This window comes from Aulonocara sp. 'chitande type north' Nkhata Bay, linkage group LG14, assembly GCF_057382095.1.
Source record: "Aulonocara sp. 'chitande type north' Nkhata Bay isolate Kocher_YH1m ecotype deep benthic linkage group LG14, A_spYH_male_GT1.1, whole genome shotgun sequence".
In the NCBI taxonomy this organism is placed as follows: Eukaryota; Metazoa; Chordata; class Actinopteri; order Cichliformes; family Cichlidae; genus Aulonocara; species Aulonocara sp. 'chitande type north' Nkhata Bay.
Window position 1 is genome coordinate 23798680 of NC_141357.1, and position 144179 is coordinate 23942858.

The following is a 144179-nucleotide window of genomic DNA, read 5'->3' on the forward strand; positions in this document are numbered from 1 at the left end:
GAGCGGGTGCATTCGGCCTCCTCGGCTGTAATTGGTCCAGCCCAGAGTCGATCATGACCAATTGGCCAATCCAACACCTTTCATTATATATACCCTTCCTAAAAAAAAATAAAAAAAATAAAAAATCCATCGGCCCATAAAAACAAAAAATCGCCAGCGGCCCACCGGGCAAATGCCCGGTATGCCCGATGGCCAGTCCAGCTATGCCTGGCACAATAACAACTAGTAAACAAATTAATTAAATAAATGAAAACGACTGTCACTAAATAAAAAAAAAAAGAAAGTCAGTTAAACATTCATCATTCTAAACTAACACATGATTTAAACAAGAGAGATTATAAAAGTAAGCACACTAAATGAAGTGCATTGGGACATAGTGTCAAAGCAGTGTGTGAAAAATGAAGGACATTCTTGGTATTTAGTAAAAGAAATTGGGGTAAGTATCAGTTAGGGTCTGCAAAGCGAGGCTTGTTTTGCGGCCACATGACCTGGGAATCTTGCAGTTATTGAGTTGTTTGTCAACTCGTCTTTATACCAAAGTACCAAGGAGTCAAATGTGAGGCCATCTGTCTGACAGCTGAAGCGTGTCTGATATTGTGTCATGCAACAGGATCTCAAGCACAGCAGCAGGTCTACAACAGAAATGCTGAAAAAGAAAAGAATCAAGGTGAATCTCAACCCTGAATGAAACGCTGTCACTGGTCCTTAAAAGAGCTGTACATGAATAAATCCTTGCAAATCTCAATGAACTGAATAGAACAGAGTGTGCCAGAATTTCTTCAAAATGATGTGAGCAACTCCTTAGCGTGATGCTAAAGAGGCTTTTGCAAGCTATTGAATCATTGTTTCTCTCCTTCTATATTTTTTTGGGGGTTTTTTCTTAAATAAATAATGACATTGTATATGTCATCTTTTGTTATTCATCTGAGTATATATATATATATATATATATATATATATATATATATATATATATATATATTTTTTTTTAATAGTCCCACTAGGACCAGTTTTCTGTTATGTGCTGATTTAGAAAACCTTAAAATCAAGAGGATGTGCTTTTGTTTTGCACATGAAAAAAAACAAGTAGTAAAACAATAGTTGAACTGTGACAGAAGATGATGGAATGACTGAAAGAAAGAAGATCACTGAGGACAATATACACAAGTGATTGAAAAATGTAAAAAGGCTTTGTTTTTAGTGAGAAAGTTCTTCAGGCTGAAGCTCAAACTGTTGCTTACTTGTGTTGTGTTAGTCATTGCTTTGTGTCTAGGGGGAAAAGACCAAGATTCTGTATTGTTTCTTATCTCTGACCTTTCATCGTCAGTGCTGCTGCAAACACATTTTTCTGCTCTTGCTCTTGACGAAGGCGGTCGCACTTTTCTCCTCTCCTCCTCCTCCTCTCCCTTAGCTTCCCTGCTTAGCCTCTTATGTCCCTGTCTAGTCTCGTGTTTTTTGTATTACTTTTCCCTGGAACATTCTCTCACAGTCTGTTCTCTAAAACCTAAAAGAGGAATTATGGATTGGATCAACTGGTCCCTAAATGCAATTGACACCCCTTTCTCAACGAGAAGTTTGGGCTTGGGTGAGCCTGAGTGCTGAAGATATCTACCTATTCGGAACCATGGTAACAGGGTTCTGGCTGATCGGAGCTGGCTTGGCCCTGACTTATCAGAGAATTAAGAAAGCGGAACCGGCTGTTCAAACCCCCACAAGGCTGCCCGCTGGGATTGGAACGATGGGAGAGGCGTGAGTTTCTCAAAATGGGCTCATTGAAAGCAGCATGGTTAAGACCTTGGAGACGCTTACAGCTGCCGTGAATACTCAGAATAACACCTCTGTACGTATATTGGTTTACATCAAGGAGAGGCCTGCTCAAAATAACACCTTTGAGTGAAAGTTGGATTACATCGTAGAACAGCTCACTGCAGTCGTGAGTTCTCAGAATCGGCTATCTGAGCAAAAGAATGACAACACCACAGAACGGAAGTTTGATACCATCATGGGGAAGCTCGTGGTTCTCCAAGGGGAGATTGAGAGACCAGTGTCGGAGTGTTAAAGAACAGCTTTGAAATTCTCATGAGTTGTTGCAAAAGAAAAATTACCATGGCACAACACAGAAGTGCTACCTCGTCAGGCCAGGACTCTGCAGTCTATTTACACCTACAGGCCAGTGGACACTCTCTCAATGATGAGGATGTACACATCCTGGACAGGGAAGAACGCTGGTTTGAACGCGGAGTCAAGGAGGCCATTTACATAAAAAGCGAAAGACCATCTCTGAATCGAGGAGGGGGCCTAAGGGTACATCTTTTGCCATCTTACAATGCTGTGATTGCAGCCATTCCCCAACTCTCTGTGAATGGTACTCATGGCCATTGATCAGTGGTTGTTGATCCATAGTCATGAGAATCTGCATAATTAAGATTAAGGAACTGACCTCCCAGCCCATTGTTCCTTCAGTGTGCTGGTTTCAGTCATTATGCAAATGTACTTTTTATAAGATCGGGGAAACCTGCAGTCAGCTGAGGCTGAAGAAGTCACTTGGATGAGTGACGAAACGTTTCTCCTACTGAAAACGCTACAACCAGATGAACAGAATCAACTTTTGGAGTTAGTAACATAAATACAAATTACAGCATGTTTTTTTTCTCCATTTGTGGGAGCATTACCTTAATTTGTGTTATGCTTATATAATAACAACAGTCTTGAATTTTGAAATCAACACACAAACTGATTTTTTTTGTCAGCTGGAAGAGTTGGGATTAAATCATTTTCAGTGCCTCAATTATGCTTTGCTTTTTATTAATAACAACAACAACAACAACAATCTTTATTTATAGAGCACATTAAAAGCCAGGGGCATGCCAAAGTGCTTTACATGAAACAATAAAACAATAAAATGATTTACACTAAAACATCAGAATCATATAGGTGTGGGATTATGTTCACAGGTAAAAACCACTAATAGGAACAGTCAATAGCACACAGCTGTAGCAAAGAGAACTGTACCATCATACACAGTGATAGAGGACATAGGCAACGCAACAATAAAATAATAAAATAATTAAGACTATAACGTCGGAGTCATATAAGTGTGAGATTATGTTCACAGGTAAAAAAAACCACTAATAAGAATAAACTATAGCACAGAGCTATAGCAGAGTAAAGCTGTAAAGCTGAACCATCAAACACAGTGATGGAAAACATTGACAGCACAGAACAACGCAAAACAACCAGACACATTAGAACATTAGAACAACACACTAGAAGCAAGGCGAGAATTTAACTGGTAGAAAAAGCAAGTTCAAACAGATATGTTTTAAGCCGTGATTTAAAAGATTGAATAGAATCAGACGCCCGGATGCCAATCGGGAGACTGTTCCACAGCTCAGGTGCAGCTAGAGCGAACGCTCGATCACCTCTAGACTTCAAGCGAGATCTGGGCTGAACCAACAATGACTGTGAGGAAGATCTTAAGGCCCTCGTAGGAAGATATGAATTTAAGAGTTCCTTAAGATAACTTGGCCCTGTGTTATTAGTAATTTTAAAAGTAAACAACAGAATTTTAAATTGAATACGAAATTTCACAGGCAACCAGTGCAGATCAGCAAGGACGGGAGTGATGTGAGCAAACTTCCTAGTTTTAGTTAGAATGCGTGCAGCGGCATTCTGGACTGTCTGTAATCTATGTAAAAGGGTAGAGTGGAGACCATAATAAAGTGAATTACAGTAATCTAGTCGTGACGTAACAAAGGCATGGATAAGCTTTTCCAAGTCATTGTGCGGGATGTAATGTTTGGCCCTGGAAATAAGGCGAAGTTGGTAGAAACTAGATCTGACGACAGCAGATACTTGTTTGTCAAGTTTAAATGAGCTGTCAAGTAGCACACCCAGATTCCTAACAGTGTCAGGGAAGGAACTAGTGAGAAAACCAAAAGCATCATGAAGTTTGGCACGAAGAGCGTCACTGCCAAAGATCATAATTTCAGTTTTCTTATCGTTAAGGATAAGAAAATTTGCCAGAAGCCATTGCTTGACCTCACACATGCACTCTCGAAAGTTACTCACGGACATAGCTAGATCATCATTCAGCTCAAAATAGATCTGGATGTCATCGGCATAATAGTGAAAGGCAATGTGGTATTTCTCCAAAATGACACTTAAAGGAAGCATATACGGTGAGAACAGGGTAGGGCCTAGCACAGATCCCTGGGGAACACCACAGCAAACAGGTACAGCGGAGGAGGAGGAGGTAGCCAAGTGAACCGAAGAGAGCCGATCGGAGAGGTAAGATTTAAACCAATCCAAGGCAGTGCCCTTGATGCCTACAGTGTGCTCTAGTCTCGCCAATAGTATGTTATGGTCAACCATGTCAAATGCCGATGAAAGATCCAATAGCACTAGGACAGATGGGCGTCCATTGTCAGCCATTAGTAAAAGGTCGTTAAAAACTCGAAGCAGTGCTGATTCAGTGCTATGGTGTTGTTTAAAGGCCGATTGATATTTATCATTAATGTTATTCTCATCCAGGTAGGTCTGAAGTTGAAGCAGAACTACCTTCTCAAGAATTTTAGCCACAAAGGGAAGTTTGGAAATCGGCCTATAATTGGCATAATCATGCCAATTAAGTGCTATAAAGTTATATAGTGTAGCATTAAGTGGACACAGCCCTGAAAATAAAGACATGAGACTATGCTTGCCTGGGAAAATATAGATAAGAGGGAACCATTTTCTGTGGAGTTACTGGAATGCTGTTGTTTAGACTATAATGAGAGATCTTCTGTAATAAAACTGTCAGGGGTTCGTCACCATTTTGAGATCCGCGGCAACGTGTCTTGCAGGACGCATCTCCCTTCTAGAAGTATTGTAAAAGAGAAATAAAGTGTTAAATGGTCTACTGAGCAGTGTTTTGTCTTCCATCGGATGCTTCTGAGGAATCAAAAGAACTCAGTAAAGTGATGATATTAACTCATTCACTGCCATTGACGTCTATAGCCGTCAATTGCAGTGAATGAGTCAATGGGTTTAACTCATTCACTGCCAATGGCTGGCAGTGAATGAGTTAACAAACGGGGAAAAAAATCGGTAAATTTCTCGATATCTTTGCATGCACGGTAATATTAATTAGCAGATAATTTTTTCACTCTGGGTTTTGCTACCAGTCTATGTGCTTCACTGCTGTAACACCTCTGCTGCGACACTGGTGGATATTGTTCTTTCGATAATATTCCGACTTACTCAAGACCCACTGTCACAGCCATGTCGATATCAGCACAGGTGGATGTATTTCAGTGTGGACAATGTACAGTGACATCTGTGGATAAGTAACACCTTAACACCATGTTAACTGAAGGAAAAGGTACATATAAACATATATTATATGGTTTGATAATTGTGTTTTCAAATTGAAGTTATTTAAAAAAGAAACTCATTAAATATTCTTTACAAAACAAACAAACAGAATCAAGTTTTAAGAGAAAAGGAATCTTTTATTTTCTATACATGTGCCTCATGTCAGAGCTGCTCAGGGAATATTTACACCATTGGAGGTTTTTCCCTTAATTCCTGAACTTCCTTATGCAAGGCTGTTAAATGCAAAGAGGAATAATCCATAAGTGAAATAGGATAAATAAGTATTAAACCAACATGGCTTAGTTTCTTCTGTCACTTTCACCTTTGCGCTCTTCTCGGTTGCATTCAGAAACAAGGATGTGGGGATTCAAACTCTCCACCAGATCCAGAGAAGCTTCACAGTTCAACCTAATAATTTTTTCCAGTTACACAAATGGTTCAAGATATCACTTCTTCTCTATGACGTGTGGCTCCAACAGTTTCTTCATGTGCAGCTCCTCCACCAGCTTATCCACACAGACCTTAAACAGAGGTTCAGGTTCCTGAAGGACAAGAATATAAAGACAACTAAACATGTTGGTCTCATGTGTAGGCCTTTCTTTTAATTTATTACTGCAACATAGATGAATAACTTAAAAATGTCAAAAAATGCTTCAAATGTAGCTTAAGAGAGATTTATCAAAAGATGTATCTCATGACCTTTAAATGTTACAGCTCATTTTAATATAAAACAAAGAATAACATTGTCAGCTTTCATCTCACATGGTCCTGGAAGCAACACTGTGGTTTTAATAGGAAAAACTAAGGGTTCAAATCCATCAGTAAAGAGGCCTGTGGATAAATAGGAAACAGTCTTCCTCCTGCAGGGTTTCCCTTTTCTCACAACCTTTTTCTGTAAATGTAATGTCACATACCGACACATAACTCACTCTAGACACACCAACTTAAACTTAAATGACTCATTACTTTGTGCTCCAGCTGCCGCTGTTTCTCCACAGCCTCCTCCAGACTTAGACCAGCCCACTCTACCACTTCTTCTGGGATCTCAAACTGCTGCTCACAGAGAAAAAAGTGGGAGTATTATTTATTTATTTATTTTTTCCTTTGATGACTTTACTCACCGGGTCCTCGGTTGACTCAGACATATTGGACATACCTTGTATTTCTCGTAAACTTTTTCTCGTTTAATGGGGTCATTAGGGTAAAGCTCTGTGTTTTTGCGTGCTAAACGAAGCAGCATTGCCCTCTTCAGGTCCATCCCCAGTTTGGAGTTGAGGTCCTCCTTTGGTGTCTACAACCAGTCATTAGTTAGAGACACATGGAAAACACAATAAGAAAAAGTTCGTGTTGAACCGGAGTAGTTTTCTCTTACTTTGAGGATATAATAGTCGAAGCCGTAAGCAGCATCGATGAGGTCCAGAGTGCGAGCTGTGACTGGGATGGTGAACATGTGGTCAAGGATCTCGCTGTAAAGTTCTCTCTTGAACACTTGTGGTTTCCAAGTTTTCCTCAGACGAGTGGACATCTAAACAAAGACAGTTTAGACAACTTTTAAACTATTTCAAAACACACACACGAAAAAATACATTTGAGTAAGTAAAACGAGCACTTTTTAAATTTTCTCAGGTTAAATAATAAATATATCACATAATATCACATGAGGTGGTTCACCACAAGTATTCTCATTGGCAATAGTCAAATATATCACTGAAAATAATCAGCTGCTTCTCCAATGAGTCTGTCATTATCAAATGACCTGTAGCTCCACTCTATTAAACTACTACTGCAAGACAGCAGCAGTCAGAGTTCATCCCACAGCTCGTGGAGAAAAACAAACTCCTCACAGACTTGCTCTTAAAGAAGAAATAGTGGTTCTGATCAAGACAAAAGCCTCGTGTGACCTGAAAGAGGAGCTGGCACATAAATCTGTCTCGGTATGATTCAAATAAGGAATTATTATCGTCATTATTATTATCATTATTTGTAAGGAGATGTTTCCTCTTTTGGTTCAGGTGGCGTTCTACTACAGAACTATGGTGAAGAGGCGCCTCACCTATTTTTCACATCATCTCTCACCTGTCAAACAGAGATATATGTGCAGGTGGAGGAGGTGGTTTGTAGGCTCACACGGGCCTGTGAGCGATTTAGTGATTTCCTTTTGAGGCAGAATTTTGAACTTTTTTCAGTTGTTTACACTTTCCCCAACCTTGCTTGGATCTGCTGGTTGTTGTATTTGTGGTGCTCCAAACCCATGTTGCCAACAAGGAAGCTGCAGAGTGTCCTCTATTGGACAAACTACAAAACATCAGCACTCATAATATAGCTGAAGGACATTTCTCCCATCATCTTTACTTTTCTGACTTTCATTTATCAGCTGTTATAAATCCTGATACTGATCATGTAGAATTTTTCTCTCAGATTAATAGATATAAACGCTGAACTTTCACAGCCAATAATACAGCAGGTGATGTTCTTCTTTAGCAATACAGCGCTTTGCCATTTTTACTAAGCAGCAGTAAAGCTTTTCATTTTCACCCAATTCATATTTTCAAGATCACTTTACTTTTGTGAATGGTTCTCTGTAAAGACACAATGGCTTGATGCAAATCAAATGGAGCAAACTCAGGAATACAACTTCTAATGCTCTGTTCTTCAGAAGCTGCCCCCTGCTTTCATACAAGCATTTTATATAATATTCTTATAGGAAATTATCAAAAGAGGAAATCAAAAGAACACAACAGCAACACGAAAAAGACAAAAAAAACCCTATTCTTCTACAGACTAACTTTGTCATTGTTGGCATATCTGTAGCCCGATATCCAGCCCTCTCCTCCCCACAGGCCGTCCTGGGACTCTGGAGGGTAGTAGATTGGGACTGGGACATCCTGCACCCGTTCCTTCAGCCCCGTGTTGGGGTTGGCTCGGTACTGGACTCCTAGAGACCTCCAGTGGACAGGTGTGGGTTCCTTCTGTTCAAGTGACTTGAGGTAGTGCTTCGGGAGACGAGCATAGATGCCCTGTTTCATTTTAAGGGCCTCCCACACTTTAGGGGAGTACTTCAGAAGAGGCATTTTTGCTTTTGACAGTCAAATCTGCAACACAGAGGGATGAAAGAACAAAACTTAGTGTTGCTTGTATTGACCAATCAAAAAAAAATCAACAGTGTTCCAGTGTTTGCAGGTGTTACAGCTTTAATACATACAGAAAATATTCTGGTGCAGAAATAAAAGAGGAAAAACTTCCTGATTTTTCTGTGACAGGTTGCATTCTTAAAACAATGAAGCGAGAACTGCGATGAAGACTCAGAAAGTATTTTTTTTTCAGTTCCCAGAAATGCCTTATGTAATTACAAGCTGAACATTTTTCTGAATCGTTTATTTCTTTTGATAAATAACTACTGGGATACAGAAACAGAATAAGTTTGATGATATTAGCTGATCGTTAACCAATGCAGGCCAACAACACAGGTACACACCGGCTTATTTAATGAAACAAGCCCTCCATAAGTGTCTGTACCAGCACCATTAAAAGGTCTCACCGCGTAATTAGAAAAAGCAACGTCGTCAAACAACAATGGAGATTTTAATCCACGTTTTCTCAACATCAAGCCAGCAAGGGCATCGTGAATCCTCCGCTACTGGCCGCAACTTCCGCGAAGAGCAAACAGCGTCACATATGATTGGCCGAGAGAAGACGTCACTCTGTCGCTTTTTCCGGGCAAACCGGATGTGCACCCACGGGCAGAAAATAAAAATGTACTTTAGACCAGAACAAACGAAAGACGCGTTCTTGTAAAATACTCAACATATATATAAACGTGTTATGTTTGTGTTTCTTTCATCTTTTTGCATCAAAAGCTTCCTTTAAGAATCTAAGCGCTGTGTTTTGTTCATTATTCGGTAGAAGTATTCTTAAAATCCTTCATTACTTATAAGCAGCATTACACTTAATAAATGTACAAGAAATCTGTTTTTTAAACCCTAACGTCAAGGTGTTTTTGTCTTTTAGTCAGTTAATCAGACTTCATTGCACACTTAGCGTGCAGATAAATAGAATGAATTACTGGAGGGAGAAGCTTAAAGAAGAAAAGAAATCCTTAAAGAGAACCTAAATCAGTAGTAGAAGAGATTCAACAAGAGACGATAATCTCTCCATGGCAGGGATTGTAGTTCATTGAACTCTGCAGGAAGTTTACTTAAAAAGAAATAAATATATATAAACAATCTTTTTTTTTTTTACATATATGTGTTTTAACAGTTGCAGATGTGTCTATCTGTCACAAGACGGAGTGGAGACGGTGTACAGGTAGGGCTTTGTTTGTGAAACCCTTCTGTTTAAAGTGCTCATGGTTTGGAGGACCATTACCATCTCCTGCATTGAAGAGTTCAGATATTATTTTGATACTGATATATAAGAGTCCGTAAACGTGAACTTTTATTTTGGAGAGCAATGACGAAGGTTGACAGGAAGTGGCACAATGCGTTTTTAAGTGTTTATACAACACAAATCATTAATCGCTCAATTAATCATCATTTCAAAACTGTTCTTCGCCGTTACGCCCGAAAGGTGGAATTGAACCACTCTGCCGCTAAGCAGCTACAGGTTTGAAGCCTGCACCCCGGACCACCGAGGCTCATCCGGGCACTTACTGACATCCTCTTTACGCGTATAAATACCCCATACCTTTAATACTCATCTGACTCACGGTGCTACATACAGTGACTGTTTTAAGCGTGCTTTAATCAAAGATAGGTCACAAAAACGACCGTCTACTGTAAGACAGATAATCTAATCTTTCTTGTGCGAATAAATCACTGAAGAAAACACATGTAATCAAGTCTGCGCTGTTATGCAAAGCAGACGTGCTTTGATTGGCTGTCTGAAAATATAAAGGAGGAGACACACGGATTTCTCAAAGGTAAGCTGCATCATCACCGCTACAACAGAATCCAAACAGCCGACCGCTGATTATGGCTGTATTGCCTTTGGGTGTGTTGTGCTGAATAGAAATATTATTATATAGCATTCAAATTATAAATAAAAGACTAAAAATGAGAAATGCATAAAGCCTATTGATCAGATGATGTAAAGCGGTTTTAACAGCTGTAAACGGTTTCTAGAGGCATCTCAGGCACATCTCACACATAGCTGAACTCACCTCCTGCTCTTCTCTTCTTGCTTCATGGGACTTTGACTTAAACACAAGATATTTTTCAAGATCACAAAGATGTTTAGCAGGGATAAGAAGGACTCACATGGTTTACACTTACAGGAAATTTACCCATAAATGTTTGTTATTGTATTTTAGATTAACTCCAACTTTTCCACACAGTATCAAACTCGTGTAATGTTGCAAATATAGCATTTCACGATGAGTTATAGCTGTAGCCAAATTTTAATCGTAGAATGATATTTGGAGTGAACAATCTGGAGCAGTGAATCATTTTTATTACTTCTTACTCCTGTTTTAAAAAAAAACAGAACATATTAGAATGAAGATTTGTTTTATTGTACAACTTGGAAACACTAACAGAGTTTTCAGGCACAAGTATGGCGACATAGGGGATTACAAAAAAAATCGAAACCATTTTACTACACACTGCATAAAATTTCTTGGAGTAGCACCACAAAACTCGAGACTGATATTGAGCTTATTCGGGTCATTTTATTTCCTCACATTTCACCATCTTCCCCTCTCCGTCATGAAATGAATGTGATGATTAATTTCTTTCCTCCGTGGTTATTCTTTGGTTATTGTCAGAGAAAAGTGTTCTCAATGATCAAAGTCTGAGGCTCTTCCTTTGTTTCTCCACTCGGTGGCGCCAGGAGGCTCTGGATCGCCTCCTCTGGAGGAGAACAGCACATACTCCTGGCACAGGCCTTTCCGCAGGAAAGACTGCACGCCAGGGGAGGTGGTGGTGAGGGGTCCTCTCTGTGGATAACAGGAGAAGCTCCGTCCTCGCTGCCTAACGAGGTGGAATCAAACTCTGGTTGAACAGTGCAGCAGCTCACACCTGCACTTCGCAGCACTTTAGTGACTCCAGACATCATTTCAGCACACCTGCATACATGTGAAATGAACCTGCATCAATAAAATGTCGCATTTTGAATTTAGACAGATCATATTTATGATAGCCACTCAGCAGTGACAGTTAAAGTGAGACTGGTGGTCACATTTTGACCACCATGTTATTATTCTTTGACTCTATTAGAGTAACCTTGCATTATGCAAAGTTAGAAAAGGATCCTTATTTAACATAGAATGGAAATAGAATGCTAGAATAAAAACGTTTAGTTAGATATGTGCACAACAGCTCCTCTTTAAGTACATTCCCAACTAAATACTCAGTGCTGACTGTCAGAACACCACCGAAGAACAGAAACCTATTCGTCTCACCTGTGTGCTGGAAATCCCGTGTAGCAGTGCAGATGAACAGAGGCCACAATGAGGGATTCAGTTAACTGCCAGACGTGGAGGTCGTGCACAGCCTGCACTCCAGGCAAGCATGCAATCCTCCGCCCAAGATCAGTAACGCAAATATGTGGTGGTGTGGCCTGTTGTAGCAGCAGCCCATACCTGTACAACTACAGAGGGAAGCAAGAGTGAAAACAGAGGCCTGTACTACGAAACACACTTTGGAAGTGCCAGAAAGTGATTGGCAGCATTTGAAGTGTTGTCAGAGAATATGGAAAAGGGAAATAGCTGCAAACCTATAATATTATTATATATATCATATATAACCTTATTGTAAATCCTGTGGACTGCCCTCTATCAAAATATATATACATACATGTATATATATTCATACATATACATGGATATGGCACATAAAGAAAATGGATACAAATGTCAATAATAGACATTCAGTCAGACTTTTGCACAGAGAACCAGGATGGTCTAAAGTTTGTTTTTGTTTATTTGTGTTTGTTTTTTCACAAAAAAAGCACCTAAAGTGGAGTTTTTTCTGATGAAAAGCAGTAAAGAAAAATCAGTAAAAATGAAAATCAATAAAGACTCTTAGATACAAATGTAGTTTTTTTCCCCTGTTGGCTGCAACCAATTTTATTGTTCTATAAACCAGAATATCTGACTCTCAAACAGAGCAACTATTTGCGTCTGCTGACCTTATATCGAATTTATTAAGCCTACATTTGAATTATGTTTTTATATCTATTCCTGACTTGCTTGCAGACATTTAAACCACCAATTTAATGTGAAAAACTGTATTTTACACATTAATTTATTCAAATACTTGATTTTAATCCACCAGAATCTCTTGTCCATAACTGCATTATTTCCTTCCTGACTTCAAATTGGCTAAAACTTACTAATGCACTAAGTCTATACCTGTCTTACTTACCAAAGTGCTTAAAGCACAAGCATATTCTAACTGTACTTTTAATAATAAACTACTGTACACTGCTTTTCCTCTCACACACTCTCATAGTGTGGATTTACAGTTGTGTTGTTTTCAGTCCGCATTACGTGTTTAACCTCTTCATAGTTTTCCTGCAATATAATTTTATTTGTAAAATCAGTTGCTCTGCTGCCAGTTAACTAAGTAGATTATAGAAAGATACTCTGCTTGAGATGAACTCATCTGTCATGCCAGCTCTGTTCTAGGATGCCCTCTGGACCCAGTGGAGGTGGTGAGTGACAGGAGAATGGCGGCTAAGCTGTCATCCCTGTTGGACAACGTCTCCCACCCCATGCAGCAGACTGTGACAACACTGAGCAGCTCCTTCAGTGGGAGACTGCGGCACCCACGGTGTGGGACGGAGAGATTTCGCAGGTCTTTCCTCCCCACTGCTGTCAGACTCCACAACAAAGACTTTAACTGAACAAACACACACATCCACACATGTGCAATAACACTAAGTGCAATAATCTTTTCTGGCATCGTTGTATTTTTACTCAGTTGTATATAGCATTCGTATTCTATTTTTATCTTATTGTATATTTTTATTCTATTTTATTCTACTGTATATAGTATATTATTTTATTCTATTCTGTACAGCTGTGTACTGTATTTATTCTTATTGTATTCTAATTTTTGCCTCATAACTTTTGCACTGTCCACTTCCTGCTGTGACAAAACAAATTTCCCACGTGTGGGACTAATAAAGGTTATCTTATCTTATCTTATCTATTCTGGATGCAGACTAGAGGCCTGTCTCCAGACCTTTCAAATGATTACAACTTTAAGTGTGTAGTTTAGCATGACATAAACACACAGAGCGTGACCTGCGGTGCAGAGGTGGCAATCAGCGTAATGACAGCCAGCAGAGAGAGGCCAGGATCCAGGTAAACCAGGAGGCAGCAGGCACCAGAGCTGTCGATGACCTCCGGGAGGATCAGTAGCATCACCAGACTGTTGATCAGGCCCAGAAGAGACGTAAAAACTCCCTGAGTGACAAAGATCAATGACAGGAGTCTGATGGGCCAGCGGTTGGTTGGAACCGGATTCTCAGTATGAGGTAATGACTTGCAGACGTCAGAGGTTTTAGACGCATTTTGACTCTCTGAAATAAGAGAAAAGAGCAAAACACATGCTTTGAAACTGTTGTTTGGGCTAAAACACAGGAACCTGAACAGAAAAAAAGTGGACAGTCTACAGAGCTGAAGTGTTACCATGATGTCCCGTGCAGGTGTTGTGTTCAGGATTCTCTGTGAAATCACTCTGACCCTTACAAGCCTTCGAATCTTCAGCACTGCTCGCTACTTTAAATCCAGGCGGGTGAACTTCTGGCTGTTGTTGCTGACTTTGGGCGTCAGTGTCAGGGATGCTGGAGGTTACCGGATTGCAGAGGACGAGCGCCTTGCTGTGGAGCATATCGTGCATAGCAGACTCAACTTTTGATACACTCGTGTCTTCGAATTCCTCTTGGCCCATGGATTGCTCCTCAGCCAGGACTGTGGGAGTGGAACACAGGAATGAAAAGCAAACATGGACACCATTTGATCTTCCTTACAGCTGAATATACACTGCATAGCTACATTAGAGTACATAGCTAATAATCCATTCCCAACGTCTACGTGCACTTGGCCTAATCTAGCCATTAAAAAAAAGCTTTCTACTCTTCTATAAATTGATAATTATTTTTGAAAATCAACTATTGTGGCAGCCTTACCAAGATGTTACAAATACAACTAATTCTAGCAACCAAGGGTGCACCAATATATCTCTTTATCTGCTGAAGTAAAGTGAAATGTGTTGTAATCTACTGTGTCATTTGTAAGCAGCCACATTTAGTGTGAATGGGAACTTAGCCATGTCCAACCCCTTATTTCTTCATCATTTTAAGCCAATACATGCTGGCTGTAGCTTTATGTTTATTATACCGTCTAATCATTTCATTCCTCTTGTGTGATTCTCATTCTAGAAGTCTACTGAAGTATCTTTGCATGATTCACAGATCAAAATAATCTTTATTCCTCTTATATTGAAACTTGGCAGCAGCTCAGTTCATCTTCTGCATGAAACAAGCTGTTTTAGCTCTTTAATGCTTTAATACCTTTAAATCAGCAGCAAGTGGGCAGGGCGTCTGTGCTTGCAGCAGAGTACAGATATTAATATGTATGTGAGTGTAAAATATATAAGAAAAGAATATAAGGAAAAACAAGAGTGACTAAAAAAACAGATCTCAGGTCTGCGGTTTGAAGCTGTAAATCTGCAGGATTGGATCAATGCTTACCATCCCTGATGGTACAATGAGCCGAAGAGTTGTGTGCAGGTAAATAAATTAGCCCTTTACCTTCTTTCATTATTTTTTTGTGTGTTACCTTTTTGGTTAACTAGTAGGTGAGATCCAGTCTCTTCCTCGCCCACCCCGGTCTTCTTATGTCGCAGAAGATCACAGCTCAGCCCGAACACAAGCATCTTATAGAGCGTGCTGACTACTCCAACCACCACAAGCAGCTGGGGTTGATGCACTGGGTGTGGCTTCAGGAAAAAGTGGATAATTTCCATGGAGTATGAAATACACAAGGAGACCAGTAGGAGGGTAGAAATGAAAACCCTCACAACCTGAACCCTGCTGTTGTGGTAAGACAGACCGCAGTTTAGAGCTGCAGGGGAAATCTTTGGGGAGAAGGGCTGATGAGGGTTGACCACTGATGGTGTCTCATGGTTAGGCTGAGCAGTGACTGTCTGGCTACCAGCTGGAGGTTCAATGGAGGAAGCATGTGGAGAAGTAGAGGGCTCCAAAGCGGAGAGCGATGTTTTAATTGTGCTTGCAGTCTGAGGAAGAGGAAGAGCCAGGTGCATGAGGATGAAGAGCGTGTGGAAACCATCCACCAGGGTGATGAGAGACTTACACAGCTGACTGATGGCGATCTCGCACATCAGCAGCAGAATGGTCACTCCCAGCATGGACCAGTGTAACACCCGCATTCCTGCAATTAAGAGTACAGAAACATTCAAAACACTCAGAATCTGAGACCCCACTGTTTGCACTGAGGTCTAACATGAAGGGCGACAGTCACATAACACATGAACAGGTGACTATAACCACATGTTCTGGCATAATAATAAATAATAAGTGATGACCATTTATAGCTCAATCTAAGTGGAGATGTTTGTTGAAAAAACAGCATGTTAGCACTAACACCTGATACCAGCTACCAAGCACGGTGGTGGGAGTGTAAGGATTTGGATTTGTTTTGCAGCCACAGGGCCTGTGCACCTTGCAGCCATGCAACATGAACTCTTCTGTATGCAAAAATATCTTACAGTCAAATCTGAGGCCATCTGTCCGACAGCTAAAGCTCGGCTGAAATGGGATCATGCAACGGGACAGTGATCCTAAGCTAAGCAGGAAATCTACAACAGAATGCCAAAAGAGCCAAGGTGTTGTAATGACCAGGTCAAAGTCAGAACCTCATCTGACTGAAAGGCTGTGGTAAGACTTTCAAGGGAGCCCACAAATCTCAGCGAACTGAAGCAAATAATGTGAGAGGATAAAGTCACAGGGATGAGATGTATGTACTTTCTCACAGGCCTAGATAGAGTCTTTTGAAAAACTTCTTTCTTAACAACATGTATGCAAACCATTTATGCATCCAATGGTTGAATGTGTTATTATTTTAAAGTCAAGAAAAAAAGGAGTGAGAGAGTGAAATTCATAAAAAAAAATAATAACTTCAATAACTATTGAAATCCATCCATTCACTGATTTTCTCAACTGCTGATCCAGTTGAGGGCCATGGGAGAGCTGGAGCATATTTTTCAGCTATCATAGAGCAACAGGCAGGTTACACCCTGGAGAGTTCATCATCCACCGCAGGAGCTACAAACGGGTCAAATGTTTCACAAAAATGAACATTTCAGAGTTAAGAGCTGAATTCTATCCCTGAAGTCAGATTAAGTTTTGTCCTTGCCTGAAGAAACAAACTCAAAGAGCTACACTTTGTGTTGTGATGTTGCAAAAGCATCTGTTACACTCAAGGTCAGGATGTCAGCTGCATGAGCCCATACAATTCACACAATTCACCACATGCCTCTGTGCCGTCTGGTGCACTCATGACTTCTCAGCATACGCGCACTGATGATTGAATAAGTAGAACTCTTATACATGAAATGAAGCATTGCACCTTTTGAGGGCTTTTTGTTTGGTACTTTAAAAGTCATTTAAAGCCTTTTATTACTCTCACGATTAAAATCTTGAGCTAAAGACGACTTTTTTTTTTTTTATAATTGCAGCAGTCTTGGTTTCAGAGAAACAACTTTTCAAACAAGAACACGTTTCAATCATGAAACCTACGACCAACTTTCCACAGCATGTCATATATTCTTAAGTTCATTTACCCCAGAAAAGTGGATGTCCCTCAGCCGGCACTAAAAGGTAAGTTGGACTCCTGGATGTGATCCGTGCAGCTGAAGCTGAAAAGTGTCATTCATGGTGCTCACCATCTCTCACTCTCTCTGTCCCACCACACTCCTCCTCTGCTGTAATCACAGTCATGTGAGCAGGGGAGGGTGTGGGTGGGATCATCCCTCGTTGGTGGGAGAAAATACGTTGAAAATACGTTCACACGGCCCACCCACTCTTCAGATACCCTCCAAGCAGATCAAGTGAAGCTTATTTGCACTAATTAAACCCTGATTGTGTTGTCAGGATTATATAATGCCATCATGAGGTGAGACCTTCTCAGCTCTGCCTTAAACTATTTAGGATACTGGCATCCAGTCAATATTATAGCTCCATTACCAATGGACTTGCTGCCTTCAGCTGGCCTGTCTAAATATAGTGGGAATCAGGGTATAACACTCTATTATAATTTGGAATAAACTAAATACTAAACACTCTCTAAGCCCCCTACTGGTAATAAAATGTTCATTCAGATATTCATTCAAGTATTTGCAGTATATGTACTGATTATTTCATCGTCTATTTCTTGAAATATTTATCAAAGGAGGCAGAAATATCATATTTACTGGGATTCGCATATTCTTATATTTATTCTATATATTCATACATACGATCTACAGCACATTTGTGGGGAGAAACGTTCATGCTTCGATGTCAAATCTAAGCTCATGTGAGGCTGTATGTTTGCCAGCTCAGTTTGTGTCAATGGGCCAAAATTTGATGAGTGAATTCCTAATGCTTTGTTCCACAGGCAGAAGGGTCAACAAAAAGTCAATGTTCAGATCACACATAAGAGTTTTCTCCATAAGAAGGCGAGTACTTTAGTGTATTTGCAGTAATTTAAGTTTAATCAAGAATCGTTTTAAAATCTTTCCTTTTTAAAAAAAAAAATTCCTTAGCCCCTGTGAGCTCGGTGGATGTGCTGCACCCTCTCTGTCCCCCTCTCATGATCCTACTATGACGCTGCAGTCCCATCGGCCCCTGCTCCTTAGTGTCAGCGTGAGGGGGGTTGTTTCAGTCCACTGGACTGTGGATCAACAGGCCAGATAGGGGCTGACACCACAGATAAATCCCTACTGTTTCACCAGCATGCCAGCACATTCCTGAGGCACAGCTAAACCCAAGGAAAGACCCAGCAAGGAAGCATTTGATCACTTGTCGCTGTCCCGAAACAGAAAGAGGGAGCCATAAAGTTTGAAATATGGCCTGTTATACCAATTTCCCCCACCTCTGTTTTTTTTTTATTCTGGGACTGTGAATCAAAGCTTAAAATCTTTACACTGACCCTGCAGCCCCGCTAGAGGTTTTATCTCTTCCAGCAATCTAAAAATAAAACTCTGACACATATTTGTATATAATTGCTTAAACATCAAAGAGTCATCAAGCAACCCCAAAGGACATGCCGTTCTTTAAAACACCTGTGCCTGTCTGGGTCTAAATGATTAATTATTCATTTCTGGTTGAGTTCATGTTAGTGGTGGGGAAACATGGTTAGGTTGTATTTTTTCTTCTTCACAGAGGGTTGGCATCCTACTTAAGAAAGGATAAGGCACCCTTGTTAACTATCTCACATTAACAGTTAATCGAGATCACATTAGTCATTTTAAATATGCTCAATAGCATTTCTGCACTCTGTGACTTTCTTTTGGCCCTCCTTCTCGGGCCTGTTGCCTGAGAAAATCCAAGGCTGTCCCATAAGTCTTTTGATTTTTCGAGATAGTTGTACATAACTAAATGTGATGGCTAAAAAGACAACAACAAAAAAAGCCACCTTTAGCCTATGTGCAGCAATTACATGCTCACTAAATAAAATAGTCTGGATGGCAACTAAAATGCTTCAGTTGGGAATGTTAAAGGAAATGTTTTAGTATTAGATCCAGTTCAGCTAGTTTTGGTTTAGCTTTAGCTCAAAGCTCACAACAAACTCCATAGATGCCAGCTAAAACAATAAGCTTGTTCAAACATACAGATTCAAGAATTAATACATTTCAGTGGTGAACTTGGTATAATTATCAGATCAAACTGCATCTTATTTATTGATGAAAAATAAATATTTAGGTATCATTGGTATCATAGCGAGTACAATATGTTGTTTTTAGAGGTGTTTAGGTGATATCTGAGAGTTCATTGGATATAATACAAATACTGTGCTAGTATAAACATATATCCATGAAAACTACATCCAGCTTTTTCTGAGGTGGTCTTGACCAAAGAAATTCCTCTCATCTGCCAACTTAGACTAAATAAACAAATCAAATCCTGGATGGATGCCAACAGGAGGAAACCAAAAACGGAGATGCACTCTTGAAATCACACTTCATTTTAATATTGATTAAAGAAAGGGGAAGCTCACTGATCTGGCCCACTTAATATTAAAGTGAGCCATATGAGGCCCTCGATGTAAAAAGAATTTGACAACAAGACTAAGCACAGTAAGAATCCAAATAACACAGATGAGCTCTGTGTGATAGACAAATTTTGATCAAAGAATTACATAAAGAATTTTAACATCACGACCCTACGATATATAGCTGACACTCAGAAAATTATTCATGCTTTTATTTCCTCTTAGTTCGATTTCGGTAAAGGCCTTGTATGTCAGAAAAAAAGTCATAGCTTCCAAGTGAGCAGCTGCTGTCTCAAGAATTTAGCTCTGTTTAATCCAGCGTCCCTGTGTGCACATGAAAAGCAATTTCCTTTGAATCGTTCTTCACTAGAAGAAAATCTGTGTCCAGTTAATATTTATTAAACCACATACCTGGTCCTGCTCCTTGCTGTGGGCAGTTATCAGCTTTTTCTACTTGAGGAAATTAAACGTCGGTGGAGAGATTCAAGAAAACTTCACACTGATGAACTTTTCAGCCATCTGCCCCGAGGTCCACAATCACATGCCTCGTACCAGCGTGGAGATAAACAAGCCTCAGGTGCTTTTCGAGCCATATGATAAGTCACAAAAGAAGAAAACGCAGGAGGCCAACAGAACATTAGGAATGTTTTATTTCAACGAGAATTTCCCCACGGATGCAACAAAACCAAAACTCTGTGCAGCAACAGTGTCACACAGTTTGTGTCCCGAGATGTAAGAGTCCAGACTGAGAAGAAAATCCTCCAAATCTACACCGAACGTGATTACACTACACTGACTGCAGGGCAGGTTTGGGTGGGTGATTACAGGCACTGATGACAGGAAGGACGTTTTGTGGCATCACAGATAACTGTTGCAATCGGTGAACACAGAAGAAAACTGAAGATTGAATGAATGTAGGCCTGTGGTTCCAAACTTGAGGGCTAACATTAAAATATATTTCTTTTCTTCTTAAATAATCGAGTAGTTTGGTGTCTGGCCTCTGGAAAATGACATAATTAAAAATGAATTAATAATAACAAACCAGCTGAGTGGTCAGAGCATCGCCCCTTACAGCAGTTGAAGTAAAGGAAAGATCACAGTTTCTGTTTACAACTGTAAAAGTTTACAAACATGAAAAACAAAAAAATAGTGATTCAAAATGCAAAGATGAGCCATTTCTGGTACTTTCTTCAGCATTTCAGGATTCATAATGTAACTTTGAAAACAAAAAACAAAGAAACTCTGTGACATTTACTTGAAACTTGCACCACTTTGGGGCCTCTTCTCAATTTTCTCTCATTCTTATATAATTGGGCGGGGTGGATTTGTGTGGTCAAGAATTTGTATAGTAAAACATACAGAGCAGAGCTCCCATCGTTCTCCACACCTTCACTCCAGGACAGCCTACTACACCCTAGAGGGATGAGTCGGTTCACACTGGGGAATAGTTTCAGGAGAGGGAAGTGTTTCTCCTGGAATCTCTGTGGTGTTCTAATAATAACGCCATGACTTCTTTTTGTTTTATACTTAATTTCAAAGGCATGAAATAGAAATGACCATAGGACAGGAGGGAGAGAGAAACAAGGATCTTAAGGAACAAAAGAAGGTAGCTAAAACATGCTTTTCTCCTTTTTCTGAAGCCAACTTTAAATTTAAAGGCTGTGAAACCCTGGTGCAGAGAAATGGGACACTTGTTTATTTTCCATCAGCCTGCTATGAAATTTGACTGACGATAAATCCAAACGAGTCCCCTGGTGCCAGTTGGTAAATGCTAGGAAACAGCCTCATTATTCACAAAATGAAACATGCAAATATTTAGCAAAGAATAAAAATAAATGAATAAATGTTGAACAGGTGGACAGAGTATAAAGATTTTCACACTTATTGATGTCTTCATGGAGTTTTTGTAATGCTACTTTTAGCAACTTCCTTATTGACAATCGGTCACCACAGCAGGCAGCACGTTTGATTTGATAGATTTATTTATGTAGGTGCCAGGTGCACTTCTTGACATCACCACAGAGGGATTTGTATCTCCTCCCCAAGATCCTTCTCCATTGTGAAGCGAATGAATAAACCACTGCAGTATTGAGCCACCAGAAATACAACGATAAAGTCAGCTTTCAAAAAACACCTTAATTTCAAATCTTTTCTTACGATTGAGATAATATGTGAAGACCTGAAACTAACAGTATACTCTCATTACATCAGCCAAACATGTCCTATAAAGAGTAAAATGCATGGATGTGTCAGTGCGTTTGGTCACACAGTATTTTAGTCCTGGTCAAGTTCTTAACATGGGGATCTTTGCTCAATAAGTTGCTATGGTCTACTGTAAAATTGTCTTATCTGAAAACAAATAAATTAAGCATCCAAAGCAAAAAGCAGAGGACTGTCTTAAGATCTTTCATTTTTGGAGCGTCTTCAGGTTGGGTATCACTGGTCTAAAGTGACTCAAATGTAGAGATGTCTCATGTATAAGTCCGATTTCTGTTAGTTGGAGCAAAAGGTGTGTGTGTGTTGGTGGTTGTTAATCAGAATTTGAGAACAGCCTGACAAGCTTGAAAAGTGTGCATGCAACTTGAAACTATGTGTAAAAAACAAAAACAAAAACCACATTAATGACACAGCATCCGACGTTCAAGTAACATCGTTATCAGTGACAGGCTTTGGTTTAACGTGCCTGCGAGGAGCCGCTCAGCAGTGCAGAAAACAAGCCAAAAAGAACAAAAGAGCAACAGCACATTTCTTTCCTTTCAGAGGAGCCGTAATCATGTCAGTGCTGCTTGCTGCACTTCTTAACACCATTTTAATTGCCGTTACTGCAACATATTGAGCCTGGTCTGTTATTACATTATTTGTAACCCAAAACTTCATCCAAATCATTCTTGCTGTCATTCATGCATTCGTGTGCAGCTCCAAGTGGAGTATTTTCCATTGAAACATACATTCAGTCATATTATTAGTTATTACATGCATTTATTTGAGGAACAAATTTTGCCATACATAACTTTGTGATTACCAGCACAGTTTAATTAAGTTAACAAATTATTCTTTAAAAAAAAGAAAAATCTAAAATTAAAGCATTACAAACAGTGGGAGCAAACTATCGTTTGGGTGTAGAAGAGCAGGAAGGTTGAATGCTGCTCCGTCGGCAGGAAAAGAAATCCAACCTGCCGGTATCTGCTTCAGGGAGGAATTATCAAAGTAGAGATACCGTCTAACTGCCCTGCTCTGAAAAACTATGGTCAGGAGTTGGATTTTTACAGACATCAGCACGTGATTCTGCTCAGACTGTGATCTCCTTTGGGCCTGTGGGGAAACAGCCATCACTGCCCCCTTGTGGCCACAGATTCACACAGCAGCGCAGCTTTAAAATATGTTGCCTCTTATGCCCACCGCTTCTTTGTTTTGCTGTTACCGTTTCTAATCATTCAATCTTATTTACCCTTCCTCTCATTTTAATTAGAGCCCCTCCCCCCTCAAAAAACAAAAGAAAAACTAAATATTTCCCCTAGTGTGATATGATATATACATCAAAAACTTTAAAGCAAACCCCTAATCAGAAGAAAGGAAAGGAAAATGGGGGGGGTGGGGGTCAAATAAATCAGAGGGCTCATAAAATAAATATAAAGTAATTGATTTCTCAAAACAGCCAAACAAAAAACCTGGACACCTGCCCCCTTAGGAAAAAAATCAAAACAACACTGAATCTGAAGTGGTGAGACTGAAGGCAACATGATGAGGAGCGAGAACATAGGGGAGAGATGGCACGAAGTGCCAGTGGAAGACTGAGGGACCGGAGGAAAAGAGCGGGGAGATGACGACTGAGACCAGGCTGTTTTTCCTTACACTTTCACACAACAAAGATCAATCGAATAAAGCAATCACTGAGCTGCAGAGAATCAAAGGAAAAACTGATTTTTGCCCCGTATCGCCCAGAAATAAATCAACCAAAATCAGACGTATACATTTCTGATATTCACTAAAGTTTTCTTTTCTTTTCAGCGGGGAACAAATCACCGACTCGGTGAACTCTAAAAAGCATTTTTATTGTAGCAGAAGCGAGCGGGAGACGGCTGCAGCTCCTCCGCGTCAGATCTGAAAGGTCTGAGCGGTGGTGGGAACGCCGATTCCTGAGGGGCCAAAGTGAGTACAGGAGGAGAAAACAAACAGGAGAGGTCACTTTGGCAGAAGTCCCTTAGAGTTTAAAGGAGGGAGTGGGAGACACGCACACAGAAAATGTTGACACTTAAACAGACACGTTAACAACTTCAGCTTCTGTGGATATAAAAGCCTTAAAGAGCGACCTACTCCAACCTCAAGTGTTTAAGCCAGCAGGTCTGATGGGCAGGGTCTACCACTGTTCTTTTGTCTTCTGTCACTTCACATCATCTGTTATTGTCTTTGTGTATGTATGTTACAAAAAATCCTTTTAATTACTATGTTTTTTTTTTAATCATTGTGGAGACCTACAGAAGAGCGCAAGGAGCTGTGAGGAAGGTCCGTCTTTGGTTAGTGTTTCATCCTCTCTCTTTTGTCCCCACACTTCTCTTCATGTAAAGATTGCGGCTGACAAAATGTAGTGACAACAGGTTGAACTTTATTTCTCTCCCCCTCATTTCGCATATTCAATGTGCATGTGTGTTTCAGTGGTTGGGTGTAGTGTGGATGTGGAGGGTCTCCTTATGTCACAACTGAGCTCCACAGGCAAATCTTGCCCTTCAAGTCTTTTCCATTATTTGTTTGTATCTTCCTGTACAGAGCTGCGAGTTTAACACTGGGTCTTCTGTCCTTTATGAGAATGCTGTGTTGGAGGTTATGACAAAAACTTGAAGGGCAACCAGTCACGTAGCAAAGCCAGACAACTTATGCTGTTTTCACCTGTCCCGACAGTCCCTGTGGAAGCAGGAGAGAGGAGATAAACGTTTTAGAAACTGAACTTTGATCCGAACCACGTTTAAATATTTCATTAACCACACCATGAAGCTGTATTCATGTACACACCAGAAAATGGTCCATTTCACAATCATTTGCACTACAGAATATACTCTTTGTGGTTCAGTGGAGGAAATGTGAGCAAGATATACTTGTATATAAATCCACTTGGCCTTCACATATCAGCACAATCCAGCACCCCACACACACACACACACACTCTTATTACCAGTGAGCTGGCAGGCTAATGTCCGACTACAGAGCTGCCCCTCTGTTACATAAGTGTTTGAAAAGCTGCAGAGCATGTATGAAAACATCTTAACACTTCTCTTTGATACAAGCATTGCAACTAGTATGTATCATTTGTTTCTAGGCTACATGGATGATGACATTTAACACCTATTGTTTGCCCTATATAAGATCTGATTTATGACTGGATGTTATTGGTCATATGAGATTTAAGATTGTGCTGTTTCATTGTCTGATGAAGAGCAGACACTTGTGTTTTGCATCATTAATGTCATTATCTGCACATTTGGTCATTTTATTGCGTTTTAAGTTGTGAGAAATAAACTGTAAACTGAAATATTAAAAGAGCAGAAGCAGAAAACACAAAGTGCCTTTTCTGTCATTTTCGTGCTGTTTTTCTACCAGAAGGAGAATGTGCATAGAACGTGCTACATATTAGCACCAGCTTAACACTTTCCAGAAGCAGGTTCTGTAGCATTTTCTGCAAAGGGTTCTCACGTTATGGTTGGTCTTCATCAGTTGCATACTTTAGAGAATAAGGCTCGAACAAGTACACAAATATTTGTTTTCTAGCCACTAGAGCCGGATGAAGTCTCATGAAGGGCAGCTTTGAAATCCGGCCAATCAGAACTGACTGGGCTCTTTAGGTTTAAAGTAACTGAGGCTGACATGAGGGGCTGTTAGAGGGCAGGCAGAGACTCGTGTTTATTTGCTGATTAGCACAAACAGGAATTATGTTTTTTTTATAAGTTATAATGCAACAAAGTAGTATTGCTTCAAGCACACTCTGCAGCAGATTAATAGTGTGATAAATGCTCTATACCTCACGGTGCATCTCTCCCAGTCTCCAAACTGGCTTCCAGCAGCAGTTCCTCCAGGTCCTGTCCACAGCTGACACTCACTACACGAGTGACACATAAGAGACTTTAAAACAACCTTTCCACAACAACAACAACAAAAAAAAAAATCTACTGAATGCGACCTGATTTAAAAAACATGACATCAGTGTTCACACATTCTCACCGTGCTCCATCACACAGCTGCCAGGCTTGGGGCTTTCAGTGTCGAGAAGATGGAGGGAGAACTCAGGTTTCAGGCCATTGGGCAGAGCAGCACCGAGCACCTCCCCTTCTAGAGCCTCAGCAAAACTCTCTCCCTCGTCTGCAGAGCTCTCGTCAGCCGATTCCTCCCTTTCAACCGGTGGATTTATTTGAGTGATGGCTTCAGGCCAAGATGAGGTGGGGTTAGGACTTTGTGTTGCATCTCCTGTTTGAGGATTTGACTCCTGTGCTCCACCCTGAGTGACAGCTGGTGCCTGCAGATCAGTGTGGACAGAGGGGAAAGACTCTGCTTCCTGTTCATGTGCCTCTGGTTGTTGCTTTGGCCTTGGCTCCTCTTGGTTTGGCTGTTCTGTCTCTGCTAAACTGAGTTTTTCATTTTCTGGTAAGCTGACTAATATTTCCTGCTTCTCTTTCTGTAGAAGCGTCTCCTGTGTTTGGTGTGGTAAGCAGGCCTCCTCTGCCGCAGTTACTACATCATTTGGTAGCTGTTGCAGTCCAGATGTTAACAGTTCCTGCTGTGTAGGTAAACTAGTCTGGGGTGGATTCAGTTCCTCTGACTGTTCACGCTCTCGGGGTATCACCTGCCAATCATTTCCTACAGGACCTTTCGCCTCCTCTTCCTTTTTGTTTCCTTCTACACAAAGAGGCTCAGGTTGGGGGCTTTTAGGGCTCTCTGTTACCTGGTCTGATGAGGAATTTAAAGGCGGAGCTGGTGACTGTAGACTTGGATCTGTGTTTTCAGTTGTAGACTGTGGCTCTAGTTTGCAGGTCTGTGGAGTATTTAGTGCTAAAGGACTCTGCTCTGTCATTTTAGAGTCTGTCAAAAGAGCAGGTGAGTTCTCCTTCATTTCCTCCTGTGTCAGTTGGGTTTGTGTAGGTGTCTGAATTGTACACAGGGGTTGTGTCTGCTGTGTTGTGTCTGCAGGAGTCTTTGAGGGCTCTTTAGACTGGCTGGGAACAGCAGGCACACTTAACTGGAGCTGATGCTGTTCAGGGGGGCTCTCCACCCGGGTCACCATGAAAATCTTATGACCCCTCCCAGGGCTTGAGACGGATATGCAACGTCCAGGAGATGGAGGTGTGCCCGGAGGAGCTGTAGATTCTGTGACGGTGACAGAAATTACGCTTGACCCTTTGGACGGTGAGGCTGAGGATGTATGTGAGGCACTGAGTTGAGACTGTGCAACCCCTGGATGGGTATGAGTAGCAGTCTGGTTTGAGAGAGTGGAGGAGTTTGAAGTGGAAGATTTTGTTACCACCTCGCTTTCCTCCTCGTCCTCAGTGTCAGAGTCAGACTCCAGATGAGTCTGGGGAACATCTGAGTCAGAGCTCGCTCCTGACTGCCTGCTTGTCTGCGTTTCATTTCCTGCCGTTTCATTGTCTTTATCCTCTACGTCACCTCTCTCCTCTGATGCTGATTCATGCTCCTCCTCTTCCTCCTCCTCTTCTTGCTCTTGCTCTGTGGCAATTTCAGCCATAGAGGCAGACTGCTTCATCTTCTGCTCATTATCCTCTTTTTCTTTAGCAAGGATGAAATTCCTCTTACAACCATTCTGGATCTCAGCCAGCAGGGCACGCTGTGTCTCAATAAAGCTCTTTACCTAAGAGACAAAAAAATCAAAAAATACAAAAAACACATTTCTAATATGCAAAACAGTCACTGTAACAGGGCCTTACTTCTTTCATTTGTTTTAGCAAGAAGTATGTTCTTTCACAACACAATCTTTTTTTTTTTTTTTTTAAAGGATGGCATCGTGCTGGCATAACAGATGGAGAAGATCATAAGTACCTCTCCCCAGAAAAAAGACGATTGTACTTTTGTTGGGGATTAACTAACAACTGAGATCTGTTGCCTATTGGGTATTTATCAGAGCAGTGCACATATCATATCATAATATCAGCATGGCTCATCAATTTCTTTTACAGTTTTTGGACAGGAGAAGCATTTGGCACCGTCCAACAAGCCACACTAAGCTATACCTAAACTGTAAATACCTGTATTAGGTTTTGGTCTTCTCACTGGAATTGCTGAAAATGAGTCATTTTATATACACTGAAAACATCACCTCCTCTCCTTATGAAGTTAAGGGGGCTTCGAAATCCAGGGAAAATATTGGCAAAGTACAAAGGCACCTAATTTCAACCCAACAAACACATTTGTACACAGCTGAAATGGGATAATGCTGCAGAAATATTTGGACTATGTTCAACCATCTCCTTCCTGTCCTCTCTACCCTTTACCATTTCTTATTCACATACTCACAGTTTCTTTCTTGGGCTCCCGGTCAAGGTCGAGACGCAGCAGAGAGGTGTTAACCTTCAGGGCAAGAGACAGGGCCATGAGGCCACCTGTTTTAATCTCATTCTCTCGAAGGTCCAGGCGCAGCAGTCTGGGGCTCTCAGCAATGAATTCGGCCACAGCCACAGCTCCTAGAGCACACAACAACAGGAGGCCAGTCAAAAATGCCAAAATCCAACACACACGCACACACCAGAAAAAACTACAGCTGAGGAACAAATACATCATTTCCTACCTTCACAGGACAGCTTGGTGGAAGCAAGGCCCAGCCTGAGCACAGAGCGGTTGGCGATCAGCCCGTCTTTCAGCTTGTGGACTCCTTCGTTACCCACCGAATTATGGCCGAGGTTCAGAGTCTCCAGACTCTGTGTGCATGGCTGAGAGGAACAATATTTAAATTACAAGTGGAAATAATAATGAATAACATAATCACAGTGTTTTGCTGTGTTTTTTAACAGTACAGGAATAAGTACAGAAGTACAGTACAGAATGTCTATTCTTATTTAATACACTTAATGTACAGAATTCACCTGCTTGCTGCATACATGCTACATACATGCACATTCACATAATGTACATAATATATAATGTTCTTCCTCTCTCCCCCCTTTTGCACAAGTTTAGGAGCGTGTCAGGTTACATTTCACAGTGTGTTATACTTGTATAACTACGCATGTGATGAATAAAGAACCTTGAACTTGAATAAGCTTTGTACATCTAGTGTAATTTTAGAAATGTCAAAAAATAAGCAACGTTGTACTTTATGCAGGATTCAATGCCTACATGAAGTGTTTACAGAAAGTCATTCTCTTTAAGTATCATTGAGATTTGTTTTAAAGGTCTCATCCCCAAGTAGGCAGTTTTGATATTACTTACTATTTACTCATCCATTAAGAGTATTTATTAAGATCATTCCTGTTAGCTAGTGCTAAAACGTCAAATGCCCATTTAAATGAGTGAGCACCAAGCCATGCTGCTTTTACATTTTTGGGCAACATTATCATTTCATAACATTTTAGCAGCCAAGTAAACTGTGGTCAAATCCAGGGCTGTGAATGATTAGCCAAAACAATCAAAGGTTCTTTTTTATCTGTGAGAATTGAAATTTTAGGACATTTTGTTTGAACAAAACAAACAAACAAAAACAAAAACCAACAGACACATTTATTGGAAAAATCTCAGAAATACTGGTTTAAGTAATCGAAAGGCAAAGACCACCACAGGTTATAAAAATAAGTGAATCCCTCTTATAATTATTAACATGTGTGGTTTAAGCATAGTTATCTGCCACATTAGGTTTGATGATAAATTTTTAACCCATTTTACATTATTGCATTTCCTTTTCATGTAGCTTAAAGTAAATCCTGTTTTTATCTAAAAAAGTTTGCTTACAATAACAATTTGTTGAAAAGTTGTATCACAATGCAATCACACTGAACCTAAGAATCAAATAAAACCGATGGCTTTATGTACAAGATACAGGTATGGGTCTATGTAACAAATACAGTAACTGTGATATATACAAATCAGGGCCATTGCACCTCCTGTGGGCCCAAGTTCCAAAATTCCAGGCTTCAGAAAATGTAGCCAGTTGGCCAATGACACCACTGGTGCAAGAAGCTTTAAACAGAGCTGCACACTCTACTGTATGCAATGGAAAACAGCACTTGTCTCCAATAAGATATCCTTATTTTGGACTTATCAAACAGTGTCATGTAATGCAAGTTGCCTTTTTGTCCACATAACAAACACGTCCACTTTAAAGACCATTAACATTGAACCTCAGTTTGATAAAGCATGAAACCTGGATGTTGTCATTCTGATGCTGCCAGTTACGTGGGTCCAGAAGGAAGCGTCTCTATGGCTACGGTAGCTTTTATGTATCACATGATGGGAGCTGGCTATTAAAATGAAATTCAAAAACTACATCATAGGTTAAAAATGACAAACAGTGAAGCGTAACTGCAGCCCTGCCCATAATGAACATAACTACACCAAGTCAACAAAATTAACCAAATCTCATTAATCACCATCAATAAACTGGAAGTAATGAGATCAACAAATGTACTGCAGTGGATTCATGCAGTCATTTATGTTATGTTAGTTTTTTCTTTTTTAATATACCCAATGGTTTGCAACAAGACCTCTGACCACTACATACAAACAGAAAAAAGGCAGTTATCTGTCCTTGACAAGGCTGAAGATGGAATGACTCATCAGAGTCTGTAGTACTAACACAATAAAAAGATGGAAGGAAAGGACACTGAGAGGAACAGATAATGACATTCAATCCCTCAATGACAGATGTGCGACTTCAGCAATGGATTATCTGTAACTAACCACTATGAATTTATTCCAGGTTGAACTGGAAATGGCACGACCAGGACATGAGATCACATTATTCACTTAGTGAAATACGTCAACACAAAATGTCAGGTGTATTAATGACAAGTTTATGCGGAAATGTCCAGTCAAATCAGACGTCATAGCACCTGTTTGCACAGCACACTAACACACCAGCTACACACCTGTCTAAAGTAATTGAACAGCAGTTTCCAAAAGGATATGCAAGTATGAATGCCCATGAGGAAAATAAACAGAGTTCTAAGTCTTATTTGTCCAGACATTAAGGAGTGTGAAACATAGCCTGTGCAACCTGAGGAGAAACTGGAAACCCCCAACCTTGCTACGTCTGCTTCAAGCAGGGTCCTGGATGTGACTCACCATTATTCCAGTAAAGATGACATGCTTTATGGGTAAAATGTATTACAATAATTAAATTACAGTCATAAACATTGACTGAGGTAGAATTAAAATGTGCACATGTGCAGGAAAGTGAGCCCTAGCTGGGGGTGGAATATCCTAGCAGGATATTAAGAAACGAAGAAATAAATAGCAGACTTCTATTCGGATCACTTATCTGACAGAGTTTAAAAAAAAAAAAAAAAATTGCCTTCCAGGTGCTTTTTTCTTTTCTTCTTTTTCTAAGTTTACACACATAGGCTGTTAAAACCTTCAATCAATGTGCCTGACTTCACTGTGACCAAGTGTGTGTATCTGTTTGTGTGTGTATACCAGTGCAGCAGCAAGGTAGCCCATGCCATTATGCGTGAGCTGGTTGTTCCATAGCACCAACGTGACGAGGCCTTTCCTCTGTTCTTTTAGTCCCTCACACACATAGGCCAGACCTGCACAGAAACACACACAGACCGAGTTCTGATGAGCATCTAGAAGATTACTGTAATGTTGATGAAGTGCAGTGGAAAAAACTTTAGCAACTGTAAACTGTAAAGCCCATATTAATATCCCTATGCATTGTCACAACTTCTATTGATATAAAGAAGACACATTTGAGGATTTTTAGGACCCCTTTAATGTCACTTTAAATGAAATCTAAAAGTGAACATGCAACAGAAATACAAAGTATATTTCTTCTGCATAAATACATTTGCTTTAGCTTAAAACGAACAGTAAGGAAAATGGTTAAGTAAAAAACAAGCCAAAAAAAAAAACCCCCACACCATTTAGCCAGAAAATGAAATCGGCAGCATCAACATGGTATGATTTTTAATTTGAGAAGTAGATAAAAATGAAATGGTTGTGAAAAATAATATTCCAGTGTTTCCTCAATCTGTGGGCCAGTGCCAGGACAAAGTAACAGGAATTATTATTAACAGTAAACAGTAATAACAACATATTATTATTATTATCACTACTACTACTATTGTTGTTCCTATTGTTAATATTATAATTCCTTTTTTTTTCTAAAGACAGAAGTGACAACATATCTAATTAGCCTATTGTTACCATTAACCACTAAGATACATGTAATTATTGCCTTGAAGGCCTGAAGTGTTAGTCAGACTACAAGGGAAAAATAGAGTTCATTATGTTATGACTAACGAGTGGTTCAGCTAATATCTGCCCCCTTAAGTTATTATTATAGTAGACTTAATCATCAATCGCTGTATGTACACCAACTGCAACAACAGTGATTCAGTGCTCCCCAAAATACTGCAGTCTTAAAGTATGCAGTAGCATTATGGTGCCTAAATGTGTAGCAGGAGTAAAAATAACATTTTTGCACAGTGCTGTAACTAAAACATTTCAAGTAACTGAAGATCCTTAGGCCACCCTGTGTGTGAGACCATGTACTTCTTATAGCTTTCATGGCAAGGTTTTTCCTTAATAAAATCAATCTCGCCAGCCACTAAAGCCATTTTGTCTTATCCGAAAGGACACTCACCAGGATTGTTTCTTTAAGTGGAGTTTCATTTAATTTTCATTTAATCAGGCTAAAATCAGTATATGTATGTTAAAGCTCGCAGCTGCCTTAATATGAAGATACTTCTGTTCAATACCTAATGTTATTTTACTGGTTTGTGTATTAGCTTTCACTTGTTTGCACTGCTTTAATTTTGTATTATTTAGCATTTTGTGTTTGCCTGCTTTTGGTTTTACTGCTCGTTATACAAATTTTTAATATCTGAATATGATCTACTTCTTTTATGTTGCCCCTTTGCTGAGACTGAAGGATTTTTAAAAAAGTTTCAGTGAAACAATATTATGGTACATAGAGCAAACAAATCTAACAACAAATACCACCCCGATGAAACAAAACTGTAAATAAATAAATAAATAATGATGGTACTTGTTACTGTGTCAGAGCACTATTACTGCTTCTTACCAGAGTCCAGGATGTGATTATTACGTAGGTCCAGGATCTGAATGTTGTAGTTAAACTTGAGCAAATTGCCAAGTTGGGCTGAGTCCTGCAGGCCATTGAGCTTGTTGTCAGCAAGGTACAACTCCCGGAGGTTCATATTCATCTTCAGAGCTGTAGCTGTATCAGTGAGATGAAAAACAAAAGAAAAGTGAGGGAAGAAAAGGTGAAGAGGTTAAAGAAAACGGTAAAAGGAATAATAATTTTATGTTTAATCAGATAAAAAGCTTCTCTGAAGGTGAAATAAAGCTCCACTTGCTATTGTACATCCTCTGTCACGCCCTAGTACTTTGGCTGACTTACCCAATAACATGAGTGGTCTGCCAGAGAGGCCAGCGTTCTCCAGATGGAGGACTGCCAGGCTGCCACTGATCCTGAGCGCTCGTGCTACAAAGGGAGCCGAGTGGTCCAGTAGGGGAGTGTTACGGGCATCAAGATACTGCAGAGAGCTCGTCTGAGGGGGAAACACCAACAGAGGTGCAAATTATTGGCTATACAACATAAACATCCCCAAGCCCAAAACAATCCACATTACTGTGATGAAAACAATCACAGCATGCCTCTTGGAATGAAATAAAATCCTAGTGCAAAGGCCAAGCAGGATAAATATGTAAGTGACTGAGTAAAACAGCCAAAACACACAGAAACATGCAAACTTTTAGTGGAACTGCTTTGATTTTAATTGAAGCCAACATAAAGGCAATGAGAAGTAGTGTTGTTATTTATGTAACCCGAGGCAGATCTCAGGGATTGAAGGACATGCACTTGCCGAAGCATTTGTTAATTCGATTCCATTTACTTCATTGAAATGAGTTATGAGTTTTCATTGATAATGTTCAAGCTGTGCAGCATTGCTTCATAAATCAGACGGTCATTGCTCGGAGACAGGGAATGCCTTTTGGTCCAAGCACTGATCAAATGCCAAAGAAGTTTCCCACACATAGTTTTGATTACAGTAAGACCGTTGTACACAGTTACCACATAATCACTGACTGTGATTAAGAATGTGGTGTTTTTCCCTCTAGGATTAAATTAATGACCCAAATGGAAAATAAAAACAAATGAGTAGGCCACAATAATAATAAAGAGTGCAAAGTAATTTGTTACTCTGCAGACAGTTTGCATACAGAACAGATCCACAGAAGATAGCCCTCCACTCTGTGATGAGCCACCTGGAGCAGCAGCAACGCTACATCCGAATGCTCTTAGTGGATTACAGCTCAGCTTTTAATACAATCATTCTGGATATTCTCATCACAAAACTGGTCACTCTTGGCCTCCTCCCTCTCACGTGTGCCTGGATAAAGGACTTTCTCACTAACTGGCCCCAGACTGTAAGACTCGGCCCTCATCTCTCCTCCACTCGCATGCTGGGCACTGGCTCCCACAGGGCTGTGTGCTGAGCCCCCTCCTGTATTGCCTCTGGACCCAGGACTGCAGTTCGACCCACAACAGAAACCTCATCATCAAGTTTGTTGATGACACCACGGCAGTTGGACTCATCTCAAAGGGAGACGAGGCAGCCTACAGAGAGGAAGTCCTGAAGTTGGCAGCATGGTGTTCAGAGAACAACCTGGCAGTGATCACCAAGAAAACCAGAGGTCACTGTCGACTTCAGGAGGCACAGCACTGACTTAGCTCCCCTATACATCAAAGGTGAGTGTGGGGGGGGTCCACACCTTACGGTTTTCAGAGTCCTCATCTCCACTGACATCTCCTGAACAGACAACATCACAGCGGCTGTCAAGAAGGCATCAGCTGCACTTCCTGATGGTCCTCGGGAAGTACAAACTGGACTCCAACCTGCTGCTGACCTACCGCTCGTCCATTGAGAGTCTGCTGACATACTGCATCACAGTATGATACGGTAGCTGCACTAAGGTGAATAGAGTGAGGTTTCAGAGTGTAGTCAAGGCAGCACAGAAGATCACAGGATGCCCTCTCCCCTCCCTGATGGACATTTATTTCTCACGCTTCCTCAGCAGAGCAACAAACATCATCAAGGGCAGTTCCCACCCTGGTTTTGACCTGTTCAACCTGGTTCCCTCAGGGAAGCGCTACAGGTGCATAAGCACAAAGACTATCAGACTCAAGAATACTTTCTTCCCAAAACTCCTTCAACTCACACATGCACTGACAACACAGTTCCACCACCCAATCCAAGGACTTCCCTCTATACACAGACTACATAACTACCATTACCAATACTTAATTTTTGTGCAATACCCCAGACTGTAAATATATCACACTATTTTTCCCCCCGATTCGTATATTTTATATTTTTGAATACTGCTCATATGTATACAGTGCTGCAGAACCCCCCTTTCTTTTCCCACATGTCTGCACTGAGTGGGAGATGCTCAGTATCTTATTGTACATGTGCACAGTGACAATAAATTGCATTCTATTCTATCCTATTAGTGCTGTTCACCGCAGTACACCGAGCCAACCTAACACACAAAAATCTCTGCTTTTTCATAAAAGTTTGAATAGTTTGGGAGGTTTTTTTGGGTTATGAGTCACACTTACGACAAAAAACAAACCAACAAACAAACGAAAGAACAGTAACCAGTAACTCCACATAGTTTGCTTTGATTAAACAACAGCTGTTCACATCAATGTGTTTTCTCTCATGTGCTGCTGTCGTCCTTATATATCAGTGTGTTTAGCCGTTAGTGATTTGAATTCTTAATAGTAATAAGTGATGACTGACGTCAAAGGGTGACTTATGTTTGCAGCAGCACTGACGATGAAAGGTCAGAGATAAGAAACAATACAGAATCTTGGTCTTTTCCCCCTAGACACAAAGCAATGACTAACACAACACAAGTAAGCAACAGTTTGAGCTTCAGCCTGAAGAGCTTTCTCACTAAAAACAAAGCCTTTTTACATTTTTCAATCACTTGTGTAAATTGTCTTCAGTGACTTTTCTGAGGACAGATCTTATTTCTTTCAGTCATTCCATCATCTTCTGTCACAGTTCAACTATTGTTTTACTACTTGTTTTTTTCATGTGCAAAACAAAAGCACATCCTCTTGATTTTAAGGTTTTCTAAATCAGCACATAACAGAAAACTGGTCCTAGTGGGACTATTAGAAGGAAAAAAAAAACGCTAAGGAGTTGCTCACATCATTGTAAAGAAATTCTGGCACACTCTGTTCTATTCAGTTCATTGAGATTTGCAAGGATTTATTCATGTACAGCTCTTTTAAGGACCAGTGACAGCGTTTCATTCAGGGTTGACATTCACCTTGATTCTTTTCTTTTTCAGCATTTCTGTTGTAGACCTGCTGCTGTGCTTGAGATCCTGTTGCATGACACAATATCAGACACGCTTCAGCTGTCAGACAGATGGCCTCACATTTGACTCCTTGGTACTTTGGTATAAAGACGAGTTGACAAACAACTCAATAACTGCAAGATTCCCAGGTCATGTGGCCGTAAAACAAGCCTCGCTTTGCAGACCCTAACTGATACTTACCCCAATTTCTTTTACTAAATACCAAGAATGTCCTTCATTTTTCACACACTGCTTTGACACTATGTCCCAATGCACTTCATTTAGTGTGCTTACTTTTATAATCTCTCTTTTTTAAATCATGTGTTATTTTAGAATGATGAATGTTTAACTGACTTTCTTTTTTTAAATTTAGTGACAGTCGTTTTCATTTATTTAACTTTAAATTTGTTTACTAGTTGTTATTGTGCCAGGTTAGCTCCTACTATTGCAGTTTGCATTACTAAGAGCCTGATGACCACTTTTTCCTGAAGGGTAGCTGTATGGGCAGAAACAACCCTCCTGGTCTTTCAAGGGTTAAGAGTTCAACTCTGCTCAACACCATGACCTTTGCACACTGTAGTTGTTGGTGTATGGGAGGATGATCTCTCACCTTTCGCATCATGTGAGCTGCGGCCTGCCATCCTCGTGTGCCAATGTGCTTGTTGAAGGAGATGTTGAGATGTGTGGCCGACTCATAGTACTCTATCATGTCAAAGAGAGCTGAGGCACCCTGAGGGGGAGGAAGAGGGAGAGAATAGGAGAAACATTAACCAACAGATTAAAATCTAACAACTTAAAGAACTCTCACAGTTGGTCCATAGTGTTACAACGCTGGAAGAGATGTTGTAATGCAGCTTGGAGCAGTTGTAGTTGCCAGGGTAACAATCCCTCAAGGCAGGTGAGAAGTGCTGAGGTGTTTCCAAAGGGCCTCAGGTGTATGTAGAGATACTACAGCTCGAAGGACAAGTTCATATGCTTGTGCAACTGTTTACTGTTGTAAAGCAAAATATTACGATTCAGTAGTATTCAAAATACCTGAGAACTGACTCTTTTTTTCAGATTAGGGCTCCAACGTGTAGTAAAAGAACCACTAAGTCTGAGTCCCATTAAAATGCACTAAAATGATACACTGCGAAACGAGAGCCACTGGACCACTGATTTTGCACTTAAAACCATCTGACAGCTTGCAGAGTTCACAATGATTGGATCTGTCAGACAAGGTTCAGTCCACAAATTCTGACAACTTGCAATTCACCTATGCATGGTACAATCAATGTTCCCTCTAATGTTTCATGTGTCTGAGCGAACACGCAAACTCCCTGAGCGGACCCTTGGACCACTGTGAGCAACAGTAGACGTGTGCACTGTGGTCACGCCAGCACTGAATCCATCCAAGTTACATGGTTAATTAAAATAATCAAATTACAGCATTTACATTTATGTTAGACTACTTACAATGAAAATTTAAAAAAAGAAATCTTGTTCATGACCTGTGTAGTATGTTAACACTACTGGAAGTAAAAATAACTTAAACTCCAATTTTGAAAACACAAGAATATATATATAAAGCTCTGACTTGCATTATGAGTATGAGCCTGTGGTCTGGGAGAGAGTCCTGTAACTCTGTCTGCAAAATACAGTATATAATGATTGTTGGGCAATTAAATATATAGTTACTTCTTCAAAAAAGTAACTGAGTTATGCAAACAACAAAGTTTTTTGCAGCTGTTTACCTAAAAATGCAGCCAAGGCGTTTTTTTTAAATAAACAGTTAAAACTATTTTAAGAATAATCAGCTGTTCTGCATCAAATCTGATGCCACACAAATCATTTGTGCCACTCCAAAAAATAATTTCTGTCCACTATGAGATAAAGGAGAACAACAGCCTGATACCTGCAGGCCTGACGACAGGAGATGTATCACTCCTGTAACACCTGTAACATTCAGTAGTCGCATCATTGTTCTGGCAGACGCAACAAAACTATTGACAACACTACACACTAACTACGCAAGATTTGCGCTAAATGTGGCAAATCTCTCACATCTCAAAACACCGCCACAACTCCTAAAACTTCCCCCCTTCCTAAACAACTAAATGCCATGTTACCATATAATTTTTTGATTGGTCGACATGGTACATTTTTCCACCAATAGGAAAGGGCAGGCTTTTTTGGTCTTGTCTTTGCTCACAGGCAGAGAGTGTTTTCGAGCGCTTTCCTTATAAAACGCCGTTTTTACTGTTTCTTCCCGCAGTAAATATAAACAACGATAGCATTCAGGAAGAAAACCAAACATTGCATATATTTTATCATAACTCCGGTTTTACGTGGCCTATCAACACAATTTAAAAACAGGTATAAAGTCCACACTTTTCCCGTCAATTGTTCCGTCTGTCCTGCTCACATCTCCAATGGTTGTACACGTTGTCCTTAACGTGGCTTCACTCCACATCAGCCACGCCGCTTTGCTAGCTAAAACAATTTAATTTCAATTCAGGTTAGATTTTTTTTTTTGTGCGCAACGCAGATTTTCTGTGCACAGAGACCGTGCCAGCAGTGCGCAATTGCGCACGCGAGCAGCTTAGAGAGAACATTGGGTACAATCATCACCTTCACAGGCTTCCTAAATAAAACCAGCCTCACCAACAGCTGTCATCACTGGTGACATGGTCATGCACTGTGAAATCATCCCTAACAGTGAGACTGTGAATAATGAGCTCGATTTTAACTCCCTGAGCTGTCAGAGTTTGTGTTTGGGGTGAGTACCTGAACTGTGGTTAAACTACTGTTCTTCTACACCCAGCACACTTAAACACTGAGGATTTTGGCACTGACCTCTCATTCTACTTAGCGGATTTGGCTTCCTGCAACTTTACCCTTTTAAACAACACGAAGTTCATGTAGAAGAGTCACTGTTTTGACACATTGGAGGAGGTCTGGTGCACTTTGTGATCACACATGAAACTGTGAAAAAGAAGCTGAAAAGGTTCACGCTTTGAATGGAACTGTGTAAAGGCTCTTTTGGTTGAAAAGTAAAGTACAAAATGCTTGATTAACTTGACGTCCATCAAGCAACATCATCATGTTGTTTCTGAAATATTCCAGAGTACTGCAAAAACCAAAGTGCTGTGTGATTGTAAGACTCCAAATGTGCGTGGTAAGAATCAGAGGCAGGACTAAAATTAAATATCAGGTGATCAAGGATGACATAAGTGCACTCATGATCAGTGTTTTAATCTGGCTTTAATAATGATGTCAGAGGGGCAACTCAGTATATCAGTAATTCCTGAAAAACTACATAAAGATGATGGCACCGTAGTGAGGATGGATGTCTGGTTCTTTTGCTTTTCCTATTTTCCAAATATAACTCATAGCTGAGCATATCAGCTTGCTGCTGCAACACTAGATCTCATGACTGGATTCTGTGTTTCTCATCTGTTTCAATGGAAAAAATAAATAAATAAACATACAATAATATCGAAATAAATAAATAAACTGACCCCACAACTGATCAACCAACTGCAGGAGGTGATCCAGATTAAATGTGAGATTATCCTTTTCTGATGCTGATAAAAACTAACAAAGTCAGACAGGCTACTGCATAGTATCTCCTAACCTTTCCACTTTGCATTCGTTTATACTGGAAGACATTACCGAGTATACAGCAATGTGTGTTTATCTACAGGGTGGAGGAAGATGAGTCATTCAGTCCAATAAAAGCCATCCTGTAACTCTGCTTCCCGTGCTTGCGCCTTCACAGGCTTCTTAAAACATCTCTTTCTAACCATTTTTCTCCTTTCATCTTCCCATTTCATTCCCAACAAGACGCCACTGCTGCACAGTTGAGTCAAGTACGAGCCAAATCAAGCCATCTACTGTATACCTCTCACACCCACTCAAAAATGAACCCATCCTCTTCCCGAGTCGATTTATTTTCTATGCCAGCTTCCTCTAATCCCAGCTCATCTGGCAACACTACTTCAGTATTTTCTCCTTTCAGAGCTTCATTTCATCTCAGCCCAAGGCGAGACACTTGCCTGAGACTGAAAAACTGCTCTCTGGTGACTCAGTCGATGACTCATTCTGCCACTTTATTCACATTTCTGGGGTAATGTTGCATGTTGGGTGAAATTAAAAAAAAGAAACAAAAAACAACAACAACAAAAACCATCACTCTACACTGTTACTTAATTATATATATTTTTTAGATTGTATGGTTTTTTGGACTGAAATAAAATGACACATAATGTCTCTCCAATTTAATTAGTAGAAGAACTTGTGAGATGGAATGCGGTGATACAATTTTTGCGGTATCGATGCTCCGGAGCTGATAATGCACTCTTTAAGCCCTACACAAAACATCTGCCAATATTTGCGCAGAAGCCCTTCAGCACTGGTAGAAAAATGTTATCCATTTGGTTGTCTGGATATGTTTATCTAGTGCATGAAAACTGATCCATGGCTCACTGCATTTACACCTGGTATTAAAATGTATTTTTTCCATCTGGACTGTGCGAACATTGTGACTGGATCACAATAGGCAAATTAGTTAGAGCCGGCAGACTTGTTACTGGTTAACTGAAGCAGGTCCGTAAATGGATGTATAAACTTTTGTTAGGTTTGAAACTGTGACACAAGACCCACTGGTGGGGTCAGTGCCATTACAGGTAGGGCATGGATGACCAGGGGAAACTATGAAGTGAAACTACTTTGAATGAATGGGATTTTTGTTGGAGACTTCCCCAACAAAAATCCCATTCATTCAAACAAGAATTTGCTGGTGCTTTTATGGTGACCTCTATTTATCTAAAAATAACTTTTGTTATCTGTGGTCTATAAATATTCTGGCATGTATGTTTTTTTACTCTGAAGAGGTACTTTTACAAACACCAGGAAAGAACCACTGTTTACATCTGCTGAGATCACTACTCATCTGTCCTTCACATGCATAGTCTCTAAATCAGGGGTCAACGGCAACGAAATGCAGTTTTTATCCATCCAGAAGTGCTTTAGCAATTATATTAATATTATGTTAATTGTATACTGATTGAAGAAATATAATGCAATTTGGTCCTCGAAATTACTTTTTTTTCTTAGAGAGATTTTGTTTGTTGTTGAGTGCAATGTTAAAATAAGTTCTTTAAAACCAAAAAATTATTTAATATGAAGGTAATATGAGCAGAGAGTACAAATATGTTGAGCTATTGGCTGTGTTAGTTCAGTGAGAGAGTTCTTCATAAAGAAAACATTTTTCACTAGAAGTCAAAAACTAATGGGTACACTTATGTCTGCATTTTTATTTTGTGCACAAAATTATAGCAGAAGTCCTGCCACGTGTCTGGCCAGAAATAAAGTTTGTTTGTTTATTTGGTAGTTCAATGAAAGGCTTCAGTTAGTTAAGAGTGAGAAAAAAATGCATTCACATTTGCAGTTTGGTTTTCACATACAATATTTGAAATAAAAACAAACAAACAAACAAACAAAACACTACATTTTAGGAAATACTGGTAGGTTTTTTTCTTGTTTGTTTGTACTACTTGAACACTGAAGTCGCCTTCCAATCAGATAACAGTGCCTGCAGGGGCTCACAGCTCACTTAGGTTTGAGACCCTTGCTCTAAATAATAACATAAAACACTGATGCATATTTTAATATTTAAAGACATCGAGTTACTTTGTCTTTAAGGTCACTGAAGAAAATATTTCGGCATTATTAACTAACCATGATTAAATAAAGTGAAAGCTGCCCAGAACCATCAGGTTTCCAAGACCTCAAGGACTGCAAGTTAACAGACTCTGCAAACGTGCCATTAACAGCAGGTGACAGGGAGCTAAATTAATTCTGCAGTTAAAGAGTGAAAGTACTGACACAGTTTTGACAGACAGGAATTACGTAATGAGCAGTAATTAAACTTTCTGGTCCAAAGCAAACTTCTTCCTGTATGACTCTGGCAACAGAGTATGTGTGTTCTGGAGGGTGTGTGACAGGAAGTGGTCAGTGTCCATGTGTTCCACACTACGACACTGTCTATCTGTGCATGTCTGCAGCCCAAACATTTTAATGGTGTTTACACAAGTAGACATCTGGGGTAATCAGAAAACTCGTGACCACATACTTCATGTCCTGCTAGTCCTGTAATCGTGGAAAAGTTAATGAGAGTGTAACTGAAAGCATGAATCAAACATGAAAGAAGATGAGAAAAGGGGGAGAAGCAGATATTTAAAGCATCTTACATCTTCATCCAGGTTGGTTTGCTCCAGGTCCACCAATTTAAACTGGACCCTCTTCAAAATCTCTTCCAGAGACTCGCATGCCTTGTAGTCCAGCTTTTCACCTAAAATATATCCACATACACTTGATCAATTAACCATTCAGCCATGCAGTATTAGATGCTGTTTATAAATTAAAGTTAGAAAAACTGCAATTACTATTTTCCACATGTTACACTGTTAATTGTACTGTATCGTTTGTGACTGTTGTAGTGGGGGTTTTGTTTTTTTGGTCTGGTACTTACCTTTTAAATCTAAGCACTCATTTCGTTGTGTCAGGTCTTTCAGTTCCTACAGAAACAAAAACAAGTAGTGTCAGGAAGGGTTTCCCCATTGAAGCAATCTTTTCTTTTCACATGTTCAAGCCTTCACGTGATTCAGCAGGCAGTTCACGAAATGGTAGATATCACATAAATCAAGACAAACAATTGCTGCTAAAAAAAAACATTAGCTCCAGGCTCCCTTAGAGTATTTATCTTCTGGTTTTGTTTTAGGATGCACTGAAAGGGAATGCTCAGTCACCCCCAATGATGACAATTTTGGCTGTATGGGATAGTGTGTTACAGAAAGTGTTACAGTTAATACAAAGTCTTGCAACATGGATGGGAACTGAGTCCCAAAGTAAAAACCTAAAGGCATGTAAAAGTGAAACTAAACTCTAAACCCAAATGCTTCATTTGGAAACTACAAATCACTGAGAAACTGACACATACACCCACAAAATGTAGAAACAAGCAATATTTCCTGTATCAGTGCCAGTTAGCGGCCTGTTTGAGGGCACAAGACGATCATGAGTTTGTCTGTGTGAGTTGGTAGAAACGTTTGTATTCACAGTTAACCGGCCCCAGCATCAAATGATCTTTTAAAACCAAACATGCTAGTGACTTAACGGTGAAAACTTTTACCTCTTGTGCCAGTAGAAGACCTAACCACCCACAGAAACATTAAAAACATACAGGGTGCTGCCCTCAACACTATGTACAGGTAAATCCCCCCTCTCCGGTTGACTGCCCAACCAATTCAGCATGAACTTCATAACCCCGGCCCTCCTGTCTCACTGTCATTACTAATGTGTATTGCTGAAGGTGATCACACTGGTTTATTTGTATACGGAATTCATTGCCTAACATATAAATTATGAGTTCCCTAACACACACACACAAATATCACATGACAATTGCTCAAAATATTGCACTATTAATACAAGCAGCAGGAAATGCAGTGAAATTAAATAATGCTGGAGAGCTGAGAGTCACTGAGCTGTGACATAAAAGTAAATGTACTGATAAACGTCACATTATCATTAGTTTTAATATCTTTTAGCACCCATAAGATGTTGACTATATAAACACAGACAGGCAAACATTTCTGGCAGTTTAACAGCAAGCACATTTTCACTAACAATTAACATGAGAACCTGTCAGAGAGTGTGATTTCAGCAGTGCAAATTCCTTTCAGGCAGAATTGCCAGAACCAAAAATAGTGCATGACGCAGAGTGTGCCTCTGCGCGAGTGGTTGCATGGGTGGGAAGACTATATCACGCCATGTTTCAGTTTAACATCTTGTTCGTTAAATGCTTTTACTCTTGCTTTACAGTCCCCACAAGTAATCTATTCCGTAGTTCACACAGTCATCTAGTATAAGGATTTTCTGCCCAATATCAAGACAGATATATAGCATCCAAGTACTCATAGCCAAAAGACCGAGGTGATGTATGACAAAATCCTCCACTTTTTTCTATTAAATGTGACTGTTACAAGGTCCTTTTTTGTGTAGTACACACTGGCAACATCATTCCACAAAAACAATCAAATAAACAGTAATACGTGTCAGTCAAGTTTTGCCAATTAAAGTAAGGACAAACAATTAAACTGAACATTTAGCATGTAGTCTAACAGTGAAGAATTGATTTTAATGACTAATCTTAACACAATTTCTCTTCACTGAGGTTAAATGTATGTTTAAAGATATACTAACATTTTATTAGTTTATGTAAGGTGTCCATTATTTGCACCTTGCAACTATTTTAATTAACCACAGAGAGTAGTCTATAAACTTATTAAATTATAAAAGAAATTACCCATATATGCCCCATCATGTGATATTTTCAGAGTTTATATCACTCCAGTTTACAGTTATATGGTCAGAAAGATGATGTGATACCAAAGTGGCCGGATCCATTCCCTGATTTGGGATAAAGCTGCTTCCACAGCGCATGCAGATGTACAAGCGGTGCAGAACATTTTGCAAAGAATTTCCTGGAGTTCTTGTGGATTGTGAGATCCTCATTTCAGACACCTATGCATACATAAGAAGCAAGCGTGCATGCTGGCTACATGTAAGACACTGTGCTCTTCAAGGAACTGCAGCAGCAGAAATGTGACACAAGGCTACCAAGTATCCAGGTTTCAACACTGTGGTCAGAGTTAATGCAGTAACAGGCATTCAGCATATAGCTGCTTAATGGTAAACTCCCCCCCAAAAAAAAGAAACCCCTCAAATCTACACAAACAACTAGCCAGAAAAGTGCCACGTGTACTTAAACTTAATAAAGAAAGCCTTAAGAGTGAATGAGGAAAAACAGTAAACGGTTATTCATCTCTTGCTAACTCCCTCCTCTTACTGGCCAAACATCTGGTATGTTTATGGGCGGCTAAGGGTGACTAAGCAGAAATGAGAAGGGTAGAAGTGGACTAACAGCAGTGGAGAAGTACAGTGGGAGGGCAGACATGAGCAATCAAAATACGAGTGAGGGAAGGAGGGAGATGAGGCACTTCTGTGATGACGAGACATCCCCGTACTGTCAACCAGTCAGCCAGTGGAAATGTACCCAGACTAAAAGACTAAGTGGAGCTCACAGAGGCAGCTTAGCACATTGACGTGCAGTTCCACAAGTAACTGTAATGTTAGCCTGGCCTCTTTCAGCTGACCAGACATGTGATGAGCCCCTTGAATCACAAATGTGTTTCCATCTTGAGACCAACTTTCCTTCAACTTCATCACTCTCACAAACCAGCAGGTACAAATGTGCAAATAGTTGAGAGGCCCACTGAAGGGTTTACAGTTTATGTTCTACAGTAACTGAACAAACAGAAGTAAGTGCTAATTCACTGCTGCTGCCAACTCCCATCTCCTGTTAGCCTGATAATAAAGGAGTTGGCTTGGTGATGAGATGCTCCTACAGAAATAAAAACCGGGAGACAGCTACTCACATGTTAATAATATAAACACAGTTCTAAAGTATTACAATTATCAGACCAACTATTAAACTATTCCACTGATGACTGGGGCATTTATCTAAACAGAAGAAAGTCAATATAAGAGACAGGCCATTACTTGTACAAACAATTATCCCTTCTGACGCATTTGCATGAGAAATACTGAACTGTCACTTATTGGTAGAAAACATTTTAGAACAGTAGTATAAGTTTTCCTCCTGTAATACAATAGAAACAATTAAATGCACGGCTTTCTCTCTTGATGCAGGACAATTCAACCTCACCTCATTACTCATTAAATTACACCAAAATAATATATACTTAAAGTGTAAAGATCCTTAAGTATAACAAATATGTGTCCTTTTTTCAATATCAGGTTTCCAGCATAATCATCATTAATACTGATTTACCAACGTAAAGCTATGAGTTTCTTCTTAACAAAGAGGTTTGTAAAAAATGTATTTTCTTTTTGATTTTTTCTGCATGCGTGTGTACTAACTCACATACAAAGGCACAAGGTTGGCAAACTATAAAAACTAACAGCCTCGAGGCTTCCCCACTGGATCTGAAGAACTGCTTATATTAGAGGGATTATGAGACACATGACTGAGCAGGCTAACCCACAGGAGAAGGCCAAAAAACACCCGCGTGCCTGACGGGAGTAACAACCACTCTTACGGAAAAACCCTGTATCTACAGGATACCATCACAGCGCTTGTCCAAAGTCATGCAATGAAGGATCACACCATGCCCTCAAACCACATTAACAGGCCTTTGAAGTGTTTTCATGACAAAAACAAAAACCTTCAGGATGTAATTTTTGGAAAAAAAATTTGTTTGACCTCACAAAAGGATTTTTGGGTGCCGTCCAAATGTTTAACTGTTGGATGTTTGTCCACCTCTTGGTTGTTGAGTGGAGCCCAGAGCTGCCATAATTTGAACAGTTTCAGTTGTTGTATAGTATACATGTCCTGTATCCTTCGTATTGAACAATCATTTGGCTAATGGTTTCACAGTGTTTCTCAAAGAATTAGTTCCAAGGGAAACCTGAGCTGGGTCAGCAACTGACCTTTCAAAATAAGAGTACTGGGATTGTTCATTATATCTGGATGGTTTGGTTCTCTTTCATAAACAATGAAAAGAAAAATCAACACTGCAGCTTGACAAGGCAAAATGCATAAAAAAATTAATATTGTATACCAAGGCAATAGCTAAAAATAATAGTGATTAAAAGTTTCATAAATCTGTGAATAAAAATATCATACATTAAACTAAAGTTCTCGACATCTAAGCTTTAAATAAGACAAAATACCTGAGCAGCTTGAATTAAAGATGATATGAAAAACAAGGATAACAGAAGTAAGGAAAAAATGTATACAAACCCCCCAAAATTCACATTATCAGTATTAAAAATAAACAAACAATAAAAACAACAATTCTGATTGAATCTATGCTTTGTTGTACATGACACCAACAGGATTTTGTATTTTTGGGTGGGTTTCTTTTAGGTGGCAACAACTTTTTTTTCTCCACATATTTATGCAGAGACCTTTCATGGTTAGCACTAACATTGAACCATTGGTCATAAAGCAATTACCATCTAAAAGCAGCAATATCTACAGTAACAGTGAGAGGGAGGATTGGCCACATTAAACTGAGCTTAAAAAGGACGGAGAAAGCAGCGGGTCTGTGGTTGCAATGGTTTTGTTGCGTGCCAAGACATTTAGGACCAAGGTCCACAGGAGGCCAATATGGTTGTTATTAACAATAAATAAATAAATAAATGAATATAACAAAATAAAACATTCATTATGTTATTATGTGCAGTTGAAAACCGGAAGAATTATTAAGTGTTTTTCCTCCTCTAGGTAAATTAACATTTGTGGGAAGCTCATCCTGTTTTTTGCCCACAACACATTATATGGATCAAAATAATGAGCCAAGACAATTTGTTGCTGCTTAAAATGAGACACCAGTTCATACCCACAGTGTTTGTATTTAACGTTTCAGTTAAAAATATTGCTCTTGTTTCTTCATACTAAACTGGATTGTTAGCTAGTAATATTAAGTATTAAAACCACCTCTATGAAAAATGAATAGATACACAGCTAAATAAGCAGAGAGCTTGAAAGTTCCTAATGTTGCATAGACAGTAGACCGCATCTGGTTAGCTGATACACTGCAACTATATCTTTATGTAGAGACACCATAGTAAACAAAGGACCTGCGTCACACACAGGTTAGTCACATTGCCGTTATCCCTATGGGCATAGGCTCAGTCGGTTACAACACTCTCAGTCGATCTACTGAAATCGACTGAGACTGAAATGGGGATGTTCAACCTCTAAGCCCTAAAAGTCTCAAGGTGGACAGGGCTTTGTAATTTATCACCCTTCCTGTGGCATTATTTTTATAACTTTGTCACTAAAAAATAACTTTTTTTCCCCCAACAACAGACAAAAATCCAAAGCTTGTGCAATACAGTCTTTAAAACAAACAAACAAACAAAAAAAAGACTTTATCACTAGTGGGCTGGCAACATCACTGACTTAATCTGTCAGTTGTGTGTCAACTGTGTGTTTGTATTATGTTGAGCCTTACCTGTATCTGTTTCAGCACTTTGGGTATAGGTTTACAGTTGAGTTTTTGACAGGCTTGTTTATAGGATGAGAGGATCTCCTCCACCGTCACATTCTGAGCTGCAAAACAGAATACAGTCAAAAAGGTTAGGGTCGCTTTTATTGGTATGTTTCTTCATACATAGTTCTTGAAAATGAAAACTCACTGCACTGAATGTGGCTCATGTTTGTGGGGCGAAAAAAAAAAAAAAAAAAAAAAAAAAAAAAAAAAAAAAGATTCTCCAGACATAGTGTCAGCATTTATATTAGAAGGCTTAAAAAAAAGTCCAACATTGAATTTCATGCACACAGCTTTCTGGGCAAAAATGCCTTTTTGATGTCATAGGAGATTGGCCAGACTGCTTTGTTGAGTTGAGAGGAATGTCACAGTGACTCAAATAACAACTTGTTACAAGCACGGTATGCAGAAAAGTATCTCTGAATGCACAACATATCAAAGAAAAACTGCGCTACAGCTGCAGAAGACCTCACTGGCGACCTAGCTAAGATTCTGCTTTGTATTAATTAACAATTCAGGCTGCTGCTGGTGGCAGTAGCAAAGGAACATTGTTTAAATTCAACAGTCTGAGTTAGAGCAGGGCGATATGGCCAAAAATATTTATCACGATATATATTTGAAAATTTGCGATAACGATATAACTGACAATATAATTGATGCGAGACAAAATACAACTCCACAACATTACTAGCGCAAAAAGACAACCTTCCATTTATTTTCACTTAAACAAGAAGCTGGTTTTTATGTACATTAAAGCTTTATAAAAATGTAACAGTGCAAATGCAAATTCCTTGCTAAAAGTTTAACCAAAAGGCATTTCCAGTAGAAATGGGCTGACATATCCTGAGCATAACCATGTATAATATCCACTGAAGTTAAAAAGAGGTGCTTTGCAACATTAAACTGCAGTGTGCAGTACGTATTTTTCAGACCATAAGGTGCACAGGATTATAAGGCACATTAAGCGAAACAAAGCAGTCAGATAAATCAAACTTTATTAAACTCATTCTTCTTGCTTCCTCCACTTCTGTACCATTGATTCATTAATGTTGAATTCTCTGGCAGCTGCTCTATTCCCATGTTGTTGCAGTATATTAATAACCAACCTCGTATTGTGGATGGATTATCTCAGTTGTTCTCCTGACTGAAGTTTGGTCCGTTTACAGCATCCTGCCATGCAATTGCATTTGTCTCTAACCATGAAGAACCTTCACGTTAACTTTTATAAGTGGAAAAGTGTTAGTGTTCGTCCTCCAGCTTCACTGTTTATGTTATGCTAACATAGCTGTGTAGCTAGCGATCACGTAGCACATAATTATATACCAGCTAGCCCAACTTCAGTAACCCTACAAACGTCACTGCTGTTTAGTTTCCTGTCTTCATTTATGTTGGAAGTGATAGCAGAGCTGTACGTTTGAATTTTTTCAGAAATCTCTCAGTCAGAACATGCTATATCATGCTTACTAGCGAAACTAGCGAGCTAACTTCCGCTAGCTTCTTGCTAACTTCTAACTCCGTTAAATGTAATACATTTTGTTTTCATGGATGCCTGGAAGTTAAACTTCAGTTACACCTGGTAAGGCAGCAATGCTGATCGTTTTATTAAAGATGAAAGAATTTAGACAGTTTTTAACTCTCAGTGATGCTGCAGTGTTCGTTTGACCTGAATTATACGGAGTTTAGGACCCAGATTACTCCCAGATTTAAGAGCATCTTAGTCCGACAAATAGGACAAATACGACAATAACGACGGCCGCTTGCATGTTCTGCAAAAAAATGTGCTTTGTCGTGTATCTGACGGACAAACACCAAACCAATTCCACATCACTGAAGTTGCACCATTTTTACAACCCAATTCTGGTTCATTTGTTTCACTCAACAATCGGCCATGTGCGTATGAAAACAAAGGCACTGCGCATGCGCGTTTTACTCATATTCTATCGCGATATTTCATTTTCCTATCGTTGCCTAACATTATGGCCCAGCCCTAGTCTTTTTTCTTTTTTTTTCTTCTTTTTTTTTTTTTCTCTCACCTTGAGCCAAAAAGGGTGTAGTTTGTGGGTGTGATCACCCGTGTGTACACCTGTGAGCATGGACGCGTCTGTTTTTTGTTTTTTAAAAGGTTCCTTCATGTAATGATCTGCTAGAGGGTGTGGGGGGGCCACAGCCCCGTCCTCCAGGGCATGAAGCAGGTATGGAGGGCCCAGCCCTAGTCTGAGTTTTGTTGCTGACCATGTCATTCATTTCTAATCATAGTGTACCCATCTTCTAATATTTGCTTTCACCAGGATAATGCACCATGTTACAAAGTTCAAACCATCTCAAACTCTTGTCTTGAAAATGGCAACGTTGTGCTCAAATGACCTCTGCAGACCCCATTTCTCAGTCCAATAGAGCACCTTTGAAATGTGGTTGAATGGGAGATTCACATCATGGATTTGCAGATGACAAATTTGCAGCAAGTGTAATGCTTTCATGTCAATCTGGAACAAAATCTTTGTGGAATGTTTTTAGCCTCCTTTTGATCTATGCCACAAGAATTAACCCAGTACTAGCAAGCTGTAACTACTGGTCAGTAAGTGCAAAACACTAACAAATGGCTGAATCTGCTTTGATCCATCAGAACAACTCAAGACTTTCCATGACTCAAAAAAAATGAACATAATAAAGTCTAAGACACGGAGACTTAGAAAATATTCTTTTTTCATGTGAGCTGTTAGTGTTTCTGCCTTAGGGAGCACTCTCTTGAAAGAGAGAATCAGAGATTGCAACCCCTTTAAGTACTCCCCTACTTAAGTCAGCAAAAAGGAGGTATTGTTCTTGGTCTGCGTGTGGGTCAGCCACCGTTGCCATCCTAGACGGTTGTGGGGGCTAACTCCAGTCAGATGACTGGGCAGCATTCAAACCCGCTGTTCCGCCTGAGAGACTCAGCAGAGAAATGAAGTGAAGCACTTATGCGCCAAAAAAAAAAAAAAAAAAGACAGAAGAATACAGAAAATTACTAATAGAACGTGAGATGAAAAACAGAGTGTATAGAAGGAGGTTTGAAAGATCACAACAGTAAATTACATTGGCAGAAAAACAATGACATCCATTCTCTTTCCAACCAGTGTATCTACCCTGCAGAAAGCAAAGCTGTAACACACTGGCTGTTCTGTCTGTCTCTGTGTGTGTTATTGACTTTTGCTGCCGTCAGCATTTTGATTTGTCTTGCCAAGGTGAGAACTTGTCCACTTCACTGTTGGCTCCATTTCTAATCTCCTTCATCTCACACAATGTCCCCCATCACTTTAACTTACACCCTCTCAAATGTATTAATCACACCTGACGGAAAGGCTTCAAGCACCAGGAGTATTTAACAATAGAAACCTATTAGCTACAGTCCCACACGCCAACACAAATCCCTAGCCTAATGAGGACACACACATGATCTTTCTCTTCATATTTAGCTAAAACACAAAGCCAAAAACACAAAGCAAAGATGAAATCCAGCACAAAGAGTCTTCAGCCATCGCCACAGTGATTTGACTTTAGAAACATGAAGCAGTAGAAACGAACTGCTCATCACTCTCTTTGTTACCTGTTAAAGATCAGAGTCCAGATGCTGCGCTGAGGTTGGCATTCATTCAGCTTTAACATCACTCTGGGTTCTTGGCTAGCTTAGTGTTAACATGCTGTCTATGTAGGTGTAAGTATAAACTGGTTGTTTCTGTCCTCAATATAGTTTGCACTTTATCACTGTGCCCTTTTGTGTAAAAAAAATAAAACTAATGTCCATATGGACGATGTGGGCTGTGCCACTATTTACCTTCTCCAACACATACAGAAATCAGCTGATTGTCATGTAAGTGGAACCGATAAACAGGATTGATAGGCAAGCAGACTAACAATTCCAAGGAATTGAACTACTGGGAACTGTGAAAGGCCAGTGACAGGTGACGTGAGATTTGTGTAATTTTAATGCAGAATTACTTGCACAACATTTCCAATAGGACACATTAATCAGTTTGTTTGTCATCCAAGAGCTATTATAATTTTCAGACTACTTAGTATTTATATTTTTAGATATTATTTTACACATCTCATAATTATATTTACTGGGTATATGAACTGTCTTTTCAGCAGTATTTCAGCATCCATTCTATATACTTTTAGCACCTGCAACTTGAATGCAAAAGCAGACATACAATCCAATCCAAATGACAGAAGTTGAATTGTCAGTGCGTTATTATTTTTAGTAATTCCTAAGTAAATCAAATGGCGTAATTATAAATAACTTGCGTCAAAGATGCAATGAAAGTAGTGTAAGTAGTTAAATGATTCTTGGTCCACTAAAGCACAAATCTGCTCAAGTACTCTGTGTCAGACGATAAAAAATAAATAAAAAAAAAACCAAACAAAAAAAACATAAATCACGTAAATTGTTAACATTATTTTGTTTTATAATCATCGGCCACTGGCAAACGGTTGAACGATTAACCATAAAGGTCAAAAACTAGCAATTTCTTTGACTATGTAGTCTCTTCAGTCACGTTAAAAGAAAACAAACAAAAAAAAAAAAGAAGTAAACAACAAAAAGCTGAACTGCCAGTGTTCACCAGCATTATCACAAGTCATGTAGCTATGGATGCACATGATTCGCCGACTAAACAATTGAAGCTTATTAAGTTATCCTGGTTATCCTAGCTGGTTACAATAAACATTATTTTACTCCGATTTACAACAGCTGTTAACTCTGGAGTTATGTGGGAACCTTCATTAGCTTTGGTTCCAGCCTGGACAGCTCATGAAGAACTGCAGCCCCAACAGACAATAGCCCCTTCTTTGTTGGACTCTCAGGGGTCCAACAAATATGAATCACTGTTGAAGCAGCAAGGAAAAGAGCCCTCATCTGGCTTCAGAAGTGCAAGTTTGTTGACAAGTTGGCCGTCTTAAATGTTGGCCTTTAAGATGGGGGTGGGAGCTTCAGTCCTGCTGAAGTCATGTGCCCTCAAAAAAAGAATTAATTCTAATTACTGCTGTAAAATATAGCCACCAACCACACTCTCCACTAGACTGCTGTTAAAAACTGACTAGAGCCCATGACTGGATGAGGATGCCCTTTCATTACAGTCCTGTCTTCACTTCAGTCATAATAGTACTCCATCTAAATTTTGATACTTCTGTAAAGCTGTATCTGGATATTCGACGAATCTATTTTTCATCTCATTCAACATTTTTTACTTAAATTTAGCAATTATTTTATTTCAGCTCAAAACATTCAGTTATCAGCATTCACACTGCAGTTTCTTCAGAAAATGCATTTTCTAGTTTACATTTGTGCTTCACCTACGGAAAGTATCTGGATCTGAATTTGTTAAGTCCTCCTGGATGTCACTTCCACCACTGTGTAAGAAAGCAGTCTTGTAAAGTTCTACAGTACATTATGTGCACTCCAATGAACACTGTGTCCTTGGAAAAGAGTTATTGTGCAGAGTCGCAGTGGAGCAAGTGTGTGTAAACATTTCCTGAGGGAAGGTGGGGTCTGAGGGTAGAGAGGGTCTCATGCTCACTACATAGTATTTTTACACATTCATTAGAGACAGAGAAGGGATGAGAGAGATTGAGATATTTTAGCACTAGTGTACAAAATAAAAAAGAAAGTTGTGCAAGGAGATTTACATCAAACACCTCAAAAACAAGCAAACAGACAAGAAAAGTACACAAAAACTTAAAAGGAAATACATAAGCAATAACACAAAGAGACAAATGCAGAAGAGACATCAGTATCAGAGCTACAGCTGTTGCCTGTGTTTCTGCATGCCTTGGTCTTTTCTTCTATTTTATAGCACTCCCTCCAGTGCTGCTGGTACTTGTATGGAGGGAGTGGTGATGAGGAGGTGCACAGGAATAAGAAGTAGGGAGGGGAAGGACTGCTCCAAACAACATAGTCAGAAACCAAATTAAAAGTTACTGGTATGCAGAAGTTAATGGTGGGCAAAGAACAAAACACACACACGAGAGGAAAAGCACACAAACAATAAGAGAAATGCTCTCCGTGTCTAGAAACACAGCAAAAACAAAAATGCAGACAAATAAGGAAAAACATGTGAAAACAAGTGCTCCCCGATACTGTGTGGGAGCAATGGACTTCATTAGATAAGCAAGAACATTACAGATAGACAAGCACAAACTTGTTTTGACCCTTAAAAAAAACATTTTGTTAAATGTGCATACTGTATCAAGTATGCGCAGTCGTGTGTTGATTTCCCAGTTCAACGCCCGACTGGCTGGACCTTTGCTGCATGTCATTGCTCCGTTTCCTAATATTTCCAATCCATTTCCACCTTGAATACAAATTAAAAAATTACTATGCAGCATTTATCTAGATCCTGGGAATTCTAATATTCTGTTTAAACCCTTGCTGAAATGGTGGTTATCTCAGCAGCTAACAGCTCCAAAGATGATAGATGAGGGGCTACCTTGATATTTCAGGTTTCAAGACAAGACAGAGAAATGATCTCTGCTCTGACTTAGCAAATCTGCTCAACCAAGCAATCAAGCAGCACGTCCCTCACACTTAATCACTGATTGCTGCCATAGATAAGGTTGTGAGCAAAATCAAAGGGAAAAAAAGCACCCAGGTTACTAACTAATATCAACAGAGGTGAATTAAAAGCTGCAGGATTTATGATTAAAAAGATGTTGTGCTATAAAAGACAAGACTGTGGGTAGAGATTTACTCCTTATTAAACATGGTGAACACCATCATCAACATCAAGTGGGAGCAAAGAAAAGCCAAATATATCCTCTACAGAATTTGGTCACTTATGTTTACAAGATGACATGTAAGCCATCACTCTCAAATTATTTTCTTTATTTCTAATCGTCACACGGATGCTTATCCCAAGACCTTTTTTGTTAAATAAGTTCATGATAATGTGGCTTCTTAAGGCATACCACTGTTAAAGTCAAGTGCAACACCAGTATGCCAAAAATATACAGGGAATTCAGCTTTATCTTTACCAAGTCTTTCAATAAACTGTCTGTTTTGACAAAGCAATACAGCTGAATGCTTAAGCTAGTGTGGAAGAGCAGAGTACAACATCCCTATCCCCCCACTCGCCTAACCAATAAGTCATTATAGTCTCAATCACTAAATTCAGGCCCTCTGTTAAGTGTCATGGTTGGCATTTTGGAGATTAGGACACTGTCAACAAGACCTGAAGGCTTAAAAAAAAAGCTTTTTGCTGCTAATTGACAGCTGAGGTTGACAGTTTAGTCTGCTCCTGCTTTCTCTTGGTGCTAGACTTGCCCTGTCTCAGGCTTCCAACACATTTGTTTGAGTAAACAGGGATTTCTGTGATCCAGACAAGCCGTTCTACTGTGCTTGTCAGTAATTAAAAAAAAAAAAAAAAAAAACAACTGACAGGAAAATGTCACAGTATTTAGGTAAGGTTAATGTTTGCATTTGATTACAACAACTGCCTTTTTTTAGTACAAAGTAACCAGAATAAGTTCTGCTCTGTTACTTCTGTTCTACAGTGCACAGCCAGCAGGGTATCTTGGAATAAGAAAAACTGCAGGAAATTATAAATCAATTGCTTAACCTGAACAACTGGAAGAATTGCAACAGGTACAGGCACAGAACTCTCTAGAGGGAGAGTTCACCACTTAGAAGAATTCAAAGCCTTCTTCACTCAGGCACTGAATGTGAGGACTATTCAATAACAAAAACCTGCTACTTCACTTCCACACCTCAACTGTCTTGGAGCTACAAAGAACAAAGGAAGAGCAGACAATTTCCAGAGCCGGCACTTCAAATAACATACTTGAGGCACAAGGAATTATTTTGCCCTCAGTATACTGCAATTTAATGCAACTACAAAAACATCCATTACTTTTAAACTCAGTTTAAAAAAAATCTAGCAACTTTCGATTCAAGCTTCAGGCAACTGAAACCTCAACCAGCATGTGATTGGAAGGGTTTCCTTGGTACAGGTTATCAGTCAATATGCTAGTACATTCAAAGCACAAAGTTTAGCTGCCTTTGAACTGATGAGAGAGACTCACAAGCCCTTTTCACAAGTCTTGGCAATATCTTTTTTGTATTTTTTTTTAAACTACATGTGCAACACCATGAAAGTCTCCCAGAAATAAAGAGAATTTTATTGATACTACCCCAGTACTCTTTTTGTGATTGCTTATAAAGGTTTTTAGCATGAAGTCAAACATTTTCCTAATTTCTAAGTCTGAAAACATTTCTTTACAATCTAGACTTGCACAACTCCAAAACTTGCAAAACTTATTAATTACTTTAACTGATTTCCATGAGAGTTATGAAGTGGAAAATATGAGTGTCTCGACAAAATGTTTACATAATCTGCCTTTTTCTCTGCTGGCTTCAATCTAAACTATAATTTATTCTTTTGTATATTTACCCAAGTTTCAAAGTAGCAAAGCATTAAACTACTTTGATATTGTCTGGGTAGGTATTCAGCTTTTAATTTTAGCTTTCTGATATGTCTGCTTTTCTTCTTTATTTTTAATGTGGAAATGTGTAGTAACTGTTAATGTCACTCACTATACTAATCAGCTCATTTCAGCTCATGTTATTGTTGCTAACTTAGTGTATTTTTGTGGCCCTTAAGCAACTTTTTTTCTGAAAACAAAGAACCTACTGACTACTGTTTTTGAGACGTGTGTACAAGATAACTTTTCAGACACCGAAGGCCAAGTCAAGGCAAAAGTGCCTTAAGCTTGAATTTTTGTCTAATGGCCAGCAAGGCATGACTGAACTGGTTGCAAAAGGAAGTCCAGTTGTATGTAGGCCTACCGGAAAATGACCTCCCTTCTTCTGGAAACTTAAAACTCAGGAATCAAGGACAACCCAGGTTAATCTTTAAGGCAGGCCTACATATGAATGGTTTTACTATATTTAAACTCAAATGAGGGCCTGAAGAACAGGTACACATAACAGACCCTGTATAAAAGAGCACGACCAAAAAAAAAAAAAAAGAGCTGTTTGCACAAGCGCAGTTTGGTGGTTTGTTACCGACCACACTGTGCAACATGTGAAACAAAAAATAAAGGCATCCTGCTGCTTCGGTTTCCCGCCAGTCTCCTTAACTTGTACAACTCAAACCAGACACATTTTTCTTCACCAAGTCACATCTAGTGCACATCCAATTTCTGTTACTTGTCAGTTTCCTGCAACTTAAGTATGAAAACAGAAATTACATCATTATTAATAAATGCAGCATCTAAAAATACAGGAGATCTATTCTCATTTGTAGCTGCACAACATAACATTGCTGCAGTCAAAGCCTCTACCACCACCCACAAAAGGTCAGAACGGATCGACCCACAGAGAGCCCACAATATGAGCGTGGGCTTTAGTACCAGACTTAGTTTGAGCTACTCTTACTGGGACAAATGAACAACCTGAATAACTATCATGAACATGGCATGCTATTATATAAGACGTAAAGCAAGAATTTTTAATTTAGCTGTGTTTCTAAGGCAAGGTGAGAAGCTATTTGTTACACCAGATAAAGGAATAGTTCACTTATTTAAGGAACATCCAATACAATAAATGATGTTATCAATTACAGCTACCTCTGGTCGAGAGAGAAATCAGCCAGATTTAAGAGCTCTCATTTTTTTGCAGTTTATTTTCTGTCTGATCAACAAATCTCTGATAAATTGTTCATGTTTCTTACTGGCCATCTCGCAATTACAAGAAGAGTCTACTTCACTCTTACAGCTGTATGCATCTCGTCTGCTGCATAGGACTGTGATGAGTGTGAGACTTAGAGCTCTGATAATTTCTTTCCCATGTATTCACAGCCACTGTACAAGCCCTACAGACATTTGGTGTTGTAAAATGAGCTGGGTAATTAATGGCCGTCCCATTCTTCAAGCTTTTGGACAGACCTTACTAATTTCATGCGAAGCTGTGTAAAATCACTTGATGTTGAAGCCAAGCCTCGAGTGCCTGCACACACATGTAATTATCATCTTTTAATACAATTAAAAGGCTTTCTCACCTACTTAGAAGCAGCTGTCGTATGAAAGTCCTGACTAACATAATGCAACAATCATACAAAGTAATCCAATTATTGACTTTACTGCACATTCTTTAACAAAATGTTGGTTCAGAGCCAATGCAACATGCACATAATCTGTAACTTTTGAGTAGGCCTGCAAATTTTTTAGAAGATACTTAAGTCCAGCCCAATATCATACACATCAAAATCCATCAATTCTCAGCCTTCCCAACAATCTGACGTAAAACAAAGTACAAACAAATTGGCTACAGACACTGTGCTTTCTCGCCTAACTCCAGCAGCAAAGAGGAAACAGGAAAAGACAATTGTTTGCGTGTGTGCAGAAGAAGAAACAACACTGTTTGCAGAGACAGAGACACAGCAGATTTGGCACACAGAGAGGATTCCACTGAAACTCCTTTGACCCACATAGTGTGTTGAATTTCACCTGTCTAACTTGTTTACACATACTGGCTTTGCTTGCAAAGACTGACACAGCAACTTCAGCACAACAGCAGCATAAAGAAATGCTTTAGGTTTGATATGGAAAAAAGCAAAAACTGTATAAGACAAGCTACTGAAGATAAACCTACCACCTATATGCATATCTGGTTTCTACAGAGAATGTTTGTAACAAAGAAAATATGACTAATCAAAAAACAAAGGTTATTCTGTTTTTTGCTGACTTGTTGTTATATTGTGGACATTGCTACCCTACAACAACCTAGAACTACCTCTCTTGGTGGAAGGCTAAATAAAAAATCTTTGGAAAAGATCTAGAGTTGATTACTTAGCCAGCATTTATTAAGCTAAATTCGAAAGGTAAAAACCGGGAAACCAGTGTTGACAGGTTACATGCGTTAGAGGAAATTATTCCCAGCTAGCAGCTAAAAATAAAGCTGTGCCAGTAAAGAAGATTGGACAGAGAGTGGAACACATGGAAGCCAGATGTCCAACAGGCGGTGCAGAGAATTAAATCCATATTATTTCAGGTGTAAGCCCAACACCTTCACTAGTCTTTGGATAATTTATTTTCTGATTGGCCAAATCAATTCAAGCCTGAGAGTTCTTTATAGTTAGTCAGTTATGTTGCTGTTTGCATATTTCTGCACCACATAAAAATGGATAGGTGCAAATGTTAAGGAACACAGACATACTGCCAGTTCCTACTTAACGTCCAAGTGCCAATGTTCAAAATAGCACCCCCAAATTCTCCAGGTCCATTGGTTGCAATTTCACAGTGCTGTGTTGTAGACAGTGGTAGTAGCGTCATTCACACATGACAACTGGCTGCCTTGTACGTCAGAGGTGCGGCAAAAAGGCACGGCCTGAGGCACTCCTCCAGTTTGCTTGCACAAGTCTGCATGACGAGACCGTGATCATGCATGCACAAAAGAGATACAAGTCTGACACTCACACCTGAGCCTGTGTCTTAAATTACAAAAAAAAACACAAAAAAAAAAAAAACAGACAAGCCCAAAGGTTTAAAATTCCACCCAAACCCTTTTTAGGCAAACTAAAGGTCCAGTACAAGATCAGATAGAAAAAGTGAGTGAGTTATAATCTGTGTACTCACTTTGGAACTGAGATTAGTATGCAATACAAGCATACCTGGTCTTAGCCCACAACTGATGTGCCATCATATACATACGGTGCAATGAAAGTGGACATAGTTGAAAGTGGCCACTGCAACAAGGCCTGAGCAAGTAATCCAAGATAACCAAAACCAATCAGGACCTATAATCTGTCGATTATTCTTTTTTTGTCGTTGTTGGTTTGCTTTTTCTGTTAATACTTCCTTTAGTCTGTGTTCATGTACTATCCCCATTAAAAAAAAAACAAACAAAAAAAAAACATAGTAAGTGTGTAATGCGACTGCCCTGTCCAGCCTGCAACATAGAAGCATTACAGAAGACAACCCAGACACCAAGAAGACTGCACAAATGCTGTACCAAAGAAAAATACTGTGCTGTTTGTCACAATCATCACAATCTGATACCCTACAACTTCTTCTTCTTGCCCAAATAAATGTTTATTTCATAGGCTGCTGTTTTGACATAGTCAAGGAGACTCACCATGCATTGCAAATGTGCATCAGCAGGAATGGTCAGAACAGCCCTTTAGGGAGTGACCTAAAAACTGCAGGAATGTTGTGCACGGTTTGTTTTTTAAGTAAGTATGTGTTCTTACTTTTTGATTGTGCCACATACTTGAATCTCTAGAGGCCTGATATACATGTTCACCTATTCTGGAAATTATCACATTATATAACCGTTTCTTTACCAGCTCTCTCTGTGAACTTGTCATTTGGAGTTCTGCTCTGTCCCAGGTTCTAACTTCACCTGGCCAAAGACTTTTCTGTGGAAAATCTGCAATGGATTCCTAAAAAGAAAAACACAAATAACCCACACAATACCTGAGCTCACATTTCACATCACTGCAGAACAAAGACATTGAGTGTGTTAGGATTTCTTGAACATTACTACAGACTATGCAACTCTGTAACTGCTGCTAGAATACAGCAGAATATAAAAAAATCTTATAGAATTATATTGTTCAACACTGAGATCCAAATGGAAAAATTAAAAAATTAAAAAAACGTATATTAAACTAAATCTGCCAGACTTTTTTGGAGAGAGCAGCATGTGCTGAAAGGCAAAACAAAGGGATTAGAATGAAACACAATGATCATTTTATGTTTGTTATCCTCTTTTAATACTAGACAACAAATTTGGAATTCATTTTTGACCTTTCACTACATGCAGATTCCATGCCTTTAGCAATACATGCCCATCAACAGCCCTTCTCTTAATCTTTTCGGTATGACACCAGAAAAACAAAACAACAACAAAACAGTGAAGCCATTCTAAACTCACACCCAGATGACAAAGGATTGAGCCTGCCAGAGAGAAAGCTGCTGAACCAGATGGACAGTTATGAGGGAATGACAGTTGTATGATCCAGTTTTCTATGAGGCAGCATTTTGTGCATTTGCGTACAGACAGAGAAAGCAATACTTCAATTCCAGCCTCCTCGTGTGTTAAGAGAAACGACATTAGGGAGGGAAGGGCAAGGAATTCCTGTTTGATGAGGACGGAAAGTGAGGATCAGAAAACAACAGCATTCGAACCAGTATGCCATTTCTGCCATTTATAAGCGTTCATCTGTTGTTTTTTTCTTTAAGACAGTGCAGATTGGCAGAGTGTCAAAGGCCAGGATTTAGCACAAAACAAACACAGACAAGCACACTTACATAGCATAGACAGAGTAAATGCATAATAGATGAATGTACAAACTAAAGACAGCCTAAAGGGCTGACTTTATCAGGTGTTGTCTTATCACATCACACATAAAGATCTGTGTAATGGGAGCTGAAAAAAAAAACCACTGCAGAAAAAAAGCATTAATTTTGAACCAATGTGGTTGTTACATAGATTTATTAAGGTGTCCGTTCTGCTGATATGTAAACGTACCAAATTCTTCTGTGAATAGCAAATTCTGCATCCATGTTGTCATTCTAACATCGCAAATGTCCAAGATGTGCATTCACATGCACAAGCTTCAAGGATAGAATTGGTAGAATTTGATAGAATTTAAATGGTTTCAAACAATTTATGCAATGATGCTGTTCATTTTTCATTTATTGAATTTGCATCTTAAAATAACTGCAATGACTTTTCATGCATGCTAAAAAGCTAAACCAGTATTTTCAGCTTTAAATCTGTTCCTTGTTGTTTTTTTAATTAATATTTATTCTTTCTCCAAATAATAGTCCTGAATTCACTCTGTATCTTACGATTTTATGAGAAACTGGATGTTAATGACACCTAATAAACCAGATTTAATGATGTCAACTTGACTGATTTAACACCTAAATTTTCACAGCTATTTGCTTCCAACAGAATGAAAAAGTACATCTGCACACCTAACTAAACAAATTTGGCACATCACAAGATATAAAAACACTGTTATCACACAGTCCAATTATTACAAAGTGTTACGTTTGGATCAGAAAAAGAATTTAGTTGTTAAAACTTCAGCTCTGCTGCTCATGTAAACTGAACTAACTTGCAGGTTTCCAGAGCCTTTGTTCATGCTCTACACTGAAAGCTCTGCTTATTAGTTTGTAACTTGGTCTAGAGCCACAACAAATAACATTTCATGGGTCACAGAGCCTCTAATAATATGGTGCCAAGTGGGCCTTAGGTCTGACACCGAACAACACGTAGGCTAAAGAGTTTAATTGCTTCCAGGATAATCAATTGTATATTACCTGCATTGTTTATTGACTGTATTGCAATTAGCAAACTTTAACTTAATTTCACAGCTGAATTATAATAAGGCTGTTACAAATTTCCCTTGTGGTAGCCAGTCTAGAACTGTACCTCTACAGTTGTGCTGTAATAGTAAGAGTTAAAATTTAGAACTTGTTTAGTAATATCGCAAGTCACAGCGACTGAACCATCTTAGACCATATGCTTCCAATGTGACCTAGTGCTTTGTGTTCACAATGCATTGCTGAAAAGGCCGCCTGCACTTAAGCTAATCTAGCTAGTCAAAAAAGAGAATAGAGAATAGACAGGCAGAAATGGAGGAAGGTGGGGAAGCTATGCATCATGCTGGGAAGTTCAGAAATCTCAAGATATGATGTAGTATTTGCTCAGGCCTTAATGGAGAGTACAAACATCCCTCGGGTCTTAACTGAGCAAGACAAAAAGGGGGGGGAAAAAAAACAGTTCTAGGAATATTACTCAACTCAGAACAAAATGATAATTATATATTTTACAACTTCCTTTATTTTGTTTCAGACACTGTCAACAAAATGAAGTTTCTGAGTAGACATGTTTACATTAAAACTCATAATGACTATATTTTACTTTTAAAACATCACGGCTTTGCTGTCCCTCAGCAAACTCCTTGAAATCAAAGTGTTTCCAAGAAGCTCATTTAGTTTTATTCTCCTGTCTTGGCTTGAAATAGACCAGTCACAGCCTGGCGGGAAGTGACTTTGGGCTTTGAGGGAAGGATGGAGGTGTGTCGCCATAATGGAAAGAGGTGGCAAAATAAGAGAATCATCGCACACACAAAAATAAAAAATAAAATAAAAAAATACTGAAGACATGGAAGCCTTCATTGAAAATATGAGTCACACACAGCCCTATTTTAGCACTCTATCACAGCATTAGCTCTAAACGGTGAATGTCGATACTTTTGGGTTAATTCTTTTTTTTTTTTTTTTCCTTATTTTTCTCCTTTTGGGTTAATTCTAAAAGCTGAAGTGCCACAAGAAAGTGAAAAGTGACATCAGCCCCTGAGAACCCCAAGAGCACATTTCACATTGACTGCATGATGTTCACTCCTTTCACAAGTTTACTTTCTGGCAGTAGTAAACCAGATATCAGTTCCTTTTGTAATATTCAACACCAACCTCAAATGTCCTTCCCTCTGCTTTTACAGCTGTAACTCTCACTGCTTACAGATGAAGCTCCAGGCTCTGTGAGCTCATTTTACTTTTATCTTTATGACAGATGAAATAAGACAGGAACCCAGTGAACCTGACACTAGATCTGTAGAAGGGTCCGGGCGGACAGTGGCTCTATTGTGACACTGTGCACGCTACTAACAGTGCCTGAGGAGCCTTTGTTGACATTCAGATAAGATACCTCAGGAAGATATGAGAAGCAGGACTAACGCTTAAAAAAATATTAATTAAACTGAATACTGGCAGGCTTTTTGGCAATAACGAAGAAAAATAGTGTGAAAATATTTAAAGAGGGTGCCTTTCTGGTAATTTACTTGTATTTGCTCCCAGCTTCAGTTCAATGAGTAAAAGGAGATCATTTAGTCTGGCTGGGCATATTTCACTACCTGCCTTTTCTGAAACAACGATACATTTCAAAGTCTATCTTTTAGTTTTTATGTCCTTCATGCACTTTATGTTATTACATTCTGCAAATTTTTTCCTTTAGAATTTGCTTTCCTAACTCTTGTTATTTCCTGCTGTCACACAGTAAGAGCTCCATACGTATACACTGTTGTGTAAATAAAATTAGGGGGGTTGTCAGGTTACTTGTAGTGTGGGAACACCACAAGTATGTAGACCATTCAGCAGTAAACCACAAGTCGCTCCTGCTGCTGCCTCATACACATAATCTCAGCCTTTACATGTGGGGAGTAGCTAGGAGGTTATTACATGGTCAATTCTCATTAGTTTTGGAAGAATGAACAGAAATCTCCTCCATGAAATCAGAGTGTGTTACAGCACCCTCTTCATAACACTAAAATACAGAAGGCCAACGGTTACACAAATTATTGCCAAAAGGCAATAATTTGATGAATATATTTCTGGGGTGCACTAACACCATATGGCAGATAAATGAAAAAGCACATAAGTGCAACCAATGTAAAAGTTAGTCCAGCACCCTTCTGAGTGCTCATCACGGTAACTCTTCAAAATCACCAGGTGTTCACTATCACTACCAGCATCAACATTACTATGCAGTAGTGTCTGTCACGTCAACCAAAGAAAATGGGCAGATCTAAAAGCTTGTCATCTTGTGAGTTGACTTACAACCACAATCCTCAAGTGTGCCCTGTGGGTCTTGAGCAGGATAATGCATCCACAGTTCATATCACACTGGGACAGCAGAACGTGTCTAAGGGAGCATTTTCATAAATTTAAACTGCTCTTTATATTAACTAAACTACTGCAACATTGACAAATTTATGTGCTGGCATGAAATAATACCCCCTATGGCTAAAACAACAGGACAAAATTAACAAAAACAAACCATTTCTGTACAGAAACTTCACAAAAACTAAAAGCACAAAAATGTGGTTTATATCTACGAAAGCCACTGAGAATTGATTCATTTTTAATTATTTTTTTGCTGAGTGCTTTCTCAATCCTGCTCAAATGTCCTTCAAATGTCATAAAACGTGACACTAAAATTTAAACTTCCCAAAAGTGCGGGTTGATGCGTGCTGTTGTATATGGCATGTATGAAAAATGAAAATAATAAAATCCACATGTGACAGTCTTAAACAATTTTTCAGTCTTTTTCAACAGCAATTATATACAAGATAATTATCATTATCACTGATTATCACATTTTGTTTAAGAGTCCACTGCTCCAACTCTTCAGTCCAATCACTTCCAACAGGTCTTCACTAACCTCGAGTGCTTGTCCATGTCTAAATCAAAAGCACAATCAGCTGGACCTTTGGAACCTACCTAAAGTACATGATAACTGTCTTTGATAAAAAGTCAACCCCACACTAGAGTGATCTAGATACTTTACTGTGCATTGTATCTTTCATCAAGGTACAAAAAACTTGGCTAACTGGGTGAGACTTTGCCCTGATGGAGTCCAGCATAAGATATCCATGACCAGTTAACAATCAGCACGATTGCCTGGCAAAAAGGAGGAAAAAGAAAGAAATTATCTTAAAAAAAATATCAACACATCTAAATTAAACCTGTCATGGAAATGGGTGCAAGAAATCTGCAAATTGTTTTAAACTGATCAAATCAATGGTAACACTGGGACATGAATGTTGTGATAGAAAACTGACTTTCTGGGTGGCTTCCTGATAAATTGCAACCGGGGTGTTAATAAAACAATTAAAATACAGCTGAATACGAGACAGTAATGTTTGTGCTCAGTAAGCTTCCTGTTTTTCTGCTTTTGTTACCCCCCCCCCCCCCCCCCCTCCCTTCTCGGATCACCAACCGTTGCTTGGTCTGGCCTACATTTTTGCAGGGAAAAATAAATAGGATAGTCACCAGCTTAGCCTTTAAGTGTATGTGAATATGGCACAAACAAACTGAGATCGTAAGGCTAGTAGTAAGCTTAACACAATTTGTCATCTTCTCAGGAGGCAGTCACCTGTGTAACTATGCCAAATGCCATCAGTGCTGGGAGCAAACACCAGCTTGTAGGTCTGTTTATTAAACGGCATCCTTTGTCCACAGCAGATGAAAAAGTGTGTGAGTCATGGTTAGTTCATGATAGAATTTTTTTTAAATGAAAAGAGGAAAAAAAAAACCTGCACTGTACAAATATGTATAAAAAGAACTAGACTGCAAATTAGACCTGGTAATACTGGAATAGTTAACAGCAATAAATTGAAACGAGTACTTCAGTTAAAATAAACGAGCATAACATTACATTTATTGTATATTACATTGTATATCCATATCACATATGGACAATAAAAAGCGAAAACATATTTCCTTGTAACTTTCAACACTAAAATATTTAAAGGTGGTGCAATAGGTGGCGTCGTGTCCTTCATTAGCTTCCCTAAACATGTTTTCACTGGGTAAACAGGAACCTGCTGTGGTAAAAATGGCACACCTCAAGGTGTGGTGGGACTCCGTCACAATAGTGCATACAGTACATACCCTTGTCTATACTGTATATGGTACGCCTCTGTGGGGGTAAAGCCAGATAAAGCCGTTTAGTTATACAAGTAATTAAAGTACTGATCTTCTAGTTTGAAAATGGGGCGGGATTGCAGGTGTTGCCTAAGCATTAAACAGACAGCAGTGTGAACCTGCAAGAGTTGTCAGGCTTTGAAGAAAGGAACAAAACAAACATTCCTCTCTAAGACCGGTGCTCTGGCACGCCTTCCATACATCAGTGTCAACATCTACTCGATAATGTTGAAGAATATGTGGGAAATTTAGCAGCATGACAGGACATGTGGACAGAGTCAACTGCTCCATATGGAGCAGTTGACTCTGTTAAAAAGCCTTCTAAGAATAAATTCCAGCAAACCACAGTATGCTGACATGTTCATGCAGGCGCAACAGACACGCAGAACTAACTCAATCACACATTCAAACATGTAGAAAAAAAATAAACAAAAATTACCATGTCTCCAGGGGTCCTTTGGCTCCACTGCTCCAGAGATGATATCCTCATCAGAGGGAAATGTCACCCTTTTGCCACTTTTGTGTTTAGTGTCCCCCTCTTGCACTGAGGGATACAATCCAGCTGGATCTGTGGCAGAAGCTTCTATGCTGCATGTCTGGCTTGCATCAGCCTGGCTTTCTGTCGTGCTGCCAGCTGGGACATCCTGAGGAGTGGACACTGAGTCTAAATTACTGTCTGACAGTGATCTAACATTTACAGATTCAGCCTCCAGCACCCCACTCTCATCGAGACTCAGATCCACACCTATGTCCATGTCCCCACCATAATCCCCTTCTTCAAGAACAAGCTTTGCAGGATTATTGTCCTTATCTTCCTTCATTTTCTCCTCGTGCTGCTCACTAGTAGAAAAGATAAAATCAGTCGGGTTCACGACCGCTGGTGGGTCCTGGGCACTATTCTTTCCATTTCCATTGACCTCATCAATTTCCACTGTGTTTTGTGCCTGCTGGTTGTTCTCCTCTGCTGTCTGAAGGTTGTCAGTGAGCTGAGGCATCAGGTAAGTTTCAGAGGCCTCCGTAGGAACAATGCTTTGTTTTTCTGTGTTGCTGTCAGTCATCAATTCGGAGATCCGAGGGATAACCCCTTCTGTATTGTTAGTAGTGTTGTGATCATCGTCCACGTTGTTTTTCATCTTGACATTGCACAAATCTAGACACTGCTCTTCGATATTCATGCTTTCATTTCCAGTAAAACTCAGCCTTTAACTGTGCCGAACAGCTGGGATCTCGGGTTAAACAGTGACTAGGAACCAAATGACATGGATAAGGCTGCCTTTGCCCTGGCTCATAACAATACACGCAGATAAATACCTATCTTGACGTTTTATTTACCAACTTCTATACAAGTGCTGATTTTTTTTACATCAGGGGGTGATTGAATAGATGTCGATAAACCCCAATTCAAAGGTGGCTGCAGTGCATACTTAAAAATCGGCCAAATAAAGTGCAATTTCACACAACTATCAATAATAGAAATATGCTATACCTGCGTGAAATAGATACTGTTACAGTAATAATTCATAGTCGTAGAGAACTTCGCTCAACTATGACTCGGGCAGGTATACAATTCAATAATTCTTACCAACCGTGTCCTATTATTCGACGAAAGGCTCCCCGGTCTTCAACACATTGCCAGTAGTATTTAAGAAGAGCAGGACAATCAATTGAAACAAACAAGTCACTCAGGGTGCCTCCATTACGCTAGCAAAGTGAGATTACTGCCCGACAACAAACCCAATTCATCTGCATGAATTAAAGCAAGCTAACGTTCGCTAGCGGGCTAAAGTTGTTGACCAACAATGACATCCAGGCCCGTGTGCGGTCGCATGCCCGCTTTTTTGCGTGACCCCGTCTGTTTCTCCCCGAGAAAGTCCATTTTCCGTGTCAAGACGAATATAATCCGACTGTAGCTCCGTCTCACCCTCTGCCGTGCAGCAACTCTGCTCGCATCACAGCCCTCGACCAGCGGCAGCCAGGAAAAAAACAGGCGTCACACTCCGAGCAGCAATGAGCGTGTTTGTGTTGCTAACATTAGCACGAGGGAACTGTGCCGGGTTACACGTGCCGGTACCTACGCTGTTAGTTATTAGGAGTTAATGTATAAAATATTCCGACCGCCCGGATTTCGTAAGCGCCTCTCTCTCCGTGAAAAGGCAGGCTCAACCTGTTCTCCTCTAGCGTTATCCTTCGCTAGCTTGTTGAAGTCCAACAACTGTTTGTTGTTCACACGTCTTACGTCAGCACGTCGTTAGGGTACGTCCAACAGACGCAACGTTACAAGAGCAGCACGTGTATAACGTCTGTGTCTATAGAGGGCTGCAAAACGACAATATTTTAAAGTTTGAGTGGAAAATCCTCACGTCTTGTTAACGAGTGTTTTGCTTAAAAATTCCCATCCAAATAGAATGTTTGATTTTTTTAATAGTGCATATATTGTTTTCCCTTCCATTTCAAACTATACAAATGCAAGGATTCCTTGAAGTTAGTAGACAGGAAAAACTCAAGGATACTGAGAATCTTGATTCAAGGGAACGTGGGAGTACTTTGTTTTATGTCAGCCAGCCCAACATACTATCTGCAATCAACAGGGATGTCGACAGGCAGTCAGTTTTTTGTATTTTTTTAAGGAGAGTTTAGTTTCTGGGGCAAGAATTTAGCCCACAACATGTACAGCACAAACACACCAAACTACACCAGGAAACAGTCATTTAGGAATACCATCGTCCAGCAGATGCACTAATGACTTAGTCTAATCACCATTCTGGTTATTTCTAGGTTAACTATAATGAACTGTGAAGTGAACGGTGAGTGAGCCTTGAACCCCAGATCTTAGCAGGAAGCAATTATGAAATAATTCATCCACACTTACTTCATGTGTAGTCATCAAGGCTAATTTTACACACCAGGTTTCTAATTTAGATGATTTATTCCAACCTTCACCTGGACTTGTAAACTAGGTAGGTGTCCCTTTTGACATACCCCACCATGAAAAGATGCTGGGTAAAACTGTCACGGTTGTCTGAGTATTTCACAAAACCTGAGTAGTGTTAAGCTAAAAGACATCCAAGAATGTAGTGTTGAAACTTATTTTGCAAGACTTCCAGAGGTCCTGTGGAGGAGCTAAATCAGTACGCTGTACACGGCAGAGTACGAGTAAGGTCCCTTTTGTTCAGAGGATGAACCCTTCTTGGCTACGGGAAGTAGGAAATGAAGCACACTTCCTTAGCATTCAGAGAAATTTGCACTACTCTATCCAGCTGCCATCAAGACATCTGGTTCCCTGGCTGTCAAGGTTTTAACAAACAAAAACACCCCACACAATCAGTACTACTTCCAGTTGGATAGCTCAAAAAGTTTGAAGACAAGCACAATTTAGAAACTCACTTTATTATCATTAAAACCCTTTCTGAAAGTGGTACCATTTATAATTAAAACTCTTGTGACTGGACATCTTTAGCAGATTTGTCATCCTTTGGTGTTTTTGTCTTCTTCGGCAGGAGGCTTGCCTGGATATTTGGGATCACACCACCATCTGAGATTGTGACCCCTGCCAGCAGCTTGTTGATTTCGTCATCATTTTTCACTGCCAGCAAGATGTGCCGGGGAGCAATGCGTGACTTCTTGTTGTCACGGCTGGCGTTTCCCGCCAGCTCCAGGAGTTCAGCACAGAGATACTCCAGGACAGAACACATGTACACAGAGGCGCCAACTCCAATCCGCTGAGCGTAGTTGCCTTTCCTGAGCAACCTGTGAATGCGGCCCACTGGGAAACTAGTTCCAGCTCTGGAAGACCGGGAAACTGCAGATTTTGGTTTGGGTGCAGCCTTCTTTCCCCGGCCAGACATCTTGAACCCAAGTTTGAAGAAGACCAGTAACTAAAATGACCAAGAAGAGAATTCAGTGAGTTTTAAGTCAAATTAATATTCAGCAGTGGTGCATGAGATGCTGTTTGAAACAAAGGTAGCAACATGTGTGGACACTAGAGTTACTATAATCTTCAAATGCACAGTTTATCAAATTAGATTATGCCACTTGAGAGGGGGCGAGGAGGAGCCCAAACACCAACATTTAATTCACAGCTAAACACTCACCAGTACTTGTAAAACAGCAGCTGTCCACTGAATAGACAGGATACTCCTTTTATAGGAGCAGGGAAGGGCTTGTTGATTAATGGCACCTGGGTACTCTTTTTCACCTGTGTGAGCTGATTGTTAGGGTCAAATGATGGCAACATAAAAATACTGCTTAATCTACAGTTAAGGCATAGGACTGGTGGTGAAGTTAGCAGAACATGTTGATATATAACATTTAAATTGGTAGTAGTGAGTGAGTGGGGGAAAGAGGCCTTGCAAAAAAAAAAAAAAAAAAATTAAGTTAAGCTTCAGGTGCAATGAATGAGCATACCTCCAACCAAAAGTTGTATAAAACAGGCAGTGCTGGTGTGCTGGTAAAACAACAACAACAAAACATTATGCAGTTTCACCAAACAGACCATGAGCTTGAAGTATTTAGATATTTACGAAACTTGTGTGATTGCTACATTATAATTCATCCAGTATTTCAGTACTGAGGACTATTAATCATGAACAGAAGTATTCAATATGCCTAACATTTTCTGACTTACTAATGCACAAAACTATTCCCTGAACAAAATGCTCATGAACCACTCTCACTCTTGCTGATTTTATTTATTCATTTTTGTAGAGCACTTACATTTTGCACAGTAGGGTGCTTGTGCTTGATGCACAATGGAAGTCACATGTGCCAGAAGTTAAAAACAGTTACAGTATACTGTATACACACCCACTGGTCACTTTGTTAGGTACAGTTGGCTAATACTGGTTTAGACTCCCTTTTTCCTTTAGATATGCCTTAATTCTTCATGGCATAGTTTATCAGTGTGCTGCAAACATGATAGCATTGCACAGTTGCTCAAGAATGTTTAGCTGTGAATATTCCATTCCTTCACATCCCAAAGGTGCTAAACTGGACTGGGATCTGATGACTGTGGAGGTTATTTGAGTGCAGTAAACTCATTATCATGTTCACAAAACCAGTTTAAGATGATGTGACACGGTGGACAAAGCCAGCAAAAGATACACCTTCATCACAAAACCATGGACCTGGTACTAAGGGGCCCCAAGTGTAACAAGAAAATATCCCCAACACCATTAACATACAGTGGGGCAAAAAAGTATTTAGTCAGCCACCGATTGTGCAAGTTCCCCCACCTAAAATGATGACAGAGGTCAGTAATTTGCACCAGAGGTACACTTCAACTGTGAGAGACAGAATGTGAAAAAAAAAAAAAAAATCCATGAATCCTCATGGTAGGATTTGTAAAGAATTTATTCATAAATCAGGGTGGAAAATAAGTATTTGGTCAATAACAAAAATACAACTCAATACTTTGTAACATAACCTTTGTTGGCAATAACAGAGGTCAAACGTTTACTATAGGTCTTTACCAGGTTTGCACACACAGTAGCTGGTATTTTGGCCCATTCCTCCATGCAGATCTTCTCGAGAGCAGTGATGTTTTGGGGCTGTCGCCGAGCAACATGGACTTTCAACTCCCGCCACAGATTTTCTATGGGGTTGAGGTCTGGAGACTGGCTAGGCCACTCCTTTCAAATGCTTCTTACGGAGCCACTCCTTTGTTGCCCGGGCGGTGTGTTTTGGATCATTGTCATGTTGGAAGACCCAGCCGCGTTTCATCTTCAAAGTTCTCACTGATGGAAGGAGGTTTTGGCTCAAAATCTCACGATACATGGCCCCATTCATTCTGTCCTTAACACGGATCAGTCGTCCTGTCCCCTTGGCAGAAAAACAGCCCCATAGCATGATGTTTCCACCCCCATGCTTCACAGTAGGTATGGTGTTCTTGGGATGCAACTCAGTATTCTTCTTCCTCCAAACACGACGAGTTGCGTTTATACCAAAAAGTTCTACTTTGGTTTCATCTGACCACATGACATTCTCCCAATCCTCTGCTGTATCATCCATGTGCTCTCTGGCAAACTTCAGACGGGCCTGGACATGCACTGGCTTCAGCAGCGGAACACGTCTGGCACTGCGGGATTTGATTCCCTGCCGTTGTAGTGTGTTACTGATGGTGACCTTTGTTACTTTGGTCCCAGCTCTCTGCAGGTCATTCACCAGGTCCCCCCGTGTGGTTCTGGGATCTTTGCTCACCGTTCTCATGATCATTTTGACCCCACGGGATGAGATCTTGCGTGGAGCCCCAGATCGAGGGAGATTATCAGTGGTCTTGTATGTCTTCCATTTTCTGATGATTGCTCCCACAGTTGATTTTTTCACACCAGGCTGCTTGCCTATTGTAGATTCACTCTTCCCAGTCTGGTGCAGGTCTACAATACTTTTCCTGGTGTCCTTCGAAAGCTCTTTGGTCTTGGCCATGGCGGCATTTGGAGTCTGACTGTTTGAGGCTGTGGACAGGTGTCTTTTATACAGATGATGAGTTCAAACAGGTGCCATTCATACAGGTAACGAGTGGGGGACAGAAAAGCTTCTTACAGAAGACGTTACAGGTCTGTGAGAGCCAGAGATTTTCCTTGTTTGAGGTGACCAAATACTTATTTTCCACCCTGATTTACGAATAAATTCTTTACAAATCCTACCATGTGGATTCATGGATTTTTTTTTTCACATTCTGTCTCTCACATTTGAAGTGTACCTCTGGTGCAAATTACTGACCTATGTCATCATTTTAAGTGGGGGAACTTGCACAATCGGTGGCTGACTAAATACTTTTTTGCCCCACTGTATACCTACCACTTTAAACTATTAATACAGGTTATGATGAATCCATGCTTTCACATTTTTTATGCCATATTCTGACCCTACCATACAAAGTTTGCAGCAGAAAAGATTGAGACCAGGCAATGTTTTTCCAACTTCCTATTTTCCAATCTTGGTGAGCCTTTGTGAACTGCAACCTCAGTTTCCTGTTTTAAGGAGTGACATCCAGTGTGGTCCTCAAGGTTCAACGTGCTGTGTGTTCAGAGACGATCTTCTCCATACCTTGGTTGTAGCAAATAATTATTTGAGCTACTGGCATTCTGGCCATTCTCATCTGACCTCTGACATCAGCAAGGCATGTTCCCAGAGAACTTCTGTTCACTGGATATTTTCTCTTTTTTGGACCAGTCTCTGTAAACCCTAGAGATGGCTGTATGGGAAAATCCCAGCAGAATGTGAGTTTCTGAAGTACTCAGACCTATCTGGCATCAGCAAACATATCAAAGTGACTTAAATCATCTTTAGTCCCTATTATGATGCTCAGTTGGAATTTCATCAGGTTGAGTTGCTGACAAGTGACTAGTTGACTAGATATTTGTGCTAACAAGCAGTTAAACAGGTGTACCTTCCAAAGTGGTCAGTAAACGCAGGTCATATTCATTTTGTAACCCCTGCGTTTTTGTAGACTTGCCAGAAATGGTGACATGAGGGTGGCAGGACTGATTTTGTTTGCTTTGAATTTCTGGAGTTAAATGTCCTGAACGTTGTTTTATGTTGCTCAATATGCTGTTAAATTCATTGGCTGTGTGTTTGAACAGGAAAGGTTTGATTCTAATCGTTTGGTGCTTCAGGAGAATCCGTTTTTTTAGAATGTGGTGTGAAAATTAAGTTTTGCGGTTCCATTTTTCAGCTGTAATTAATAAACTGACTGACTTGAGAAAAAGATTATTCTGCATGTGTCATCAATAGGACTCAAGAGCTTAGGAAGAAATCAACAGCAGATGGCAGCACAGACTTCATTTAACTTGGAGCCTCTGATAGAACACCGTGAGGCTTTGTCAGTGAGGGAACACTTATAAATTCACACTTATTGGTGTCATGAGCCTCCACTTTATGATTAGGTGCTTGGTGTATCTGATTCCCAGAGTGCCTGATGTACTTATTAACTGCTTGTGAAGCAGCGATGACTCATCTTGTATCTAAAATACAAGGATTTCATTACAGCGTTCTCGGAAACCAAGATAAAGTTTAAGGTTTGAAGAAGTCAACTCATTGCTGGTCACTCAGCTTTAAAGGCCAATGTTTTATATCAGTATTTATGATGACATCTCGTTTTGTAGTTGGAAGAAACATATGATTCATTCCTTTTATAAGATTTTCCAACAATATTCCACGGTCCTGTAGCTTCTTACATTACATTATAGTTTTTTTTTTAGCATATCAATTCTTTATAGCTATTCAGATGCATTTAAGGCGATCACTTTTTATGTTTTAGTTTTTATGGCTGCAAAGTTTCGTTTGTAAAAGAGAGTTTGAGCTCAGTTTTACTTCAGAGAAAAATAAAGTGCAAACTGAAAAACATATATACATAAACTGTTTCATCAGAATGGAAGAGTTCTTAATCTGTGATATGGCCAAAAGCTCAAGAAAATTCATACACACTTTGTTAATGTGACTGTGATGCTAATTTATTGTTTTCTTTTTTCTTATCTGATAAAGAACTACAGATCAGTTGTTAAAATGATTGTTTACCTCACCAAATAAGCTTTTTATTTGCCTGCTGCACACATTTAGCAAAATGGAAAAAGCAAACTTTGTCATGTTAATTAAAAGTATTTAAATGCATGAGAAATTTCCTTTGATTGAATAATGGGCTGCTTTGTCATTGTCAGCATTTTCACTGCCAAATTGGAAGGCAACACGCTTCATCCTTTCTACTGTTTACCTTCTACTCAGTGTAGAAGGAGTGAGGGTGAAAGAGAGAGAGACATTTTGACTGTTAGAATTAACTTTAAAGTATGGCAAAGGGCCAATCAGCAGAGCAGTGGAAAGACAAATTAAGCAGGGACCTTCCCAGCAGGTCGTCCTTGGACAGATTGGATGCGATTCTGTTTAACCTCTCAACATCCTCCCGACACGAGGAGGACAGAACACAACTCACAGGCCGTCACAGAGCAGTTCACAATACATACCTCTGCAGCCCGACTTTCAAGTGAAGTATGTTGACAGCACACACATTGAGCTGTTTCTTACCACAATTCATTTGCGTTCAGTCGAGACCTAAGCACTGTATAAGACTGTAAACTTTAGTGTTTTATCATGCGAGTTGTCATCATTGAGAGTAGCCATTTGTTTTTGTGAGGTTCTCCTGAGGATCTTTGTCTGGATGAAGGCTACAGGCCCTCTGTATTTATTAGCAACAGTAGCTACTAACACTGAAGTTTGCAGTCTGCTGCCGGGAGAAGAGGAGAGATGAAAAAAAGAGCAGAGGGAGTCGAGAAATGATCCAAACATACCATTAAACTCAGAGATTGACGGCAAAACCAGACACCAAAGCTCCTAACAAGATTCCTTTTGTGTTTGCTAACTGCCAGTAATTTAAATAACACAGCTTATCATTCCCTTGTATGCCATTTTTCAAAAACCTTATTTTACCGTTATGTCTTAGCCTCTCCCTTTGCACAAGGGGCAGGTGGATAGGTAAATAGTTAAGACAGCCTAACTCATTTTAGCTGACACACAGAAGCCTGTTTCTCTTTTCCTGGAGCTGCAATAACTCTGTAGATGTGGCTTTTAGGAGGATTGTGCTGTTACCCCTACTTTTTCCTCAGCTTTATGGAGATGTCAGTGGAGCCTGTGCCTCATCTTTGTACAGCAATCAATCTTCTACAACAAACTCAAAGGGTCAGTGACTTCTTTTGTACGTGCAGACACGCTCATATGATTATACCCACGAATGAGTGGTGTGATGTCTGAATCACTGCCGATTTTGAAAGGGCAATAACCCACAGAAAATGACCAAATGCTGGAAATTTTTCATTGTGACTGCTCACCTCTTTCAGCAGATAATAGCCTATTTATCATTAACTACTTTTCTCTGATTTATATAGTCCCACATGACAGCGACATTAGCAACATACTCTGTCTTGACAGCAGAAAAAAAGGTGGTGGATCCATCTGGCCCTTCCAGTAATTTGAAGTTAATAATGGGACAATTAATGTGAGGTTTCCACAGTAACCGGACAGTGAGTCACCCTCTGGATCCACGTTAATTATGAAACCTTTTGAACACACACAGTGCAGCCGGGTGCTCAGAGGTCCCAGGATCCTCGGGCTCTTAAAGTCTGTCGCTTCTTGAAAAAAAAACTTGCCTACAAGGCTTTGATCGTTTTTCCATAACTGTTTCAGCAACAGTCTGGGATCACTCCTGTTAAATAAAAGAGAAACCGCTGCAGGAGACAGTTATTTCCTGAGTTAAATCCTGGCATTCTGTGTTCATGTGTTTTATGTGTATTATTTATGTGATGATTATTACCCATACTGTTTCGAAGTGCAAGTGGGGGGGGGGGGCGTAGTTTATTGTACAAGAATGACGAGAAACTGGGGGCAAGAGGCTTATCTGAACATGCATAAATGAGCAGGTATGAGTGGGGGACCACAGGCTTGCTGTTTCCTGCTATTTTCAGTTTTTATATACAGCTAAGATCTTAATATTTACATCACAATTGAGAGCAGTTTTGATCTTCTCATGTAAATCTCACAAGAAAATCATTATTTGTCGTTTACTTATTTTAAATATAATAGAAGTAGAGTGATGCAGCAGTAAATGCTGTTTAAGAAACAGGAGAAGACATGCTGGAGCTGACCTTTATATACATGATGTAATATAAACAGCTGTGAACAAGAAAAGACCACAAAGTTATGTTCACACTGTCCACTGAAACAACAGCCTGGTTTAAAGCTTTTAAGAATTCTTACATTATTAAGGCACACTATGAATCTGTAGGGTTTCGTAGATGAAGCATTACAGTAATGCTAAATGTGTTTAATTGTGTTTAATTTGCAAGATTCTGCATTTTCCTATTAATGTCTAATCAATACATCAGTGTTTATTCATTTGTTTATTTGTTTGCGATCAGGTTAATCTGTAGTCTGTGTGTGTTCTTAATATAAAGCATGATAAAGCAAGTGTGTGTGTGTGTGTGTGTGTGTGCACGCGGGCATATATGTCTTACTGAATTTTCTGTATAACCTTTTAACAAATATATTTGCTATGATAATAACCACTAATAGTCACTAATTGAACAACGTCTTTGTTTCATTTGGCAGGTAGAAAAAACAAGATCTGTAAAAAGGTTAAAATAAACAAAAATCTTCCTGTATTTTTGCTCTTAATGAGCAAATTTGATGTTTAATGACGAGGTCTGATATCCTTTAGTAAATGCATACACATGCTGACTAACCTTGACTTTCTTGTAGTGGGATAAGCTGTTCTAGCTTTTTTTTTTCACATGCAAAACAAATGTTGAACTTCCACTTCACTGCATACAGTTTTTTGGGGGGTGATTTCAGACAAAAATAATAAACAAAAAAGTTGACTGTAGAACATTAATTTGTTCATCTCCATACATGAGCAACAGCAGTTGTGTGTGAAATCAAAGCCATCAGCTTTGGAATAAAAAAGACTTCATGTGTTACTGGCCCTGCAGTAGTAGCAGAGCCAACAAGAAGCCCTCCTGTACCATCCTCTCCTCTGCCCTCCACCTTCTCATTGCTTGCATAATTTTACATCCTCCTCATGCTGTGATGGCTACCATATGTCCACACTGGTTTCCCAATAAAAAAAAAAACATTTCCCTTTTTAAACATTATAAAAACACAGGATGGACCTCGGGAGATATAAAATCGGGGTAGGATTTGGCACTGAACACCCATGTGTGGGGACTGACCAGCAGAAGACAGGCAGCGCAAATCCACTGCCACGTCATTAGAAGATGGGGGAAGAACGAAGGACAAAGAGATTTTTCATCATCTACCCAACCACCCATCCATCCATCCCACCTGTGCAAAACTCCCATTCCTCCCCACTTTAATTCCTCCATCTGTTTTCTCTCTTTCCTTTCTGCCTTTTTTTCTTTTTAGCCATAACTTGTTTTGGCTCTCTGTCGCAATATTCTCCACAGTATTGCTATTTTTTTAATGCAGTTCTCTTCCTGTTCTCTCTCTCTCTCCTCCATACACCCTTGGTACCTCATCATCCAACACACACACACACACACACACACACACACACACACACACACACACACACACACACACACACACACACACACACACACACACACACACACACACAGGCATTCACACACTTCATTTCTTTAAATATTCATTTCCGTCTGTCTGTGATGTGTTTAATGGAGTTTCCTGTTCCCAGCCCTCCCACTTCCCTGAGAACCGCCATGTAGGAAGTGGCAGTCCTGGCAATGGTTCCTCCTGCCCCCTCTGACTGGTCACATTCCCACCTTATAGAAACAGACATCGATGGGGAAGAGAGATGGACCTATGCCATAAAGGTTACTGTCCATTTAATATTAGTGCTTTCTGGATTCCATCACAAAAAACAATGTTTGCAATAGCATTTTCCCACACAATATACAATCTTTTCTGGACAACCTGCATAACTCTGGTCTCTAATAAACTTAGCATATTACTCTGTTTCACAGCTGGTGGTTTCCCAGAATTTCTCTAATTCTTTTGACAGAAACAATTCCCAGGTTGTCACTGAGGAAGTTATGGCATGTTTTTCCTGAACATAAACACATGAACTTGAATCTGTAAAGTTTGTTTCACACTGTAAAGTATGATCCTTCATCTGGCAAGGAAAAGAATAATTACCTGTGACAGATGAGTAACATTTCCAGAGTCCCTTCGGGTGGTCTGGAGTAATGTGCTACTGAGAGGTGAAAGGGAAAAATGATTAGTGTTATAAGGTTTGGTTACACTGAAAAGTCACAAGCTAAATTAATTTTTATCTTTGGGAAAAATCTGGGGAAATGTTCTGGGAAATGGGCACTAGTTAGGGACTGGTTTTGTCTGTCACAGTTGCTGTGAGCCAATGGCTGTGATGGGGTTGGATTAATTGGCAGGTGTATTTGATTGCAATGAGACTCAGGTCTATTTAAAGCCCACGCTACAAACAGGCCTGGGCTTACTATATGCCGCAGCACAAAGGCAGAGTTGGTTTGCTGAGATCGGGGTGACTGCCGGCCTTCTATTTACAGCGTGATGCTTCTTGGAGGACAATTGCTGTTCCCTGTTGAAGCTGTCAGCATGTAAAGTGTAACAGACTCACAGTATAGCTGGCTCTGGCCTTGGACTGTGTGTTTTATCCACTTTTACAAGTGGGACACTAGACTGTTTTAACCCTTCATTTTTATGGTCATTGCACTAATTACCTTTTAGAATTTTATTGGTTGTCATCTTTTGCCCATGGCTGAGACAGCTGCTCAGACCTAGAATCTGTGTGTTGCATTGCTTCCATACAGTATAAAAGACATGAATGTAAGAGTGGAGTGCTCATTTATCATTTAAAACTTGGAGTGGAACCCATGGACTTGTATAAGAGCTACATAGTCTTAAGTAATGGAGTCACAAAGTGGACACTTGAGGCTTCAAGTGACAGCTGTGGTCGCTGGCATAACATAGCTTCTTGTTCAGAACAATAAAGGGATGTGGAAGTCCCTTAAACTTGCATTTTATCTGAAGGCTTTCCTGATGAGTTTATGGGCTCAGTCGCTCATTTTGGGTCATACTAAATCTTGGTCATAATAGGTTTCACAATGGATGATTGTCTTCGTTCATGTATGTGACCCCATGCTCACTGTCCCTAGCCAATCAGCATGGGTTTTACAGTCAGATCTGGCCAACCTCATCAGATCTGGCGACAGAAGAAGTGCTCATGTCAGGTTTCAAAGCGGGGCTTCAGAAACCAGTGAAAGATGCATCCATTATTATTGTTATACTACCTGTGCTCTGGAGCTTGTCATTGGGCTGTTCTCTGTTGCTACCACAGCATTGTGCAGTGCCATGCAGTTCCCACTGGTATACGTCTAGTTGGTCAGGGGTTCATCCTACAGCGAGATAATGACCCAAAACATAAGTCCAAGCTATGCTAGAACTACCTCAGGAAAAAAACACACGAGATGGTAAGCTTGAAAACATGGAGTAGCCAGCACAGGCTCCAGACTTAAAGCTCGTGTAGCTATTTTGGGATGACCTGGACCGAAGAGTGAAAGAAAAGCAACCTACAAGTGCCACAAATTTATGGGTTATATCTGTTATATCTGCTAAAGGTGGCTACTTTGATGAGTCAAAAGTTTAGTCTATAAATTGATTCCATGATTTCTTTTTTTCACTCCAATGGCTTATTTGTAATATGCTTTCATTTCATAGTGCAATGAGACATCAAACTGCATAACTTTCAGTAAAAAATTGAAAATTGGTTTGTTCTAAAACTTTTGACTGGTATTGTATATGGGAGCTATCACCAAGGTTAAAAGAAACAAGAAAAATCTTGTATTTTTGATCTAAATAAGCAAATTCTGTAGATTCTGACATTTTATATGGTGTATGTCTGTGATATGGTTAACTCTGCTACACGATTATGCAAGAAGCTGTATTTTGGAATGTTTTTTATTAATTTTTTGTGTGTGTGTGTTTTTCTATCTTTCCTGTTCTTGGTCAGATTTGGTTCTGTCTTTTACTGCTTTACCACAATCTCATTCTTTCCTCCCATCTGAACCACGCAACGCCTCAGGGTCCCTCCCTGTCTGATACAAAAATAATCTGCTGTATGTTTCAAGTCTCTGTGATGACAGCTCAAGGACGTTCTCACATTTGTGTTTATTTGTGTACATGTCTGTGTATGTTTGTGTGTTTTTGAGGGAAGACGCAATGCTCTTGTACAGCTCCAGGCTTGGTTTTCTCATTCTGGCTCCAAACAGACCTGTTATTCAGGATATGGTGTAAGACTGGAAGAGGGTTAGGGAGACGGATCCCAATATCAAGACCCCAGGACAGAAGAAAGCGATTGCTTAATTGTGGCTTGTCATGAACTTGATGTTGATCTTTGGTTTACACTTGATCATTGCTGATCAATAAGCCAATATAAATCTAGTATTAGAGTACAGTATATTTATGTTTATTAATAAATGCACAATGCTTTCAGTTCAGCCAGATTTAAGAGTTTTCAAGCATGAATCATGCTAACGAGTGTGGTCTAGGGCACTCCAAAAGCTTTATTTTGTCTTATTTAGGCATTCAGAGATGGACTTGCTGTTTTGTTTTGGATCATTATCATGCTGCATAATTCAAGTATGCTTCAGCATCAGACCAAAAACTGATGGCCGGACAGTTTGGTAGAGAGCAGAATTCATTGTTCCATCAATTATGGCAAGTCATCCATCACACTACTACTGCCATATTTGATTGATTGTATGATGTTCTTTTTTATGAAACGCTGTTAGTTTTGCACCAGATCTAGCGACACTCAGACCTTCCAAAAAGTTCAGCTTTTGTCTAGTCAGTCCACAGAATATTTTCCCCAAATTCTCACATCTAGGGGTACATCTAGTTGTTTTTTGCTAAATGTTAGATGAGTCTTTTTGCTTGTTTTGGTCAGCAATAGTTTTCTCCTGGGAACTCTCTAATTTTTTCCCAGTCTCTTTCTTATTGTTGAATCATGAACTCTGACTTAACTCAGCCAAACGAGGCCCGCAGTTCTTTAGATGGGTTCCTCTGTGACCTGCTGGATGAGTCATCGACATGCACATTTTGGTAGGCTGGCCACTCCCGGGAAGCTTCACCACTGTTTTAAGTCTCCAGGGTCTCGGGTGTCTATCCCAGCTGTTTCAGGCAGGTGGGAGACAGTTCACACCTGGGACATATCACTAGTAGATGACACATATTTATGTTGGTGAAAGATAACTGCAGTGTATTAGTTATTTAAAACTAAATGCAAGCAAAGATATGCTCCAGTAAGAGCAAAAGATTTACGACTTACTCTGTAAGGCCCTCATTAATAAGGTACCAGTGGCACAGACATCCGAGGCATGTATATGCATGAGAACATCTACCAAGCAGCAAACAGAAAGGATTCAGGAATCACTGTGAATCAGATCTATACTGATTTAGAAAATGAAATAGCCACCAAGATTCTGCTGTTATGAAATATATAGTTATTTAAAATAATATGCCCAGGTTGGGCGGTAATGACTGAACGTATGGGTTTACTGACCTTGAAGTTATACTCATAGCAGTAAAACTCGGATTTCTCCTGAGGAATGAGGAGCATTAAATGATGATTTTAATTATTTATTGTACCCTACAGACTCTGGCTGTTTCAAACATTTTATTTGCTTTAAATTGTCTTATTTTCAAAATCGTAACATTGATCTTTTGCAGCTGAACAGCAGTTTTGTCAGGTTGTGAGTGATGCATGGTTTTCTTAACATTCTTGCTTTTTTGCCTATATGTTGATATAATGGATATACTCACACTTCCTCCAGCTTTTGTTACCATTGTGGGTGATGTTATAGAGTCAGCCCTCCCAGCCTTCAGTTCCTGAACAGCTTCCTAAATAAATGAATTCAAATGGAGTGTGAAGGATGTTTATAAGATGTGTTTTTAGCGTTTCCATTCCATGACCACACCACAATCAGGATGTCTCTTTCTCTTCCTCCAAATGAAACCTAATACCATTTCATATTAGCTAAAAATTTTGAAGTGATTTTCACTCAGTTCTATTGTCGGTGATCTTCAGAATAATATGGACACCTGTTATAGTGCTCACTGGTATTACAACAGGCTTTGTTGATGTCCCGTAAGCACTCAGATGGAGCTGCTCCATGGCCTCTTGGCTGGCTTCTCCTTTCTTCCTTCCTACTAGCTTTTGTTGCAATCTGCCAAGCACACACATGCACACATACACACACCTGATCTTGACTCAGACCAGGTTTTTCGGAATCTGCAGGACCATGTGGCGGCTTGTTTTTATTTAAAGAGGGTACATGTTTCCAGTAATCTCAGCTGGACATCTGGTCAATGGTGAAAAGCTGGATTTTAAATTAAAATAAAGTTTGTGTTTTACTAGAGCCAGAAAAAGATAAAAACAGAGAAGGGGACATGCAACTGCTAAATAAATAAGAGGAGCTTATAGCAGGCCATGAAGAATATTGTGTTTCAGTGAAAACATTATTTTTAGAGTATCCAGCCACAAACAGCTGGTCATACCTGGCAAATGTAGATATAATAAGTAGGGCAGGATTCCACATGTAAATATGCTCACTTTGACACATAAGCCTAGCTTTGGAGAGCCTGTTCACATCCCCCCAAATTTAAATATATACAGAATTCTGTTAATGAACCTTGATTGGTCAGTCCAGGATTCACAACAGGACCGGTCCGTGGCGGAAAAAAGGTTGGGGACTGCTGATCTACTGTACCACTGTAGCACTGTGCTTCCTGATTTGTGTTACATGTTACATTCAGGTCCGTCAGAAACATTAACAAATGTTTTAACAATGTAACTACAGCTATTGCCTTGACCACTTTTACAAAAAACATATCTTCTTGCTGTGAAAATGATCAGGAAACCCATGGATGTTACTTTTTTGAAGCACACAGCCATCCAGCCATCCGTGTCAGTTTCTAACACAAACAACTGATTTGTGCTTTGTCAGTTACACAGATGTTCTTGTTTTCCACAGATGACAGGATAATAACAACTCAAATGTCCTATGTCTTTAAAAAATACTCCAAATTGACTATGGGATCTGGTCAGATCTGTAATGGATATATTCTTTTCGTAGATACTTATGTTCAAAGGGCTGGGCATTGCTTGTTATTTAGTGGCAGATTAGACTTTTCAAAGTCGTTGGGTGTGTCAGTGAGCTTTTCTAGAGATATCATGCAGTTTATTTAAGAGTACATGAAATCCAAATATGTGGTTTTGGATTAGCATTCCTGTGGTCCCTCAAGAGTCTCGGCTCATCTCTTCATTATCTGACAAAATAATTGAGTCTCCACCAGCCCACCAATGAAGATTAGAGGATATCAGTCTTTCCATCGCTTTGCCTTGATACTGTTCCCACCCTTCCTCCCTTTGGAGTTGCAGCTTATGCAGCTGGAAGCAAACTCTCAGCTACAGGGGAAAGGAATGGAGGAAACCCTTTTCCTCCATACCCGGCCAATGCTTTCTTCCCAAAGGGTACATAATGGCGATGTGAACAGTGGAGGCATGCTGTCCCTGGCCTTCACTTGCAGGGCTGGACGAGGGTGTTTAATGTAACACACATTATCAAGCCTTAAAACCTCAATCCTCTGGGTAGGTGGAAATGTTGACGCTAAATTGGTCATATAGCAAATTTCTATATTATGTATACTAAGTGTAACATAGTTAAATTGCAAAAACTGGAGCTTTAATGAAGCAGTCACATCACTCTGGATTTACTACCATAATTGGCTTTTGCACTTCCTACATTGTAACAAAGAGAAGAAAGAAAGAATACAGACGCTCCAGTGCTATAGGTGGGGAAGCCAGCCGCCCACTGATGAAGCACTGGGAGTAGTCTGTGAAAAGTATTATAAAATGTTAATAACACTACTAAAATAAAACACCGCTGTAGAAAATGTGGAAACAGAAACTATGTGACCATCCAAAGTGAGTGAACTCCCTGCACCAAACCTGCAAGTGTAGGCTGACACCAGCCACTGGGACAGGATTAAACCCTTAGACCAAAACAACTCCAGTTTGATACCAAAGTAAAATCTGACTAAAATAAAGTGCAGTCAGTGCTCTTCCTCAGTGTAGCAAACTGTTACAAGTCAGCTTCGAGGTAACATAATTTTTAGTGTCTATAACACCTTAAAATGAACACATCACAAACAGTTATTGAGTTCTTTGTTTTCCATTTAAAGAAAAAGTTATGAGGAACCCACAAATGATTTTAGTAGCACCGTATTCAAATATGAAGACACAATAAATGATGAAGAATTTAGGTTTTGCTACATATTCATTCTTTACGAAGCATTATTTCATGTCTCATTCCACACTCAAAAGAGAAATTCTAAATACGTCAGTAGGGTGCCAGGACATGATCTGTTAGAGATGCAGCAAACCGCATGATTACTAAACTTGCCACTCTATAACGTCAATTCAAGGAGGATTTACTTGCTTTTCCTTTTCATCATATCGCAAAACAGAATGTCAAATTTCCATGATTCTGAAGACCTTTAAGATTTTCTCTTCAGGTTTGGGTTAAAAGCTTAGCTTTACAGGTTCATTCTTGACTTATTATTTATTAATTGTTTATGCTCATAGATCATGGAAAGGTCAATCTAAAAACAACCAAAGAATAAAAAAGCACCCAGTATTGATGGAGTGAAGAGGAAGGGGACCAGGTATAGGACCAAAAAGTGTGTTAAATCAAAGCCCACAATATGTGGGCACAGACAGTTTTTTGTAGGTTAAGCATGACCATGCCATGACAACAAAAGACATTTAAATCTTAATTTTAAAAAAAGTACCATGGAAGTCTTTGATTTTAACCTTACACCTCTGGTAACCACTGGTCATGAGGGAAAAATGTAAATAAAGTTTAACACATGGGCCCTTGGTTGTACTGTTTTAAATGGTATTACCTCATTTATAAGCCATAAATTAAACTGCTGTTATCGTTATAATGGATTAGTGACAGACAAAAAGATTGTGTGAAGAGTAATGAGAAGTGGAGAGCAAGGGTGGGAAGGTGGAGGGAAAGAAAATGTGAAATCTGGCTCCTATATGTGGGGGAGCGGTAGCTAGAGCCGGACGAGTTAACAGATGTTTTAAAGTGCTAATCTAATCTTTATGCCAGGCCTCCCCCCTCCTCTCTCTCTCTTTTTTTTCTCTTTCCCCTCTCGCGTCTCATTTTTTTCTTCTTTACTCCTTCTACTTATTCTAGAGGGATGCTGGAAAGACTCCAGTCTGTGTTAATGCATCTCAGGAGCATCATGTACTGCCGCTGTGCTGAGCCATGGTTATTCATGCATCTGTTATCAACCCTGATTTCAGACTAAGACACATGTGCAATAGCAATGAGGGAGTCCGCAGTAGAGAAAAAGTACGCTGAAAAATAAACTTGCTTTGTGAAGATGCCTAAGAGTGAAAGGAAGGATTAAAGCAAGGTAAAGATGAGGGTATGTCTTTACAAGTCTCACTCTGGCACCTTTTTGTTTTGTTGACTTTGCCGTTTATTTACGCGCCACCAAAAAGTGTGTTGCGATGGTATTATATGGCTCTGATGCAGGATGAAGGGGGAATACACTGACCTTTTATGTTAGTGGACCTAATAAATTTAAGGCTTAGTCTGAGTTTTAACTCATTTCCTCCTCTTGTCACTCTGTTCCTTGAATTTCTCTGTTGCTTTTCCTGCCTTCCTCCCCCTTGCTGCCTGATAGGAGGGAGGCTTTGTGTCAGACAGTACCTGCATTGAAATATACTGACAGCTCCCTCAGATTTAGCGGATGTACTTGCACAGGAGTTAATGTGACTCCACACAATTTAGCAGCTAACCCAAATCCACGCTAGACAAGAAACAAAGAGGCATTGCCAGCAAAATCCACAGGTCACAAAACCTGGAAACCAAGCCAGAGATTAGAGGTACATGCTGAAGCCTGGGAAGAAATAAAGCCCTAATATTTATGGTGACATAAGCTGTTAATCACTTATAGGTCCACAGATCATTTCAATGGTTTGATTTTCACATTATTTATTTTGCCTTCATGGTTTTTGTCATTATATATTTTCTTGCATCTCAGGTAAATTTAAGGGAATCAGTGAATGTGGTTTAATGCTGGTTGTTTCTTTTCCTATGACATGTCCTAATGCCGATTCCTGTTTTGCTACCCATGCAGCACGTTGAATGTGCAAGTCATAAAATACACTATGATGAGTTCACCCTGGCAACAAGTACCGGAGCTCCGGCAACTCACATCCTTCTGCTGTGCTCGCTCCCTTTTCCTCTGTGTACTACTAACCATCTGGAGAAGAGTGATATCGTCAAGGTAAACACACCAACAGCTGTCAGCCAGGCTTCGCTCTCTCCTGTTGCCATCTCTCGCTTCCTTCATTGCTTGATTCCACCTTATATGTCCTGTTTCAGTCATTCTGCCCCTTCCTTTCTGTTTGTTTCTTGTCTGTTGGCTCATCAGTGGGTAAGCACAGTTGATGGATACATTCGTGCTGCTTTTCCCTTCTGGTGTGGGCCCTGTGAAGTGAGTGATGGAGGACACCAAGGACACAGACTGAGCGATGGGTTCGGTTAATGGCAGATACGTCTGACTTCATTAAAACAACAAAAGATGCAACTTGAGTCTTAATTTTGCATTTTTGGCTTTGCTTTAAATATGTACTAACATTGCACTCTAAACCTTAGAGCGCAAGCTTGGAATATGGCAATGTTGTGTAAGTCTGAAGGGTGTGAAAACATAATGAGTAAGGTTTTAAACGAGGATTTATGAGGTATAACCTCACAGAGTGGTTGAGCACTGTTACATGCAGTAGCGCAGAGTGCAGGGTCATGTTTTGCATCCATTGATAGCTTGTTCTGATTAGTGAAACATGCCAAAACAAGTTCAAGGAAATCATTTTATGACACAATTTAACTGGTTCTACGTAACCAAGTACAATTACAAGGAATACCCAAGGCATACTACATGACAATTTTCACGGAGACTTTCTGGTTCTACTTTAAATGGAAGTCCTGTATGAACTGTATACCAGGTTTTTATGTTTATAAAGCTATTATGGCCAGATTTTCAGGCTCACCTTTAGTTTTCCTTCAACTGTGAAGTGGTTTTAATATTAAGTCTGGACAGTTGGCTTATTTGCAGCCTTTTTCAAGGGGGAATTAAGAATAAGAAATAAGAACATCTCCTTCCTTCTCTCTACTTCAGTGGTGCAGTACATTTCCCTGAACACATGCCTTGAGTGTTAAAAACAAATCAGTGGTGGTGAGAGAAAGAAGGAATAGCAAAAAGGATGGAAAGAATGAATGCAATTTCCATTTGAGCAAGGTCAGCATCTGCATTGCAAGACACCTGTAAAAACATAATTTTTCATCCTTCAGCTGTAAGGGAATTGGAAGAGGTAAGGTGGAGGTGGAGTGGAGAAGGCCTGGAGAGATGGACACGGGGTCAAAGAAGAGGGAAAAAATGTTTGATTAACACATCATGCCTACAGATATTTTCACTCAGGAAGGACTGACAAAGAGGAATTTTTGAACAACAGCTGGAGCTCATGTACCTCTGCGTCTCCACATCAAGCCCGCAAGGTTGGAGAACGGCTGGCGAATGCAGCGGCCCTTCCTGACTTCAGGGGTCAGTGTTCTGGCTCGTGGCTCGCCTGCTTCCGGCCAGCCCACCTGGTGTTTTGACTTGCTGCACCTGCCTTACTCTGTGATCCAGAGGTCTAGTTCTTCTCATTCATTTTCAGCATGAGTCTTGCCTTTGAAGCTCAGAGGTGAAACCTAAAACCTTCGCTATCTGTTTTATGTGTTCCAGACTGAAACCACCAACAGCACCACCACCAGCAGCAGCAGCAGAAGCACACAACTGGTATATACATCCACATCTGCTATAGTAATTTCAGACACTATGATTTTCTTGTATGACACACTATATGTATCTAAATGCAATTTAGTGTACTTAAGGGGTTAGCATGATTGAAAACTGTTTCTGATGTCCAAAAGGGATTTTTTGTGGCCATTAAGGGTCGTTGACCCCAGCAGTATAAAGCAATGCCCTGAATCTCCTCTTGCTGGTATATCACTGTCATCTTGGCTTTTATTTATTACAGCTGTTCGAAAAACCTGCAGGCCCAGAATATATGTTGCTGGGTCTTCTTGGTCTTTCATAGGCTTTAACAAATACAGCTGATATTACTTTAGAAATATGTGAAATCAAAAGAGCACATTTATAGCCATCAGAGTTATTAAATTCCTAAGATTTATTGTCTCACTGTGGCTTATTATTTGTTTACACAGACTAATTTATTCAGGCATTATAATAAAGTTTAAAAATGTAAACTCTTACACCGTCATAGTCATTCAAACTATGCCTTAGACAGATATTCATACAGGTTTCATATGTACGGTGGGTGGGCTGTACAGTTGACTTAGCAGTGGTTTTTGTGGACCAGGTTAGGGAACAGGGGACACCAGGGATTAACCAGGTTTTCTCCATCTGTGTCTCCCCTTGGCTCTGTTGGTGTGAGTGGAAATAAGCCAGTCATCATGAACTCAGCCTGCACTGTAGTAAACCAGGAAGCAATCCCCACGCCTCAATGACATTGCTTATATTTGACGGCTGGTATATGATACAGAAGAACTCTGATGTGGTCCGAAGTTCAGCTGCAGCACTGATTACTGACACATTTCACATTTACATTTCTAATGACACTGACTAGGAGTAGATTTTTCAAAGGTGATGTTTTATATATAATGTATAATATTTTGTTTTTGTTCCCGTAAAAAATGGTAAATGGCCTGTATTTGTATAGCGCTTTACTAGTCCCTACATTGTAGCCACAGCAAAATAGAGGATCACATTAAACATTCTCTAAGTATGGATGGGAAGTAAAAAGTGAGTGGTTGATATGTATCCCATGTTAGACTTGTAGCCTGTCTGCGCCAGGGTGCTCCTCGCCTCGATCTCATGGTCAGCTGGGATAGTCACCAGCCTCCTCCTGCAACCCTGAACTGGAAACAGAGATAAGAAAATGGATGGATGTTCCTGATAGGTCATAATTTAAAGTATCAAAAACTATCAGTGGCACTTTTATCTACATCTACAGCTACCTTTAACCTGATGTCTTTATACTTCTGTGCAAAATCTGAGTTGAATTGCATGGGGACTTGTGAACATGAAGGGTTGCCTGTCTCGCTGTATGACCTGGTGACCTGACTGGGGTGTACCCCACATCTCATGCTACGACAGCTAGGATAGCTTCGAGCACTCTCTGTGACTCTTGGATGAATGGATAAGGAAATGAATAGCTGGATTAGCTATATAACTAATAAGGATTTGAATATAAATAACGATTTTTTTGTGGTGATTTCAAAAACTATAGTCAGTATCTTGATTCATACTCAATCACCCAGGTAAGTAAACAGCAGGTACAGCCTCTTGTTCATTCAGGGGGCAGGTTTCAGTCATTGTGCAAATGTACTGTTTATAAGGTTGGGGGAAATTTGCAGTCAGCTGACACTGAACAAGTCACTTGGATGAGTGACGAATCATTTCTCCCACTGAAAACTCTACGTCCATATGAACAGAATCAACCTTTTGGGACGAGGAAAAAATACATCAATCTTTTGAGAAAGATATTTTGACTATATAAGCTATACTATTAAATTATTACAACGTATTTCTCTGAGGCAGACTTTTATATGTGACTCATCGATGAGCGTTGAGGATGTCATCAAAAGAAAATTGTCGTCTGGTTTTAATAATCTTGAGAGACCAGTGCCCCACATTATGAAATAACATGGGTCATTTCTACCCTCTTCTACTGACCTCTGATCTGTCTGGAATATATTTTAAAAAATCCAGACAACTGCTCACAAGTGTGGCAATGCTGCCCTCAGTGCCCTGTAACTGGGAGTAATCCTCCACCGCACCTCTCGAGTCCTCAAGCATTGATTTATGGAGAAGATGATCCTCTGGTGTGACTGGGTCAAGGCTGCTGCTGCTACTTAGCTTTAAACTGCACACACCTGACAAGATAAGAGTCATCATATCCTGTCTTTATCCTCTACAATTTCACCCTTACAGATTTGTAATCAGAACAACTATGATAGAAAGGAAAAGAAAAGATGTTACCTGGCTTTTGGCCTCACTGCAAAATTATTAACACATAATGAGGACAGTTGAGTATGCTGCATTTAAAGCAATCACATTTTTTATGTTCTTAGTTATTATACAACATTTTCCAGCTTGTTCTTATGAAGACTTATTTCAGTCCTTTAGTTGTGAGGAACAAATGTACGATTTAACAACGAGTTTGAGTCAAGTACTTGGAGAAGTTTAGGGGTCAGGCTGGCAAGCAAAAACTGTGGCAGCTTGGGCAGCTGACTGAAAAAAGTCAGGTGAGGAAAAAGTGAACTTGATTAATGTGTAATTTTCAAAGGGGATGCTGAAGGATCAGAGTGATAAATGAGGCAGTGGGAGGGGTTGTAGGTGAAAGAGTGAGTAAGGGTCATGAAATAAAAGAGGCCAGAGGTTATCGTCCAACCACTGCATGAGTGATGACGTGTTACAGCACATGCTGAAATGCACTGGCAGTAACCCAGAGTGTTATTCGGTACAATGCACATGTGAACATGAGATCATAAAACACATGTGAGGTGCACATCTTCAGCTGCTTATTTTCATGGCCCTATTTATCTCATCTCTCTCTCTCTCTCTCTCTCTCTCTCTCTCTCATGCGCACACACACACACACACACACACACACACACACACACACACACACACACACACACACACACACACACACACACACACCTACCTGTGCACTCCTGACAGGTGTTGAAAGATGAAATATACAGGGGAAATGGGTTTATAGAGTTCCGGCTGTATGCTCTGGACAGTTACCACCAATGCACTGCTTCACACCCAGTACGCATGTGCAAAATTGGTAAGGTAGGGTTAGGTCCAGATATCTGTGACTTCTTTTTGACGCCTCAACACACTTATTTAATACACATATTGCCATGCCTGCACACATATCTACTTCTAAAGATGTAATGCATACATCGGTAGTGGTATTTGGTAATGGAATGTTTTAAATGCATAGGAAATCAGCACAATCTGAAATCTCATCCTGTTCTCTTCTGTGGAGGCAGGACTGTGAAAATTAAAGATATTACATCTGAGAGCCTGGATTGCTGTAGGAGATATTGACAGGAGTAGGCACAGATTTTTATATTTCTGTTATCAAGAAATGGATCAAAGAGGAAATACTTATATCAAGGCAATGAAAACATGAAAAGAGATCTAAAAACAAATGATAAAGATTCAACTAGCTTAAGGGGGATGCGTTGTTTTAAGGCAGGGTCCTCCAGTTAAAAACGCAACAATGCTGTTCAGTTAGTCTGAACCCCTCCATTCAATCCTTCTCGCGACCTCCATTGATACATGTGATCAAAAGCATGTGTGTGGTGTTCTTGTTTTCCTGAAACAGTCAGAAGAAATTTCCTCTTTTGTTTAAATTTGAAACCAGTCACAGTGTCATATCGTGCTCTCTGTGGGTTTCCTCTTTCTGCTCCAAGTGACTGAAGAAGAATATATATATTAAAGATATTTCATGCATTTGGGCTCCCGAAAAGGAAAAAATAAAAGTCTCCCAACAGTTGTGCTGTTTGCTCTGTTTATTAGAGGTATATTGTCAAACATTTTACAAGCTCTTGCTTAAATGTTTCCATTTAGAGAGAAGAATGCAACACTGAAACATTTACCAAGCTCAGCAGAGAACACACTTATAGCCCCTGTTTGAAAGGCACTAAAGTCCCTGTTTTAATATCAGTCATCCTTTTTTTTAAAAAACATCTTGACACATGCAGACACAACTAGCTAAGACACCTGTTGTTACACACGTCAGTAGCTACAATACACAGAGCTTACAATTGGCTTGTTAGTTGAGCTTTTGTAGGCCACACCACTTACGTCTGCTATTGTGTGTTGTACACTTAAAAGTGTTCAATGATAACATGAGAAGTAACACAGACTGTTAATTCAATACACTGAACATTTGCATGGATGTAAAGCTACCTTAAGTCACTTCATTTGGATTGCAGACTTTTAATATGCTGTATGCTCTATTGAGTGCAGGTATCTTAAATATGTTAAAGATTAAATACACCATATTGCAGCTATTTAAATAGATAACGTGTCTTTTAAGTTAGAATCAGGATTCAGTGGATTTATATATAATCACAAGACAACTATCACTGGATTTCCTCAGTCTGCAAAATAAATTTACAAAAAAAGTCTCTTTTATTTAAATAATAATGTTAATAGTACATTCAAATAATAGCATAATAGTTCCTCAGCATTATTGTTGTGGTTTTTAAATAGCTTGACGAAGGAGTGTTTGTGAAGGGGTGTATTATTTTATTACCTTTCATAAAAACATATGAACCCTTCTTCCCAGTTCAAATACTGCAGAAACAACGCCATCTCAAAGTCTGGATGCCACACTGGTGCCATCGTCATATTGCTAATGCTGCCGATCATCAGTAAGTCCATCAGAACAGTAAAGAACTGTGTAAACCCTGCTCTAAAAAAAGCTAAGCACATATGCATGTGCCTGTCAGACAGTTTTTGTCAAAGCTAGATGTGTAGCAAACATGAATATACACTTCTGCTGTAATAGCAACCAGTTGGTCGATGATGTGCACTGTTGCATTGTAGCTAAATGGGAGAAATTAAATGACAGAGCACTTGTTCCTCTCCTGTTTTGTAATTACTTTTTAGTCGTGTGTGGTGTGTGTGTGTGTGTATATATATATATATATATACATATACATATACATATATATATACATATACATATATATATATGTATATATATATATACATATATATATACATATATATATACATATATATATATATATATATATATATATATACATATATATATATGTATATATATATATACATATATATATACATATATATATATATATATATATATATATACATACATATATATATACACATATATATACATATATATATATATACATATATATATATATACATACATATATATACATACACATATATATACACATATATATACACATATATATATATATATATATATATATATATATATATATATATATATTTATTGTTGGTCTCTCTCTCATCCCTTTCCCAATCTCTCACTCATCCTTGGTATGTTGCTACATTTGTCTCTGTCACTCAGTCTGAAATTAGTTGACTTATAGAGTCTCTTCTTGCCTTCTCTCATCTCTTTTCATGCTTCTGTTGCTTCTGTATTCCCACCGACCACGTGAGTTTGTCACTTGGAGCTCACTACCGACAGCCGCAGCCCTCCACAACCATGTCCTGATAATTTTTCAGCACAACTCGGTCTTGAGAGTCCAGGTAGAGCAGGGCGATGGGACTGAGAGAGGTTGGGACGCAGCAGGCCCGGGGCACTGCTCCATTCACAGAGTTTACCAGAGTTTGCACCATGGCGTGGCTTGAGGAGTTCATGTGGTCAGCCAAAGGAAAGCGACACTCACCCAGGCAGAAGAAGGCGTCGTAGCCACTGGGTGCAATGATCCACTTTTCCCAGCCCACGTCATTGAAATCTACATATAGTGGATGGCGGCGGCACCTGTTGCGGGAAAGGCGCTTCAGTTTTGCAGAACGACCACCGTTTCTTTTCACCCTTCCACGTTCGCTCCAATTGATTCCTCCTTTGTCATCCGCCCAGCTCGGCACAGTATACCCCATTTTTTTGTCCCTTCCCCAGATTTGGTTTCTATTGAGATCCTTGTTTTTATTCTTGACCCTCGCCTTTGCTCCTTTTCTCCTCTGGCCATTACCAGGGTTTCTTCTGCCATGTTTGACTAAAGCCTGTCCACGGCCATCATGACTGTAAGTAACCAAGAGGGGTCTCTCTTGGGCCCAGCTGTGATCGTCTTGTCCCACAGATCTGCATACCCTCAGGTGTGCCTCTTTTGATTTCTCTGTCCCCTCACTTGCAGCAGAAGAGAGGGTCTGCTCAGGAAGTGAGGTGGTGTTGTTTTCAGGTCTGACCTCCAGGAGGAATCCTAGGCTGCCAGTCCCAGCATGGGCCTTATGTAGGAGTTCTGCACTAAGACTAAAAGCCTCCCAGAAACCACTTGTTTTATAACTACGGAGGCCATTGGTGAGTAACCTTGTTTCCAGCAGAGTGGGCTCAGGGTCCTCATGGTGCTCAGTGAGGTATAGGTTTAGTCTGTGAGGTCCAGGACCCAGAGCTGCTTCGTCACTGCGACGGAGGCGGAGCTCAGCAGAGAGCACACTCTCATCTTGAGGGATGGAAGAGATATTGAAGGAAATGTGCACTCTGGTATGATCCTCTGCACCAAGACTGTTTCCAAGGGGCTCTAAGTGGAAGAGTGACAAAGCAATATAACACTTTAGTAAGACTTTATTTGAGCAATAGCAGGAAAATTGTCAGACTATATAGCGTAGTCAGCAAATAATTTAACATTGTTGTTTTTTTAAAGAAACTTAATTTTAAAAAAATGAAATCTATATCAGATAGATTTTTTTAAAAGAAATTTACATTACATTTACATTATACATTAACCTATAACACTAAAAGCCTTATAGTTACAGCACGTGGGTTAGTTCCTTTATGGATTTTCCTCACAAAAATGCAACATTAACTAATGTCATCCTCTGTATTATCAAATAATTGTACTGGCAAAAGTTGGGAATTCCTTCAGTGGTGCTACAGGATTACCTGAGCCTTCAGATTAGATTAAACGACTGTGTGTGCTCCTCCTTTGTCTTTTTCTTAGTTTGGAGCAAACATGTCTGACAGGAATATGCAGTGTTAACTCACTGATGGTTCACTGATAATGAACCATTATCGCAGGTCTGCATTTATTCTAGCTTGTTTGTGCTGAAATAAGGGCAACTGGGAGGCAAATATGATGGCCAGGATAGGCCCAAAAGCAAATGTTTCCCTGGTGAACAGGTTAATCCAACTATGATGAGAAGAGTCCCGAGTCTATATTTTATCTTAGTCTAAATCTGATCTCATACATGTTTTGAAAAAAACTTACTACACTTATCTCGTTTGATAGTGTAGTATCTTATTTTGACTGTTCAAAACTGACATACAAAGACTTGCAAAGGTGTGTTACTGCCATAAAGGTTCAAAGCTAGAATCAGCTCAAACAGATAATTCATATATCATGAATCTAGTTTGACATCAAGAGGAATCACCTGACTACGTGCCATCTAATTGTGTAAGTAAGCTTACCATTGTGGTGGAAGCTGCGTATAGTGTTGGCCTCCTGGATGTGCTGACTGGGGAAATTAAATGAAGGGTCCTCTACTAGATGGTACTGCTGCTGGTGGAAGTGGTAAAGATCCACGAGGTACCGTGGCACTGGCACTCCAGGCCTTGGGTCAGGCTGAGACTGCAGCCCCAGTCGGCTCAAAAGGAGACTCTGGATGGTCTGAGCCAGACCGGGATCCCGGAGTGACGGTGACAAAGCGGAAGGTGTGGGGTGCACCCTGCCATGATCGATCTCGCTGGTGTCTCCACCCTGGCGACCAGACGAGGCATGAGGTAGCAGCAGGACCATGAGGAGCAGGAGGTTAGGAGGGAACATGGTGGACCTGGAGGGAGATGCGCAGGTGAGGAGAGGTAATAAGGTAGAGAACAGAACAGGAAGAGGAAGTGGAAGAAGAAAGGAACGCATACAAAGTAACCTAAACATCAAAGAAAAAAAATTGCGACTTCAGGTCATGCACCACTCTGTCCTTCCTTCTGTGTGTTTTAAATAAGAATTTAAATCATATGACATAATGACACAATATAAAGTATTGCTTGAAATCTGCAAAAGAGATAGCCCCAGAGAGATGCTTCTGGACTCTGTATATTATGCTTATGTCTTCTCCTTCCTGGACACACTAGTTTCTCATCAGTCTTCAGCCTTCATGTGGCATATGTTCAAGAAATTTACCATTCACATGTCCATAAGAAGTTGTTTGCTTGCTACTCCTGGTTGTAGAAACAGTGCTACTTTGTTTTTTCTTTGTTAATTTATTGCAGGCTTCTTCCCCTAGAGATCCATTTATCTCACAGGACACCTAAGCAGCAGTAATTAAACAGTCTCGATCTGTAATTTAATCATGCTGCATGTTTGTGTGTGCTCTACTCTAGTAGTGCTGTTTGTGTGTGTGTGGATGCCTGTGATGTGTTTGGTATTTACAGAGACCTGATAGAGTGACATGTAGCCAGATTTTTTTCTTCCTTTTTTTTTTTTCAAATGACTTGAGAAAATACTTATTCAAGAATTAAGTAGCTTTTTAAAAATATTTTTTATTTGAGGTCTAATTTAATTAACCCCTTAATTATAGGAAGATTAAAGATGTATCTCAGGCATCAAATAGCAGACCTAAATGCTCAGTTTAGTCTGATGTCAGGGTAAATTCTGGTATTTTAATTACAAAAAACAAAAAAAATAGTGCCGCAATAAGTGCTCACTGACTGTAAGCCAGCTGAATAATTGGACTTCATGTCTTCTACAGTGATGTGATCAAAACAAATGAAAGCTTTTAATGTCACAGTTTTGAAAAATATGAGCTTTGGGGCAGCATTACTAGTAATGCCACTGCAAATCAATCAAAACAAATCTGCATTAGTTAAATCATGAATTCAAGGCTGCCGTCATGCACAGAGGTATCCACCACACAATTACAATTGTGTTGTTTTATTTTGCAAATAAAACAAAAAGAAAAGAAAGACAAGAAATGGGACATCCGTAATCTCCCTAGAGTTTAGATGTGCATGCACTGGCATGCTCTGCTCAGCACACACGTTGTATTCCCAACGTTGGGTCATCCACAGTTAGATTCATTTGCACCTGCACAGCCCAGCTGCATGTAACCTCCCTATTTCTTCCATATTCCTGCCTGCTTCACTCACTTACTGCACATACAAATGGGTGAAAAGATTATATTCGCAGTCACTAATTTGACTTGAAACCCACAGATGCTGCAAGAGCACTCTTTTAGCTACACTTGATTGTGTTGGCAGGGCATTCAGTGCTGGAACGCGATCACAGACAGGGGTCACACAAATACTACTGCGACCCGGCCAACACCCTACATCTCTGTAGTATGAGTGTTAATAAGTGAGTGAATAATTGCAAAGCAGCAAGGTAATGGCTAGCTTGACCTGAAAAGGAGCTGAGATGTTAAAGGGTCAGTGCAAAGGTGCAAAACTTGTTTACCAGGCAGAAAAGAAAAATCTGCACTGCAAATCAGATGAACTGCTGCACAGTAAAGAAGAACAGAACAATAAACCCCATCTGCATCTAAATTTATGTCTTTTGCAGGACTTTAAGTTTGGCTTTATCTTTTTTCTCGTCCAAGTGCTCACCTATCTCTCGCTCATTCTCGCTTCTATCTCTTTATCTCTCGCCTGTAAGGGACAGAGAATCGATTAGGGCCTCTACAGCGAGATAACAGAGGAGTTTATGACTGAGTAAACACATAATGACGCTGTAATGACAGCTAATCTTACCACGCTGTCAGAAAAAAGGTTAAAAGGAGGTCACAGGTGTGAAGGTGTGTATTTTTTATGTATATGTGACTGTGGGTATGTGTACTGTGTGTGGTACGTGGCTCAAAGGGCAAGCCTGGGAAAATAAGCCACCTCTAGCGTGGGATTGTTGCTAGCTGGCCATTAAACACCACACCCAGTGCTGTTTCACCTGAGGCAACGCAGCAGAGGACAATTACAGATTAGGAACTGCCGGACAACCTCTCCCATATATTGTGGAGGCTTGTAAAGCAGATTAAGGACAACAACACCACATCTCTCCTGTACTTTCCTCACCTACAAAACCACCCTGAGGTACAAAGGTTAGGTTGTCACACAGAAGGGTGTGTCACAGCTGCAGCGAGGAAGAGGAACAGGGGCAAAAACAGAGAAAGAAGTTTGGAAACAGTGTCCTACACTGCTTTTCAGGCTCTTTGTTTCCTCCCTGGGTGTCTGCCTTATGAATGGTTCAATCCACTTTCAAGGGAGGGCAAAGAGCATCCAGACTTAATTTAGATGTTTTATGTGTTCTGTGCATCTGAGTGGGTGGCACCCAGATGTCAGCTCATTCAAGTTGGCTAGAAAAACTGACATTTTTATGATTACATTCCCCAGTTCCTTATTTTATCTCTGACTTGTTTATACCTTTCCTCTGGCTTAAACAATGAAATGTTCTGGAAGGATAAATGAGGAGAGCCGTATAATGAAGGGGGTCAGGGATAAGGCGAAATGAAAGGTATGGAGTTCAACAGCCGTGTTTGTGTGTCTTTCCCCTCTGTGCTCAGCCTATGAGACTTATTATATGTGACCTGACCTCATGAGCAGACAGCTGAGTGACCCTGGCATGCGGCGGACGAGTGTGGCTGCTGGTCTGCCCCGCGTCTTTCTGAACTCACTGATTAAAACCTCTGACCTCTGACATCCGTTTCTCTTTCTGCCCCTCTTTTTATCTGTTTATTTCAAACTCTGCTCCCTTTCCCCTTCCTCCTTCCTCCTTGCATTCCTTGAACTTTGTCCTTTTGTTGTCATACACCACCGTATATAACCCTGTTTTACTTTTCTTTAAGCACAGTCCCTCATGTCCCCTTCAAACCATCTTTTTTTTCCTTTATTCTCTTACATCTTTTGTTCTTCCCTGTTAAAATGTCACTTTTCATGCTTTTCTGCATCACCTTCCCATTTTCCTATGGACTTTCTCCCACTCCATCTCCCCCATTAGTTCCGCTCTTTTTTTCCTAGGTCTTAAAATGAATGGTGTTTTTGCGGAAGAGTGCGGCAGACTGTTGCCGGGCCAGGGGGCCGGAGTGTCACCACAGCCGGCTGATTTATCCACTGCCGCTGTCTTCATGTTACGCCTGGTCCCTCAACTTTCCCTTCCTGTTGTTCTTCCCGTGTTTCTTTTCCTAAATTCCTCCTCTCACTCTCCCTGATTTCTCTCCCCCCCTTCCAAGCTCTCATTTTTCTATGCTGCCGTCCCATTCTTTCAGAACACGATACGTGCAGCGTACATGCCACAGGGTTCATTTTCAGGCTCTGAGCTAACTCATTTTCTTGAAACTGTGCCATGTCGGATAGCCTCATGGGTCCAGATATGATGTGCAGTGTGCATATACACACCTGGGATCACTTCTGAGGATACATCTGTACTGGCTAACACTTTTCCCCCCCATTAAAATGTATAAAGTGAACATACAGTCACTATAATTAAATGTGAGGTTAAGCCTGTACCATACTCCCCATACTTAACTCATCATTAATGGTTTACTCTGGGCTGTGGAGTTAATACATAATGGGGGTGGGGTGAAAAATGTCCAAAACAGTTGCAGTTGTGGCTCTACTTTCTGAGGCGTAACAGATGAAATCATTAGAACAATATTCCAGGTAGGCTGCTGTAGAGTTTTATTGGAGTCTATTAGAACAGCACTCTAATTCATCCCAGCTGGACTGATTAGTTGGTTAATGACCCAGGCGTCCATTTCTGCTCTACACATACAGAACATACACGCACTTGGATACAAATGTGTCCGAGCACAGAGCACCACAGAGCTTAAACACAGGCTAACAGCCAGGCAGAGTGAACCTAACACGGAAAAAAACTTGCCAATATATGTAACAGTGAAGGGTTGTAAAAATGTGAGACAACTTTGATATAGATTTAGAGTTAGCTCGAAAACACACTGTTTCCACAGCTTAACTGTAAATTGCTTTTTCTGGCTGGTCACATCTACATGCACATGCCTACGTGCACTGTTTTTTTTGGCTTAAGTCTCAATTGTGAGGTAGAACAGAGCATCAGTAGTTCAGCATGTATTCACAGCTTGTCTCTTTCATCCTCTGTTCCTCAGCCCGGGATGCTGCACAGAGATCTCACAAGTGCATTGTGGTTAACAGGAGGCCCTACTGAGGCACAACACTGTAACAGCATCAGTGGAAATACTGACATATCTAACCCATGACTGCTGAAAGCTCAGAGACTGCCCTCGTTGTGCGTCTGACAGCTAAACCGATGTGAAATACAGAACAAAAACACACCTCTGCTTTTCACATTAAAGCTGCTGAGCAATAACACTGAGGGCCAATTCATACTTCGCATGTTGCACAGCGTTGGCGAGTTACGTCATGCTCTTTGAACCCATAATGGGCACATTATTCTCAGACAAGTTGCTTACCTGACAAGAGGTAGATTGAGCAATACAGTGGGCCAGCAGTGTATTCATATACACGAGTGTGTTTTTCCCAGCGGAGACTAATGGTTTCAGCAGTGCAGTTCCTGTGGCCTGTGGTTTGACAGACAGATCTATGCATGTGTGTGTGAGAGACAGAGACAGAGGGACAGGGATGTAGTACTCACGTCCAGGTGTAGTGGGATGTATGCAGAGTCCATGGTTTATCCTTGAGCTCCAGTGTTACGATCCCTCGGCTCTCACTCCCGCTCCTTTGGACAGAATGGAGAAAGTGGACTGTTTACCTCTGTCTCTTTACCTCTCTCAGAGAAGCCAGTGCATGTCTTTCCTATGTCTCTTATGCAAATGTACTGTAGGTAAAGTTGCTTGCTCCATGCTTCTCTCCCTGTCTACTCCCTCGCTCAGCTCCTCATCCTGTTGTCAGTGTCAGATAAGCAAACTCTTAAAAAACATCCACTAGCTTCCCCTCTGCCTGCCTGACCTCTGCTAGTAGGCAACTCCCTTTTCTCTGTCGCCTACACTTCCACCCTTAGTTGTTTAAGACAGACTGGTACCGCTGCTAGAAGTTGCAAGAGGAAAATGTCTGTCTGTCTGTCTGTCTGTCTGTACTGTATCACAGGCAACAACTCCTTCTTGTTCCTAAACCTTACTATGTCTCTCTGCTTTCCTCTCCACTCTGTTCCTCCCTTTTGTATCTCCTCCCCCTTCCCTCTCTCTCTTTTCTTGCTCACATACATACACCTACACACACACTCTCTCTCTCTCTGTCTCTCTCTCACACACGCACACACACTTTTTCCTTCTAGTGTCCAGCTGGTAAACCCAATTTAACTCTAAATGACTTTCCTGACCACTCAGATTCTCTCAAATAGTGATGTCACTAAGATCGGCCCTAGTACATTTACAGGCTGTTATCTCTCTCTCTCATACACACACAGAAACACGTACACACATACACACCCATACACACACAAACACATGAGCATGAAAACTTAGAGATATGATAATGTGCACGCCATCACAGTAAATAACATCAAAAGAAACATACACATTTAAATGCACAAAACACACACAAATAAATAAATGAAACATGTTCAAGAGGGACTTTAAAGTCAGCACACACATGCAGACTAACTGTTTTCCTCCTTTACCAAACTCACCTGCGGCGTTTCGTTGGCAACATTTGAATTTTTCCGCCAACATGCTCGCAGACAGTCTCTCCATCATTATAAATACGAGGCCTCATTACTCTGAATGAGAGCGAACGGATTCGGGTACAAGACAAAAAGCTATGAATGGATGACTCATAAGAGCTTTCATGAAGTCACCAGAGCTGAGTGCCGTGATTGGATGAAAGTAAACATCGAGGGGAAAAAAAAGAAAAAGAAAGAGGCTGCACTTCTACACTACGCAAGGTGCATTCGTCCTTCCAGCACAGAGCGGGTGGCGGGTTGAATTTGTATTCATGGGGTGGACCCATGAGAAAACGTCTCTTTAGGATGCACCGTCTCACATATTAGATCTCATCTGGAGAATCACTTGCCCACGTTCCTGTGCTCCTCCTCTCTGTACCCTCCACTTGCTCTTCTAGTCCATTCTCGTATAACCCCCCCCCAAAAAAAAAAAAAAGACTCATTCACAGACCTCATTCATCCCAAGGCTGTGTGACTGTCTCTGTTGCGCTGTTGCTTTTCTCTTGCAATACACACTGCTGTGATCGGAGCATTCAGTCAAAGTTTTTTGAGGTTCGGGATGGTTTGTAGTGAAAGAATCTTTGACCTGTGAAAGAAGAGATTACATAATGTGAGAGATATATTTATGTCCTGTTTGGTGCTTCTCACTACCACTATGCTCCTATTAGAAGCTGGAATGAAAACATTTGTACAAGCAGATCTTCCGTGGTTAGGTTCTCCTAACTCAACATGACCTCTGACCTCCATGAGGAGTGGTTTAATTGGTTTGATTGTGGATACAAAGGAACTTTTTGGCCTTTGCCACCTCTAAACAAATGTCAACTTCACTATCAGTCAGTGTGTAATTTCTTAGACTGACACAATTTCCTTCAATTTCACTTGGTTCTTGGGTCTGTTGTTGCAAAAAAATATTTGAGGGCACATTGGCTCAGATCCATGTTCTCCGAAAACGTTAGAGCACTTATGCAAATATGTGATGTCTTGATAAATCGAGCAGATATTTGACATGAAAATATCTTAAAAGTTTATTTTGTGACCAGAAAGAGTAATATTTCAAACTCCGCCACTCTGTGTTCCTCCGCCGCAGCCTCCTTTGAGTTTTGGACGAAAGGGATTCTGGGATATTGCATTTCGTCATTTCGAGCTGATTGGAGACCAAAACAGCCAAACAGATTTTTTTGCATCCAAGTCTGTGATTGGCTGGTTTTGTGGCACAAATATAACGGTATACAGAAAGAATTGAGCGCGCACGGGCAGAAATGTTGAGAGCGCAAGCAGCACATTGCGAGCAAGCGCAAGTGCAAAACCTGAGCGAGAGGGGCTGCTATTGTGTGTGTGTGTGTGTGTGTGTGTGTGTGTGTGTGTGTGTGTGTGTGTGTGTGTGTGTGTGTGTGTGTGTGTGGATAATAGCAAACACTGGAATACATAATTTGCACGCAGCAATGAATTTTGTTCACTCAAATTTAGCTTTTCTTCGCTCAAAATAAATTTCTCCTCAAAATGCAACACTTGCACCTGCAATTTTTCTTTACGTGCGCTCAGAATACTGGCACAAAAAATAACGCCATATCCACTCTGCTGTTGCAACAACTTATCTTATCTTATCTTATCTTGTCTTATCCCCTGGTTGCTGGCATCAGGTGAAATGTGTTTATTGGCAGATCATTTATATTTTGTTGGTCTGAGAAACCACAAAGTCCTCCTGATCAATCTGTTATCCTCTTGTATGCTATTCTATTTCACCCCACCTAAATCCTTATCTGCTATTCCAGTTACTTTACCTGTTGGTACTGATTGGTAAGCCAGTCTAATATTAAAACTGATGACCTACCTTACAAACAGCTGTTGTTTTTACTTAATTCAAGGTAAAATATGACAGTTATATCCTAATACGTATAACTCCTAAGTGCTATGTCTTGAAAAGTCTTCTTTTTTGGTGTACTTAGGAAGGCTCTTAATCTGGTACTTGAGATTAATAAAACATGTTGTAGTTGTGGCATATTGTCCTGGAGATCAAACTCAGAAGAAAAACAGAAAGAAAACATAAAGCACAGATTCACAGACCCTTAAATGCACCACTAGGGAGAGTCTCTTAAACCTTGCTGACCCACAGATGGGCCTCTCATTGCAGACTCTATAATTGAGGACAGCTTAAATTTAGGAGGAATGTGTATAAATGATGGAAAGGATATCAAGAATATCACCCATTAAAGAAAATACCACAGCAGTGAGTGTTCCCTTCATCTGTGGTAGGTGTCATTTAGCTCAAGCTAATCAAGAATGTAAACAGGATCTTCTATATATAGGACACTTTAAGACAGAAAGGTGGCTTTAAAGACAATTTTTCAACATTAAAGTAATAGTTAGCCGCAGCTCTGGCTTCACTGAGCGCCTTCCTGAAATGAGCAGTAATCCCAGCCTCCAGCTTTCCCATCCTCTGGAAAAGCTGTCGGCTGCTGTCCCGCTGACTTCCGACGGGGGTGGAGAGAAACTTTTAAAGTAATACCTCACCGCCCTCTTAACAAGCCATCCATCCGTCCCTCATCCCAGTGTTCCCACCTCCATACTGCTCCATCCCTCCATGGACACAGAGTTTGAGGCCTCATCAGGAGAGGAGGGGGGAAGCGGGTATCTGGATTAATTCCCTGTTCAGCCACCCCTTCTCTTCTTCTCTTTTCTTTCACCAAATTGTCCAACATAATAACTTGTTGATTGGCATGATCATCGGTCCTTGGGTGGAAAGGAGAGCCTGGATGGAAAAGTTAACTTGGTGTCATAGTAATAGTAGTAAAAGCTGTAGACACACACATTTGTTTGTTTGTTTGTGTGTATTTTTTTCCATCCATCCATACAGTCTCTTTTGCTTATCCTTATCAAGGATGCTGGAACCTATTGCAGCTACTATAGGGCGAGAGGTGGAGTACACCCTGAGAGAGACAGACAGTCATTCACACCTATGGGCAATTTAGAATCACCAATTAACCTAAGCTCACTGCACGTCTTTGGACTGTGGGAGGAAGCTGGAGCACTTGGAGAAACCAAACAGACACGGGGAGAACATGCAAACTCCACACAGAAAGGCCCCGGCCAGATGGTGGAGTCAAACTCACGACCTTATTGCTGTGAGGAAACTGCTCACCACCATGCCACTGTGCTGTGTGTGGGGTTTTTTTGCATAGTAAATACTTCCCAGTTGATAACATGGGAATTTATGAGTCCTGTTATCCCATCAATAAAAGTCACGACAATCCACATTATCTGCTCAGCTAAACATCTGCTTGTTGAAGTTTTAAGGAAACTGACTGTTGATTTTCAAATTTTTTCACAACTGGATTATTTTTCACTTTTAATTGTTAATTTAATTGCCTAATTGTTGAGTTTACGATATAAAATTGTTAATTTTACATATTAAAATGAACAATTATTAATGTCCACAGCTTTTATGATGTTATTGCTGCTGTAACTTCATGTAGTCAGGATGATATTATTACATTAAACACCCTCAACGTCTTGTCGTTGTCATAAAACGTGAAATCTGAGCTCAGATGTTTTTGTTGAAATGAGAAAATCAGTTTTATATGAAACAATTTAAACATGATCAATGTTTCAGTTAAATATGTTGTGAACTTGAATCGTCAACAGCAATCCCAGTCTAATGAGGTGTGTATTCAAATGCATGACTCACTGGCTGAAGGAAGAATAAAAGCATATGTCGTTTATTGGATTATTGAACCAAATAATGATTGGGTGACAAAAGTCCAAATAGAAATGAGCAGGTGGGAAGCATTAAGCCAAGCAGAAACTTAAATTAAATTAAATTTCCCATATAAATAATTATTTTATCCTCTGCTGAATTTGTTTGCTCACTTAGAAGGAAACAGTCTTTAATTTTTATGGTACTTTCATTTTAATGGAGAGAGACAGGACATTAATCATTACATAAAAGTTATAATTGAGTTTCATGTCATTGATTGAAACAAAAAACAACAGACAAAAACAAACTATTTGGTCCCCTACAACCCACCCAGAATTCTGGCTCCCAGTCAGTCAATTATAGATCCTCCAGATCTCAAGTCGTTATGTGTATGAAGCACACCCACCCACAGAATCAGTGTCTTCCATTTAAACCTCTCCAGCACCATGTGCAAGACCAAAGAGCCATCAGAGGATGTCAGTTGTAGACTTGCACAAGTCTGGAATCAATTGCACGACCATCAGCAAAGAGCTTGGTGAGAGGGTGACAGCTGTTGGTGTGGTTATTTGGACATGGATGAAATATAAAATCACTATCAGTTGCCCTCAGTTGCCCCAAAAGTCTCCAGTTCCTGGGAAAAGCTCCTTTGCTGAAATGCAGCTAATGCCATCTACTAGCTATCTACTCTACTGATAGTCATTATTTTTTCATCAATACTGGGCCAAATCTCCTTGTATAATGTAAAAACAATTGCTTTGGTTAAAATGATCAAGAGACCCACGCTGGTCTTTCTCTTCAGCATCAAGCGGACAAATGAAGTAACCCAAATGTTGTTTGTTGCCTGGAAAAGCAAATTTATCAAGAAATCTACTAGAGAATTTGGTTTACTTGTGAGGGATTGTGAGTTTTGGGAAATAGTTTTGAAGAAAGGATTAGAAAAGTAATACAGATTCACAGCTGTGGGAACAAGCCTTTTATTCTGGGCTTTGTTTAAAGCTTTGGACCTTGCACATGTTGATAAAACATATTAATCTACTTTAGCTGAAATTAATAAAACCATGTTTATCTGGGACAGTAGAACACATTTTCTGCAGCTGGGAAATGTTGGAAAGTCACACATTCCTCTGAGTAATCAATCCAGGCTATTAAATCCCCCAAATATAAACCTGTGCGAAAAGGAAAATCACTTTATTTTGAACCATGGAAACAGTTTAAAGGAACGAGTCTGACAGTTTACGGTATTGTACGTAAATGTTTTGTCGTGGTGCAGATGATGTGGAAAGCAGTTATAAAACTAAGCTGTTGTAAAAGTGAAAGCGGTGAAGTGACACTGACAGAACATCAAATTAATGTGAATTGTTGTTTATAGAAATTATGCAACAAACTCAGCTTTATCACTTAGTCATCTGGAGACTTTTTCCAAAATCCTTTGAAGAGCGTTGCTTTGAACAGAGTGAGGTATTAGGAAAAAAAAAATCTTTTGGGAGATCTAACAGCCTCAATTTAAGATGCACCTTTGGTTTAAATGACATGATTTATTATAAATAACCTTTCTGACTTTTAAAACTATGCCGTTGAGTTTACATGGCTTTCTCTACTTCAATTTCAGACACAAACACACATTACAATACTGAAATAGCTTTCAGTATTGTAATGTGTATAGGAGTTTTCCTACTTTTCTTAAACCTTCCTTACTTCCAAAACACCAAAAATATGGAAGCTAAAAGTCGATGGACATTGGTGAGTATCTCAACTTGAAACTGCTTTGCATGATGAAATAAAGCTGTCTGACCAAACATAAATTTAGTCGCAATGCTTACTGTGATTTACCAGTGATAATAATGATAATGATCATCATAAAGGACAACAGATAGATTCCTCTGAAGATTAGACAATCAGCTTGGATATCGTCTCAGATGTTGATGATATTAAGCAGTGTCTTCCCCGGTATATATGGGAATAAACACACACGCACACACACACAAACTTCTTAAGAAGTTTTCTGCCATGTTGTGTTTGTCATGAACAGAAACCAGTTTTCAGACACTGAATGCTTCCAAACACTGCTGCTTCTGTGTTGGACAGATCCAATGGACAAATGAAACACAGGCCTTTGGGCCCAAGATGTGAGATGAGCTGGTCCTATCCTAGAAATAGGATATCTGCGTCTGTCATAACAGAGCCTTCCCACTCAAACCAGTGCTTGAGATTCCACCAGATGCACTCGGAAATATCTTAGAAGTGGATATCCACTATTTTAAGCTAAACGAATATGTCTAGTCTATTTCTGATGAAAGCCATGCCCCCAGCACAGAGCAGGAGATGAGCAGGATGGGGAGACGGGCACAGAAACAGAGAACATCCAGGAAAATTTCAAAATAAAAGACCCAATGTCTTTAGAGTAGAGTAAACGTTACTGCTTCTGTATCCAGTTTCCAGAGTTACATCTGCCACAAGAGATACAAAACAGACAAAATAGCACATAGAAGAGCTGTATGATGAAACACAGTGAGACACAGGATGGCTTTGAATAGAAAAGAAAGGACGAAAATGTGGTATAAGCTAAAACAAAGATATGCAAAAATTGCCAACAAGTTGAATGCTGAATATCAACCCCAAGTGAGTAGGTGACGAGTGTTTCACCGTTACACACTACAGTTTGTCATAATGAGACAGGCGTATAAAAGTTATAAGGTATGGCATGTAAACCTGTTCAAACTTCAGCAATAAGTGTACAAACTCGACAACACGATTAGAAGTGCTTAGATTGATAGTTTGATGTATCCAGTAAATCCTTAAGCACACTTCAGTGTTTTTAGATGCTGAGTGTGTTTTAGAGGGGAATGACCAAGAAAACCAGGATGATTTGTGAGTACTGCATGCTGGAAAGGACAAATGGATGTCAGAAAAAGAAGTGACGAGAAAGAGCATGGGGGACGAAGATGAGATTTCATTACCAGCTCATACGAAGGAATCCACTCAGCTGAAATGAGCACACATCCTGCCCGAATGTACACAGTCGCACACTGACAGACTATACACAGACACTGTCGCAAAAACAGAGTCTGACTCTTTTCATTCACCAGTAAAGAATTCCAGTGTGCGATAAGATTTCATTCTTTTGTTCTGAGCTCAGTGTTTTTAGTTAGACAGTGGGCCAGACGTGTGTGTGTGTGTCTGGACACCTTGTGTCACGTCTCCTGCCCACACTGAGTCAGTCAGACATACTTAGACTTCACCAGTAAAGACAACAGTGTTGCTAAAGGGGAAATCTGGACTTCACTAATTGTAAATCCAAGATTAAAAGTTGACTCAAAGATTCTGTGAAGTTGGTTTAGGAGATTAGGGTGGCAGAGAGCAGCAGTGGAGGAAGGTCTTAAATACTCATAATATACATGTACGACATATCGTACCTTTTCGGGAACAATACCTGCAACTGAGAACCTGGTCAGTTTTGCTTTTTATGCATTTTCACTGTTACTGTGCTAAATCCTTAGTACAATATATATTTTTATTTAGGCAGTATATTTTCATACTACAAATGTGTTTCTAACTAAAGGTCTCATCTGCTACAGATTTACAGAGTGAATTTTGCTCTATTAACTTTGTACATCCCTTAAATCAAATATATTATAACAGCATTCTTCCATCTGCAACAGACTGGTGACCCATTTAGGGTCCCACCTTTCAACATGTGGGAGCTGTGATATGCTACAGCTCATTTGTGACAATGAAATGAAAAATCAGAGCAAAATCCATCCATCCTTCCATCCATCCATCCATGTATCATGATGAAGAGCTTCGAGAGGCTCGTCATGAGGCACATTAAGACCCGGCTGCCACCTACACTGGACCCACTGCAGTTCGCCTATTAACTGGTCAACACATGACGCCATCACCAGCACCCCCTACATCTTTTTCTCACCCACCTGGACAATAAAGACAGATATGTACGAATGCTGCTCATAGACTTCAGTTCAGCATTCAACACAATCATTCCTCAGCACCTGATTGTAAAACTGAGCCTGCTGGGCCTGAACACCTCCCTCTGCAACTGGATCCTGGACTTTATGACGGAGAGACAGTCCGGATTGGTAACAGCATCTCCAACACCACCACACTGAGCACTGGAGCCCCTCAGGGCTGTGTTCTCGGCCCACTGCTGTTCACGCTGCTGACTCACAACTGTGCAGCAATGCACAGTTCGAACCATATCATCAAGTTCGCTGATGACACGACTGTGGTGGGTATAATCAGCAAGAACAATGAGTCAGCATACAGAGAGGAAGTTCAACAGCTAATAGACTGGTGTAGAGTCAACAACCTGTCTCTAAATGTTGACAAAACAAAAGAGATAATTGTTGACTTCAGGAGAGGAGGAGCGATCACTGTTCACTTAACATCAATGGTTCTGTCTTGTGTTGAACTGTCGCTGTTTTGGGTTTTTTGCAATTTTTGCACACTTACACTTTATGTAGTCCTGTGTTGATTGTCTGTTTAATGCTATATGTAGCACAATGGTCTTGGAGGAGCATTGTCTTGCTTCACTGTGTACTGTACTATTGCACATGGTTGAAATTTCACTAAAGCCACTTGACTTGACTTGCGATACCCAGACCTCTGACTGCCTAGCCACTTCACCCCCTGCTCTTCTGGTGTTGGTCCTGGTGCCGTAGCACAACAACCAACTAAAGAAATAATATTCTTACTGTGAACATGTGATTGTGTCATTGTGAGTAGGACTGTGTATCTTGATTATCTTTGGATAAAGAAGTATTTTAGCTCATTAGTTGGCTTCTTGGACATTTTATAATTCCAACTTTTATAAATAAAGTTATTAAAGTTAATTTTGACTTGTTGGGCTAGTCTCCTTGTAACTTTCTTTACCTTCCATTAACCTTAGCCAATAAAAATCTTAATACCAAACTTTAAATGATTCTTTCCTTCCATTGACCCACCTTACTGGACTATAAAACGTAGTCTATGATAGAAAAAAGGTAGCTACAACCCATACTGTTATTACAGTAAACTCTCCCTATTTTGGGAATTATATGGAAAAGTGTATATTTGCAATTAGGATATCCTAAAGATAATTTATGTCAGGTCTGCTGAATATGCAAAAATGTCAAATTTGTCTACAGGGATATCCACATCTAACCATAGGTTATGTTTCCAGTAATAAAGCAAATGTGAAATAAATTATAATTAATGGTTAATTACATTGTCTTTCCAAGAAAAATATTGGTAGGAAATTATTTGCAATTTGTGGGCTCTTAAAAATAAAACTTTACCAGGTTGTGGATTGAAACAGATACATCATAGCAAGGGCATATCAGTAAATCAGAGACATAAAATGAGAACAAGCTTGAGTGATCCATTTGATTCCTCTGAAATGGAAACAGGAAGTCTGGTGGCCACACTCCTCCTCCACAGAACATTCAAACCAAGGTTAATGTAGAGGCAAAGATGGATTTAGTCTGTGTCTGTGTGTGTGTGTGTGTGTGTGTGTGTGTGTGTGTGTGTGTGTGTGTGTGTGTGTGTGAGAGAGAGCGATAGAGAGAAAGAGAAGGAGAGAGAGACAGGCAAGCAATCCTATGAGCTAGTATGCATTCATTATCTTGCTCAAGGGCAAACAGCAACCTACTCACTCCACAAACGACCAATATTGCTGCACAAATTCATTCACAAAGAAACACACACACACACACACACACACACACACACACTGAGAGAAAGCGAGAGAAAGACAGACTAGATCCCTTATAAACTAACTTTCTTGCCGACTGATAGAGTTCCTTGTTTATCTAAGGTCAATCACATCACATTTAGTTTCATATTTCATTCTGTGGTTAGTTTTTACAGTTCCAAGAGGAAGATTTACCATAAAAAGTTTTAACTATATTATGGAGCGGACTTTATTACAGCTGCTGTTTGCATGCCTTTATATGACAGTTGGATTTTTTTCTAGATGGCTAATCAGACTCTGGTATCAGAGATAAGATGGTGGCATAATTGTCTTTAACATAAAGTGCAAATCTAATGATCTCTGTGTCTGTTTCAAATAGAATTGCTGTTTGAATAATAACAAATATTTTTTTTGTTTGTCAAACAAGAGTAAAGTACTTTCAGTACTCATCAAAATGAATTGGGGTGCCAAAAATCTTAAACTACATTATTTAAGGTCAGTCATTGATCTGAGTTGCAGCAAGACACTATTAAAAATTGTTAATTTAAAAGATAAGCAGTTATGAGGACAGCATGTTTGCAGATGTTTCAGTTTCTACAGCTGTATATATGGCCTTGCTCATTGTAGAAAGCAGATAAGCACACGCACAGCACATGTCTGTTTGGTTGTTGCATGCTGCTGCTTAATTACAGATACAGTATATTACAGGTTTGTATATACATACATGTGTGTGTGGTCAGTAATAACAGGAAGCTGGTCCTCAATGTTGACACAAAGCTGCCCGGGTGACTGGCCGTTTAAAATAAATAAACAAACACACACACGAGTGACCCACTCAAACCACAAGCTGCAGAGTTCTCCATGAGACTAAAAATACAAATTGACGAGCGCTCCACGCCATCAAACCCAAACAGGAACACCTGCAGCTCACCCCTCAGCCCGGCCTTGTTGCCGGGACGACCAGCTACACTGCGTAAAAACAGTTTCTAGTAGGATAAGGAGGGGTGGGAGAGATTTTACAGATGCCAGAGGATTCAGGTGACGATTACTGGAACACAGTTTGCAGACTTACAGCAAAGTTTGAATAAAGTCAAGGAGAGTGAAGAATGAGGAGACAGTCATAGTGTTGGGAGAGAGGTGATAAAATAGAAATATTAAAGAAAAAAAGATCCAAACTGAGAGAGTCTGGATGTGGTTTGAGTGGGAGCTGGTGCTGTTTTTAGAGCCAGCAGGTGGCTGTGGAGCACCAAGGCCACAAGACTCACAGAGGAATGTATGAATATGACTGCGGTAAATCATGCCATAGCCTTCCCAGTGCAGTGGAGAAGTAAAAAAAAATCAGTGTGAACAAACAAAAACCAACTTTTGACCAGAAGTCTGGACTCTGACTCACATCTGGAACCATTTTTAAGTTTCACTTTCAGTCACTGTTTACTTTGGTTTTCACACACTGTTTGGTTTAGGTTTAAGCACCAAAACTGCTTGGCCAAAAAAAAGGCTGATGGTTTGGGTGTCAAATGTCAAAAAAACAAAAAACAAAAGACAATGTGTCTCACAGTAAGCAGATGTATCTACGTAAAATTTACCAAGCTGAGATGTTTTCCCGTAATCCTTGTTGCTATAGACGCTCATGTTGTTTGCGCTTATATTTTGGGCTCGATTTGTGTTCAACACGTATGGGCTGATTCCATTCAAATCACAGACCCCCTATTTCACCCCCACTTCCAAAGTATTTGGGATGCTGTGTAAAATGGAAATAAAAACAGAATGCACTGATTGGCAAAGCATTAAAACTGAGACATTTTACGTTCTCTCCGGTTACTCCTGCTTCCTCCCTCAGTCCAAAAACATGCAGTTAGTGCGGTAAGGTAATTCTAAATTGTCCATAGGTGTGAATGGTTGTCTGTCATTCTGTGTTAGACTGGTGATCTGTCCAGGGTGTACCCTGCTTTTCACCCTATAACAGGTGGGAAAGGCTCCAGCCAACCTGCAACCCTGATAATTGAAAAAATAAAAATAAAAAAAATAAAAAAAGCTCAGTATAGTGATTGGCAGTTGGCAATCAATTTGCAGCATGTGATGTTAACCTCTTAAGCCCCAACTAGATTGGACATACAATATGTAAAGACATACATACTTAGAGAGCCAGAGTTCCTAAGAAATAACGATGGCTACGGATTCAAAAATCAGCAAAATACTGCATTTACAAATTGTGGAAAACCTTTCAGAATAGGATTCCTCCATGTGAAGCTGCAAAAACTTTCATCTACAGTCCATAATTTGATCAAAGTTTTCTTAAAATCTGGAGAAATCTCTGTGGGCAAGGGACAAAGCTGAAAATCTTTGGGCCTCAAGAGACAACTGCACTACACTGATTCTGGCATGGAACTAACTGCTCAGTAACTCTGTCATACAAAAACAACACCACATGTGATCATGATCCAGAAACACTGTTGTCTTCTCTGAGACAAAGCTCACTTAAAATGGACTGAGAGAAAGTAGAAAACTTTTCTGTGGTTAGAAAAATGCAAGCTTGAAATCATGGATGCCACATCCTCTGGACTAAAGAGGAGAGTGACCATCCGGCTTGTTATCAGCGCTGGGTTCAAAAGTCTACGCCTCTGGGTCATGTTTCGGCTGTGTGCTGGCAGGAGAAGGACCCAAATGCAAAACTCACCATACAGGAATTAAACTCAAAAAGCTGCTTTATTGCAGAATGGCACAAAAAAATATAACAAAACTAAACTGGGACATGGCTAACTAACACACAGGCGGGGAGGGGAACACAGCCATGAGGGTATATCACAACATGGACACAGCGAAACACAGGGCTTAAATACACAGAGGGAGCAATCAGGGAATAGGTAACAGGAGGGAAACAAAGCTGGGGAAAATCAGACCTAACAAGACAAAGGAAGCAAAACCAGACGTATTTACATGAGACACGGACTTTCAAAGTAAAACAGGAAACATAACACAGAGATGTGAACTTGACAAGGGGATACAGCTGACAGGGGAGACAGAGCAACTAGAGAACACAGAGACATAAACCATAAGACAGAACTCTAAGAAACCAAAGACTAGAAATGATAAATAATATAATAAACTCAAAACCCTGGGTCAACGACCCAGGCATCCTAACACTCTGATGGTATGAGGGTGCATTAGAGTCTATGGAACTGGCAGCTTGCACATCTGGAAAGGCACCATTAACTGAGAGGCATAAAAGGTTTTGTGCTCCCATCCAGACAACATTTTCTTAGGAAAGTAAATAATAAACTACATACTCCATCTAGTACAAGAACATGGTTTCATAGTAGAAGTGTCTGGGTGCTAAACTGGCCTGCTGCAGTCCAGACCTTTCAGCAAATGAAAACATTTGATGCATGATTTAAAAAAAAATCTAATGCCACAAAGAAGACCCAGGGGTTTTTAGGAACTAGAATCCTATATAAGTAAAAAACTGGGCCAACATTCCTATGCCGGAAGTCCAGAAAGTGGCCTCATCAGTTCCCACACATTTACAGACAAATGCTAACAGTGGTAAACGTGGCCCTATGCCAACTTTTTTGACACATGTTTCTGCAATCAAATTCAAAATTAGCTTTTTTGTTTTTTTAATGGTACTTGTTCTCTGTTTAAACATATACTTACTGTTACTGTTTTCTATTGTGAATAAAATAAGAGAATTGCTAGTCGTTGCATTCAGTTTTTAATTATGTTTTACCTTTTGGGGGGATTGGGGTTGTACCTCACATCTTCAGAGCTTTTTATTTTCTACACTGTGGTTTAGTTATGAAGAAATTTTTGAGAATTGGTATATTTCAGAGGAAGATGTCACACAAAAATAAGCAACATTTCCCAAACATGACCTGCTTTAAAACAAAGCCAACAGAGTGTGAAATTTGAAATGCTTAAACTATCCCATAGAGTGGAAAGCTGTCCTCTCAGGTGGCCATTGATTTCCATGTGCATGCATTTTTGTATCTATGGTTTGAACTTGAGGGAAGCTCAGAGCTTTAATTCAGGATGTGTTGTCTGGCACAGTTAGTGGCCTCTTCTGGGAGGTTAAAATGCCCTCCAACAGCTGCAGCACCTGCTCAGATTTCTCTCCGAGACAGTGTGATAAAACCCAAGTCTCCCTTCATACATAAAATAAAAATGCAGACTCACAATTCATCTGGAGTCGTGACTTGACATACATTTTTGTTTTCTGCATGTGTCTGTACATACGCATATGTACTTCATGCACATGTGGGGACATATGTTTGTTCTTTGGTGAAGAAGTGCATGCCTGTCTGAATTTGTGTATTTCCCACGAATAACATACTGTACATACATGAGAGTGTTATTTATGCATCCTCTCTGTGTCTGTAAGTGCGTAAGCTCCAGATGTGTCCCGGGGTCAGAGCAGGGCTGCCCTCTCCAATCCAGATGTGTCCAGGTGTGGCCTTAAGTGTCACGCCAAACAGAATCTTCTTAATGGCAGAAACAGGTCACAGGTTCACAGATATTTTGTCCTGACTTGTGTCTCAAGAAGAAGAAAAAAAATCACAAAAAAAAAAAAAAAAAATCAATCATGTGACAAGCAGGTGCACAGACACTTGACTTGCTGTAGTTTCTACTAAAATGAATGAATGTCTCTGGTCTAAAGTAATCTAGTGATTAATTTCTCTGTTATTATCTTTGGCAGGATATGACTGTCTATTCAGTCCTTACAGCTGTGTCCGTTGATATCTTGAGCAAGGAGGACAGGACCACGCTTAAGGACGGAGATCTGGCAACTTTACAACAGGAAAAGGGCACTCAAGTCTTACATTCTCTGGCACAGCAAATGGAGAGAGCGAGAGAGGAGGAAAGAAAGAGACAAAGAGAAGGAGGCACTAAAGTTTAACAGAATTTTTAAAATGCAGAATTTACTGAGGGGAAATGTGAGTAAAGTTCAGGAAGAGCTTGGTGTTTGTTAAGTGTAAGGATTTGGGTTTCGGGGGCATCAGGTCTGTGGTCGGGAACATAAGGAGAAAGGGAAAAAGGAAGATGTGCTCTACTTGTTATCTAGCCTCACTGTTTACTCAGATTCCAGCTCACAGATAGCATCAGCAAATAAGCTGCGGCCAAGTCAACGTGCTGTTAGACCATGCCAAAACTGACCTTTTGCTTCTGTGAACACACACACACACACACACACACACACACACACACACACACACACACACACACACACACACACACACACACACACACATACAACATATACACATGCTGTCAAGCCATTCTCCAAATTCTCCTCAGTTATAAACAGCAAGTATCAGTGGGGCCAAAGCAAAACAAGAACCTGATCCTCAGTACGTTTATCTGAATCAAATAACACAAACATGAACATTTACATTTAAAAGGCTCTGTGATCATTACATGTACAAATAACAAAACTCAATCCTTATATGTAGCAGCTAAACTACTAAAATATGAAATAAGAGTAGAATTCAGCAGTAATTTACCAAAATGATAAAAAGATCATGCAGAAAATGTTCTCAGAATCCACTTTTGAACACCTCACAGGATCTTGTGTGGGTTATACAGTCATCCATCCATTTTGGCCTATTTGGTGAGGCTCAGATTATATATATGTACAATGTATATAATCTACAAACAGTTAAAAAAGTGATTTAACACCCCAGCAATTCAAGAAATTAGAAACAGAGGTCTAATCCACTGTAACTCGTCAGATTTTGATAACTGTAAACTATCCTCTCTGTTATATGGAGAGGAAAGTAAGATTTTTCAAAACTGTTTTAACATAATTCAGCATTTTGGAGATCATCTTAAAATAAATGATCCTGATGATGGTGACAATGGTGATAACATTGATTACTTGGTATACAACCTGTTCTTATTTTTCTTGTTTTAAAAATAATTTTATTTTTTCAAATGTGACATGTCTCAGATATACAAAAGCTGTCCTTTGGGAACACTGGGTGATAAACAGGGTCTTGGGATAAATGAGGTGGAGCTGTTGCTACCAAGCTGGTGTTCCTGGTGTGAGGGGCTGTATTTTAATCCAAACCCAATTCACTGTTTCCTAACCATTCCTGAATCATTTAATTGTAATAATGTAATAATATCCTGGCTTAGAAACGTGTTATCTATGCCAGCCCTCCAACCTCTTTATTTGGACTTTCTTGGACACCATCACCAACTGGCACCAACACCAGACGGCCTCTTGTAGCATATGACAATGGACACAGTTGTGATATCACAAGTAAATCTATTCCTAGATATATTTTCTTCATTATTATTAAACCTGTTTTGCTCTCCCTGCAGCTGCCATATGTCTATCCTCCCTTGGCCTTACAATTTAAGGTGAGTTTTTATTCCTTACTGTCACCAAAGCCTTACTCACAGCAGCATGTGTCTCTATGGTGTTGTAGGTTATATAAATAAGATGACAGGAGGCCAGCAGGAGTAGAAGGAACATGACCACTTGCCACGTAGCTTTGGTGAAAGTTATAACCGGCCCATGGGCTGTTGAAGCTAGCTCTGATGTCTTTCTGGTGAGCCAATTTCACAGATACTTGATCTGACTGAGAATTATGCTATGACCAACACTTTGAAGTCTTTATTGTGTTTCTCAAACTAGTCTGAAACAGTCTTTGCATTGTTGCAAGATGCAAGCTAAAAGAAGGCACTGCCATTGCCATGAAGAGGTGTAGCAGGCATACAGCATAAAAAGTGTGGCCACAAGAGTTCCTTAACCCAAGCTTTCCCAGTAAATCATTGGCCAGAACATCATTATTCTTCCAGCAGCTTGTTTTCTTCCCACAGTGCATTCCTTGTGGACTTACTCACCTGTTACATGGCATGAAATAAAATGAGCTTTAATTTATATCACTGCTAATGTGGGAACCTCTCATCATGCCAGGGGTGCTCTAACCAGGTCATCTGGCCAATGATAATGGTTTGATGAGGGTTGCTAAGTTCTGTTCAACTGCCTGTACAGTGGCTAATTTTCTGACCAATATGTCCTAGACTATGACTTTCACTGCTGGCTGGACTCTTGGTTTATTGCCTACATTTAAGAAATGTACTATTTTGAAATGGATGAATCAACCCTTTTAACTTCTGCTCTTTGGTGCTGGACCTCGTAGATGATTTTATGAACTAGAAAAAAACTGTAGCAAAGTAATGATGGAATAAAGTCTCCCATGTTTTTGTAGACTAATAAAATGACTAAAGTGTATTATAATTTTGCGACAGCATTTTGATGAAGCAATAGGAGTTGGTGAGCTTTGATTTTATTACGTAAGCATTACTGGATCTTTCATAATCCCCATCTTCTTGCAATGTCCCTCATTCATATTCAGTGTCTCCCTCTTTTGCTGTATTCCTCTCTTTGTGCGACGGAGTGGTGTGACAGTAGAGAGCAGACAATGTCGGGTTACCCTGGTAATTTAGGGAGGAGGACGGAAGTATCCTGGACAGGCAGTCCCTCCTCCCGAGAGTCCCACTGATGATTCACCAGCCTGCATGATGAAGGTTGGTGACCCCAATTTGAGTAAGGCAGAAGGAGGTGGAGCGGGAGAAGAAGGCGGATGAGGAAGGGGGATAATAAGCAGGAGGGGATGGCGATGCCTACGTCAGTGGCAATCGCTAATAGGCAGATGTCCTTGTCCATGACAGAAGTAAATCATGTCTCTTGGGGGAAAGAATACAAGAACGAGAGGAGAGGAAGGGAAGAAACAAGTAAGACAGAGACCAAGATTGCTGTCTGGAGTAGTGAAGTGCAGGGCTGGACGTGAGTGCGTGTCTAAGTGAAATTATAGGCAATTAGCTCAGCCTCTGAGCCCACTGTAGAAATGTTGCTTTGATGAAGAGGAAAACAAGAAGGAGGGAAGCCAGAGAAGGTGAAATGACTCAGTTTAAGTGTTTGAAGCTGTTTAGGTTGAGTGGGCCGGGTTGCATTAAACCAGAGAAGGTCACAGGTGATCTGCAGAGACAGAGGAATACAGAAAAAAAGAGCAAAAAAAAAAAAGGAAAGGTAAAAGAGTAGTGTGCAGCAAAGAACTAGTAATGTGAGTGTAACAATAGCAGACTATGGAAATACTCAAGAGCAAGTTAACTTACAATTAATAGTATATTTCTAAGGAAACAAGTAGAGAAAAGTACCATCAGAAAACTGCAAACTAGCAAGATAAATAAAAATCACTCACATCCCTGTTCCCCAGATTACGTAATATATTCTCTGTATTAAATTACTATTTACTGTTTATAATTTTCTTAAAAGGCTTGTATGGCTTCAGACAATTCATGTGGAGCAATGTGTCATGTTTTGTAAGCATCTCCTTGTTTTTGCATGAAAATATTTATCTATTTTTTTATGTAACTCTTTGAAGCACCACAAAATTGATCTTAGATGTAGTACTTAAGTGTCCCAAAGACTCGGCTAATGACTAAAAGAACATCAACTTTTATGAGTATGTGATCTACCTCCTGATGAAATAGCTGTATACCCACCCCCACTGCCAAGGAAGTTTCCATGCCACAGAAAACATAATCAAAACAATAATAATAATAACAATAATAATGGATTGCATTTATATAGCGCTTTTCAGGACCCCTCAAAGCGCTTTACAATACCACTATTCATTCACTCTCACATTCATACACTGATGGAGGCAAGCTACAGTTGTAGCCACAGCTGCCCTGGGGCAGACTGACAGAAGCCAGGCTGCCATATCGCGCCATCGGCCCCTCTGGCCATCACCAGTAGGCGGTAGGTGAAGTGTCTTGCCCAAGGACACAACGACTGAGACTGTCTGAGCAGGGGCTCGATCCGGCAACCTTCTGATTACAAGATGAACTCCCAACTCTTGAGCCACGACAGCCCTACAAAACACCAGAAACACTTATTTCTTAAAAGTAATGTGGACATTCAAGGTCATAGAAACATTTCAAGCAATCATATTATGAGACACTAATAATAATAATAATAATACGATCCCATCAAAAAAACTAAGGACAGGATTGGGCCTGCACCCAGGGCTGGACTGGGACAAAAAATCGGCCCAGGCATTTTGACTAGAGACCGGCCCACCAGGTATTATAAGAAAAGCCATAAAGCCTTTGAATGAAAGCAGACGCTGTTGTGACAGTGATGTACACTGTCTTTTTGGTATATTTATGATTTCTATACATCTTACGTCAGATAAAAACTTTGGTTGTAAGATTCAGATAATTATTTATTAAAAGCTAGACATTTTAAATGAGAATAAGAAAGAGACACATTTCTTTGTGTCCCCCTCTCCCTGTTAATGCCCTACCTGGCCCCCAGGCAAAACTTTGCTAGACCCGCCCCTGCACAGTTACCAGCTGTCAGCTACTTAGAAAAGGATCCTGGTGTTATTTGTCTCTCAGAAACAGTTCATAACTTCCCTTCAACTCATTCATGTTAACTAAAAGGTAAACCTGTTTCTCCATCACCTGTTCAGCTCTGATGATTCAGTAAGGACATCTCCTGGTTTCATCTTCATGTTTCCCTCTCACCACATATCCAAACCGACATCATGACCAGCAGCTTTTACAGCTGTGGCTCCAGCAAACATCAGCTGATACTAGAAATTAATATTAAATAACTTCTTACCTGAAGTTCAGTTCACCACACTCAGACTGGTGGCCGCCTCGGGTCTCTCCTCCTCCTGCCTCCCCTTTCTCTCATCCACCCGCTGGCCTCTGTGGAAGCTCCGCCATAGCCACCACCAAACAACTGAGTTATTTTTACACATCTGCCAGCATCTGGCCAATCCACCACCTTTCATTGTTTGTACCATTACAAAGGGGAAAAAAAAAACCGGCAAATACCGGCAAATGCCCGGTATGGCTAATGGCCAGTCCAGCTATGCCTGCACCTGAAGCAGGGTTTAAAGGGAAAATCATACTCATCAACAATGTGTTCCTATTTTTTTCTTATTAGCAAACGTAGCTGAAAGGTTTCTGAATAACATATGGTCCAAATCATGTTTCAAAAGTAAGGCTTGAGTGAACCATCAAATCTGATAAACAACTTAATTTATATTACTGTTCAAAGAGTTTATTTTTCATGTGCCACAGCTTGGCATTGCTTTATTGACTGCATAGAGATATTTGCTCAGTAATAATAAAAGAATGACATCCCACTGTCTGCCTACACACTCAACATGTTCTTTTTCATCCTCATCTCTGAGTTGTGTTCATGGTGCAGATGTAAATAAAGTTGAGGTCATGGAAGAAGTATATTAATTTTTTCTTGTTTAAAGATTGTGTGAAAATATAAGGTATTTTGGCATACTGTGGGCTAAACGGGTTATTTTGCAGTACCGGGGTGAAGTTTACAGTAATGCATGATGTTGGAGTGGTGGAGGGCTGGCTGTACTGTTCATGGTCTATGTTGGGCTACATCAAGGCTAACAGGTATCAATTTAAGGTCAGTATTAGTCGCTCACCAAATTTTTACTTACTTTATATTGTCTAGGGGGTTGGAAAGCAGCCATATAGCTCATTACACATCTGCTTATACCTTGTTGAATTCAGATCGCAATATCTACAAAGAGCAGTGAATGTTAAAGTATCAGTACAGGTCAACTGATAACAGCCTGTCCACTGAGAAAATTCTTCTGGTGCTCCCAAAACAAACTATGTGGCTTATTTCCAAGTGATTCCTTTCCCTATGCTGCACTGCTACACCCAATCTTCAGGTTACTCCAACTGCCAAATCCCACTTTAACTGCTGCCTGGGATAAACTGGCAACCTCGACAGGTGGTAACGCACTTCTCATCCCACGAATGCTGTGGTACACTGCAACCTATACCAGCTGTCATAGGCCAAAAATGCAAATGTAAAATAGCTAAAAATAGCTATTTTAAGGCCTTGTAAAAATAAAGTTGGGAATCTTTGACATTACCTTAGATCCTAAGCTCAGCATACTAACATGACCATAGTTAGTATGCTGATGTAAGATCTGTAATATGTCGTGAACCGCTAAATCACAGGTGTCGAACTCCAGGCCCTGATGGCCGGTGTCCTGCAGGTTTTAGATGTATCCTTGATCCAACACAGCTGATTTAAATGGCTATATTACCTCCTCAACATTTCTTGAAGTTCTCCAGAGGCCTGGTAATGAATTAATCATTTAATGCAAGTGTGTTGACCCAGGGTGATATCTAAAACGTGCCCTCGAGGCCTGGAGTTCGACATCCCTGCAAGATAAGCACGTTAACGTTTGCTAGTTGGGACCAAAAAGGTACAGTTGAAGTTGATAAAAAAATTTCATAATTTTGCACATATAGATGTCATACACCAGAGGATTAAATAGATGACCATTGTGACTTGATCCTGGCATTAGCTGAAATATCATGATGGCAGTCAGTAAACTGACTTTGAAATCGATACAACATATTTAATAGGAATATTGATGACTGCACAAATGTGACTTTTACGTGTAGAAAAAAAAGGATCTCAGAGATAAACATCAGTCAAACCTTCACTCAAATATTCACAAGCTTCTCAATAATAGCATTTCTAGCTGGTCCTGATTGGTCACAGCTGATGAACCTGTCCAATCAGCGCTGACATCAGTTGGTCCTCAGCATCACAGACAGTAATTAGCAGCATCTTCCTGTGTTTACTCCTGTGGGGAAGGGAGTGGGCCGTGATAGAGTCTACAGACTTATAGATAAATGGAGATAACTTTAATCTCACTCTAATTGGCGCTTCCCTTCTCCTCCCACCTCCTCATATGTCTTCCTGTCTAGACTTGAGTTGGACATAAGCCTCCACTTTCCCATATCATGCTGTGGCAACTTCTTGATCATGGGCATGGATAGATATAGTCCAATATGGATTTGGTTCCTTTGCAGGGCTACAGGCCAATAAAAAGGAAAATTATAGTTTAGTATCTTCACTTTTTTATTTAAACAACTGGCAGCTTCATTTATGGGAAACAGTCTCAAAATGCTGTTGTGTTCATACATGTATATTCACCCTAAACACAAATAAAATTGAGTCTTTCAATGCCTAAGGGGTTTTTACAGTTTGGATTCCAGGCTTTTTCCAGCTGGCATGCTCCACTGCTGACCTCTTTATCTCCCTGGCCACTTGAGCTGGGGAAATGAGGCTGCCACAGAGCGCCTGGCCCTCACAATTGCTGGAGATCCTCCAACATTCCCCGCGGTGGCAAGTCAAACAAACCTGGGGACTGATTGTGACTCAGCCATTCCTTTTGTGTCTGTTTGCCTGGCTGCTTTGACAACACCTTCAGTGAGAACTTTACAGTAAATATCAGCACTTCTACTTTAGAAAACGTACTGTGACTGTATTGTATGCGCTAACATAAATGGGGTTTTATTCATTTATTTACCCAGTTCTTCTTAATAATATCTATAATCATAAAGGAGGGAAGCACCAGAAACACTCTCTCATTCATTCACTTCCTTACATAGTTTACAGTATTCTATAATGAATATTTAATTTGTGTTTTAGAAATAAACATAAATCTTTTCTGTCGTCACTGGTGGCTGTAATATTATAGGATTAATTTAATCATAATTACTACAATCATTGCATTGAGGGATTTTCAGCACTTCCATTGTGAGAATGTTTGAACTCATTAACTTGTGTATAAAGTTCATAATTAGAAAGCAGACACTTAAGTACAAAGTAATTCTGCTGCCTTGCATAGTAAACAGAGAATGATACAGTTGTCTAGAACTGTGCACATGTCTGCTGACACAATGTTTTTATGTATGCAAGCTGCTGAAAGCAAATGAGCAGTCAGGAGGCAAAGTATCGGACAATCTTCTTGGCATACTGTACCTTGCACTAAAGAAGGTCTGTATCAAATTTAGTGCCTTTTGTCTCACAAAGATATTTTTTAGTGATTTGTCTGTTGGTTGCACCACAGAGAGGTTCAATTCAGAGTCATATTTATAAAGCAACAAAATTACAACAACAGTTCCCTCAAGGCACTTTATATTGAAAGGTAAAACCCTGCAATAATTCAGAGAACAAAAACCACACACCCATGAGCAACCACTTTGGTGACAGTGAGAAGGAAAAACTTGCTTTTAACAGGAAGAAACCTCCAGCAGAACTAGGCTCAGTGAGGGACGGCCATCTGCTCTGACTGGTTTTGGGTGAAGGAGGGACACAGGGCAAAAGACACACTGTGGAGGAAAGATTTTCAGCACGATTGTAAAAGTAGAGAGGGTGTCTGTCTCCCAAATCCAAACCGAGGGTTGCTTCCACAGTAGAGGGGCCTGAAGGCTCTGCCTCCCATTCTACTATTACATATCATAGGAACCACAAAAAAACAGCAGTCTGACAGCAAAGTGCTCTATTGGGGTACAAGGAGGTCTTTAAGATAAGATAAGACCTGAAACTGAGTTTAGATTTAATTCTGGATTTAACTCAGAAGGTAATCTGGGAAAATTGTGGTCTCTCTTTGTGGTCTTTGTCAGTACCCAATTAAAAGCTAAACTAAAAGTTTCTCAGTTAGATTTTAGAAAAGCGTGGTAAAATGAATGACAAAGTTGGCTTTTTTCATTACTGTTTTTCTTTTAATTTTGGGGGGATTGAAGCAACCCAATTTTACTTCCAACTCATTTTATATTGATGCTTAATCAGGACCCCTTAGCCCTTCTTTTAGCATTCACTTTTAGCATAATTGTTCATTGTACAAAAAAAACAAACAAAAAAAAAAACTGTCTACACAGAGGCAGAGTGACACTGCAGGCACATGTAATGAGAAAAGGGTACGCAAGCATCACTATGTAAAGCTGGTACTGTGAATGCTTGCCTTCCCCACTAAACAAGAAGAATGAGCAGTAAGACAACAACCGCAATGTTTCCAAGTCAGTTACAAATAAGCAAAAATATTAAATTAAATGTGAAGTTGAAGGGAGAAAGTGATCACACTGACTCATTGAGGAAGCAGAGGAATGAAAAGCAGTTTCACTGACTCATCAGCCGGCTGAGTGAATTCCCCATCTCATACTCCAGTATATTCATTCATTGTGCTCCCAGTGTCACAGCTCAGACGAAACTTAGTCCTCGTTACCATATATGTTAACGGGTTTAACTCTAGCATTGATGCAATGACAACCAAAGTTAATACTTGCTTATACTTGGGTTAATACTTGTTCCAATGAATGTTATCACGTGAATCATCATTTCTTCCCCCTTTTGATAATGAAATGTGCTAAAAATACCAATTCATGAGGTCACTGCCCAATTATTTTTGTCTGCTGGCTGGTGTTTTTGGCAAAAAGGGTGATTAAGTGGTTTTGAGAGCTATCAGACACTTGCCAGGAAGTGACAGAGGACCACAAACAGGAAAGAGCGGAATGTGCTTCCTGTCGGCCGATGGTAGTGTACAGGGGCAGATTCCTTGTACCATCGTGACTGATACACCAGCATACACACACATGCATACACTAAAAGGCAAGGATGTTTTTCCACTGAAATCAGGGAGAAGCAGACTGTCAGGAAAGGCAAACAGCAAGAAAAGATAACACTGAGACAGCGTGTTCAAGTGCAGTGCGGCACATCGGGAAGCATAAGCCAACACCAGGCCTTCAGAACTGCCTTGTAAAGCTCATTCTCACTTAACCTTTAGAAAATACTCATGTAATATTTGTTTTGTTGAATAAAGTGAAGTCATGAAGAGATCACTCTTTCGGCCAACTTAATAATGCATCTGTTTGACAAAGATCTTCCCCTCAAATTGGACTGATCTTTTTCATACTAAAGCTTAATTTTCTAGGTCACGTTTGCATGAACAATGACAGCCTGGCATGCTGGCATAACAGACTCTTTAACAAAAAGCTTTTTACCAGTCAGGTAGAACCAAATCTGTGAAGGTGTTCACCGAAAACACCAAAACAGTGAGCTGAAAAAGGTTTCTGCTTGTTTCCATTTTCTTTTAATTGCATTTTTTTAAAGATGTTGTCCAGAAGTATTTGGATTTTGCTCAATGGTTATTTACATTACCATTGAGCAATATTCAAGTTTTTGCCTTTTGCAGCTTACTTTAGGCCGTTATCTCTTTGCACTGTGAAGCAGTCTGATCAGTTCAGCTGAATCTGAGTAGAAAGTATAGCCCTGTATACTTTGTAATTCATCCTACTACTTTTACCAGCTGTCACATCAATAAACAACAAAAACCCAGTTCCACTGGCAGCCATACATGTCCATGCCAAACACTGCCTCCACCATGTTCGACAGATGACCATTGTGATCTACCCATTGTTCTGATACAAGTTCATTACGGTTTCATCTGTCCAAAGACCGTCCACTGAACTGTGCAAAGTATTTTAAATGTCTTCTGGTAAAGTCTAATCTGACCTTTCTGTTCTTGAGTGTCACCAGTGGTTTGCACCTGGTAAGCCCTCTGTATTTATGTTCATAAATCATCTCTTCATTGTAGACTTTGACAATGACATGCCTACCTCCAATACGTGATCAGATATCAGATCGGAAGTGTTATTAGAAAATGAACCAGGAACCAACTAAAGCATGAAGTTGTATAAAATTGAAATGAATGTGTTTATGTATTGTATACATTACTGCAGATAGTCACAGAGGTGAGAGTGAGAGCTGGGGGAGTTGAGAGCTGCTGGTCATAGAACAGTATATGAAATTAACATTGGTTGTCCTTGAGGGCTTCCTGATTCAATCACACAGGCTTGATGACGTCATGCAGAGGTTTAAGCCATATTTCGGATTAGGGAGGGTGAGAGAGAGTGAGAGGGATAGCAATGTGGGGTGGCGGGGAGGCGGACGGGGGGGGATGAGTCACTACCTCACTGATGACTGTCTCCACTGAGTGGTCAGATAATTCAGGTACAAAAAGAGACACAGGCACAGCACGACCGCCTAATGGCACTCAAATAAAATGACTTATTGGGAACTCGCAAAATACACCTTTTAGGAAGATTAAATAGTATTGATGCCACCCCTCCTCCTCCCCATGAGGCTGGTACAAAACAATGACCAATACTGTTCTTCTGTATTTAATTAATGATCAGGGACTTACACGACGGATGTCTTTGCTGCCATCATATGTTGAGTCAGTATGGGCTCTATTACTGAAACATTCAAGAAAAACAATCTGGTGTAATCCTGATTCATCAAAGAGTACAGTTGATTTAGGTTATACAGTCCCAATCAAAAGTTTAAGACCACTTGAAAAATGGCAAAAAATCTTATTTTTCAGGGTTCGATCTTATAAGGTTCCAAGTAGAGCTTCAAACTGCAACAACAAGAAATGGGAGTGAGACAAAACATTTTTTTGAGCATGCAATTTATTAAAAACAAGCTTAAACTGAAAGAGGCTGCTTTATAGCTGATATAATGTTTAGGACCCCAAAAAACAAAAAAAAAAAAACCATAAACCCCCCAAAAACAGAAATCAAAGTCCCAAACACGAACTCAGTAATAAGTAGGTCCACCATTATTGTTGATCACTTCAAAAATCGTTTCACGGCGTGCTTGATGCAAGCGTGCTACCTGACAGAAAATGACAATGAATCCATATTTTTGCACATAATTGGCCTTTAAAAGGCATGTGGTTCTAAACCTTTGATCAACTGTAAAGCCGACTGTTTCAGTTAAAGCGTTGTTTTCAATAAATTGCACGCTCCAAAAATTGTTTTGTCTTACTCCAATTTCTTCTTGTTACATGTTGAAGCTCTACTTGGAACCTTGTTAAGATCCAACCATGCATTTTTTTTAAAATCGTTTTCAAGTGGCCTTAAACTTTTGATTGGGACTGTATGTTCCATGCTGTAAAAATGACTGAAAAAATATAATCGCATCACTATAATCTGCATCCATAGATGCAAGGTCAGAAACAAGGACAGATGATGAACCTCGAATTGTCATCATTACAAATTTCTTGATCATCAGAATCATCATTTTCAGTCAGTCAGTTGAGATCCTGCTGAACAGTCCAGCAGGCGAGTTTCACGAGTAAAAAAAAAAAACATTTGTGAAAAACTTGCTAAGAAAGAGGATAGCAAGATAATACTTTAAAAACTGTTGCAGTCCAAACATCATTACTTTTATGATGATATTGGAGAAATATCTTTTGTTTCTTTATACTCAGTACCTGATGAAACCTTTAAGAGGAACAAATTACAATTTTCCGTTGATCAGTTAATCAATTGAGTATGAAGACTTAAAGTGTTCATAACATACTATAACAGTTCTACATGTGAACATGTAGTTTTGAACTGTGTCTAAGTTAGCTCATTGTACAGCAACACTTTTATTACGTTTAATGTCATTATTATGAATATGAAACTGAAGATCAAGGAAATCGGCTGTCACACTTTTATAGATTAAATGGTTTTTTGTTTTTTAATTTCTCCAAATAAAAACAAACAAAATAAATATCCAGTATGATATATGTACGTCAAGGGCACTGGCACATATATTTTTCTTAAAAAAACAAAACAAAAATAGTAATACATTTTCAAGCAGAAACCAATAAATATAAAAACTGCGTGCAACTAACTGTTGCTACTGTAGTCGACAAACTGTTCTACCAGTTTGATGAAACAGATATTACACTGGTCATCATGATGATAGAGAGCCAACTGGAGAAAACTCAGTTTGTAGCTTTGTTGTCAGGCATTTTTAAATAATTATAAAAAAGGGTTAAAATATAGCTATGCAGTGGTAAGCCTTACAGGACAGACTTTGATTCCAACTGGCTGGAGGTGCTTCTGTGTGGAGTTGGGATGATCTCCCTGTGAATGCACACAGTTCCTCCAACAGTCCAAACACATGCATGTTAAGTTAGACCAGACCTTCCCAAAGTGTGGGGCATTGCAGGGGGGGCGCGGTATGAAAAGGGAAAATAAATAAATAAATAAATAAAAACCAACGCTTGGACACTGCTAGCACGGGGCTCGGGCCAACATTTTTCTTGTAAAACAAAGGGGGGCCTAGCAAAAAAAGTTTGGGAACCACTGAGTTGGACGATGGTTCTAAATTGGTTATAGATATGGTTGAGTACGAATGGTGTTACTCTTTATGTTCTTAGCCCTGTGATGGACTGGTGTCATATTTAGTATGAACCTAACCCTTAGTCACATTATACAGTACTACACAAAAGTGGGAGATATATATATATATATATATATATATATATATATATATATATATATTATATATATATATATCTTCCAGATAGCCGACCATTTCAGAGGAATGCTTTGTTATTGTTTTGAGAGGAATGTTTAAGTCACTTAACACTGACCTATGAATCACCCAAACATAAAAAGCACCTAACTCAAGTAATGCACCAGTGTTGTGTCTACAGATAATGACAACTTGGCAAAGAATCCATTTTAAATTGAACAGTTCAGACAGTTAATAGCAGCCTGTTGTTGAAAAAACAAAACAAAAAAAACAAAAACCCGTCCCTAAAAATATCCCCCACAATTTACTCCTTTTCTTTAGATTAATCTAAAGAATTATTAATTACTAGTAATCTGTTATTATTATTACCATTATCATTATTATATTATTAAGCTAAATACCAAAGATAATAAAATCTGACAGGCATAAAAGAGAATTTTTGCACGAGCAATGTAATTCCACCACAAGAGGTATCAGCTGAACCTGGCATATCTTGACACGCTGTGCAGTGCAATCTTAAAAAAAATTGAGGAAACTGACCAAGTGGAGGACAAGTGTCAGACCTAAATTACAAACTACAGCCAACACAGCCAAGGACATAACATCTGAAAGTTGTGTCCTTAAGAATAAGGGGGAAAACAAACAAACAAAAAACCTGTTCACTGAAGTCTCATTAGAAATGGTCTCAGTGGGAGAGTGGCCATCAAAAAGCCATTCTTAAGGGAAACAGGCTGAGCAATGACAGAATAGACAAGGACTGGACTGAAAAACAGTGGCAACAGGTCCTATGGAGTGATCCACATTTGATTTTTTTTTTTTTTAGTTAGACGAGGTCAGGGAAGAGGTTTCCAGCCATCTGTAAAACACAGTGGAGGGTCTAGTGTGGTTTGGAGCAGTGTTAAAAAGCTTTTCAAAATTGGTGGAATAATGAACACTGAAAGGTACTATCAGAACCGTGGAATACCACCAAGATTCCACGTATCTGATTGGAAAATGCTTTACTTTTTAGCATCCCAAACATGCTGCCAATGCAGTAGAAGAATAGCTGGATAGAAAAAGACAATGAAAGACATCATGGATTATCCTCCAACATTACTGAAGCAGTGTATTATCTTAAGAGAGAATGAAACACAAGGAAGCCAACATCCAAAGCTTCTTGAATGTCCTTCAAGAAGCCCAGAGAATTATTCCTGAAGACTACTTCAAGAAATTACAAAAAAGCTGTCTTAAGAGCTCAGGATGTGCTGAAGAATATAGATTGTCTTACAAAATATTGACCTTGAAGCTTGTACTGTAAATGTACAAAAAGTTTGCTTTATTTAAACTGCATGTTTTTACACGTTTCAATAAATCACACATACTTCCCATTTCTGTAGAAAAATAATAAAGAAATGGAGGTACCTCAAGACCTTTGCACAATGCCAAAAGGAAGAGTTTAATGAGCCCACTTTAGGAAAAGAGCTCGATTCAAGAGTGGCTTTTGAAATTGAGCTTTTCATTAAACATGAATATTTACCAGTTATTTCTTTAAACATTTTATTTTGCAAAAAATAACATTTTGCCACACAGTCCTGATCACTTTCACAGAGAATACAAAAGTGTTTCCTTTAAGTGCAATAATTTATATACCACATTCAGTTAAATTGAATGAGGCAATTTCACAACTCCAGCACCAGTACAGCAGTAACATGTTTGTACATATCCAACTCTGATGTTTAACTGAGACAGGAAACCTGTTCATAAACATGATACTGAGGCTAAATGTCAGGTGACATCTGGCAGGATTCACTGACCTCAAAAAGCTGCATTATCTTTGAAGTTTTGCACTTCTTTAACTTTGCAGACTGTTACAGCCTCTACCTCACACATTTGTTGAGACTTATTATGAAACCACTAGTGGCACTTCTGATATTTGAGAGTATCATTGAGCTCTGGAGCAACCACTAAACTCTGCCATCAGGTTTGGATGGCTACCTCTTGACACAAAGGCACGCGACTCCCTCTTGTGTTGAAACAGTGGGACTGCTTGTTGAATGCAGTCAAATCACTAGCATATAATCCAGTCCACCACACACAAAAGCAACATGTTTATACATCAAAGGTGAATGATATCACATCCTGACATCTGATTAGAGCCTCTTTCTGCACACCAATGGGAGTGTGCAGGTCAGACACCTGAAAGTTCAGCACGTCAATATCTGATGCCCCAAATGTGGCCTCCACCTTCACATTCTCGTACATCTGGAACTGAACCTTCTTGTTGGTCATGGAGAGCAAGCACCGGAGGAAGCCCTCTCTCAGCACAGATCGAGCATCCTGCTCTTTCTGCAGCTGCTCGCTGTTGGTATCTGAAGCTGCTGAGGAGGAAATGGAGGTTCGGCAGAGAGCGATGAAGCGGGGCGAGTTGGGGTCAAATCCACGGCTGTTGGGGTCAGGTCCTTTGGGCAGGCGGAGTACGGGCACTGGAGTCGCCATGCTGACTGCTTCTGCCAAAGCCTGCAAAAGGAAAATAAAAGTCAGGAGCAGGAAAATAAATGTGCTCAAGAAAAACTTTTCCAAGCACAACCACACAAAAAAAGATTAAACTGCAAACTAAAAATAAACAGATCTACTTGCAGTTCAAGATTAGCTACAATATTATGAAAAAGTCATTCACTGTCACTTGTAAATTGTCAGTTAACTTTTCTTATTATATGTAAGACGTATTTAAGATGAAGTGAAGGGGATCATCATGGAAAAGTTATTTATTTATTTATTAGTTACATTAAGTAACAGGTATAAAAGCAGTTATGTAATTATAGCGCTATAGTTACAGATCCTGCTACAAAATGTATGTAAACCATATGTGTTTGTTTTAAGTTCATTTCTATGGGATCAAAATGACATCTTAACAATTCTAAGTATAAGTGGTTATTCTTTTTTTCCCTCTTTATCCTGTCAATTACGCATATCCGTGTTCAGATTTTTGAGAACTGGTCTTCAGTCAAAGATGTTTGACATGGGCAGAATTAAAAGCAGCATGTCACGGATAAGAGAGATATAACGGAGACATAAGAAAAACAAACAAACAAACAAAAAACCCAACAACAACACTCGCCTTAGTGTCGTGCATTCTTAGCTTTACTGAAATCAACGAACCTTTCATAGCTCGCTAAGAGTTGCTGATTAACAAATGATTTGATCCCATTCTCAGCTGCATATCACTGTAAAGTATATTTTGATTTTGTGTTTTTCCTTTTGTGCGTGCCTTTGTAAGATTAAAGCAAATATTCGATGCGCCATTCAGGGTTTTGATAACAAGTTATCCACGTTTTCATTAAGTTTTTTTTTATCGTTTTCTCTCCAGCCCCCCTCTTTCTTTCTTTCTTTCTTTCTTTCTTAAATACATTCGGGACTTTTCATTGTAAAAATGCACTTCAAATTTAAGTTATTAATAAACACGAAAAAAAAAACCGATTTATATCATCGTTTCATCCAGAGCAGATGTTACAGTAAGCTAAAATGTACGCTGACCTACATTAGGCAAATTTACCAGAAAAGTAAAATTGGCCAGTTTATGATCAACTGAACTTCATTAACGGTCAGACACTTGGTTTACAATCCCGTTTAATTTAGACACAACATAACCCCACAAAACGACCAGAAAGCATAGTGAAACAATCGAATTAAAATGCACAAATGCTCTTTCCTTTACTTACTGTGTGCTTTCTCGTGTTAGCACCGTTAGCAACAGCTATCTAGTCCCAGACCTTGTTGTTCGGTTTCTTCCTCGACGGATTCATTTGCGCATATAAATCAGCTTAAATGTGCATTACCGCCCCCTAGTGGACGTGAGAGCAAAGAGCCAAATTTGCAAATAATATTCGCAATTTTTTTTTATTTGAAAAGTGAATTTTGAAATATTTTATTCTATACATCAATAATAATAATAATAATAATAAAGGTGGACATGTAGAGATATCAAGAAGCAACTGTTAATACCATTAAAAATAATGTTTTTGAATACAATTACTTTTTAAAGACACAGTAAAGTAAAAAAGTGTGTTAAAAGTGTGTCAAAGGTAAGTCAAATAACCATTCATTAAATCCGACATAAGCAGAAGAGCATTTCTGAAATCAAAGTCATGCTACAAGCTAGTTTGCTGAAAATTACCTCCTCTGTTGTCATTTAAGCTCACTGTAGCATTTTTCTTCAGGACCTGTAGTCGCAAACATTTGAAAAATCCACCCACAGAGCATTAGTAAATTTTGTAGCCACTGATGTAAACAATATATATAACTTTTCACTAGTCCGTTGTTATGTTGCAACATAAATTTTGAAAGCACATACTTTTGAAAGATGAAATAAGATGAATTACCAGTTGAACTTTTCACAACACCTGGGGCTTGTTTTGCCCCACAGCCACTGTGTAGTAAACAGTGTAGCAAAACAGAGCTCAAGTGAACCAGATAGATAGACATAAGGTGTCACGGTCCTGGGTTGGTTTTCATATTATTACAGACCTTTGTTTTTATCTGGGGTTTGACTGCTAGTGTGATGGTTTCTGTTTTGTATTTCTTGTTCAGAGGTTTTGGTCCTTGTACTCTGTGTCCCCTGTGTAGTTTCAAGTTTGTGCCCTTAAGACGGTTGTATTTCCTGTTTTACTTTGAAGGTCTGTGTCTCAGGTCATGTATTCTGTTTTGCTTCCCCATTGTCTTGTCTAATTAGGCTCAGCTGTGTCTCCCTCCTGTGTGGCATTTCCTTGTTACCTTTGCTGGGTCTCAATTCAAGGGCGGCATCCTTCAGAGACCCGGCCTTCGCAGTCTACTCAGGCCAGGTTGAGAAGGCTGGAAGTGCGAGGCTGTGAAATAGGACGGTCTAGCCTTCAGATTTACGTCACCAGCTGTGTCTAATAAACTCAGCCGTCTGCTCCTTGCTGTCTTAAATATAACAGGACATTGGAGTAAATTCTCTACCATCTCACACTTCTGTTTGATCAGTTTTCTATTTGTTTATTCAGCTGTGTAAAAACTATAACTTTAATCTCAGCCAAACCGATTTACTCAGGAACAAATAAAACACAGAAAAAAGCCAAACAATAACATTGTTAAGTTACCTGAGTGGCAAAAGACCGCGCGGGGTCTGAAAACAATGTGCAGGGAGTCTGGTGTTCTCGTCAGCTTTAGTGAGTCCTTACCACCCTTTCAGCTATTGAGTCTCAGAAAATATTGGAGCACTTTTGCAAATATGTGAGCAGATATTTGAAGTTGACACAGCTACATTCTTGCCTGAAAATATGTTAAAAGTTTACTTTGTGACCCAGAAAGAGTAATAAGATTAATATTAAAACCAAGCAGCTGCCACTATTGTTGGAAACTGGAATTGGCTGGGCTGTGTTATGAATCCTGGGATAGGTTGGGCCACGAAGGATACACCTGACCCATCCTTCAAATTCGGGGGAATGAAGGATGCATTTGGAGCAGCCTTCGAATTGGGACAGCCCTCGTCGCGTCACTGTGACGTAGTCGGCCTTCAAATGCGGCCTCGGAAGGGTCCAGCCCTTGAATTGAGACACAGCCCTTGTGTGTATATTTAGTGTGTGGTTACCTCTGTTCTTCATTGGAGCGTCTGCGTATCATGCATGTTGGTCATCCTGCTCATCTTCCCCAGTGTCTCTCCAGCTATGTTTCCATGTTTCAGGTTGTTTAGTTTTATAGTTTCATGTTTAGCTGTCCCCGGTTTAGGTTTTTGTTGGTGGTTTTGTGGTAATTCTTACAGCTGCAACAAAGGCTCAGTTTGAAACACTCTGTCCTGCATCTTTGTCTGCGCCTGGGTCCACACCTCTTATGACCACCATGACATAAAGGAAGATATTTTGTGATTTTTATTTCATTTTCATTCATTCTTTTTTTTTTTTTTATCTTTGACAGGTCTGAAAATGTATCGAACTTCAACTGAGAAAATGAAGAAGCTTTTTCTCCAAGAGAAGATTTATTCCTCCAAGGCAGGGGTGGGCAACTCCAGGCCTCGAGTGCCAGTGTCCCACGGGTTTTAGATCTGTCCTTGATCCAATCTTGATCCATCCTGATTTAAATGGCTAAATTACTTCTTCAACATGTCATGAACTAATCATTTGATTCATGTGTGTTGACACAGGGTGATATCTAAAACCTGCAAGAAACTGGCCTTTGAGGCCTGAAGTTGCCCACCCCTGCTCTAAGGTCATTATAAGGTCTTTGATTTTGTTTGCTCACAAGATGGAGCCTGTTAGAGTTTGTATTGTTGATTGTCATTTATGCTTAGAAACATTTACTCACATATGCTTAGAAGTATATAATCATTTGTAGATTGAAAGAATGTCTCATCCTAAGAGGTCTGTAACAACTCTGTGTAGCATGAAGAGAGGAGAGATCGTATCTTCCCTTGCTGATTTATGGTGGGATTAACGTAGCTATGTCTGTTCTAGTCTGAGTGCTTTTCTGTTTAGATGACCTGCTGGACTTCCTTACCGGGGGGGGTCTAGTCTACCCTCTTCCTGACCAAGGATGTTTGACCCTTTGATCAGCAGTACACACACACACACACACACACACACACACACACACACACACACACACACACACACACACACACGGTACTCTTTGTGTATGTAGACGTTATATGTTAATGAACCTATGCATATTCATGTAACCTCAATAAAAGGACAGTGTATGGGAGAACGGACGAGACCAACTGGAGTCAAGCGGTTGTCCGGTTCTCTCCCGTGCACGAGTAACATGAAGAACTTTGCCTATTTGTGTCTTGCTTAGCAGTGTAATTATATTGTCTTAACGTTCCAGCGAATAGGTTTATGCTACAAACCTAACATTAATTGGTCCTTCGAGCCGGATCCCTGGAATCGCATTCACCGAGGGGAGGAGAGGCACGCTGAAAGCCTGACGTCAGCCAGGAAGTTCCTGTGGATTCGCGGTCTGTCTTTTCTCCTCGATGAATGACGGTCGGCGGGATTCGGGCTGATATTACACGCTAAGCAACACCGAGTAAGTTTAGAGTCCAACTCTATAACTGTACGTCTTCGCCGCTCAGTGGGGCGTTGTCCGTGGCCGCTCAGTGGGGCTAAAATTCGCCGTCTAAGTGGGGCGATGTACAAGGCCGCTCAGTGGGGTTTTTTGTACAGAAGCATTAAGTCGCAGAGTTGCGCAGTTCGAACTTTTTTTGGTTCGCCGTCTTAGTGGGGCGAAATACAGACCGCTGTGTGGGGTACTGTAGTGAGTTCTCCACCGCTCAGTGGGGTGTTGAGAAGTTCCGCGGGGTCCAGATTGTGCTGGACAGTAGGCCTATTTTGTGTTGTTGTCATTGTCGTCGTCGTTGTTGTTGTTGTTGTGTGTTGAGTAGAGACTCTAAAACACTGAGTTTCCTGCTTTGATGTGCGAGTGAATCCTGTATTTAGATACACAACTCTGAATACGTCAGAACAGACTGTTTTGTGAAGTGCATGACAGCATGTCACATGTTTTATGATGAAGGGAAAAAGGAAAAATTGAATAAAATAGATCTGTGGCTTAAATGAGTGAAGAGCACAGACCGGGTGATTAAACTCATAGCTAATATGACATTAGGGTTATGTTGTGTGTTGTGCAGCTGATGGTTGGTTTGGAGTGAATCTAGCTGATGATTCTTCTCCTGTTGTGAAGTTGATGAGGAGTTTGTGTCATGACATGAAGGCCTTTTTATTTTGATACTTTCACAGTGCACTGAAAGTTTGGTTTGATAATCTCTGTTATTTTTTATTTTTCATTTTTGAACAAGCACTGATTTTTGCTTGTGAATTTCTTTTCTTTGAGCAGATCTGCAAGTCGGGAATTAAAAGCGTTACACGTCGTCAAGAAAATTGTTGCAAGTGAGTTTCTCCACATTTAAAATGGGTTCAGGAGGAAGCCACTTATTTGGGACAATTAGGAAATGAGAGTCCCCCCCCAAAAAGGATTCAACGAGGAAATCCAGTCTAAATTATTTTTCTTTTTGAAATAACGTCGTTTTGCTGAGCGTGGAAACGAATGCGATGATAATTTCCACAATTAGCAAAAGAAGGAACCACTGAGTGAATGAGTAAGAATTTTAAAATAACTGACTGACTGACTGAACATGATGGTGTGTATGCAGGCTCCTGGGAGAGCCAGGTGTTAAGCATACTTAATATGCAAAACACACTAACATTTTTATTGCAGGATTGTAGGTCCAGGGTGGTGCTGCTCCAGGGGAGGAGATGCCCTGATGTTGCCTGGGATATGATCTAGCTAATCTTTTTCTTTAAGACAGGAATCCAGGTTTGGTGTGTTGGCGCATGGGTGTGTCCATGCGTCAAGAGGTGGAGTGCAAGGATTAACATTAAACAATGTTTACTATTATTGTTGCAGTGATTTGTGTGATTAGCCGTTTTATTTACAAATATTAAACCTATGCAAGTGGTGCACCCATGTTCAGATGAGGCTTTGATGGCCTATAAGTGAAGTTCACTGAACTAAAGAATGTGGTTTGATGGTTGTTGACATGCTCTCCAAATAGAAGTCTTTCTGAAATATAGGTGCAGCAGTGAGAAGCAGAAACATTCCAGGCATAGCTGAGCCCAGGCAGTGGTTGAGGTCAAAGGTCAAGCTGGTTGAGGCCCATCATGAGATCAGACCTTGGAGTCACAGCAAGGACCATGAAACTGCCTGCAAAATAGAGGAGAGGATCGTCCACAGGATGGGAGCTGAGACCAGGAGAGAGCCTTCAGGAGGATCAGAGATCATCTTCAGCACAGCAGACATCACACAGAGAGCTGTGCTACTGAGCTTCCAGGAGATTTTAAATAAAATGAAAGATTCAATATTGACGCTGAGGAAGACGACTAAGGTGTACGACGTGCTCTGCCTTAAACCTTCAGCAGCGTTGGAACATAAACACTCAGGGGATGAGGAGCGTGCCAAGCTCCATCGACAGCGTAGAAGGAGTTCGAGGATGACATCATGATTCTGTGAAAAGCACAGGAACCAGAAGCTATGGTGGTGATAACAGCAGTTTCCTATGAACATCACCTAACGCTGTGCCACTGTACTGTGCATACGATGACACTCTGAAGGCTGCTGGGATCATAATAGCAGTAAGACAACCCTGCACCCTTTCCACAGAGGTGTTTTCTGCAGAGTATGGACAATGAAGGACAATGAAGGAGTCATAAATATCCCCCTCACAGGACGAAGGCCTGAAGTGAGGTAATGAGAGGCCATAAAACTAGAGTGCTGAGAGGTCTGCAGCTTTGGAAATAGCTGAGAACCATGTTGACAAACAACAAAACCAACTGGTATGTTTGAATGTTTATTCTACATACATTTGGACTCTGGTCCTATGGACAACGATGGAAACAACTGGAAGAGACATTCATGACGCCCTGCAGAACTCAAACCACTCTGCAGAGAGGCATGTGATGTGCACACCTGGAGGAAGCATTACCAAGCTGAGATGTTTTTGAAAATGTTACTTTTTTATTTTCACTTTTAAATTAACAATTTCTTTGTTTGCTCGTAAGATGCAGTTTGCCATGAGATGAGCTCAATGAATGGGATAACTGCTAATACATTTGTTAAACTGTGTATCTTTACAGTACTTTAGGGTGATTTGACATATGCTGAATATAACAATGTTTGCATTAAAACTGTCAGACATGAGGTATTCATAATTGGGAACTTTTCTAGCATAAAGGCCAAAAAATGGGGGAATGTTAGAGTTTGTATTGTTGATTGTCATTTATGCTTAGAAACATTTACTCACATATGCTTAGAAGTATATAATCATTTGTAGATTGAAAGAATGTCTCATCCTAAGAGGTCTGTAACAACTCTGTGTAGCATGAAGAGAGGAGAGATCGTATCTTCCCTTGCTGATTTATGGTGGGATTAACGTAGCTATGTCTGTTCTAGTCTGAGTGCTTTTCTGTTTAGATGACCTGCTGGACTTCCTTACCGGGGGGGGTCTAGTCTACCCTCTTCCTGACCAAGGATGTTTGACCCTTTGATCAGCAGTACACACACACACACACACACACACACACACACACACACACACACACACACACACACACACACACACACACGGTACTCTTTGTGTATGTAGACGTTATATGTTAATGAACCTATGCATATTCATGTAACCTCAATAAAAGGACAGTGTATGGGAGAACGGACGAGACCAACTGGAGTCAAGCGGTTGTCCGGTTCTCTCCCGTGCACGAGTAACATGAAGAACTTTGCCTATTTGTGTCTTGCTTAGCAGTGTAATTATATTGTCTTAACGTTCCAGCGAATAGGTTTATGCTACAAACCTAACAGAGCCAACGTGCTTCGTATTTGCAAAGTCATCATTCAGTGAAAAGAGATAGTGGAAAGTTGTGGGTTGGCAACCAGAGGAGTGAATCCAAAGGTGTAAATAATTTCCCACACCCAAGCATTTGTAGCCTAAGCTCATTTGCAAATCCTGACGCTTTGTCCTTTAAAGGTTTGCTTTGTTCACAGTTAACATATTTGCACACAGATCCTGTCACTGTCTGTCTCCATTTAACCTGTGTGAAGAAGACCCCCCAATTGGGGTCAGCAGGGGGCTGAGGATGAGATGAGCATCACAGCATACATAGTTTGGGAAGCACAGACACCTTGTTCATGTTGCTATTAATTTGAGTGACAGGTGGAGGCCCAGTGTTTGTCAGTGCATCCCAGACAGTTTCTGCCTCTCTCTCAGTGGTGCATCCAGCCATGTTGGAACCCTCCTCTGAGGTCACAGCAGCAGCAACAGTGCCAGGCTGAAGAAAGTGAATGTACACAAGGCAGCAAGCCCAGAAAAGTCCAGGACACATACTCAGGGAGTTTGCTGACCAGCTGGCACATGTCCTGATGGACAACTTTACCACCTTTCTGAAGCAGACTGTAGTTTCATCATGTTTCAAGTCTGCCATCCTATCATTACAGTGCCCAAAAATCCACCATCACATGTTTTAATGACTGTTGCACTAGCTCCCCTAATGATGAATTGCTTTTGAGAGGCTGCTAAGAACTACATCATCTCTATAGCTCCCATGTACGACTGCTACGGAGGCACAATGGAGTATGTTGACCAGCTGTATCTCCACCTGGTATGGCAATTGCACAGTCTAAGACAAAAAACAACTGTAGAGAGTGGTAAGGACTGCAGTGAACATCATCAGGACTTCTCCATCTATCCAGGATGTTGTGCACAAACGACGTCTCAGCAAAGCATCGTTTCCATCATCTGTGACTCCACCCACTGACACCAAGCACTGTTCTCCCCCTAGAAAAAGATTTTGTGGCATGAATTCTGTTTTAACTTTTCCTGTCTTGGTTCCAAAAGTTTATTTCAGTGCAATAAAACTGCATTTGCTGAACAACTCCATCTCTGCACAAAGGTAAGACACCAGTCAAACAGAATTCAGCCACTCAGCCAAGTGCTTCCCACTTGACCTCTCTCTATTTCCAAAGATCCTGTACATATGTCTGTGAAAGTTCTCAGTCATCCAGGTCATTGTAGTCTAAGGAGCTTGGATAGGAAAGCGTCTGGACTTCTTTAAATCGCTTGAAGACGTTTCACCTCTTGTCTGAGAAGCTTCTTCAGTTCTAGGGTCAAATGGTGGAGAGTCCCAGATTTAAGCCCTGTGGGAGTTTCCCCCGAAGAGGGACAATAGACCCCCTAATGATCCTCTGCCTAATCACATGAGCCAAGGCGTGAAAATGGGTGTAGGTCACAATCAGCCAAGGTTTTGGGTGAGCTCATTGTGAAACCTAACCCCACCCTATCATGGAATTTCCTGAGGTCAGATGGCCCAGGATGTGAGTGGGCGTTAAGGTGTCTGGGAAGGGATCTCAAAACTGGATTATAGATGGCAGACAGTTGGTATCGTAAACCACCGCCTCTGTTCAAAGATGGTCGCTCACAGTGGACGTAAATGGCTTCTTTCACTCCTCTTTCAAACCATCTGTCCTCTCTGTCCAAAATGTGAACATTGGCATCCTTGGAAGAGTGACCTTTGTCCTTTAGATGCAGACGAACAGCTGAGTCTTGTCCCTGGAGGTTGCTCCTCTATGTTGTGCCATGCGTTTATGAAGTGGCTGTTTGGTTTCTGGGCATTTCTCGCTACACTACAGCATACACTACCTTGTTAAGTTTGTGTTTAGGAGATTTACCTTTGGGATGAACCAGTTTTTGTCTGAGTGTGTTGCTGGGTCTGAAGTATACTGGGATATCGTGCTTGGAGGAGATTCTGTCATAGTCCGGGTGAGTACGGGGTTTTTCCACTCCGCTGGGCTCCACCTTCAGGCAGAGACTCCGATCAGCTTCCACACCTGGTTCCAATCAAGTCACCAGCATATAAGACCAGCATTCACAACAGACCTCTGCCAGATCTTCTGCTAAATCATGTCAGTGCTAGGCCGCTAAGCCCTTGTGAGAACCCTTAACTACTGCTTTTCTCCTCACCGTGTTTTCTTTGTCATAGGACCCACCTGACAGTCGCGCTTCCCAACCTAGACTACTCACATCTCCGCCTGGACGCTGGTTCTGTCATCTGGTTGCTTCCTTTCCATCATTGGACTACACCTGCCTGCCTCCCTGCCAAGCCCCTCACTCCAAGCATATTCTGGATCCTCTCTGGACACTCCTCACCCGGAACCCCCTGGACACCCCCTCCTCGCATGACACTTTAAACCTGCTACGCTGACTGCGTACCTCCATCCAAGCCGCTGCCCCTTTTTTCCATTCCCCGGATCCATCCGTGAAATCTAGCACCTAGTCATAGCACTCAGAGTTTCATGTTCACAGTTTGGCCTCACAGTTCTCAGTTCATAGCTTCCACAGTTCATAGCATTCATAGTTTCCTGCTTTGTAAGTTCACTAGGCACTGTAAATAAAGCACTGTGTTCACGCCCGTTTTGCCTCCCTCTGTGTCTTCATTTGAGTCCACAGCCTGGCCCTCTCGGCCGTAACAGATTCTCCTGAGTTTTTCTGATACACCGGCTACATAGGGGATGACAATGTTGTTGTGTTTGTCCTTCTTATCCTCCCTCGCTGGTGTCTGATCTTCTTTTCTGTGCCTCTTTGCTGACTTGATGTTTTAAGAGCTTTCTTCACATGTGTGTGTGTTTCTTCTTTTTCCCTTCAGGCTTAAAGGGAATATTTTCTGCCCGGTGTTGTAGGGTCCTGATTACTCCAAGTTTGTGTTCCAGAGGGTGGTGGGAGTCAAAGAGGAGGTTCTGGTCCGTGTGTGTGGGCTTCCGATAAATTTTAATTTGAGGTCTCCATTCCCTTCAATGTACACGGCACAGTCCAGGAATGGCAAACAGTTATCCTATGTGTCTTCCCTGGTGAACTTATCCACAGAGTTAATGTGAGCAGTGAAGGATTACACCTCTTGTGTTCCTGTACAGTTTTTCCTTACTTATTGTTAAGTTTTATATATACATTTATCCACATTTCTTAGATTTTTCTCACATGTATATAACCTAGATTCTTTAAAAAAAAATTAATATCTTTAGTTTTATTCATTTCATACAGTCCAAAAACTCCAGTCCTCGAGGGCTGGTGTCCTGAAACTTTTCAATGTGTCCCTGCTGCAACACACCTGAATAAAATTTAGTGGCAACCCCTGACCCAACTCAAGTAAATTTAAGTAAAAGTTCATTGTAAAAAAGTACTTCTAAAACTACTTTTATTGCACCATGTTCATTCACCCTGAGCTGCTGTAACATGAATCAAATTGCTGAATTGCCACCTCAGCATTCAGCCAAGTTCTATTACTAATGACCTACTAAATTTTGGTGTAGCAGGCAGCCTCCCCCATATCTCAGCCTGTGTGGGAG

The 144179-nt window shown here is 40.0% G+C and overlaps 6 protein-coding genes, 1 long non-coding RNA gene and 1 other non-coding gene across 9 annotated transcripts; 1 reads left to right on the plus strand and 7 right to left on the minus strand.

Moving 5' to 3' along the window:
* Positions 1–2817: 2817 nt before the first annotated feature.
* mrpl28 (mitochondrial ribosomal protein L28) lies at positions 2818–9021 on the minus strand. Of its 2 annotated transcripts, none has more exons than XM_086261659.1 (6): positions 8894–9021; positions 8142–8447; positions 6728–6880; positions 6512–6646; positions 6322–6408; positions 2818–5897 (listed from the first exon to the last, which is right to left on the minus strand). In XM_086261659.1, exons 2-6 carry the CDS (start codon positions 8424–8426, stop codon positions 5802–5804), a joined length of 756 nt encoding a protein of 251 aa, XP_086117785.1. In that variant the 5' UTR covers positions 8427–8447; positions 8894–9021; the 3' UTR covers positions 2818–5801. The 2 variants fall into 2 exon arrangements, with proteins under 2 accessions (XP_086117785.1, XP_086117786.1); XM_086261660.1 differs by having other exon boundaries at positions 8831–8998.
* An 890-nt stretch (positions 9022–9911) lies between these two features.
* Positions 9912–9998, minus strand: trnastop-uca (transfer RNA opal suppressor (anticodon UCA)). The gene has a single exon. It is a non-coding gene; the product is annotated as a tRNA-Sec (tRNA).
* Positions 9999–10786: 788 nt separating this feature from the next.
* LOC147314606 (uncharacterized) lies at positions 10787–17303 on the minus strand. The gene is made up of 6 exons (XM_086261649.1): positions 17163–17303; positions 15140–15751; positions 13988–14269; positions 13601–13878; positions 11753–11940; positions 10787–11416 (listed from the first exon to the last, which is right to left on the minus strand). The coding sequence occupies exons 2-6, from the start codon at positions 15747–15749 to the stop codon at positions 11113–11115; spliced, it is 1662 nt and encodes a 553-aa protein (XP_086117775.1). The 5' UTR covers positions 15750–15751; positions 17163–17303; the 3' UTR covers positions 10787–11112.
* A 5229-nt stretch (positions 17304–22532) lies between these two features.
* On the minus strand, positions 22533–68965 carry ppp1r37 (protein phosphatase 1, regulatory subunit 37). The gene is made up of 13 exons (XM_086261643.1): positions 67157–68965; positions 48214–48311; positions 42639–42684; positions 42358–42458; positions 36735–36854; positions 33147–33297; positions 32808–32963; positions 31196–31308; positions 28356–28497; positions 28085–28251; positions 25784–27422; positions 25584–25661; positions 22533–24472 (listed from the first exon to the last, which is right to left on the minus strand). Exons 1-12 carry the CDS (start codon positions 67890–67892, stop codon positions 25585–25587), a joined length of 3546 nt encoding a protein of 1181 aa, XP_086117769.1. The 5' UTR covers positions 67893–68965; the 3' UTR covers positions 22533–24472; position 25584.
* A 1121-nt stretch (positions 68966–70086) lies between these two features.
* Positions 70087–70895, minus strand: LOC147314608 (histone H2A-like). Its single transcript, XM_086261661.1, has 2 exons — positions 70809–70895; positions 70087–70592 (listed from the first exon to the last, which is right to left on the minus strand). Exon 2 carries the CDS (start codon positions 70560–70562, stop codon positions 70146–70148), a length of 417 nt encoding a protein of 138 aa, XP_086117787.1. The 5' UTR covers positions 70563–70592; positions 70809–70895; the 3' UTR covers positions 70087–70145.
* Positions 70103–87819, plus strand: LOC147314609 (uncharacterized). Its single transcript, XR_015124692.1, has 3 exons — positions 70103–70617; positions 87433–87582; positions 87730–87819. It is a non-coding gene; the product is annotated as an uncharacterized LOC147314609 (long non-coding RNA).
* Positions 87820–94443: 6624 nt separating this feature from the next.
* On the minus strand, positions 94444–103107 carry bmp16 (bone morphogenetic protein 16). The gene is made up of 4 exons (XM_086261652.1): positions 102711–103107; positions 101718–101801; positions 96575–96936; positions 94444–95687 (listed from the first exon to the last, which is right to left on the minus strand). The coding sequence occupies exons 1-4, from the start codon at positions 102794–102796 to the stop codon at positions 94624–94626; spliced, it is 1596 nt and encodes a 531-aa protein (XP_086117778.1). The 5' UTR covers positions 102797–103107; the 3' UTR covers positions 94444–94623.
* A 28299-nt stretch (positions 103108–131406) lies between these two features.
* On the minus strand, positions 131407–134100 carry gemin7 (gem (nuclear organelle) associated protein 7). Its single transcript, XM_086261662.1, has 2 exons — positions 133997–134100; positions 131407–132794 (listed from the first exon to the last, which is right to left on the minus strand). The coding sequence occupies exon 2, from the start codon at positions 132771–132773 to the stop codon at positions 132387–132389; it is 387 nt and encodes a 128-aa protein (XP_086117788.1). The 5' UTR covers positions 132774–132794; positions 133997–134100; the 3' UTR covers positions 131407–132386.
* Positions 134101–144179: the final 10079 nt, after the last annotated feature.

Bases quoted from the DNA above. Each gene is read 5' to 3' on its own strand.
- mrpl28 (XM_086261659.1), bottom strand. From the start codon at position 8,426: ATGCCTCTTCTGAAGTACTCCCCTAAAGTGTGGGAGGCCCTTAAAATG. The intron at 6,647-6,727 runs GTAAGAGAAAAC...GACTGGTTGTAG, and splicing joins TCGACTATTATATCCTCAAA to ACACCAAAGGAGGACCTCAA. The intron at 6,409-6,511 runs GTATGTCCAATA...CTCTGTGAGCAG, and splicing joins AAGTTTACGAGAAATACAAG to CAGTTTGAGATCCCAGAAGA.
- LOC147314606 (XM_086261649.1), bottom strand. From the start codon at position 15,749: ATGCGGGTGTTACACTGGTCCATGCTGGGAGTGACCATTCTGCTGCTG. The intron at 13,879-13,987 runs GTAACACTTCAG...CTCTTATTTCAG, and splicing joins CACCTGCACGGGACATCATG to AGAGTCAAAATGCGTCTAAA. The intron at 11,941-13,600 runs GTCACGCTCTGT...TTCCCTCTGTAG, and splicing joins TTGCCACCTCTGCACCGCAG to TTGTACAGGTATGGGCTGCT.
- ppp1r37 (XM_086261643.1), bottom strand. From the start codon at position 67,892: ATGAATATCGAAGAGCAGTGTCTAGATTTGTGCAATGTCAAGATGAAA. The intron at 36,855-42,357 runs GTAAGATGCTTT...CCTCCCCCTCAG, and splicing joins AAACCAACCTGGATGAAGAT to GGTGCCTCAGCTCTCTTTGA. The intron at 32,964-33,146 runs GTAAGTCAGCCA...TCACTGATACAG, and splicing joins CAGACCACTCATGTTATTGG to CTACAGCTCTGAAGATGAAT.
- LOC147314608 (XM_086261661.1), bottom strand. From the start codon at position 70,562: ATGTCTGGCCGGGGAAAGAAGGCTGCACCCAAACCAAAATCTGCAGTT.
- bmp16 (XM_086261652.1), bottom strand. From the start codon at position 102,796: ATGAGGCCTCGTATTTATAATGATGGAGAGACTGTCTGCGAGCATGTT. The intron at 101,802-102,710 runs GTGAGTTTGGTA...TTCTGTCCAAAG, and splicing joins TTGCCAACGAAACGCCGCAG to GAGCGGGAGTGAGAGCCGAG. The intron at 96,937-101,717 runs GTGAGTACTACA...ATCTCCCTCCAG, and splicing joins ACATCCCACTACACCTGGAC to GTCCACCATGTTCCCTCCTA.
- gemin7 (XM_086261662.1), bottom strand. From the start codon at position 132,773: ATGGCGACTCCAGTGCCCGTACTCCGCCTGCCCAAAGGACCTGACCCC.